The sequence below is a fragment of the Panthera leo genome, chromosome B3, assembly GCF_018350215.1.
Source record: "Panthera leo isolate Ple1 chromosome B3, P.leo_Ple1_pat1.1, whole genome shotgun sequence".
In the NCBI taxonomy this organism is placed as follows: Eukaryota; Metazoa; Chordata; class Mammalia; order Carnivora; family Felidae; genus Panthera; species Panthera leo.
Genome location: NC_056684.1, coordinates 109,128,524 through 109,244,653, shown reverse-complemented (window position 1 = coordinate 109,244,653; position 116,130 = coordinate 109,128,524). Strand labels below are relative to the sequence as shown.

At 42.5% G+C, this 116,130-nt stretch overlaps 2 protein-coding genes and 1 pseudogene across 2 annotated transcripts; 1 reads left to right on the top strand and 2 right to left on the bottom strand.

Annotated features, from left to right (window-relative positions):
* The first annotated feature begins 8,317 nt into the window (after positions 1 to 8,317).
* Positions 8,318 to 13,649, top strand: GPHB5 (glycoprotein hormone subunit beta 5). Its single transcript, XM_042940648.1, has 2 exons — positions 8,318 to 8,521; positions 13,335 to 13,649. Exons 1-2 carry the CDS (start codon positions 8,318 to 8,320, stop codon positions 13,521 to 13,523), a joined length of 393 nt encoding a protein of 130 aa, XP_042796582.1. The 3' UTR covers positions 13,524 to 13,649.
* Positions 11,780 to 12,261, bottom strand: LOC122221350 (annotated as a pseudogene).
* Positions 13,650 to 27,927: 14,278 nt separating the features above from the next.
* On the bottom strand, positions 27,928 to 112,336 carry RHOJ (ras homolog family member J). Its single transcript, XM_042943446.1, has 5 exons — positions 111,760 to 112,336; positions 52,049 to 52,107; positions 41,188 to 41,352; positions 38,772 to 38,867; positions 27,928 to 28,925 (listed from the first exon to the last, which is right to left on the bottom strand). The coding sequence occupies exons 1-5, from the start codon at positions 112,001 to 112,003 to the stop codon at positions 28,779 to 28,781; spliced, it is 711 nt and encodes a 236-aa protein (XP_042799380.1). The 5' UTR covers positions 112,004 to 112,336; the 3' UTR covers positions 27,928 to 28,778.
* Between the last annotated feature and the right edge of the window lie 3,794 nt (positions 112,337 to 116,130).

Sequence of the window (116,130 nt, the reverse complement as noted above, 5' to 3'; positions counted from 1 at the left end):
CCTGGAAGGCCATGGTCACTGTTTTTTTTTTTTTTTAACTTCTTTTGACCTCAATTTGTTCCTCATAAAGAGTAGATAAAAATACTTCATAGGATTATCGTTGTCGTGAGAAGTAATAGATGTGACACATGGAAAGAGTCTAAGAGTTCAGATAATTACTCCTTGCCACCGTGTAGCACATCTATGATTTAGACTTGTGCTGTCCAACATGGGAGCCACTACAGGAAGTTCTTGAGCACTTGAAATGTGACAGATGTGAACTGAGATGTGCAGCCAGTATGTATCAATACAAATCAGACTCCAAAGTCTTCGTGTAAGAAAAAAAGGTTGTAAAAAGAGTGTACAATATTCCATTAGTGATGGTTGATAGTGATTACATGTTGAAATGTAGACATTTTGGATGATATTGGGTTAAATACAATCTTATTTCTGGCACTTTAGTGGACACCCCTGCCTTGCATATATGACTTAACCCAAAGGACTTTCAACATTTGAAGTTGTGAACAAAGTACTCACCTTGGATCACCACAGCAGCCTCCCCAGCCAGTGTCTCAACTCCACTCTATCTCTTCACTAAGCCCATGGGATCTTTCTAAAACACAGACTTGGCTCCTATTTGTTTTTAATTCTTTTTTAAATGTTTATTTTGAGAGAGAGAGAGAGAGAGAGCACGCAGGGGATGGACAGAGAGAGAGGGAGACACAGAATCTGAAGCAGGCTCCAGGGTCTGAGCTGTGAGCACAAAGCCTGATGCCTGATGCGGGGCTCAAACTCATGAACAGTGAGATCATGACCTGAGCCGAAGGCAGATGCTTAACCGACTGAGCCACCCAGGTGCCCTTGCCTCTAGTTGTTTTAATTCAATTTCTTAACAGTAATAGTTAAAAATGAACTTCTTTGTTTTGCTTTTCTTAATGCAGAGTAATTATTTTTTTCATTAAAAAATTGATATATAATTGATATAGCATTGTATTAGTTTTAGGTATACAATATAATGATTTGATGTATGTATATATTATAAAATGATTACCACATTAAATTTTGTTACATCCATCACCACACATAGTAACAGATTTTTTTTTTTTTTTTTTTTGTGATGAGAACTTTTAAGGTCTACTCTGTTAGCAACTTTCAACGATACGATACAGTATTGTTAACTATAGTCACTATGCTGGAGAGTGCATCCCCAGGACTTATTTATCTTATAACTGGAAGTTTGTGCCTGTTGACCACCTTCACCCATTTGCCTACCCCCTAAATGAAATGTTGATTTATTTGTATTTATTTTATTTATTTATTTTTCAATCAAACTTTTGGTTTTGAGATCATTGTAGATTCATATGCGGTTGTAAGACATGATACAGAGAAATTCTGCGCACCTTTCATTCAGTTTCCTGCAAGGTGTTTTATACTTAAAACTGTAGTACAATATCACAACCAGGGTACTGACATTGACATAGTCATCCACCTTATTTAGACTTAACCAGTTTTACTTGTGTTTGTGTATATGTGTATATTTCGGTCTCCGCAACTTTGTTACGTTTTGATCTTCTATCCAGACCACAGTCAAGAGAGAGAACATTTCCATCATCAGAAAAATCCTACATGTTGACCCTTTGTAACGACTCACACTTCCCCCCTTCCCTGAGTCTCCTGGAAACCATTAGTCTCTTCCCCATTTCTATAATTTTGTGATTTCCAGAATGTTATGTAAATGGAATTATACAATATGGAAGTTTCTGGGATTGCCTTCTTTTCGCTCAGCTTGATTTTCCAGAGATTCATGCAAGTTGTCATGTGTTTGTTCCCTTTAGTGTTGAGTGGTATCCTGTGGAATGGACGTGCCACAGTTCATTTAACTACTCACTGCTGAAGGACACCTGAGTTGTTTCCAGTTTGCAGATATCATGAAGAAAGTTGCTGCGAACATTTGTACAGATTTTTGTGTGAAGATAAATCTCCATTGCTCTGGGATAAATGCCCAAGAGAGCAATTTCTGGGTCATCTGTATGTTGGTTTATTTATCATTTTCACTGAAATATTGACTCTTGAGGACAGGTTCTTAGCTCCATTTGTATTTGCATCACATATACTCAGCATTTGTGTGACATATGGTGATACTCAATAAAATATGGAAGGGCAGAAGAAAGGAAGAAGGAAAAGATAAAGAAAGGGAAGGAGGAGAGAAATCTATTATTCCTTTAAGTTGTTAGCTATTCCACTTCCAGACCTCCCAACATCATTTTTTTTTAATGAGTCCAGTAGCTCCAGGGCTGGATAGTGCCCAGCACAGAGTAGTTGCTTACTAACTATGTGCTAAATTATGCAATGAATATTCTAGAGAGTAGAGCAGCTCTTCTCTGGCCCCATCCTCCCTTTGCCCTGCTCCGTCACTCAGGCCCAAGCATGGGCACACAAAGGCACACGCGCACACTCTGGGGCCATATCCTAGGGATCTTTTTCTGGAACCAAGCCAACAACTAACAAATGAGGTGCTGTTGCTTCGAAGCTGAGCTAACAACAGCCTTGGCCTTGTCTGTGCAACTGCCTAGGAAATTACAAATGCAGGATTTGGGGACCCAGCAGCTTTGTGGACTCGTTCCAATGAGAATACAGGATGCACTTGAAATAAAGAATGCTTCTTTGTGACTCATTAAGCTCTTCTCCGTTCCTCTCTATTAGGCATGTGTCTGCCATGCCAGGCAAAGCTATGACCTTCAAAAGTGGAAGAGTCAGGCGGAAATAAAAACATTCCACTTCAGCGCCTAAACCATGTGCCCCTTAATCTGAAATAAATCTGTGACAACTGACAGCTACTTCTTTCAGACAGTTGTGGAGAAAGGCTTGACTTGTCCTAGTAAATCAGACACAGGCTTCATTATTTTTAGTCTCGTTAAAAAAAAAAAAGTTACCATAGCAACTGCACCATCATCTAGGGCAAATATTATCTAAGTCAATAAAAAGAGGAGCTGTCCCAAATACCCAGTACTTTGAAAGGAAGAAATATCTTTTCAATAAAATTAATTTCTTCCAAGACGTCACCATTTGTCTTCATTTATAAACCCAGATTTCCCCCCCTCTGAATAAGGGACATTAAAAGCAACATACAACTTTGTAAAATCTAAGGCTGACCTCTCTTGTATCTGTTTGCAGAAAATCATTAATTCTATTAATTCCTTGAAACACATAGCTTCATTTGTGGCTTTTTAATTCATCCACAGGAGGCGTAATGCTAATCGATTTGACCCTTGGTTAGAGCATTGTGTATTCTGAGAGGACAATGAGGAAAAACGTATCAGGGCACGCACATCTCAACTCTTAAGAGATCATCGGAAGTTATACAGCCAACAACTCTGTTCCTGTGGGCCCTCACTGAGTAGCTGTGGAACAGAGTGGGTATTCAGTACATGTTGGATGACTTGGCTAATTTGACTCTGTTCCTGGTCAGAACTGAAATGGTTTGGGAGTCTTTATGAAGATTTATCCATATACTGAATTTTAGAAACATGGTAAAAAGAGTGTACCCCCAAAGTGTGAGATTTGGACCTTAAAAAACTAAATCTTACCCTGCAGACTTTTTTCCTACTGAAAAATGTGTTGTTAATTTTAGCGTCAGATCAAAACACCATAGGCTGGCCGGGGAAGCAATTTTGGTGCCACCCCATGTCTCCTGGTTTCAGATGCTGGTGGGCTCTCATGGTCCCCAACGACTGCTTTTTCTATTCTCAGACTCACACTTTTTTCCTTTTTTCCACAGTTAGTACCTTTGAGGTCAGGGTATGTGTAACAACGATTGGCGTCGTATAATTTCTTATTGGCAGCTTCTTATTTCTTAGAAGTACACATAATGATGACGGGAAAGAAAGAGAAGCAACATTTGTCGCCTGCTTATCATGTAAAAAGCACTGAGATGAGCAATTTATAGGTGTCATTTTGTAGAATCCTCACATGAAGACTCTGAAGGAGGCATTTTCTGTTTTGTAGAGGGCTGAGACCCCGGGGGTGACGGGACTTGTCCAAGATCACAAGTTGGCAAGTGTCAGAGTCAAGATTTGTGCACAAATCTGGACGACTTTATTGTCATAGGACCCTTTGGGTTTTCCGTCTGACTTGCCCTCAGCTTGTTCTGTTCATAGAACACTTTAAATTAGTGTTAGGTGTTACCTTGGTGTTAGGAAGGACCTTATGAGTCAGAGGGTTCAACCCTATCATGTTACAGATGAAGAAATTAAGGCTGAGGGAAGGGACCTGCCCAAGCCAGCTAGGAAGCTGTATCCCTGAGAGGCAGCATGCCTGAGCCAGGGAAGACAGTCGCCAGGCTCTCGTAATGTCTTCATCTCCTGCATACACTGCCCACCCCCAGACCTCCCCGTTTGGGGCTGTCTCCATGGGCCAGGCCTCGGTTGCTTAGTCTCCTCCTTAAGGCACTCAGCTCATTCCTCCTCTGTTGTCCTGCTTCCCCAGACCTCAAGATGATTGCTCATCTACACCCCCTTTCCTTGTCCCCAGTGAAGCTGTTTCTCGTCACTTATCCTCCAAGGTGACAATGAATCCATATGAAGATGAAAATAAAGCAAGATAAGAAAAGGCTCTCCAGGGCCTGTGCCTGGAGACATCAAGTTACATCTTTGTTTGCTACCTCAAGAGAGTGACGTCAACGGTGTAAGTGTCAACAGAGGTAGAAGAGAAGGTGGCATATGCCCAGACTATGGCACCAAGATAGTCTGTAGGTGTTAGAGCCTTGCGTAGCCTTTAAAATCACAGAGCAACCTCTCGCTCTGCTTGTAGAGAGGCAAGTGGTGTGGCCTAGTGCAAGGATTGCAAAAAAGTGGCATCCAGACGTCATTCCTCTTTCCCATACCCGTGATGAAGGTGATGAGCCTCTGCCCTCCGCACTGTGACCATTCGGACGTCTTCTTGACACAGTGTCCCAGGCAGCACCTTCTGACACTTGGTTGTAGAGATGGAACAAGCTTATTTACCATCCCCAGTGCTGTCGAAGGCTTTGGAGAGGAGCAGATGATGAAAGAACTGAGCCTCTACTTCTCCCAAAGGAAAAGGGAGAAAAGAATCACTGATTTACGGAATTATTGTAAGGCTGAGAGATAACATATGTGAGAACACAGCAGATTCCAAGGATCCTGGTACACAGTAGGTGCTCAGTGACTATAAACTGTCATTCTTATTAGGCTGATGCTGATGGGGAGGTAGGTGGGATGCACAGCTCTATACTATGAGGAAATTGGAGATTGTGAAAGAAAGGTGCTCTTGGTGTCTCTTTGTTGTCCTTCTCTTGTGACATTGCAGATGGAACTATGTATGTCTCAAGTCTAATCAATAAGGGTTGAGGAGTCCTCTTCGGAAACATGGCTCAGGATGGCAACTCACCATTGGCGAACTCTAGGCCCAGCAGGTTAAGAAGATCACACCCGGGGGCGCACGGGTGGCTCAGTTGGTTGAGCATCCGACTTCGACTTGGTTCATGATCGTGCAGCTCGTGAGTTCGAGCCCCACGTTGGGCTCTGTGCTGACAGCTCAGAGCCTGAAGCCGCTTCAGATGCTGTGTGTTCCTCTCTCTCTGCCCCTCCCCTGTTCACACTCTGTCTCTCTCTCTCAAAAATAAATAAACATTAAAAAAAAAAAAGAAGATCGCACCGGGTAAGCAGTCTGTCCCACAGTACCCCAGTTCTGGTTATGCTACTCACAGGCTGAAGGGCTGAAGAAAGTCCTTTATTCTGAGCCCAGTTCAATTTTCTATTAAACACATAATAATCTGACTCTAGAGATAGGTATATTGATGGTATAGTGATGGATTCACTGAGGGTAGTTACATGTTTTGAAAAAAAATCAGGCCCTGAATGAATAGTTTGTATTTAAAGAACACTTTTCTTTGCAGAAAATAAGAATTCTTTTTTTAAAAAAACTTCTTTATTTAGTATTATTTGTTAAATGTGCTTCTTATATGTCTCTGGCTATGTCATTATTTGCTGTGATATGTAAACTCCTAAGGGCAGGGATGATGTCTGCTTCATTTATTTTTTAGAGCACCCAGAATAATGCCATGACCAACGAGGTTTTTAATCCATTTGTATGCTACTGTTGTAGATTGGAACAGAAATTGCATCCCATGCTCATAAAGAATACTCTTTCATTCTTAGACTTTCCAGAGCCAGAAATCTAATGAAATATTTCTATTAGGACACCATTCAATATCGTTATATGCAGCACAAATGTATACTTATTGGTTTATTTTAATTCCTGAAGTATCATTATTAATTGATTTTCTGTTATAAAAGCTGCCCAATGTAGAAAATGTGAAATATGCTGAAAACTATATGAAAGAAATGAAAAATCATCTTTAATTCCCATGCCAGAAGATAATCACATCAAACATTCAAACTTTTTTTTATATGACTCATTTTAAAGTGTTAATATTATCTAATACTTAACTGATTTTAAGACTTTCAAAAGGTTTCTTCCTTTTGATTTCCACCCTTTCAGTTAGTGATCCTGTGTTCTTTCCAGGAAGAATTATCGTTTTGTTATTTTCAATGTATTGAAATGTTCTGTGAATTAAGGGAAAGCGTTTGCTGTCAGCTGCTAGCAACTGACTCCTACTTCGAAGGAAAAGCTGTGGTGCCCGTGAAGGGAAATTAATCCATCTTGCCCCAGTGCATTTGTTCCCCTGAGAACCAGGTGAACTACTTTTGACTGTTTCCCTAGGATTATGTCACCCACCAAGGCAACTTTCTGTTTCAGCAGGTGATGTTAAGAAACAAAACAACACCCTTTAAGTTAATCAGTTTTGGAAAATAGAGACTGGCTTTATATCCCAAGGCTTTGATGTGTTTAGTGGTTCCTGTAGGGATCTGCCTCTCTTTTGTTTTGATTGACAAGACCCTTCCTATATATTTGAGCAGTCAAGCAGCCCAGTGACAGAGGGTAGAGACATTTACCCAGAGCAAACTTCTATCACTCATCGTGATTTTCAGGAATCTTGGGTGCAAGTGTGAACCTTAAAAGGAGTTAGCTCCAGCAAGATCAGGTAAGTGCTTCTCCATATTTGTAACTTCATTCCACCAGAAGGGAAGTCTGAAGAACCCTGCTAAGGTGACAGATCAGAAGTGGATCGGTAGAAGTGCATCAGACCGAGAGATCAGATTTCAAAGTAAACAACTTTGCAGCAATAATGAATGATTTTAAGCAACAACAAATTGAGGATGTTCCATAAATGCAGTGTCCACTCTTACTTTGACATCCAGGTAGGCTCTGTCCAGGGGGCCAAGTGCGAAGGGAATGATTCTGGCTCCTGGAAAAGCACAGAAAATGACCAAGACCCAGGAAGAATAGACCTGACAGTAAATTGGGATTATGTTTTAAACACTTCTAATGCTTTCCAATAGGTAGGTTTAAACTGAATCACAACTGGGTGCCTATTACAGGGGAGGCATAGAGCAGAGGCAATTGGTAGCTAATACGATACATTTTTATGATGTCGCCAAGTCAGGTGCCAGGTTTCATAATATCTTGTGCATACCCATGTTTTATGGTGGGTTGGGTTAGTAACCATACATCTGGGGCATACAGTTTTCATTTATCTACGCCCCTCTGGTTTTCCAGCCACGACACTGAAAATGTAATTTTGTGTCGGCAGGTAACATGGCACCACGTACCCTAGATCTGAGCATAAATAATTTTTTTTTTTTAATTTTTTTTTTTTTTAACCTTTATTTATTTTTGAGACAGAGAGAGACAGAGCACGAATGGGGGAGGGGCAGAGAGAGAGGGAGACACAGAATCGGAAGCAGGCTCCAGGCTCTGAGCCATCAGCCCAGAGCCCGACGCGGGGCTCGAACTCACGGACCGCGAGATGGCGACCTGAGCTGAAGTCGGACGCTTAACCGACTGAGCCACCCAGGCGCCCCAATAATTTCATGTGTTATGTTAGGGTATGCATTACTTTTGGTGTGACTCATATTTTGAATTTATTTTGAAGAGACCATTGGAACAAACTTCTTGAACACATAAGTTAAGTCTAGCAGTTGGGTTGCAACAAGGAAAAGCCTGAGGATGCCCTGGGAGGGTTGGGTGTCTAATGAGCACAAGGGGTCCATGGAAACCATACTGGAGTCAGGGAGAAGAAAATTTGGGCACCTGTGTTGGAGTCTGTGGGCTTTTACACATACTTGGCTCATTTCTTCCGAAATGCTAAGAGCAAGGTGCCTTTGACAATGACCATCATATCATTGGTCGCCCCCTGGAAGGACGCTGGCTCTGTTAATAAACTCTCTTCCCTTTCCCTCTCTGAAGGAACACCATGAAGCTGGCATACCTTTTCCTCGGCCCCATGGCCCTCTTCCTCCTAGCTGGCTGCAGCTGTGTTCTCAGCACGTCCAGTGGGAACCTGCTCACCTTTGTGGGCTGTGCCGTGAGGGAGTTTACTTTCCTGGCCAAAAAGCCTGGCTGCAGGGGCCTTCGGATCACTACGGATGCCTGCTGGGGCCGCTGTGAGACCTGGGAGGTGAGTCTCAAGACAAGCCCAGGTAGCAAAGCCTTCAGGGTCGGCCGCCTGGGTTGAATCCTAAGTGTTCACTTTTTAAATAAAATGAGGTAGAGTGGGGACATTTCTGCGGAATTTCTTTAAAATAACAATTATTTGGCATTCTCCAAAAGTAATCTGAAAGAAGCATGATCTTGCCCCTCTAACAAAGCACTGATAAAATTAACATTTTTATTTTACACAGTGTCGTATATTTGGGAATCATCTTTAGGGGGTTATGATGTGCTATTATTCTATCCATTTTACAGATGGCAGGAGAAATTCAAGGAGTAAATGACTGCAAAGTTACGTAGACAGTCAGTAGAAAGTTAGGGATAAATCCTTGGTTCAAGCATGTAACCCACACTTCTCTATATTCCTCTACCTGTGATACGGCCAGCCAATCGCCAAGAGGCAGGCCTTGAACTATCTAGCAGGTGAGGGCAGGTCCTTGATTCTTCCCTCAGTGGCTCACGCACAGCCCTGCCCTGCCCCAACTCCCCATTGCAATTCTTAGGGATCTCAGGGATTATCATCCACAGATCCACGAAGTCCCTTTGTATTCAATGATATCCAGCCTTTTAAGAGGCAGTGCATTAAAAATGAGGATACAAATCTTGGACAAAGTTCGAACCCTATTGGGCTGAGATGAGGAGATGTTTGCCAGGTGAGCAGAAAAGAGGCCCATTTAGCACCCTATCCCATCATACCCCAGAGTGACTGTTGACTCTTTCTACTGAGGTTTGGCTTCATTACTAAGCACAAGCTCTGATTCAAAAACCATCACCCTGGCTCAGAAACTTTAAATGACTCCCCACTACTGCAAATTCCAAAACCAACTTCCAAGGTCTTCAGCAATATGAAGTCTGCCCATTTTCCTGGGGTCTGTACATATCCCGAGCTCTGGTCTTGTCAGACTGAATTTGAAAAGGTTTATTAAGCACCCCTCATGAAATCTCACTTTTGGTCTTTTTCTCATGTCCCTTCTCATGTCTATCTGTCATTATTAAATAAATTCTTTGATGTTTGCATCCAGTGCCAACTCCTTCCCCAGAGGTTTTCTGAGTTGCTGGCCACCCCTGACTTGTGTTCACCTTTTGCCTTATTTTTTCCCCCACCACATAGTGCTAGGTTCTAAGTTTTTTGAGAGTGGAGTTTCATTCCTTTGCCTTTGCCAGCCCTTGTTGCAGTGTCATGTATGAAAAAGACCTTCAATAAATATTTGTTGAATTATGTGGGATTGACCTCTATCTGGAGTCATACGCTTTTTTTTTTTTAAGTTTATTTATTTTCTTAAGTAATCTCTATACCAGACATGGGGCTTGAACTCATGACCCTGAGATCAAGAGTTGGATACTCTTCCAACTGAGCCAGCCGGGTGCCCCTGGAGTCATACATCTTTTAACCTAATTGATGCCAACTTAGAAGTCTGTGAACACCATGAGAGGACACTGCCATTGGAAAAAACAGCCATCCATTCAGGGGCTCAGAGAGCAACCTGCTGTCACTTAGATAAAATTATGGCCCCATAAATGGATTGGGTCCTGGTGACAAAATTTCCAAATTACATAAAACGCCTCCACCTAATTAGCTTTATTTTTGCATCATCCAGGGGCTTGAGACTTAAGAGCCAAATAAAATTCAATTACTAAGGATACTGTGGCTATGACTCGACATCAAACTTCCTTGGGCGGGGGTGGGGCGTGGGGGGCGGTTGGCATCTTCTCATACTCAGGGCTCGGCCTGGCCATGCCTATCCCCACTCAAAGTTCATCTCTCTGGTCTTTGGAACTCTCTCTGGGCCTACATTTCAAACCTTGTTTCCTTCAACTAAGCTCGTTTTCGCTTCTCTTTAAAAATTGATGAATGTCTTTACTTGGATGCTCGTCACCTGCAGGAGGTCAGGGACTGTGTCCTCACTGGAGAAATAGAAGCACCAAGACCTTTAGACAACAAGATTCTCCTTAATGTTAGCCAGCTTTTATTTATGCCCTTACTGTACTAGGTACCGGGAGGTTATGTATAGAAAATTTAAGATAAGAGACCAAGATTTATTTTCCCAGTAATCTAAAAGTTTCTGAGATATAAAGTGCTTATTTTTGGTAACTTAACTGGAGAGCATGTCTGAAAATGAGGATGTCTGTGACAGCAAAGCAGCTGGACTTACTTCAAAGGTGGAACTATTGCTGAAAAGAGCCTTTGGCCATGGCCTGGGGTTAGGGTTGCCAGATTTATCAAAAACCAAGTCAAACCAAACCATGATTTCACTTAAATGGGAGTGTCACATAAACAGCAATTGTTTTTTGGGACCCAGCTGGTCCCAAATCGAGGCCTGGCAGGGCGGGAGGGGAGGGAAGAAAATACCCCAGTCTCACTGTGCTCCGTGCCCCGATCTTCTGCCGAAGTACATGGGAAGGAAGGGAGCACGGGAGCTCATTGATTCGGTCCATAAATATTCAACCTGGGTAGGAGGTTGAATAAGAGCGGAGAGTGGGTCTGAGGGGGCTGATGGGTGAAGTCCAGCATAGCTATCTTCTGGGGGCTTACCCAAGATGCCACAGGCAGTGTTGTTGGCTGTGAGAGTCATAAGGCATCTGTAGGCATCTTATTACCCATGCAATGAGTAGAGCCATACTTTATACTAAAAAAATTTTGTTGTTTATTTGACATTCAGATATTACTGAGTGTCTTAGATTTTACCTGGCACCCCTGCTTGAGATTCCAAATTACTGAGGGTAAGAGGACATGCAGCAAACTGAGGAGGGTAAAATGCTACCTGAAAAGTAGGAGGAGGCAGTGATATCGGATGGAAGTCCTTGTCAAAGGCAGAGCCATTATTCCCGCGACATTCACGTAAGAAGTTCATCCTGGGCCTCCGTTTAACATATTTTATTTACCCAATACAGGTGAAGGCGTTGGTTTTTGAAAGCTTGTAAGTTGTTATTTTTGTTGTTACTTCCTTATCCTTGCAACTACCCTGATAAGAACAATAGATTAGATTTACTGAGCACTTACTTGGTGCTGGGCCTTGTGCGGTGTGCATGTCATCCTACCGTATCTCCACAACACGGCTGTGAAGTAGAGATTTTGTTTCACAGAGGAGGAATCTGAGGCTTCAAGAAGTCAAGTGGACTTTCCAAGGTCTTCAGCAAGTGGAAGAACAGGGGCTCAAGGTCAAGGGTCTGACCACAGTATTTGAGATTTTTTTTTACACGGTCTTTTGGTTATTTATTTATTTATTTATTTATTAACACTCATGGCCATGAATTCATAGGGAATGGGCCCCAGCAGCTCAGGCTCCTTCCCATTGGTTCTCACAAGGCATGAGAGCAGGCTGGCGCTTCAGCTGGACCCAAAGACCTTTCTCTTTGGCTTCCTTCTTTTTCTGATCATTTTCCTTCACGCACTTCAGGAAGCTGTCTCAGCAATTTGAGTACTTAACATGCTCAATACATACATTAATTTTCTTGGCGAGAATATTGCCCTTAACTTGTTTGCTTACAACGATGCCAAGAGTTTGCTGGGTGACACCGTAGACTCTGCCAGTCTCGGCATAGTTAACATTTGTGAGGCACTCTGTTTTGAATAGCACCCATTCCCTTGATGTCCACATCACCTTTCTTGTAGATTTGCATGTAGGTGGCCAAAGCAACTCCATGTTTCCTAAAAGGCCTAGAGAACACATAGCGGGTGCCTCTTCTCTTCCCCTTTGTGGTGGTCATTTTGGTGAATTATTGGAAGACGGGGGTTCCGCTACAGGGTTTAGGATTTTAACTACTACTTTGTGCCGATTTCCTGATCTATATGCTCTTCACAAAATTATCTTTGAATTCAAGATTTATGAGAGTTGAAGGCAGGAAGTGAATCCTTTGATTATCAGAACAGTGCACAGGGCTTTCCGGAAGCTGCCTTGCTGTTTTCTGTCATTAAATCAACAAATAGTTATCGAGAACCTCCTGGGTGACAGGTACTACTCTGAGTAGTAGAGGTGCAGCAGTGAGTAAAATGGGCAAAAATCCCTGTCCTGATGGAATTTGCTTTTTAGAGTGGGAAAAATACAACACAAATTAATAAAATAATGTAATATATCCCGTGGTACTGACAGGTGCTATGCAGAAGAAAAAGCAGGAAGATGGTGGGAAGTGGCAGGGTGTGGAGGTGGGATGTTGTGATTATAAATAAGATGGTCAGGAAAGGATGTTCTGGGCACTGGGAATAGCAGGCCAAAAACTCTGGGGCGCTGCTGTTCTTGGTGGATCTGGGGGACAATCAGGAGATACTGTGGCTGGAGCAGAGTGAGGAAGCCAGCAAGACAGGGTGGTCGGAGACATAGCAGGGGGTGCAGGGGTGGGGAAGATGATGGAGGGTCTTGAGGCTGAACGTCTTTGATTTTTACTCTGAGTGAGATGCGAAATCACTGGGGCTTTGAGAGAGAAGAGAGAGGAATCTGACTTACATTTTGAAAGAATCACTTGGGGCTGCTGTGCTGTAAATTGACCGTAGGGGGTGATGGTAGAAGAGAGACCAGTTAGAAGACTTTTGCAATGATCAGGATTATTCATTTGCTAAATATTTATTGAGCACTTGCTATGTGCCATGGGCTCTTTGGGAGCTCAGGATAGGGTACAGAAAGCAGGTGGCTGCTCTCAGGAATTTGCTTTCTGTTGGGAAGAGACAGATTCACAAGTAAACACATGACTAACGAGTTGGTTTCTGAAAGTGATTAATGGTACAGAGGACAAGAAACAAGATGGCATGTTCTAACGGGTTCCCTGTTTTCTACCCGTGAGGATAGAAGCCCATTCTGGAACCCCCCTACATTGAAGCCCATCATCGAGTCTGTACCTACAACGAGACCAGACAGGTGACGGTCAAGCTGCCCAATTGCGCCCCTGGAGTGGACCCCTTCTACACCTACCCCGTGGCTGTCCGCTGCGACTGCGGGGCCTGTTCCACTGCCACCACGGAGTGCGAGACCATCTGAAGCTGGCGTGGCCTACAGAACACAGCTGGCAGCTTTGAGCTTCACGGACCCAGGTGCACGGGCAACCTGAGCAGCTATACCCCCTGGATTCAAGGACTGTTTAATTCTGACCACCTGTGGAGGAGGTTATCCGTCTCCCTTAGGCCCAACTCTGGCCTAAGGCCCAGAGGCAGCATACTGATGCTAAAAATGCAAAACAACATTTGTGTTTTCGCTGAAATAATTTCTCTGGTTCACACACTTGCAAATTAATTTATCTTTGCCTTGAATCTCGGAACATAATTTGTATATACCACAATCCTCCTCCAATCTGGATTTATAATATGCCAATAGTTTAAGGGCAGTGGGAGTAATTAGGAAATGGGTCTAGAAAGTCTTTAAATTCCCATCTCTTATTTAACAATTGGTCTTCAACTAGATTTAGGATCAAAGGGCCAGATATTAATAAAACCAAGGCTTTGTCCTCAAAAGCCCCCAAAGAAAATGCAATTGCAAGCTTCCTTAGGGAAAATACTCCCTCCTTCTTTTAACTGAGCACTTAGGTTAAAAACTGCTCAGATTAAAAAGAGGAGGGCAATAGTAGCTCAAATTGAAACGTGTTTGGTTCTGGGTGATTCTTTTCCCGAGCAAAATTCTTGAAGCTCCTCCTTCATGAAGAGGCCCCTTTGTGATAAAAACAAAAACAAAAATGAAACAAAACTCAGGAGAAAATGTGAACTGGATCCATCGTTTAGGTTTAAAAATGTACAGAACTAAACTCTGGTTTTAGACTCATGGGATGCTCTCCCAAAGCTATGGCCAAAATGATTAATCAGATATTCTTTCCCATTTAACATATTTTAAATTTAAGTTGTAATTTTTTAAATTTGGAAATTTTGCATGTTTATAGGGGTAAAACTGCATTGCTGGCTTGGGGGAAAGTCCGTGATCATCTAGGCCTTGTGCTAAAATCTTACAGCAGCTGATTCTCTGTGACTTTTTTTTTTTTTTTTTTTTTAACTCTGGTATTGTGCAAGTGTCTTTAATTCCGACATTTTGAGGGTTGAAATGAACTCTGTTCCTTTTTTTCACAACACGCCAGGAAAATCTGTGTTAATGCCAATAAAGCATGTTCTTTGTCTTTTGGATTCATGAAAACTTTCAAAAAAGTCTTTTTAGTCTTTAATATACTTGGAATAGCAATAGCAAGCATATTCAAAACGAATTTAGAATGTCATGTTTAGTAAGAGACACAGACAAATGACTGGATATGGTAAGTTCCAAGGTGGCTCCATCTGGACTCACATCCTTGGCATATCCCAGCTGGGAGCCAGGAGCCCTCCTTGAAAGAGGAATTGGAAAAGTCCTCATGAAAACAGAAATGTGACTGTCGGGGTTGACGGTCAAGGACTGGGATGCTGAGGTGAACACCTGGGAACAAAGAACAGGAGCAAAGTCCACCCCAGTCCTTAGTGCAGATCTGTTGTTAGGCAAAACACTCTAACACAAAAAGTAGTGGGGAGCCTGGGATCTCGGCGGGACAGTGGGTGGCGATTGGGAGTAACCCTGGGTGACACCTCACAAGTGTTTTCAACCCATCCCTAAGAACTTCCCTCAGACTTTTCTGACAGAAACAGCGGCTTCTTAAAGAAACTTAGGGAAAAAGGGCAGAAGCGGTAAGGGTTTGCCACAATTTGAGAAGTGACTACAGCATGAGTAAGGGGCCAGGAAGGAAATGAGTGATACACTGTAGCCAGACATTGAGGACCAGTGAATGGAGTCGCTATTTATAAATGTGCTGGCAGAGTTAAGGAAACCAACAAGGGGTGATAAAACACTCTGAATGCTTGTTTAGAAGCAATGAACATCCCTAGGCTGAAGGAGAAGAGGAAGTGACCATCAGACCCCAGAGAGAGCTGTGACCTTCCTTTCTTAGGACCCAGCTGGTCTGGAATCAAGGCCTGGTAGGAAGGGAGGTGGGGGAGAAGATACCCAGTCTCACTCTGCTCTGTTCCCTGATCTTCTGCTGAAGTACATGGGAAGGAGGAGAGCACGGGAGCTCATTGATTCCGTCTATAAATATTCACCCTGGGTAGTAGGTTAAGTAAGAGTGGAGAGTGGATCTGAGGGGGCTAATGGGTGGAGTCCAGCATAGCTATCTTCTGGGGTGCTTAGCCAAGATGCCACAGGCAGTATTGTTTGCTGTGAGAGTCATAAGGCATCTGTTGCATCACAGTTACTAAGACTCCTTGTGATGAATTGGGACGGGGTACATATGGAAAGGTATATACTGGCTAATCAATATCTTTTACATTGGAGAGATGTGGGAACAATGGTAATTGTCAGGACTGTGGGATTAGTTAGTTGTTAAGTACAATCGAAGCACTCAGGGGATGGTGTAAAAGCCACATTTGAAGCCACCCTCTTCTCCTGGAGCTGAAGGACGGACTGTGCTGAACAGCAGGCCTCAGACCTAAGCGGGAGAGCAGCTGAATTATTAAAAAGGCTTGGGGCATGTGGGCGGCTTAGTTGGTTGAGCATCTGACTCTCGATTTCAGCTCAGTCATGATTCCAGGGGCGTGGAATGGAGCCCCACGTGAGGCTCTGTGCTGAGGGTGGAGATTCTCTCTCTGTCTCTCCCTCTGCCCTTCCCCTCTGCTTCCTTTCTCTATCTCTAAAAATGAATAAATAAAGAAAATAAAAAAGAAAAGTCTGGATCCCCAGCTGTCTTCTATCCTTAAGTCAAGGTCCTCCTAGGGAAGGAGTGGGACAGGAAGATCTGGAATGGGGACAATTAGTGGATGACCTTGAGGTTCCCTTACAGAAGGGGCCCACTCCTCCCCTTGCTGAGACCAGGCTGAGTCTCCATCCACAGAAGATGCTTTATACCTGCCTTCCTCAAATACTGCCCATGACCTCTCATGGATAATTAAGGTCAAGTCTAAGGATGACTCCACTGGGGAAGGACTCTCTGTATGATGGGGGAACAAGATCTTCCATTGAAGCATCCTGAGGACCTGATGAACATAAACAGAGATGGGGTAGAACACAGTGAGGATGGACCTGGAGGGCATCAAACTCTCTTATCTCAATGGATGAGGGGGAGGGTGGCAGAATATAAGACCGGACAAGAGCTTTTTAATGGGGACGTCGACCCATGAATCAGGATTTAACATCTTTACCAGGGCACGTGGATCTGGTCCCAATGCGCTATTGGGATGGCTCTTTAAAGTTTGGGGGAAATGGGGCTTATACTAATGGAGAGAAGATGCCAGAACTGTCCTGGAAGGATATTTGAGGATAAAAAGCTCAAGGAGGTGGGCCTGCTAGAATGGATTTATTACATAAGACCCGAGAACTCACCAGTGGCTATGTTCATCTGGAGGTTCAATGGACTCCCTTCGCTAAAGTGCTAAGGAATGCACCTGTGAAGCTCCATGGTGGTTGTCCTTTGCAGACTGGGGTGGAAGGCAGGAGAAGCCGCCATGGAACCAGGCTTTCTGGTCTTGGCAGAGATGAGTGGGTCTGGAATAGCAGAGACCCAGCAATGACATGTAGCTGGAAGGGGCAAGGTAAACGTAATTGCTGTAACAGGCAGCACAAGCACAACAGCAATCAGAAGACTCTCATCTGCAGGCCCTGTGGTGCTGGGTAGTATTCCACGATGTTCCTGGTCCTTGGTATTAAAAGACCTTCTACAATAAATATATATTAGAACCAAAAAAGCTATTAATGAAAAAGAGTGGCTCAGTCGGTTGAGCGTCCGACTTCAGCTCAGGTCATGATCTCACGGTTCAGGAGTTCGAGCCCCCCATCGGGCTCTGTGCTGACAGCCAGAGCCTGGAGCCTGCTTCAGATTCTGCGTCTCCCTCTCTCTCTCTGTCCCTCCTCACTCACACTCTGTGTCTCTCTCTCAAAAAATGAATAAACATTAAAAAAAATTAAAAAATAAAAGAAAAAGAGTGAAATACCTCTCTCAATGCTCGCCTTGAACCTTTTTCAAAGCTCTTTCTTCCCTCTTCCTTTCCCTCCCCTTCTCTCTTCCCCATCCCTCACTTCCACAAATATTTTTTTTTCCCACAAATACTCATTACCCCTAATTTTGTGCAAGGCACTGTTTGGGAAATAAAGATATAAATATTATTACCATTTATGGATTTTTTTCACTCTGAGCAGGATCCTTTCTGTTAATTCTTCGGAATTCTTGCGTCGCCTATGCTCCGAGTCACTGGAATGGCCATGTTACCGTTACCACCTTACACCTGATGAAAGCGAAGCTCAGAGAAGTCAAGTGACTTGCCCAGGATCCGACCGCTGATAGGCAGCATGTGCAGGTTTCACTGCACACTCTTTCCACTGGAGCATGATGCCTTTTTGGAGTGCTCCTTCCTAGTGGTTACTGCTTGGGGAAGTCTTTGAAGTCATTGATGTTAGACTGTCTCTTGCCATTGGTTAGCGTGTTGGCAGCCCCTCCTGGAGGTGGCTCAGTGCAAGCTTGGGTTGTTTTGTGGAGATGGCAATTTTTTTCTAATTTCCTGTATAACCTTCAGGAAGATCATGCTTTGCGGAAGCCCAAATCAAAGCTTACAACAGGAGAGCTGAGGGAGAAAAGGATTGGAGCCTCGAAGGGAAATTCAAAGACACTGCTGTGGAAGTGAAGGTTATGTGCTCTCAGCTGATTTCACAGGCACTGGGAGCACTGGGTGCAGAGTGATGATGGTTCAGTGCCTTTAGGCGAGCTCTAGATAAATGCTCAGAAACTCCTTACTCTTGGAAATATGTTTGTTTTGCAATAACAAAAGGTGAGGAGAAGGGGGATTTCCTGAAAATTTTTTTTTTCTATGGGAACGCTTTGAATGAAAACTATAAATCCTCACAGCTCATTCTACTTCTGGGTTTATTAGCTCCATTGATTGAACCAGTAGGTCATGCTTCTCTTCTTTCATTGATTGGGAAGTGAAAGGGCCACCCGGAGAGGACCAACTTTTGCTGCAGTGACCCAATGAACACTTCAAGCTATTTAGGTTTTAAATGTAATAAAAAGCATTTCTGAGATAATAAATGAAGTGTATATCTAATTGAAAACAACGCGGCATTAATTAATAATTGTTATTTCACAAAGTTTGCCAGAGGACTACTTGTATTCTTCGTCCAGGAGATGCTTCCTATAAAATAACGTGTGCCTTATCTTTGTAGTTTTCTTCAAAACATTAAAGCAAATTATTAAGAAGCAACTTTGAAACCATTCTTTCGCAAATTCTGCAAATTTTATTTTCTGTGCAAAATTTCTACTAGTGAAAGTTTGCTGGAGTCGAAGCATTTTGGTCGTTATTTGCTAGATGAATCTTCTGGCATTTCTTTTACAATGAGTTCCCTTTGTTTTAATGAATGGGATTGTTTGGAATTGTGTACAGGGAGATCCAGAAGGCTTAGTGCCTTGTTGTTGTGATCCCAGAGCATCTGAAAGGACGCTGAAGACCTCTGAAGAGGTGATGTCTAATAGCTCGAAAAAGAAACAGAGAAAGGATGAGAAAAGAAGGAGCAGGTGCAAAGCACTGTAACTGATAGTGTATGGCAGAGACTTGTCTCTAGTGTTAAGGAATTTAGAGGGATTATTCTCTCCTCTGTCTCCTCCGTTCCTGGTCCTCATTATCAGAAGTAAAGTAAACATTTCCTAAGCTCTTTGGCTTTATAATTGATTCTAAGTTCCCCCAACTGTACCATTTCTTTAGCATACTGAATAATTGAGGTGTTTTTTTTAAAGTCTTCCCAATATACAGGATCAGTTATATGCTTCAACCTTGATTGTGGACCATTGGGGCTTCTGGAAAGTCATTCAAACCCCAAATACAATCATTCCCCAACAAATAAACAAACAAACAAACATTCCCCAAAAGAGAAGAAATTTTGCTTTAGCAGAAATATCAGCATTTACCAGGATGAGAATGGTAATATTCTTTTGGTGATGTGGAAGATATGATTACCAGCAAGAAATAAATATAGCTATCCCTGAGTCATAAATAATATGCAACATGAAGTTACTTAAAAGAGCATTTATTCACTTAAAATAAACTTAAAATATACATACACGAAAAAGGTATGATGAATTATTAATTGCCATTATCTTGAGGAAGCATACATGCAGAGCTATGCACTTGAAAGAGAAATTTAATCCTGTGACTTTGCAGGTTCTTTCTACAGGAAATGTATGAGCTGATCACGCTTTCTTGGCCTCACTGTGTTGCTCATGCAGAGATTCCCAAGGCTCTACACTATAGTGAGGTACACCGTCTAAGGAAGATGATCCAAGCTTCCAGGCTGTTTTGAACCTCCATCTTCTTTTTTTTTTTTTAATTTTTTATGGTTATTTATTTTTGAGAGAAAGAGCAGAAGCAGGGGAGGGGCAGACATACACACACACACACACACACACACACAGAATCTGAAGCAGGCTCCAGACTCTGAGCTGTCAGCACAGAGCCCCATGAGGGACTCGAACTCACAAAGCATGAGATCATGACCTGAGCCAAAGTTGGACGCTCAACCGACTGAGTCACCCAGGTACCCATGTTTTGAACCTCCATCTTCTGTCTCCCTCTTGAAATTTGCGTATCAAAATTAAAACATTGGTGAGGCAGGGAGCCAATTTTACTGAGTGGAATTAAGGCATCAGCATTTACAAATACGTTGGAAATGCTTCGAAGAGGAAGATTTTGTTCAGCTTTTAGCTCCTGCTTGAGCAAGCTTGGGAAGCTAGTGCTGAAACATTTCCCTATTGAAACATAAACATCAGTTAATGAGAATAAAGTCCAGTTGAAATGGGCTGCAAATTTCAGCATTAACAAAACCTGAGCCAACTTCAGGACAGAGCCAAAGGAACTAACGTGCCATCGATCTGCTCATGCCAATCTCTACGGCATAAACCGTAGACAAGCGGAGGAGTAGAAGCAGGCGGCCTCTGAGCAGGGGACTCTCTTCTTCAGCACTTGATCATTTCAATGTGCTTAATTTAGTAGAAATGTTTTTATTCCAACAGGGGGAGGCTTTCAGATATCTCAGACTGGTATTTTCCATTAGCTTTGCCGTGAAGGGACTGGAAATCAAACATTCAAAAATGATGAGTAAATGGATTCTTGACGAGAGATTGGTTGTTGATGCCAGTTTTCCTCCTCTATTATTTTTTTATGAAGAAGAGAAAATAGGCTTTACTCTGTGGCCTGGTGAAGGAAGTGAAGGGTGGGTGTGCAGGGCTGTGGCGGTCCCTGGTGTAAGAAGCACTTTTTGGCAGCTTATACCAGTGGTTATGAGCAAGAAATCAGGAATACATTTACAATAATGAAAACAATCTTTGGTAGTATTCTGTTTTGGGATTTGACTAGACGCCTCCAAGAATGCTAACCACTTTGGTAGCCAAACTACTCCCACGTGTAAAAGCTGTCCTAGTTAAAATATATTTTCAGTGTTGGGGCGCCTGGGTGGCTCAGTCAGTTAAATGTCCAACTTTGGCTCAGGTCGTGATCTCGTGGTTTGTGGGTTCAAGTTCCATGTCGGGCTGCGCTGACAGCTTGGAGCCTGCTTCGGATTCTGTCTCCGTCTCTCTCTCTCTCTCTCTGTCCCTCCCCCACTTGTGCACAAGCTCTCTCTCTCTCTTTCTCTCTCTCACTCTCTCAAAAATAAATAAATCGACCTAAAAAAAGGCGTTTTCAGTTTAAAAGTATCTTGGGACACAAATGGGTTCCTGCAGCCTAGAGTGTGAAGAGGGACCCCTGATTTTGAGCACCAAAGTCAGAACTCTGTCAACAGTGGAAGCAGGAGGTGGTCCTTTGCAGAGGTGGCAGTCCCTGAGTGACTCTGTCTGCACAATGGCATCAAGTCCTTATTCTGGGATGGAATCGCTGATGCCCTAGTCGGAAAATTAATAAGCCATTTGCAGGTACAAAGGAAGTGGTAATCTTTGTGCAGGTAAAATTTGCCTTCAGGACCTCTTCAGCAACAATGGGATTTGAATATGATACATTTCAGTGTGTGTGTGCGTGTGTGTGTGTGTGTGTGCACTTACACACAATTTTTTAAAATGTTTTTTACTTTGTGAGAGAGAGCGCGTGTGTGAGTAGGGGAGGGGCAGAGAGAGAGGGCAGAGAGAGAATCCCAAGCAGGCTCCGTGCTGGAGCACGCAATCCCGTGCCGGGCTCCAACTCACGAACCATGAGATCATGACCTGAACCAAAATCCAGTGGGATGCTTAACCGACTGAGCCACCCAGGTGCCCCCTGTGTGTACAATTTTTAAAGAGCTCTTATACACAGGGGTTGTGTGGGGGGAAAAAAAGAATGGCCCACGGTGATGTTCAGTAAAAATACACTGAATAAATGAATACAAGTCTGTCTGTGCTTAGGACAATGAAGATATAAATCTGTGGAATGCCCTGTTTAGAGGACATGTCTGTCGTCTATCCTTATTGTGGTAACTACCATGCTCCCATCTTAAGCAATGCAGACAGAAGCTTCACCAAGAGTTTATGCTTCAGAAATTTGTTTTAGCTTCATTTTTATAACTTCCTGTGATATGAGTTTTTCTCATTTCTTCCTGGAAAACAGTTTTGGAGGGCATTTTTTTCTCTCTCTTATAAACACCAAAAAAAACCCTTTAAGAACAGAAGCACTTCAGATCTTTCAAACCAGATGCTCTGAATTTCTGCTTTGAATTTCAAAATATGCTTATTCCTTTAGTGCAGCTGGGCAGCACATGACAAGAAAAAGAAAGGACTTCGGGAAAGCCTTTTTTATTCATCCAATAAACATGAACAGCTCAAATATTAGCTTAAGGAATAGCCAAAGGGTAGTATCATAGAGACAAGCAAAGCTGATGGTTTCTTCGTCAGGCAGCTACATGCATGGATGTAAAAACAGAGGGTAAACTTGGTCATCTCATAGATCAGTACCTCTCAAATTTTAATGTGCACACAGATTGCCTGTGGGTCTTATTAAAATGCAGATTTGGGGGCACCCGCGTGGCTCAGTTGGTTGAGCGGTCGACTTTGGCTCAGGTCATGATCTCACAGTTCGTGAGCTGGAGCCCCACATGGGGCTCGCTACTGTCGGAGCAGAGCCTGCTTCGGATCCTCTGTCCCCCTCTCTCTGCCCCTCCCCTGCTTGTGCTCTCTCTCTCAAAAATAAATAAAACATGAAAAACAATGCAGATTCGGATTCATTAGATCTGGAGTGGGCCCAAGTTTCTGTAGTGCTAACTAGCTCCACAGGAATGCTGCCGGTTGGATCCTGGGACACACCTTTCAGTAGCAAAGGGCTAGACAAGTTCATTCTAACCGAGGCCTTTCTCAAGTGGCTGATGAAGACACCCTCAGATCACTCAGAAATGAGAGTAAGGGAAAAAAAGACTATTTAATGACGTAAAAGTCAGAACATGGCATAAAACAAAATGCAAGGTTAAAGAGTACATGAAGTAATATCCCATTAATTACAAAAGCGTACATAGAACAGCCATTCTATAAGAAGCAGGTTGTAAGAAAGCCAAAGTTATTTCCCTTGTCTATCATTTCCCCTGTAGCGATCACATGGGGAGGCACATGGACTCTTTTCAGTTGGGATAAAATTCTGCTGAGATGGACTGAGCCAGTAATTACTGTTTACTCAGAGCAAAAAACAATTTAAGCCAGGCAATGAGAAGAATGCAGAATTCATTAACCTTCTTGCCCATGGCTCCTCTAGGAGAACAAAATCCGATTGCTTTCAAAAACTTGATTCAAAACATGGCAGGTGGTGGTAATTTTAGGTGTGTGTTTGCAAAGCTGCCCCAAACATACCATCATGCCATGAAAGTATTACTGTTTTCTCCTGCAAAGAATTAACATAAAGTCTGAAGAAGACTGGTGTGTGCGGGGTTATTGGGAAGCTCAGGGAGCTAATGTGGCTTGGGGGTGAGACTCAGTTGTGGGCCTTGGGGACCATCTCCTCATATTGCCCCAGACCTCCTGTCCCCTAAAACACTGATCAGACCGTGTTCATCAAAGATAACTGCATATATTGAGAGGCTTGGAGAACATGGCTGAAAATACAACAAAATCACTCTGCCTATAGCAGCATGAAGCTCAAGGACACAACGAAATTACCGGGGTAGAACATGTTTAAAGCACAAATGCACAAAACAACTCCAGATTTTGACATAATATTCCCTGGGGAGAAAAAAAAAAAATAGATTGTGACCAAAATTAATCATGTAGCTTTTATTTTAATCTCCTGTCATGGAAGTTAAAAGCCAAGAACTAGGGGTGCCTGGGTGGCTTAGTTGGCTAAGCATCTGACTTCGGCTCAGGTCATGATCTTGAGGTTTGTGCGTTCGAGCCCCCGCATCAGGCTCTTTGCAGTCAGAATGGAACCCCCTTCGGATCCTCTGTCCTCCTCTCTCTGCCCCTCCCTCGCTTGTGCTATTTCTCTCTCTCTCTCTCAAAAATAACTAAACATTTAAGAAAACAAAGCCAAGAACTGTTGCTGAACTTGCATCCCCGAATTCACAGATGAGCCAAACCCTCCTTGACCCATTCCTCCCCTAACCCTCATGGATCTGCAGTGAACACCACCCAGCCTCTGATGCCTGAAGTGCCCCTGTCTAGAGCTCGGCATTTCATTTCATTTCTCGGCTTTGTTGACCACGGAGGCACCATGAATTTTTGCTTATCTCATGTGTTTGTGTTCCGTTATTGTCATTTTGCATGTTAAATGCCATCGTTCCATTCAGAAATATTCCACTGAAGATGAATAAATGGCATTCCTACCAGTAACTGTCTTTCCAGATATCATTAAGCCACCCTTTTCAGGTTTTACATCATGTTAGTGCTTCAGAAACTTTCAAGATAATTTCTTCACTCGTATTCCTCGGTAAGTGTCCCTTGACTGTCTGCTTGTGGATGGGCAACCGTGATGACCTGCCCGCATTCCTACTGAGGACCCAAAGAGCATTGGCCAGAATTTCATCATTTTTCATGAATGGTGAGGTGGAATTATCTAGAATTATCATATGATTAACCCTGTTGGCTGACTCTGGAACGCTCTTCACACGAACAGGCCTCCTTTCTTCCCTAGGCCTCTGGAGGCCCCGGGCAGAACTTTTCCACTCTCTGGGAGAATCGTCAGGTTGTGTGTCTTTGCCTTGTGTTTACTTTTAGTTTTCTCTCCATTCTCTAAATGTTTCCTTTTAAAAGGACCTAACTTCCTTTGTAAGAAACTCGGTTTCCCCATCTTCGTTTTCCTTTTCTGTTTCTAACAGTTGTGGAAATGAAAATATTTTGTTGAGTTTCCTTATGTGTACTTGGGCAGCCTATCCAATGACTCTTAAGAGAATATCTGGTGACCTGTGGCCCTCACCTTTGAGAGAGAATGCACATTTTGCATTCTGGCATCTGATCATAGGGGCTGAAGACATAAATGGCTAGGTAATCATCTCCAGCATGGTGTCCATTTAAACATTCCTTTAAAGCAAAACCTCAGTTTCTAATTTTCCATCACTTTGGTCTCCTGGATGAGTTTGCCTTTGTGAATGCAATACTGCATCTTTAGAATGCTAATTTATTTTGAAGAGGGGAGGTGAGAGAACTCTTCAGAGAGAGAGAGGGAAGAGAGAGAACTGACTAAGACACCCAGGTGCCCCAATACTGCATCTTTAAAGGTTTACCTCAAGTCCGATATTGTTTTTCTGAAGACTCTCTACTTTGCGAGGTTATTGCTCACAAGAATCTATACTCTAAATAATGACATTTTTGTTGGCCTCAAGTTTTGGGTTTAACTTGCTTTAATTTCTCCTAAAATTGTGAGCATGGTTGTGATTGCTTCTTTACTACCATTTAAATATTATTTCCTTACTGATGGTTCTATGGCAATTGTGTGTGGTTATATCCACTTTATCTGGCATTTCTCTTACGGACCAGAGATCCTCCAAGCAGTTCTTTGCATATCATGATCAGACATATTGTTATTGGAGTCTCAGGACCAAAATTTCCTTCCTGTCATATGTATGTGAGTTATTTTTTGGATTTCCCAGTTTAGTGTTTCCTGGTTTAGGGTTGCTGTAGTTATTGCATTCAGTAATTCTTCTTTGAGTATAACTTTTCTTGGCAGAAATCAGCCCAGATTACTTACCGTGACATGCCTTTGACTTGTGTGTATCCTGTGTGTTTCCAAAATAGCCCAAGGAGTCCATTAATTCTACCAAGTAACCAACCATCTGATTGAAAAAAATATCTACCAAACTAGCTACTTGGTTAAGCCATTAGATTGAGATTACATTGTTGTATACTGTGCAGTTAAATTGGGATACAGTATATTGTATACTGTGGATTCCAAGCATACTGTAGATCAAACTCTTGTCTCTAGGTTATTACTAGTGTGACAGATTATCTAATTTATAGGGCCTAAGTTATGCATTTGACATGTGGCTAACATCTATAGAGTAAACAGATGCAACTCTGGTAATACACCTGCAAAACTACAACTTAACATCTGTGATTATGAATCAACTATAGTGTGAGGTAAGCATACTCACCTGGGAAGCAGAATAGCTGAGGTCTGTTCCAGCTCTGCCATAACACACCTCTTTTGACCCATCTGGACTTGAGTTTCCTCATCTGTACAATGAGGGGGTTGGACTATATTTTCTGGGGTCTCTTTTAGTCTGAAAAGCTAAGACTTTACCCTTCAATGGAGATCGGCTGCCCCTTCTTGACTTTGGAAGATTGTGTAGACCGTTAAAGGATTCTTTTTCAGATCCTTCTTTCAGATGTCTTCTTATCTTTGGCATCAGGATATAGTTTTGTTTAATCTTAAAGCACGAAACACTTTTCAGTGAACTACCTTTTGCCTTGAAACAGGGAATACATGGTTGATTTGGTGGAATGACATTAACTCATTTAGGTTGCTTTGTTCTTTGTTATTTTATTTAATAATTAGCTCCTAAGCACCTAAGAGCTGGAGCCTCTCCACCCAGACACTAACGGTCTCTCTCTCCGGGTTCTGGTTCTAGAGGAGAGAATGATCTTCCCACTGTGGACAAGTTAATCTCTGTGTTCCAGTAGGGAGACGATGGCTTGGGCAACCATTTGCCTGTTGAATGCACACATCTGGAAAATCCTCCTTGGTGGAGCAAATATACAGCATTGGATTTTTCATCCACATCAAGGAGAGTGAGGAGTGGCCCCTTAGCAAGATGTAACTATGCAATCATGCAACAAAAGTGGCTAACAGCACTTCATTTATTACAGGACTAAATGCTCATTGTTGTTTGTAAAGAATGAATCCATAACCTCTGCAGGGTTATAGTTTATGCACAGTTGGTTTTCATTTACAGAGGCAGAAAGTCCTTGTCTTCTCTGTCAAGCTTTGACTTACAAAACTCCCGTTTTCTTTCAGTTTGGGGTGTGTGTGTGTGTGTGTGTGTGTTTAAGAAAACGTTTAACAACTAGATGGGAGGGAAGGGAAATAGAACTTGCAATGTGGAAGAAGGGAAACACATTTCAGAAATTCTAAACAAACAAACAAACAAAACCTAAACAACTGAGGGGGTGTCATGGAAAGTCCTAACAGAAAAGACCTACATCATATGCTTCTTTTTTATGTGCTTCCTCCAAGAGCAGAAGGGACTAGAAAGACTGGATTTTTCCAACAGAAGGAGTGTGAATGCAGAGATTCTTCTGCTGAAATTGGTGTCATTTGATGTTGCAAAGAGGCACTCGGCTTATGCAATTGAAATAAAAAGTAAAGTGCCTACCTGGGTGTTTCCAGGGTAATTGTAAGCAAATAAGACTAATTAGGAGACTTTATAGTCTCTAATTAAAAGCTAGGAAAAAACTCACTCTGTGAAACAAGAATCCCAGGATGTTTGGAAGAGGCATATAGAAAGGGCACATCATTACTTTCTGGGGGCTTTTACTTCCCAAGACCGAAATTCCTGTTCTACAGAGCACATCATTTTGGAAGCAGGGGATAAACAGATCCAGAGCTGAGTATACACAGATCCATCCCCTAAATATACATTTGGGATAATGAGTGTAGGAAATAGGGAGAGGCAATATTTTAGTACCAGCTGTACTTGGAAAATGTTTAAATAGAACTGGGAGTGTGCATGGGGTAAGCTGAGAAGCACTTTGGGTTGATGCAAGTGAAAAAATTGAGGCACTTTGCTTAACCTTTGGAGACTTTTAAACATTCGCTTTTTCATGCCCTGTGGCCAGGTCTTTCTTTTAGATCAGGTTATCATTGGGCATGGGAGTAAGTGTGAATTCAAGGGAGGAAACAGGTCTGCCATGGGGAAGGGAGGGAGCAGGAAAGTTCATTTTGCTGAATAAAGAATATTTTAAAAGACTTTTAAAAGGTCTGTATATTCCCCCCCGGTCAGTTTGATTGAAAAGCAGAGAAACTACTTTCTTAAACACAGTTCATTTGTAGCTTGCCACAATATAAATATGGAAAAAAAATAACGCTACCCATCAGCAAAAGCATTTCCAGGGTGAATCTTTGGCAAAAATGTGGACCCACAACAATTCAACCGGGTTCAAAAATCTTGGCTTTGTAAATTTCCAAAAGTTTAAACATTTTCTTGTTTTCTTCTTACAGTCAGGCAGGCATTCAGAGGTACATATTGGTTCTAATAGCTTTGGTAGAAATAGGCTGAATATGGAAATGCATATAAAATACATTGTCTTTAGGCTAACTTGGTATGGATTTGTAAGGCCTGAGTAAATTGGTATATTAGTAAATTTCTTAGAACAATACAAATAAATGCAAGACACAAAGGGGGAACAACAGATTCAGGAGGAAGGGTTAGTATGGTATTCCCGTGTTTTGTAGAAGACACCGGGTAAGGCCACTAATATAGGAACCAAGTTCCTTTTTTTTTTTTTTTTTTTTTTTTGGTGATGATTTTCCATCAGCTTCACGTTCATGGGTGGGGGTGGGGGGGATGCAAAATGCAACATGGTCTTTGCCTTTGTTTTCAGCATGGTCAGCAGCGGCACTGGCTGAAATCCGGGCTCCGCATTCTCCGATTTGGAGATTTGGATGCTTCTGGCTGGTAGAGAGGACGGGCAGGTGGCTCACGAGTGTGCTGCTGTGCTCCTGGAGGGCCGGAGGGGGCGGGGGGGTGTGTGTTCCTGGCGTGCAAGGGCAAGCCTTCGTGCTTGCGAAGGGACTTCCTCTCTGGTCGTGCCCTCCTTCGTGGTTTGAGCTTGGTCTCACCCTTGGATGCGGGTGGGGCAGGTCCCCAGCAGCCTCAGAGAACTGAACAGCAGCTGTGACACTCGCAGCAGCGTTTCTTCTTTTTCTTGGGGTGGAAAATGGTGAGGATTGCTTCATCAAAAACTGCTTTGAGACCTTTCTGAGTTAGGGCCGAGCACTCCAGGTAGCACTGCGCTCCGATCTTAAACACAAAAAGAGAGAAACGCGTGAGGGGGAAAGGAGAGAGAACAGCAGAGTGGTTTCAGCCCCCTGCCCTGCCAAGTGCTACCGCTCCTGGTCCCACAGACGGCCGGGGGTTGGGTTGGATTTTTTTTTTTTTTCTCTTTTACATTTCCATTTGCATCGGCTATTCTAATTTTTGTATTTTTTACTTTCTGGTATTAGCAATAAATGGCCATGGATTGCCTTTGGTAAGCAGCAAGTTCTGAAAGTGATCCGTAACCACTCATCCTGAATGTAAGAATACGACAAATGTACAAATTGAGAGAGGATTCAAAGCCAGTGATATGGTTTAAATATACTTTGTGAACAACAGGGCTACATGATGTTGTTTTTAGCACCCTTTCGTATGCATGCAGAATGTGTAAATCTGGTACAAGTGAAATGTATCTCCTTCTGTATGTGAGAAGGCAGTGTCAGCTTGGTTGGTAAAGCACATAGGAAGAGTGGGGGATGAGGTTTGCTAGGTCATTCTCCAGTAACATGCACTGCCGATGAGGTCTCTCTCAGCAAAGTAATATCCAATTGATATTATTATTATTTGGTTTTAACATACTCATTTTTAAAATTTTTATTTATTTTTGAGAGAGACAGACAGAACACAAGCCGGGGAGGGCCAGACAGAGAGGGGAACACAGAATCCGAAGCAGGCTCCAGGCTCTGAGCTGTGAGCACAGAGTCTGACACGTGGCTCGAACCCACAAACCATGAGATCACGACCTAAGCTGAAGTCGGACGCTCAACCGACTGAGCCACCCAGGAGCCCCAGGTTTAACATACTTTAAAGGCATACTTTAAGGAGCTGAAAAACCCAAAACATGTACAAATAAAAATCATAAAATACATTTACTGACAAAGACACCCTCCTAGTTGGTATACATTCTATGTGTATTTAAGTGATTAAATATTTTGTTCTTGCTTAGGGCTTTATTTCGAAGCTGTTGATGATTTCATACTGTGGTGTATTTGGCAATCACAAAATCTCTTTGAGAAATACAGAAATTCAGTCCAGAACTATAGCTTCTTATTTAAAAAATAGCAAGCCAGAGGGAGGCCTGCTTGGCTCGGTTGGTTAAATGTCCAACTCCTGATATCGGCTCAGGTCGTGATCTCCCCAGATGGGGCTCCGTGCTGAGTGCGGAGAACTGCTTGGGATTCTCTCTCTCCCTCTTCCTCTCTGCCCCTCTCCTGCCTGCTCTCTCTGTCTCTCAAAATAAATAAACTTAAAAAAAAAAAGAGAAAAACTGAAGAATTAAAGCAGATGCGGAAGAGGATAGTCGGATGATGGTGAGCCCCTGGAAACCATAGCAGATACGTGACTAAATCAGGATAGCAAAATTACATGCCTATTCCAGTAGCTTACGTTAATAAGGAAGGCAGGGCTGGTGCCAGACCATAGGGAGAGGTAAGGAATGCAGTGAGCTGTGAAGCACACACCCCCTCTAGAGCTGGCAGTCTTACTCAGTTTTAGACCACTGTTGCCACGGTTCACTCACTGGTGCCCATCTTTGTATTTTTCAAGATGAGATGGACTTTTGAAAAAAAATTCTTTTAAATCTTTATTTTTGAGATAGAGAGACAGAGTGCGAGCAGGGGAAGGGCAGAGAGGGGAGGGAGACACAGAATCCGAAGCAGGCTCCAGGCTCTGAGCTGTCAGCACAGAGCCCGACGTGGGGCTTGAACCCACGAGAGTGAGTTCGTGACCTGAGTCGAAGTTGCATGCTTAACCGACGGAACCACCCAGGTGCCCCAAGATGAGTTGGACTTTTGGATTTTTAGTTAATAATTACCAACTTAAAAAAATGCTCTGTGGGCCAACCAAGGCAGGAATGTGGGATTTCTTTGTCAGCGACCAGTCATCTTGCAACTTGTGGAATAAAGGAATTTGTGGTTTAGCTTAGGATAGAGTGGGAACAGCCCCAGAAGGTAAAATGAACTGTTTAAGGGCACCCAGCCAGAAAGTGGAAGAACTGGACTAGAATCTGGGTCTCTTGGTGTGTGTTCTTTTCTTTGTTCCGCGATGATCATCCTTATCCCTCAACTCTGCAGGAAGTTGCTCAAGTCGACGATTAGCCCACATACATGAAAACCACGCATGAAGTAAAGTTTTTCTGGCTGTGTCCGGATATAATGCACTTTTTTCCCCCTATAAAGAATAGATACTGTATGAGCTAAAGGAAAATACCCAAAGAAAAGATGTTGGCTATTCAAAACCTATTTTGTGGGTTCATTTTAAGGTTTGCCCTTTGGATTAAAGAATGGCTTTTGGAATCATTAAAACCAGTTGGATGCAAAAGAGGGATGAAAAGTAGAGAACATTTTCTTAATAATGTCATGAAATATCTGTTACATTTTGGGATTGTGGCCAGTGCTTGATATGAACATGTGAAATGCACCTCACTCTAGTGAAGATGTCAACTGAATGGCTGCTTGCAACGTGCTAGTCCTTCTCTGTCATCCTGAAAAAATATACAGAGCGTGCTGTGGGGCCGTTCTACCTGGAATACCTCCCTGCTAAGATCACGAGCCTCACTTGATCCTGGAAATCATGGGAGACCTGGGCTCAGCTCACACATGGGGTTCTGGGCCCTCTGATCCTGCAAGATGGGCAGGGGCATTCGATCCCCCTCCTTCACCTCCCAGAGTGCAGCTGACAGCATGGCAGGGCTTGCCTTTTGAAGGTGGAGGAAGAGCCCACACTTGTCTGTCCTAGTTCAGATATTTCGGAAGATAGTGAAACAGTAGATCAAGACATTATTGGGTAGCCGTGTTAATACAACATGGTTTTGGACTGATAGTCCCAGGAAAAGTAGCAAACAGGGTGTGATTTGGGAAGAATGTGTGAGAAACAGAACTCAAGTTAAGAGGTGAGTGTTTCGTGGGGCGCCTGGGTGGCTCAGTAGGTTAAGCATCCGACTCTGGTTCAGTTCAGGTCATGATCTCATAGTTTCGTGGGTTTGAGCCCCATGTCCGGTTCCGCGGTGGCAGCACAGAGTTTGCTTGGGATTCTCTCTCCTCTCTCTCTGCTCCTCCCCGGCTCACGGTGTCTCTCTCTCTCAAATAAATGAATAAACTTAAAGAAAAAAGAGGTGAGTATTTTGTTAACCATGTATCAGTGGTCTGAGGGTCAGAGAGAAGAATTCGCAGAAGAAGGTACAGCCATGTTAGAGAAATGGCTAAAAAGAAACCACCTCATTTATGACCTCAACAATGTGAAATGCAAAACTGTCCCAAAGAAGCATGACTTTCCTTACAGTTTCATCTACCCCTTGGAACAAAGTGACCTACACAGCCAAATATTTAGAACAATCTGTAAGAACGCAGGATTTGTGGATCCTTGTTTAGATCCACATGTTATCTGTGATGTGCTTTGCCAAAACGATTTATTTTCCAGAAAAAAAATAGAGATTGAGGAATGTAAACTGAGAGAACACTTTCCTAATAGCTTTATAATAGCTCAAATTTATCATCCCAAGGCTGGGAAATTTATCAGACGTGCACAGAACATACAAGAGTCCGACAAGAAGAAATTAAACAAACCAACAGACAAACAAAACCCACGGTGACCAATCAAGTGAAAGAAAACCAACTACTTCTTCCAGGTTGTCTTTGTGGAGGTGGGACATGTTACACAGTAAGATAGAGCATACCCTGAAAGAGTAAAGACCATGAAGTCTTCCCGGCTGTAGACGCACCTGAGAGGCACACAAATTTAACAACAATTAGAGTTTCCTGAGCAAACCTCAGGTGTCACTGGGTCACTAAATCGTTGTAAGAACTTTGCAAGGTAGGTCTGTCACCTCGTTTGCAGTTCAGAAAAGTGATGCTAGAGACGATAAGTTACTTCCGTAAGGTCATGCAACTAAAGAAGTGTTAGAGGTTTGAATCGGTCTGTCCCCTGAGCCAGAGTCTTAACACTCTGTGGGGATGACGCTAGCAAAAAAAAAAAGAAATGTGTCCGAAAGAGTAAAACTAATGAACAAACAGAGACGTTGATTTGGATGCAGTGAAGGTGGTAAGAGAGGAAAGAAAGAAAAAGTAAGCCATTTCCTCTAAATGGAGAGGGGAGCAAATACTAATGGAATATACACAGTAAGGTGGTATCTAAAGAACCAGCTAATAACAGAGAAGTTCTCTATTTCTTACTTAAGAATTAGGAGAGGTACAGGCAACACGAAAGCCAAGAAAAAAAAAAAGGAACCTAGTGACTTGTGAGAGAAATTTTATCGTAACAAGTTGCTGAAAGAGGCAAAATGTTTCTAGGCTGGATGGATTTGCAGCTGATTTTTTTAAAAGACTATAAGGCAGAGATTGCCAACTCAAGGGTGGATAGATAATGTAGTGCACTGCTTCAGTGAAGGTTAGTATGGAGGGGTGGGGATTGTGAAAAACTGAAGGATACATCCCTTGTCTGAAAGACTGTTTAAACGTTGCAGTTGATGAGGAAATGCTAGCCTTGTGTTGCCAGAGCTTTTGGGGTGTGTGTGTGTGTGTGTGTGTGTGTTTAAGAAGTCAGAAATGTGTATCTTTATGTAAAGTGTCCATTGTTCAGTGTTGCCCTCTAAATCACATTAAAAACACACATGTGTGGGAATGCAAGCTGGTGCAGCCACTCTGGAAAACAGTATGGAGGTTCCTCGAAAAACTAAAAATAGAACTACCCTATGACCCAGCAATTGCACTAGTAGGTATTTACCCAAGGGATACAGGTATGCTGTTTCTAAGGGGCACATACACCCCAATGTTTATAGCAGCACTATCGACAATAGCCAAAGTTTGGAAAGAGCTCAAATGTCCATCGATGGATGAATGGGTAAAGAAGATGGGGTATATATACACAATGGAGTATTACTCGGCAATCAAAAAGAATGAGATTTTGCCATTTGCAACTACGTGGATGGAACTGGAGGGTATTATGCTAAGCGAAATTAGTCAGAGGAAGACAAAAATCATATGACTTCACTCATAGGAGGACTTTAAGAGACAAAACAGATGAACATAAGGGAATGGAAACAAAAATAATCTAAAAACAGGGAGGGGGACAAAACAGAAGAGACTCATAAATATGGAGAACAAACTGAGGGTTACGGGAGGGGTTGTGGGAGGCGGGATGGGCTAAATGGGTAAGGGGCATTAAGGAATCTGCTCCTGAAATCATTGTTGCACTAGATGCTAACTAATTTGGATATAAATTAAAAATAAAAAAAAAAAAACAAAAACAAAAAACTACACATGTGGACTGATCAAAGCATTTGTGGGTGACATTTGGTTCATCACTTGCCAATATAGTCCCTATGCTTTTTAAAAAAAGTTTATTTATTTATATTGAGAGAGAGAGAGACAGAGCGAGAGAGCGAGCATGGGAGGGACAGAGAGACAGGGAGAGAGAGAATCCCAAGCAGGCTCCATGCTTTCAGTACAGAGTCTAAGGTAGGGTTCGATCCCATGAACAGTGAGATGACCTGAGCTGAAATCAAGAGTTGGATGCTTAACTGACTGAGCCACCCAGGTGCCCCTGTACTCCCTATGCTTTAAAGGACACCTTTTGCAGGTACTAATTTCTCTATCTGGAAGTTTTTCCTCCCTCGTCCCTAAGTTTGTCCCCCTGATAAACTTGCCTTTATCCCTCATACTTGGCTCAGATGTCAATTGCTTCAAGAAATTGTCTCTGAGTCCTCCTTCCCCGAATGTGTCCATCACTCCCTGCTCTCTGCTACCTCAGTACTAAAAGTATTCTTGGGGCGCCTGGGTGGCTCAGTCAGTTAAGCATCCGACTTCGGCTCAGGTCATGATCTCATGGTCCGTGAGTTCGAGCCCCGCGTCGGGCTCTGGGCTGACGACTCAGAGCCTGGAGCCTGTTTCCGATTCTGTGTCTCCCTCTCTCTGTGACCCTCCCCTGTTCATGCTCTGTCTCTCTCTGTCTCAAAAATAAATAAACGTTAAAAAAAAAATTAAAAGTATTCATTCAGGTGACGTGCCGTTGTCTGCAGTCACCCTCTTCTTCTGGCCTAAGGGCCCCTTGAGGCAAGGAGCTGTCTCTCCTTCATTTCTGTGACCCAGAGCCCAGTCGTGGAGTGACCGATTTTCAAAGACCGTGAGAGAAGGAAGAAACAGCCAGCACACAAAACAAGGAGGGTAACAGTGACTTTTGCAGTCTGTAGGCAGGAATGCAAGACTCCAGTTGATTAAGACGACTGAACATTGGGGCACTTGGGTGGCTCAGTCGGTTAAGCTTCTGACTTCAGCTCAGGCCATGATCTCACAGTTTGTGAGTTCAAGCCTCACATCGGGCTCTGTGCTGACAGCTTGGAGCCTGGAAACTGCTTCAGATTCTGGGTCTCCCTTTCTCTCTGACCCTCCCCAACTCACACTCTGTTTGTCTCTGTCTGTAAAGTACATAGACTTTTTTTTTTTTTTTTTTAAAGATGACTAAACATTGATTCCAGGATTTCTACAGTGATTTGGCTGCTTTAAAAAATTTTTTTAATGTTTATTTATTTATTTTTTATTTATTTTTAATGTTTATTTATTTTTGCAGAGAGAGAGAGACAAAGACAGAGACAGAGTATGAGCGGGGGAGGGGCAGAGAGAGAGGGAGACACAGGATCTGAAGCAGGCTCCAGGTTCAGCACAGAGCCTGACACGGGGTTCGAACTCACGCAAGATCATGACCTGAACCAGAGTCGGATGCTTAACCGACTGAGCCATCCAGGCACCCCAGCAATTTTGCCGCTTTAAACCCACTGGTGCATACATGTTACAAAGCCAGCAGGAAACGGGTACCAAGACAAAGAGTGAGGAAGGCGCGGGGTGAAAAAGATAGCAGAAGAAGGCGAAAAAGAGGCCAAAGGCTGAAAAAAGGGAAAATGGCAAAGCGTTTTTCAAGACATACCTTAGGAAGTCTGAACTTAGAAAATCATGGTCAGGTTGAATCAGATGGAATTGGGAAAGCGAATGCCCAGTGAATTATAATCTTAGAGCTCAAGCGCAGCAGGGTGGCTGGCGCATGTGAGGTGTTCAGTGAGTTATTGACAAGTGCGGCCAGCAGTAGTGTGGACATGCGCCCATGAGGAAGCTGGCTGGGGATGAACAAATGCAATAATGACAAGGAGAGGGAGGATAAAACAAGTAGAGGCGTAACGATGAATATTTATTACCATTGGATGCAAAAATATTTATGTAAATGTGGTAGACTTTTGACAAGTGTAAAGAATGGTAACTATGTATGGTATGAAAGTGGCCTTTGAAAATAAAACTCCCTTTGCGGCCAAAGAGAGATGACAGAAGAAAAATGCTCTGGAAATGGAAAGGTACTGACCCAAAGGAATTGAATATGAAAGACCTGAACTTGCAAAGCACTTGAACTATGGGGAGAAGATGCACATTAAAGTACAGGGCTTCAGTGTATAGAAAAGAAGCCCCAAGACTCCAGGTTTCTTTACAGACTACAGGAGGGGAGCAGAGGAACATGTTGGTTAAAGCAGCGTCATACCCCAGCTCTGCTGCTTTCTAGCAGTGTGACCTCAGCCTCTCTGAGCCTCAGTTTCCTCTAGGAAAGTGGAAATAATAATAGACACACCTCGGGGGGTTGCTGTGAGAATTAATTAAGACATGGCATGTGAAGCGCTTGGCAGAAAGCCTGGCACACTGCAATCGCTCCGTAAATGCTAGCTGTTATTATAAACTACTTGACAGGAAAGTCAGGGAGCAGAGAGACTTAAAGCATCTCTATAATTACATGAATTGTGATGAAACAAGTTAAACTCTTGCTTGGATTTCTTCTAAATTGGGTTTCATAAGCTAAACACGATTCTCTCTGTATCCGAGAGCAGTTGCTAGGAGAAACTGGCAAAAGGCAATAAAGTGGTGAACTCAGCCATTGTTCCTAAAATAAGTACGAGACGAGATGGGAGGCTTTGGACTGACTTCTTTTCAGAGGGAAAAACAATTTCCTAAATGAGAAGTCAGGCTAGGACACGGACAACATGATGGTGGAGATAGGACGGAAGCAGGGGAAGTGGAAACCAAGTTCATGCAGAAAGCTGGTGCGGAGCCTCTGGGACCTGCTCGTGAAAAACGGATAGCTGGGAATCACATACGATTGCTTTCGTGGCTTGATGTTTATGTATCTTTAGTGAGACAAGTGAAGCTGAATGTTTGAGGAATAGGTAGAAGAACCTCCAGACATGTACCCATTTTACAGAAGGCAAGATAAATGGTTGGAGGAGACAGTTTACATCATGGTCGGGAACACAGCGGTGACATCCACAGATCTGGATTAGAGTTGCTTGTGTCATTATCAGCTGTGTGAATCCAACATTTTCATCTCCCTAAGACTCTGTTTCCTTGCCTGTACGATGAGACAAACACTATCTGCTTCAGCGGGTTACCATGAGGCTGAAATGAGACAGAGCGCCTGTAAAGGGCTTAGTATCCCAAGAACTCGATGAATGGCTCATACTAGTAGTTGTAAAATGACATTCACAGAAGTAGGAAGTGTTGTCTCAAGTACTTGTGAAATATACTCATGTATTGTGTCCATATAAACATAATTCTACTTAGTCCATTTCTATTCGAGTGTATCCCTTAGTTTTGGTGCCTATAAGAAAATTTCCAGAAGAGAAACACACACATTTTTATTTATGAAGAATTTGTACATAATATTTTTCTTGGCCAGTTTAAAAGGGTGACTCCTATTCTGCCCAGGGCATGCAGTTTTGCAGGGTTAGTTACTTTAGGAAGTAAAAGAGGGGCGCCTGGGTGGCTCAGTCGGGTAAGAGTCTGACTTCGGCTCAGGTCATGATCTCACAGTTTGTGAATCGAGCCTGATGCTGGGCTCTGGGCTCACAGTGTGGAGCCTGCTTTGGATTCTTGCCGTCTCCTCTCTCTCTATCCCTCCCCTGCTTGCACTTTTGCTCTCTCTCAGAAACAAATAAAAGAAACAAACAAAAAATAATACTGGTTTAAAAAAAAAAGAAAGTAGAAGCAATTTCTGAAACTTCTAGTCTGGATGTATGGGTTTGTGACTATCAATGAGGAAGTGACTCAGGTTATGGAAATACGATTTAAAAGCCTCCTCTTGCATAAAACACCTCCTCTAGTGTCCATTTTAGTGTCTGTTTTTGCACACATCTTGGTGGTCATTGGGAGACAGAGATTTGGTCTAAAAAATTTCCCCATCAAAATCACCATTCGTGTTAAGCTCTCAAGAATGCAGAAAGGTCTGTGATGACAGTTTCAGCTGTGAGTTAGTTGCTATTATCTGTTCTTAGCCACTTGGAGTCTCCAACTAGTTATCTTCTTTCTGGTCCACGTGAGTGCTCTAGATGCTGTTTGTGAGATAATCCGGCCGCTCTAAGTGGCTATTCATTATATGGTGAGAAATATTCAACAAATATAACCCTGCCAGATGCTAATCTAAGTTTTCCCCAAGAAAATCACTAAATACCTTTTATGGGGTCATTTAAATAAATTACATTGATAATAAGTAGTGAGATGAGTCCCTTTATTCACACTAAATACAGAACTGGATATTCTAAATGTTGCTAAATCAAATGACAAGTGCTTCAGCAGTTGAAATTCACCAAGTTTTTTCCTAAAAGAAAAACAGACAATGGTGGCTGGGAAGACGCCAACCAAATGGTCCCTTCCAGTGTCACTAGAACAGAGGGGACAGTATGAAGCAGACAGAGGATCCTTGAACACACTGCACTTTAAAGCAAAAGTCCACGTAGCTCACTCATTCCAAACCATGCACCAAATTCTTCCGTCAGCATATATTTCAAATTAAATCCAAATCTGACTGTACCGCTTTTGCAAGCTTCACACCGTGCTCGTAAGTGAGAGGTTTCTCTTTCATATACAGCAAACGGGCCAAGGTTTTGGGGTCATCGCGGAGATCAATCTGGCAAAACAAACAAACAAACAAACAAACAAAAACAAAAGAAAACACCCACGCATGATAAGCTTACTTATTTTTTCAGGCTAAGTAGATATTTTAAACCGTGATATGGTAGAGATTCTCCCCACCACCACTTTACATCTATGAAGTTGCCGACTGACTTTTCTTTAAGGAGGTGCATACATACACATGCCCATATTACATCGAAAAAATAAAGGGATTTCTTTGTAAATGTCAACATCAGGTTTTCCATGTGCTTTCTTCTCCAAAAGCAATTCCCTCGGGGGCTAGACTCACTCTAATAATTCTGTGGTTGTTTCAGGCGTTTTTGAAATTTCCTACTTATTTTTAGATCCCACTTACAGGATATTACAATGATTGATCAGTCTTATTACCTTGCAGTGATGCCTCATTTGATCCCAAATTATATTACTCATTTCTTAATAGTCTATTTCCTGGCTCTGAATACATCTTTGTCTTCACCCTCACGGGGATAAAGATTTGTCTCCTATGAGGATATTTTAAGGAATGTTGATGCAGACTTGGAAGGCATATCCTAAAGAGGAATTTCCAAAGGTCTACCTAAGGAATGAGCATTAATCTTTTCAAAGGTAGAACTACTTTGAAAATAGCCTGTATGTTGGGATTAGTTTTCATAATTTAATTAAATATTTTAGTTGCTTTACAATCTCACTGTGTTGGGGTGTCGGGTGGCTCGGTTGGCTAAGCATGTGACTTTGGCTCAGGTTGTGATCTCACGGTTTCTGAGTTCGAGCCCCACCTCGGGCTCTGCACTGACAGTGTGGAACCTGCTTGGGATTCTCTCTCAGCTCCTCCCCCACTCCCTCTCTGTCTCTCTCTCTCAAAATAAATAAACAAACTTAAAAAGATCTCAATGTGTATGTGAACCTATGCACACATGAATGGGTGTAAATGTGACTTTTAAAGAAAAACCGAAATATTTATACATTAGAGTACCATTTATAAGCACATTGCTCTGCTTTAGCGATCTGTGGGTTTTTTCTTTTTGGTCTATTTATTTATTTAAAAAAAATTTTTTTAATTTATTTTGAGAGAGAGTACATGCTCATGGGGAAGGGGTAGAGAGGGGCAGAGAGAGAGAGAATCCCCATCAGGCTCCGTGCTGTCAGCACAGAGCCCAGTGTGGGGCTCGATCTGACCACGACCTGAGCCAAAACCAAGAGTTGGATGCTAAACCGACTGGGCCACCCTCGTGCCCCTCTTTTTTGGTCTTGATTGTCCAATGTAGTGCCACGAATTACAAAAGAGGCGCAAATCGCACAGAGAGGTTTATGTCCTGTCACATATTTTGGCAGCAGGGATCTGGGCTCTGTCAATATGGTCAAACATTATCATCTGGAATTAGGGTAAAAGCCTGCTTTTAAACAATTCTCTTTCAGAGTAGGAGCATTAACTATACTCTGATTTTTGGATGTGTTAATCTTCTGTCCATATCTTCTCTAGGAAATGCTTTTACTATTTTTAAAAATTTCTCTTTTCAGTCAGAATATAAAAGGAGAAATAGAAAACAGGAACATATGAAACAGATAATAATAAAACCCTTCCATATTATTACATTTCTGTGTCTTTGGATAGTAATTTAGCAAAGAACAAAATCCTTTCAAAATTATAAGAAGTAGGAACAATCTTGAACACATTTGTGCAATTGGCTTACTGTTGGTAATTCAAATTATAGAACTTTATTAGCTTTCAAAACATTTTAAGGTCCTTTACAGCCACAGGTTTGTTTATCTAATACATCTGTTTTTAACTTCTTTCCTAAGATCCAAAAGACCAAGAGGTTTAAAGGGAACAGAGAAGAGTGAATTTCTTTCTCCAGTGGTGTTATGGAGCTCCTGGAGTAATGTGCCCATTTGGACTTTTGGGGTCACTTTGACATCCATACCTATTCTGTGACTTTCAAACAATTGTAGATTTCAGATATAAAAAAAAAAAGACTAGGTAATTAGCGCGATCCACGTCCGCACCTCGTTCCTCTGGCTCAGGACTGGAGAAGGGTGTCTACTTCAAAAAGTACTTTGTTACTTAAAAATAAAGAGCAGAGGGATTAATCTTTAAAGATCACATCAAAACCTCCTTTTCGTGTAAATAGCTCTATTGTTCTTTCGACCACGAGCTAAATAATCATGCAAATCTTAGGCACGGCTACTTCTGGGGTTGATACATGAGACACACTCTTCCCTAGTGTTAGTGAAATAGGCTGTTCAAGAGAAGCCTGGTCTTTCCTTTTTTGCTGCCCTCCTGCCCTGCCCACCACACCTTGCCACCACCCGCCTCTAACCTGGGTCCCTATGAGGACGTAAGGCACGTGAGGCATGCAGTCCTTCAGCTCCGGGACCCATTCCTCCTGGACGTTGTGGTAAGAGGCAGGATTTACGACAGAGAAGCAGATCAAAAACACATCTGTGTTGGGGTAGGAGAGCGGCCTCAGCTGGTTGTAGTCCTCCTGCAGGTAGAGCAAAGAGTTTGTACAGACTCGGGAAGGCGGGCCCTACGTGCTTGAGTGTTCTGGGCAAGACTCCACCACAGCTCCCCGTGACCTGCTCCTGCTCCCACTCTGGGATCTGGTGGTTCCCTATAGACATTGCTAGAAATAAAGGAGCCATCAGTCAGAAAAACACCTTTTGCTGTGTATAGAGATTGTAAATCTCTATACACCCCCCACCCCACACACACACAGTTTTAAAATTAAAATTTATTTATTTATTTTGTGTGAGAGAGAATGCACACGCTCATGTGCGTGTGCACCAGTAGGGGATGAGAGAAGGATAGAGAGAGAGAAGGAGAGAAGAGCAAGAAGGAGAGAGAGAATCCCAAGCAGGCTCCATGCTGTCAGGACAGAGCCTGACACAGGCTCAAACTCACAAACTGTGAGATCATGACCTGAGCCAAATCAAGAGTTAGATGCTTAACTGACTGAGCCACTCAGGTGCCCCGTAAATATCTTCCATTAAGAAAAACTTAGGAAGCAATTTTTTAAGGAGCTTTAGTGAGATAATTTACATACTATAAAGTTCACCCATTTAATGTGTATAATTCAATAAGGATTATTACAGTTCCCCGTTGCCTTGTGCTGTATTGAATGGAGTTGTGTTGTATTGAATGTGGATTTAAATTAGTGTGCAATCGGCTAAGGCACAGCAGTTCTCTTCTTACACAATTTTTAAAAATTCCATGCAAATTTAATTTAGAATAAGCTAGCTGTAAATGTAAAGCAAAGAGTTGCTGCCAAATCAGACGGCACAATTTTGTAGAAATATATTGGGTGAGGGTTGAGAGTTCAGAATTCGGGGTTTCCTGTGAAGTCTACCTAGAGGCCATAGCGTGGCCTAAATAATAAAATACCAGATTGATTCTTCTTTCCCCAGGTTTCAAACCAGAATATGTTCTGGTTGGAGAGTTCTGGCTTACGTAGGTTGTTTATGTATATGCTGTCAGAGCAGAAGAAGATAAAGACAAAGTAAAACATTGGAACATCTCACCTTTGGGAAAGTGTCAGCAAGTAACTTTCACCGTATGTGAAATGTTCTAGGAGGTTCCGAGGTAAATCTGCTATTTCAATATAACGTTTATATTTTCATAGAATTTAGTAACACATAAGCCAAAAGTAATTTTATGTGTGTGTATACTTGATATTACATAAGTATACACTATGTATACCTACATATGTGCACACACCACAATATGACATACTTGTCATACACACCATGGATCGTTCATATATATATGCACACTACGTACATACATAGGGCAACCAAATCTGTATGTTCACACTTACCACATACACATAGGCATGTGCAACATAGCGATTCATTTACTAGGGTCCTGACTCCTCTTCTTAACATGAAAAAACATTATTAGACTCATATATGCTCGTTGCAATTCAAATATGTAATCTCTAATAGTTTTTCCTGTCTTCCTAGAGGAAGCCATGGTTTAACCGTATCCTTTTGAATATTTTATATTTATTTACATATGTAACAGACATGTGTTCATTTTAAAAAAGATAAATTGATTACATAGTTCATATTGTTGTATCCTTTGATTATATGTGTGTGTATATATATATATATATATATATATATATATATATAATGTTTATTTATTTTTGAGGGAGAGTGAGAAAGAGAGTGTGAGCAGGGGAGGGTCAGAGAGAGAGAGGGAGACACAGAATCTGAAGCAGGCTCCAGGCTGAGCTGTCAGCAGAGCCCGACACAGGACTCGAACCCACAAACCATGAGATCATGACCTGATCATGGTTCTGAGCCACCCGGGCGCCCCTTGTGTCCCTTGATTTTTTTAACCTTAATAGGTCATGGATATTTAAAAATATCAACCTTGCTATCTTTCTACTGAGTCTCATGATGTCTTTATAAAAAGGGACTACACATATATATGTACACGTGTGACTAGAAGGAAGTCCTTTAGTGGGTTATGTGGCATCTCTGGTCAATGAGCATGTGCTGATCTCTGATTCTGTTTAGATACTCCAAGTACCCAGCCCACAGGGAATCAGTACACATGGCTGCCGCCATCACTCTTGCTAACACTACTAAAACCTACGCAGAGGTGTTTATTTACTTATTTATTTTTAATGTTTATTTATTTTTGAGAGAGAGACAGAGTGCAAATGGGGGAGAGGCAGAGACGGAGGCCCAGAATCTGAAGCAGGCTCCAGGCTCTGAGCTGTCAGCACAGAGCCCGATGCGGGGCTCGAACTCATGAACCTCGAGATCCTAATGTGAACCGAAGTCGGACGCTTAACCGATTGAGCCACCCCGCCGCTCCTAAGCAAAGATTTTTAGTTACCCAAACAAAATGCAGCATAATATGGCAAGGATGCTGAAAAACCCAAGTCCTAGAAAATAAACTAAAAGGATATAAAAAAATCACGGATCGTGGCTCATTTATCACTTTTCTATTAAAGCAAATAAGTAGGAGCTGGGTGCATTGCTGAATAAACACTGGTCACAGTGGACAGCTGGGCCCGGCCTACTGGCTGCATAGCAGCTGAATTGTGCCCGTGCGTGTGTGTGCGTGTATGTGGTGGTGGTGATGGGGGGGGGGGGGCGGTGACAGGGCAGTGGGGAAGTGGACAGCTCATTTCTTGTCACTCTCCCCTTCTCTTTACACAACGAGCCCTGTAACCAAAACTTCTTGCCCCTGGTCTCTGCACTGCTTTCCTTTCTCTCTGGGGCTTTCTGTTAGAGGGGAGCTGTGAGGCTGACAAGCTAAGAACTCTCCTTCCCAGGCCACAATCTACAGCTGCTCATGGTACCCCACCTGCCCTTTGCCACTTCATCTTCCCATCTGGATTGTGATAAATGGAGCAGGGACCATCCTGGTGTTTGTTTGTTTGTTTTTTTTTTCCTCATGCCCTACTTCTACTCTGTCCACAGCGAACATTCCATAAATGCCGTTGACTGATTGGATGACACCAGGTTCTCCGCAGTGAATTGCCAACGAACACATGGCTTTTCTGTGGGGCATTTATTGCAGGGTTTTCTTTAGAATCACCTGGGGAGCTTTAAGACCATCCTGACACCCTGCTGCCTCTCTCCCCACACTCCGGGACCAATTAAATCACGATTTGTGGAGAGTGGGCCTGGGTAGCTGGGCATTCTGATATAATTGGTTGGAACTGGCATGGAGTTGAGAACAAATGCTTTGCATTATCTTTATCTTCGTCACTGAGGATGGATCAAGGGCTTATTACGAAGGGCCAGGCATTGTTTCAGGCACTTACGTGTCTTGAATCCTCACTAGCACCGGAGACATGGCAGCATCAACATTCATATTTCAGAGAAGAGGAACGTAAGTTCAGAGAAGTTCAGTAGTGAACGAATGTCTCAGAGCTATTAAATACTGGGATGGGCTCTTTAGCCCGAATCCAGCTCCAGCTCTTCATTGTGACCCCATTATTTGTTTCAGCTCAGAATGTTAAGCAGCAGATTAATCATTTTTTTTTTTTTAAATTCAGTTATCTGGATATCTTAATACGGATATATATCTTGGCCCAGGAATCTAAGAAATGTTGGACCTTCGGATATAGGATCTATTTCATGGCCTGCACTTGCTAGAAATTACCAGCAGATGGCAGCAGACACTGTATATTTAAACCCTCAACGCCAACCGACAAAATTGCATGTTCAGAAGGGTCACTACTGGATCAGGTAGGAACAAATAACTGGTGGTCTGAAAGGATCATGTTTATCTGATTTTTTACCCAGAAGCCATCAAAGGAATTCTGCTTACATTCTGGAAAAGTTAGGAAGACCAGGGTTTGCCTGTGGGACTGTGGGTGGGCATGGGAGAGGAGTTTGGGTGTTTTTGATCATTTACCCTCCTGGCAGGGTAGCCAAGGCCCTCAGCTGAGTGACTTCTGACCTTCGCCTTTAGTGGGCTTTATCTTGCTCTGTATTCTGGATATCTCTCCTGTGGAAAGCTTAGTCCAGCTGTGTAACTCTGGGGTGCCAGGGTGGCTTAGTTGGCTGAGCATTGACTTTGGCTCAGGTCATGAGTTCGAGCCCCACATCAGGCTCTGCGCTGACCGCTCAGAGCCTGGAGTCTGCTTCAGAGTCTATGTCTACTCAATTTATTTGGAAGTGAGACAGGTGACATTTCTCTTGCTCTTGGTTAGCTCTGTGATAACAGAATACTAGAGAGTATTTAGTTGACTGAATTGGAGGAACACGGATGAGGGCTGCAAGAGCTTTTAGAGATCAGTCAGTGCAGTGGCTCCCAAAGTGTGGCCCCTGACCAGCAGCCGTGGCCTGGGAGCTTGTGAGCAACGCACATTCTCAGGCCTTCCCCAGCCCTCCCGAAGCCAAGGCCCTGGGGAGCGCCTGCACCGTATGTGGTGCAACAAATTGTCCGGGTGAGGCTGTTGCAGCTCAAGTTTCAGAACTGCAGCTTATCATTCCTTCCCTCTCAGCTGATTTTGTGGTTTAAGAAGTGCAACTCTACACAGATTGAGTGATTCAATCAGGGCTACAGAGCAAACACACCTTTGAAGGAGGTTCACACCTGGACCGGCAGGACTCCCGTCGGCCCCCATTTGCCACAGGCTGTGGCGATGAAATGTGGCTGAGGGTTCAGCATTAATAAAGGCAAGTGTCCTCGTGAGATGGAGGGCTGGGTGCTGGGAGGCTGGGGGATTTGAATTTGTATCAGCTGATGAGTTTTTCTCAACAGGGCACATTCCGAGCCTGGGTTGGATGACCACATGTTGGGATGATGGGAAGGGGCTCTGGGAAATGGATCGATGGTCTAGCTGGTATTTCACGCCCCCCATTCTCATGTCGAAGCTGAGAATGGAAGACCAGTCTTGAAGGCTTCTTGAGGAGACAAGGTGTTACTCTAAACTTGCGACTTGAGTGGGGCTCTGGAGGGCTAAAATGGGCAAGGAGGCTGGCTGGCTGGGGGTCTCAGGGGATAGGGAAGGATTTGGGGCAAGGTGGGCTCTTGAGTACTTTCCACCAACTTTACCCCAAAGGCTGGAGACTGGTTTGAAGGCAGATCTGGTGCTCTTGGGTTGGGCAACTATTAAGAAACTACAGTTCAGGGACAGCCTCATCAGATGGCCAGACACCCTCCACATGTGTCTGGAGGAGCCACGTATGATGGCCCAGGTGGGGAGCAAAGTGAAATAGTTTGACCAGTCCTCCTCAGACCTTAGGCACACTCGAGTCGTGTTAATGTACAGCTTCTCATGCAGCAGCAGGTCTGGGGTGAAGGCCACCGATTTATTTCTGACGAGCTTCCAGGTGACGCCGATGTCGCTGGTCCAGGGACCACATGTTGAGGGACAGGAGAGTTGCACTGAGTCTCCCCTAACCCCACCGCAGCCCGCACCCACATTAAATTGGATGTAGAATTCGGCTTCAAAGTCCTCCTGGGCTTAGTGACGTTTATCCCAGATTTTAGCACATGTCTCATTTTCGGATTCTCCCATCAAGTACACTCCTATCTGTCAGGCTTGGTTTGGGAAATGTGGGTAACATCCGGAGGGTGGGAGTGTAGCATAGTACTTAGGAGCATGGGCTAGGGGGACATATTCTTTGGGTTCCAATCCCAGTACTGCCTGTGACTACTCTGTGATGCTGGGTAAGTTCTCTCCGCCTCAGTTTCTTCGCCTGTAAAATGAGGTCACCTGTAAAATGAGGTGCTTGCCCCATAGGGCTGTTTGAGAATAAATGTGTTAGTATGTGTAGACCGCTTACAGCAGTGTCTTGGATGTATTAAGTTCTTTGGTGGTCAAGAGTCCGTCTTGTCAACAACGGCTGTAGTGTCCCTACCCTCATTGGCTCCTGGGGCTGAACCCGAAATTAACTTTTTCTAAACTGAGTAGTAAAGAGACCCAAGTAGTAAAGTAACTTTTTCTAACTGAGTAGTAAAGAGACCCAAGTGCTTGCATACTCCGATTGTACCTCTGAATCGATGTCTCTACGGCTCTATTTTTTTTATAATTTGAGAAGAAATAAGTTTGTGTCCTAAGGTTACTTTTACCAATAACTTGTCACGTGAGCAAACTTCTTTCACATCCTCCAAATTGCACACTTCTAAAACCACGTTAAGATGCATGTGAGCAAGAAGGTTGGGTTGCTTATTGAGGAAAAACATTTGTGTTGAGGCTTTAGGCAAAGCCTAGAGTTTGTTTTAGGCAAACTTTCCATGGAGGATCCATGGAGGATGCCAGATCCTGTGCTCTTGATGGCCCCATTGGGTCAGCCGATAGCAAAAGGGAAGGCTCGTGTCCTTCCAAGTGGACCCTGGGTTGCCATTAATGGACCCCAGCTGTACTTGCCTCCCTGCCTGGCCACTTGCCTCTTTAAGTCCTTGGGGGCCGAGGGGCTTCAGAAATCGGGGCAGGTGAAGACAAGCAGTGTGTAGTCTCAGCTGAGGGAGGGGTGTGGCTGATGGCCTTTCTGTTCCCACACTTCCACGGTCACGGGTGACAGCTGAGCTGCTGGGGGCTGTGATTTCTCCGCATCATCCTGTGCTTGCTGACAAATAGCACTGCATCGTGGGGGGCCTGTGTGCAGAGAACCTGGGGGTTCACCCTGCTGAGAAACGGGGCTCCCGACACCAGGAGATCCTCATTCCTCCCTGGAAGTGCTGCCTTTGAGATATGTCTATCCTGGAGTTGGGTCTGAGAGGCCACAATCTGAGCAGACCTTCACCCACATGGCTCGTGTGCCCACCGAGAGCAGGAGGCAAGATGCCTCACTGCGGTGGCTGGTTCCACTCTATGTGGCCGGCAGCAGGGTGGGAAGATGCCTGGCTCTGAGCCATGACCCGGGACACACCAGTTCGGCATTCCTCAGCTGGCAAATGCCCAGGCTTTGCCGCAGCGTCCCCACCCCGGCACCCTGTCGTCCCCTTAGTCTCTAATGACGCACTCAAAACGGACTGGCCTGCAAGTACGTCATGGAAAAGTTGGCTCTGGGATTCTTTGTAGCTGAGCCAAAGATCTGAGCTCTAGAAATCCGTCCCAGAGATGCTTTCAGTAAGACACTAGTAGGAGCATGGGCCGCACAGCACGACCTGGCGAGACCTAGATAGGTTTGGCTTTATGGGCCTGGCCTTCTTGCCTCTCCGGCGTCAGCTGAGGGGTAACCTGCAGAGTCAGCCTGGGAACAATCCCTCACGTTGCCTCACTTCGTGTTTGGGATTCCACCTAATAGAGGAACTCTTTGTTTTCAAAGGATTCCACTTGAAGTCCCAATATTTGTTTGCTTCAGGGATTCGGGGCGGGAGCTAATTTTAATAGCAGCTGCCATGTGCTGGCCGTGTATGCACGTGGCTTCATTATAGACCGTCTGTGGTGAATGCTTGGCAGGCTCGTGAAGGGCCAGGAGCATGTCCGAGGAGGGCCTGGTGGGGCTGCAGTGGTGTCCGGGGCAGAGTGGACATAGCAATGTGGACGGAGCCGGGTGCGACCGTTTTTGTCTTGGGCTGACTTTGAAGGTAGAAGTACTGAGTTCCTATCACTTTTCCGTTCAGAACCTGTGCCTCTTGAGGTTGTTTTCATCAACGCTGACCCACAGTGAGCTCAAGGCACAGAGGAGGGACACTACTTCTTGGTTTACTCATGTAGGAAAATCGAATGATTCACAGCAAGACAGAACTCTATAGTTGGTTTCAGAGACTTATTTCCTTTTGTGCGGTTCGGGAATGAATCAGTTGGTTTTGAGATCGCCTCTCTTTCTTCTTAGTAACTCTGGCCATATGAGTATGTTTGAATTAGTTAAATGTTCCTTGAGCATGTGACCTCAGCGACATTTGCTAGAATATAACTGAGGATGATGGATTATCCTGCCTGAGGCTGGGAATGGAAATTTGGGGATCATGCTTGTAAGTTAAAGCTGTTACAAAGCCTTATTGGCAGAGTTGTAGGACCATGGGAATCCACTCAGGTTAGGGTTGTTTTCTGCTGTAGCCTCTGAAGGGTGAGGAGCCATGCTTCGACCACCAAAGACTTCCAGAGTCGTGTTTCTCAAATTTTTATTGCATACGGATCATGTGGGGATCTTCTTAAGATGAATTTTCAGATTCAGTAGGCTGGGGGGTGGGGCCTGAGAATCTGCATTTCTAACAAGCTTCCTGGTGATGCCGATGCTGCCGGTGGGTGGGCCGCACTTTGAGTGGCAAGGTTCCAGAACAGTGATTCTGACAATACGGTGTTCCGACCAGCAGCAGCAGCACCAGGAAATCTGTTGGACGTGCAAATTTTTGGGCCCCATTCCAGACCCGTAGAATCAGAAATTCTGAAAGTGGGGCTCAGGGGCTGGGTTTTAACAGGGTTCACAGGTGATTCTGACGTCTGTTCAAGTTTGAAAACCACCATTATCCTGCAAAATGAATTGCACGTCACCCTTTAGTGTAACACACTCCAATATTTAACACTGCTTTACTGCTGGGAGGTCTCCCTTGAGTCTAGCCTCCCATCATTTAGCTTAATTACCCCAGATCTTTTAGGCCTTCTTGAAGTCGTCTATTAAAAGTCCTAAGCATAGAATTTTAGGCCTAGAAGGAACTTTAAGATGTGTCCTGACTCCTTTTCCCCATGCTGCACGCTCCCCTGTGAACCTTGTCCACCTTTTGAGCTTTCAAAGGAGCTGATGGAAAGCATTAGAGTCAAAGTTAAGTTGAAGAGGTATCTACAACCCACTTGTTGTGATATTTTATCAGTGCCCATCACTTCACCTCTGTCGGAGGTTTGGATCATTCTACTTCCTTCAATTTGGAGTTTAAAGATATTTCTATACTGCCTTACAGCTTCAACTCCTATACTCGTGTTATTTAAAATTTTTTTCTAAAAAGGACAGCAGTGGGAAAGAATAATTAAACTCTATAGGCGCTTTTAAACAGTTTTATTGGATTTGAAATTAAACAGAGGCCTGGGGAGGTTGCTCTGGGGACAGTGAATGCACAGAAGCTAACAACTGTCAGGGGTTGCTATAGAAGAGGGGAGCGTGGGGGCACAGGGAGCTTTTCAGAAGGCAAGAGACTTCAGAGTCAGGCAATAATCCTTGCTGCACGGAACTGTTCAAACTAGATTATATTCATAAACTCTGACTACAGGAGTGAAGGGTGTAAACTCCTCTCTCTTTTAGGCTGTGAGTTTCTGATGAATGGGGACAGCCTAATGACTCTACGACTGAACGAAAGTAGGCAAATCCAGTCCAAACAGCAGTGTACCTCTATTGCCAGGAGGCTTTCTGGTGGAGGCACAGTTAAGCAGGAGGTGCCCGGAGACCCTTGTACTTTGACCAGAGGAGCCAAACCAATTTTCCCATTTGGGCATTTGGAGCATCCTTTCCTAGTTGAGTGTCTTGATATTGAGGTGAGAAGTCTCTTTCCCCACCCAGTTCCTGAGAGTAGCTGGCTACAACAGCCATCTACAAACAAAGGGAAACTGGACACTCTTAGGAGTCTTGAGTCTGGTGCAAGATTTTCCAGTTTCCCACTGCCCGGGCCTGCCCAGCATCAGCCTCTGGTGTCCCACAGACATTTATATGTGGTCCTTGCAAATGCACACAGAAATCCCAAAGAGAATTCCATTTATTCTTAGTTTTCCTAGTGGAGAGTTTTCAAGTTGAGCAAAAAGACATATCTCCAGATAATTGTGGGAAAAAGGCCCAGACAAATGCATAACTACAAAGAACAATTAGCAGGAAACTCACAGTGGGAAAGAGCCTGGTCAACGTTCACTCCAAAGGACTTAAGATGTATGAATTTGGACAGACTGAACAACCCGCTGATTTTGACCTAAATAAATGACCCAATGGTAACAAGAGCTCTATCAAAGAAATTGGGCCACGGCCATCAATTGCTTAACCACTTTGCCTCCAACCCATGAATTTATAACATTAGAAACCTTTCAGAGTGGAGTGTGGGGTGTGAGGAAAGAAAGGTAAGGTGGCATTTTCATCTAAGTAGGGCATGTGCTGACTGAATCGGTGTTGAGGGTTCTTTCTAGTCTATGGCCTTACATAATTGGTTGGTTACATTCTCCAACCTGAAGACATCTCTGACAGAGTGAGAATATTTCAAGAATCTCAGAGAATTTAGAGTCAACCTCCAGTTGTGCAGGGGTTGACCCTCACTTCTGGAAACCATTCAGGATCCTGGTTTTTCTTCTTTCCAGCACTTAATCCCTCTCCCATGCTCCACCCCCCACAACCTGCCCACCCCTCATCTCTTTTTGGACCTTTCCACAGCTCGTTAGGCAATTCAAATAATGGCTGGGCAAAGAGTATAGCATGAAAAAAAAATAATGAGCGAAACTAATATGTATAACATTGACTCATTAGTCCTGAATCTGGCATCGGTATGGGCAGGAAGAAATTGAGACTCTTGGCAAATGTGTTATTTTGGTTACTGATAACCGTCAATCAATGAATTGTTACTTGCCTATCAACACCTCGAGTAATGTTTCTTTGAGTTAGTTTTTTTTGTAATTATAAATGTTTTTACGATATGAAGAATGTGCCTTTAGTTTCACTTAGACAGACCATAAATTTGCCCCGAATGATCAGACAAGGTAATATCTGTACTGCTAGTCCCCCTGTGCCTAGCCAAATGGATCATTCTCCCCACTCCCAAACCCCTGATGAATCAAAACAGCAAAAACGTACCTGTCCTGCCGTGTCATACAGTCCGAGCAAATGTTGCTTGCCTCCCACTGTCACAGTCACTAGGGGAGAAGAGAAGAGGAGAGTCCATAAATGTGAGCTTCCATCAGGAGGCTTCACATGTCTCCATGCCAACATCTTCCTGGGCGGCAAGGATAAGCATATGCCTCACCCATGTATATTCTAAACCAAGCCGACAGCATGATTTGCAAGTGAAAGGCAACCTTGGCCTGCAGTGAGAGCAGATGAGCTCAGCCAAGTCCAAATTTCTGAAGTGAGATGAATATCACTTGTGCCACTAGGACACTCTGTAGGCTACTCATTGATCCCCATTAGGTCCTGGAATATCAAGATCCTGCAGCAAAAGGATGATGGACGCTTTCTTGGGTAGGGTATTTTTTCCTTTTTTTTTTTTTTTGTTGGAGCCACCTTTCAGGATACAGAATTGTGTAAGCAACTTCTCCGTTTGAACTCTCTCTGCTTCTGTCTGTCCCTGAAATATTGATTAAGCCACGAAAGCACAGAATAGTAGCCCACTGACATAGTTTAGAGTCTATAAGGCAAAGCTAATAATGAAACGAGAAGGGCTTCACCTTCATTTTAAAAAGTTTTTTTTGGTTTGTTTTGTTTTTAAGTTGAATAGTCCAGTGCGTTAGCCCAACTGATTACGATTTTGAACCTTAGTTGCCAGAGGAGATGTTGCACGGGTTCGCTTTCACATACCTAAAGGGTGCATATAGAGGGAAAAGTGGGCAGTTTGATATACCCAGCAGGTTCACTGCCTTGCCAAGCAATTGTGGCCAAAAGTGAGAAGTGATATAGGGACACCCACTACTCTGTACATGTCTGGAAATGAAATAAACTCTCATCTTGAAACTCAACTCAGATTGAACACATGCAATGCAAAAGTAATACAATTCTCATGATGAATGAAAAGAGCCAATTTAAATTCCAGCCCCTCCCCCCTCCATCCCCCCCCCCCCCCCCCCCCCCCCCGTTTAATCTCTTTTTAGAAAAAGAAAGTAAAGTATGTGGGAGAATGTGATTTTTTCCCCCTACTTGATCAAAAAATGTGCAAATGCAGGGAAAGATGATTTTTGGCTCCTTCTACCCTTAGCTGTATAGGAAAGACAGACAGACTGCATAGCAACCTTTATCACTGTATCTCCTATAGAGGCCGGCCAGATTCTCCAGTCTGCTCAGTTGCTGATTCTGTTATGCTGTTACTTTTATTTGTTTTCAGGTTCCCGGACTACATGTATGCTAAGTACTTCTCAATGGCTCATTCTTTGAAAAGCACTTGTTTAAAAGCGCTGCCTCCCTAGACCCCAGGAATGATTTTTCTAATCTACCCAGATCAACATGAGTTCAGCTTGATAACATGGCTGTAGCCACTGCAATGAGCTTTCAAATTGTGTTTTTAAGCGGTGAACCCCGTTCCATGTAGCCCTGGTGCCGATGCTGACAGAAGAGGGGGCATTCAAACATTTTTATTTCCTTTCATATTTCCAGAGCTTTGTTCTGTTATATTTTCCTCTTCCTGCATGCGTGGAGCCCAGTCAGATGTTCCTGAAATCTGCCTACATGGTTTCTTTAATGACCAAGTCACTACCTAGTCATGGATCAGGAATGAATGGAACAAATCCAGCCATTACAACATGGAATTTCCTGCCTCTGGTGAGCCCAGTACATGCAGGTCAGGGCCAGCTGTTCTGGAGACCCTCTCGGAGCCTCCCACGACCTCCAGGCCCAGAGCCATCTGTGGAGTGAGGCCCAGATGCCTAGTTATCCTCATGGCCCCTTTGGGCCCTGCATATATTCCCAAGCAATGGCACTGACCTTTGTCATGGGGGCGCTGTTGGGGTTTCCCTCCAGGCTGCTTTTCCTCAGGCCCCACCCTTCTCTCTCTGGGTACCTTTGACTGCAGGGACTTGTACGAGGCCTGCGTGAGTGCCAGCCCAGTGAGTTTGGGCTGTGGAATGAGAGTCTGGGCATAGTTTTCCCTTCTGTCTGTCCTTCTCTCGCTCAAGGGTTGATCGGGTTCGTAGACCATGCTCAGTGTTGGGTGTGGAAAGACCAGCTACAGTTCCTCCTGTCATGGGGCCTGGGGAGGAGGGGTTTAGTGGCAAAGCCTGGGCACCGCGCAATGTAGTAAATGCTATGTCAGAGGTAGCATGGAAGGGTATGGGAGCAGACAGCGGGGGTATTACTGTATCACTATGCATGTGTGCATGTGTGTGGGTGCTGGTGGCATGTGGGAACGTGCAGGGGGCCCTACTGCATGTGTGTATGTGTGTGTGTGTGATGTGTGCGTGCACACATCCCCACGCACCCTCTCTGCTGGAGCTTCATCAGAGAAGGCTTTCTGGAGGACATGTCTAAGCTGAGTCCCACGAATGGCCAAGAGTTGCCCAGGGTGCACTGGGGAGGGGCAAGGGGTGGTTCACCTGCTACCCAGGGTGCACTGGGGGAGATGGGGCCCCATAGGTGAGCATGGAGGGCTGTCCTGACTCACTAATTTAGACATTTTTGCTGAAGGCTTTGTTAAGCTATGAAATCCAGAGTTCTTTTCTCCAGAGAAAATGAAAGAGAAGGAACTGAAATAATTTCCTTGTGTTAAGGCAAAGTGGTGGGAGGAGAGAGGGTGGCATTTTTTGGGCGGAAGCCGTGTTGGCTTTCAGCTTTGCTGTGTAGGGACTGTCTAGTCTGTGTGTTTGGTCAGCCCTGGTAGAAAGAATCCTAAAGAAAGGGGCAGAGCCCCTGGAAGGCGCTGTCATTCTCTCTTTTCTGCCCTCCTATTCTCCTATTCTATCGGAAGGAAGATGAGTGGATCACACAGATGATTTCTAGGGAAGACCGAGGGACAGATCCGAGCATTAATCACGCCTTGTGGAGATTGCAAATGGCTTTGTGAGTCCGTATCTCAACGTAGTAGTGGATGCCTTATTGCTTGCTATCCTGTATCCCACAAAGTTCCTTGATTTGGAAACAAATCAGTCACAACAGCACAGAAGGAAGACATGCCCCAAAATGCTAATAGTAAATGTAGTGAGGCTGAAAGAGCAGGATCTTTTAAGTCAGATGGTTCTGTGTTAGACACCTGTCTCTGCCATTCACTATCTGAGTGACCTTCGGAAAGCCACCTAACATCTCTGAGCCTCTCCTTTCTCATTTGTTAAAAATGGGAATAACATCACTTCCCAAAGAGAGCGAATTAAATGAGAAAATGCCTGGTACACAGGCTAGCCCATAGTGAGTGCTCCACAATTGTTACCTTCCCCCCTCGACAGATCTTTCCTGAACCTTTAGTAACGACAAGAACCAGTCTGCGCTGCTCTCCACTGTATACGCAGTGCATATTAACTGGCACAAAATTTCATGATATTTGTGAATTACTGGTCACTTTCTACTCCAGATGATAGCTGTTTAGATCTGTGTCTTGTATCTCCCACTGGATCGGAAGACCCTTGAGGACAGACTCTCCATGCTTCACATCCTGCAGAACACACAGCACAGTTGCTGGTATATGCAACAGATGCTTAACACACGGTATAGGAATGGAGCACCAGAGGTGACTCAGGCAAAAGAAAGTCCTTCAAAATGTGCAGAGCTGCACTCGGCTAGAAGCTCTCTGGCAAGACACTAATGCTGGGAAGCGCCTGCAGCCAGCAAATCTGCCTGGCAGACAACATCAGGCTAAAATCCCAGACCACCTTCTATTCTTGGAGCTATTAGAGTTGTTTACTGAGCTTAGAGAGGCTTTCAAGAGAATGGGTCAAAGGACCTGCTAAGGGCTCAGATGGTTCTCTCAGTAGAGTGTGAAAAGTTGTCAGTGACCTGTTAAGTATGTAAAATGAAGGCTGTCTTCTCCAAATCCATTAAACTCTTTGCTTCCTTGTGTTCCTCTATGCAGATCGGAGTGGTTAATTTTGTGAGCTGGAAGAGGTGCTAATAAAGTCTAAGTCAGGGGTTTGCTCTCTGGAGGGTCGGCTAGCTTCACTCAGGCAGGCTCTGAGCCTTCTCCTCTTGACATTTAGTCACCTCCTGGCACCGAGTGGATGAGGAAGTGTTGGCCATTCCCTGTAAACCAGCTCAAACCGCCAGCCCAGCCCAGCACTAGGAATCTGATCCAACGTCTCTCCCCCTGCTACGTGGTGGACTGGAAGGTCTCATCTGCCAAGAGCAGTCTTTTGAAGTCAATGTGATGAATATACGATGAATCCAAAGGACTGGAATGGTGAAAATTCCAGGTCAGGAGGGAGCTTCCGTTCCTTTCCCAGCACATGCCCTGCTCTCTGCATCGCTCATGTTGAGCATGCTCTCTTGGAGGAGGTAGGATGAGGCAGATCTGAAGAGGTGTGTGGATGTGATACCTTAAAGGTGCTGTTTCAGAGGAAGAAACACTAGAGGATATACATGGCAGGAAACAGAATTTTAGGCAAGTTAAAAACATGGCTCTCAGCTAAATATAGGATGAAGATATGTCAAAGTTTTATTAACTCATTGATGAGAGAACTAGTAAGATGATAAATCTTGTACAAGGAGCGTTTTGAAGAGCTGACATTTATAGGTACTTAAAAAGCAAAATGTTGACATGAGGTGACTAGCTTCACTAGGAGACTGGAGGTTGTCCTATGGAAAAGATAACCTGGGGTGTTCTCTTTTCTACTGAACAGGAATTATTTGCATGTCTACCTGACAAGATTTACAAGTTAACATGCACCTTCAGACCATCTCAACTTTTAGTTAATAGAAGAATCAAACAAAGGTACATTCCCCTGGATTATTAATGCCTGGGGGGAGGGTGCTAACCACTGTCCCGGCATGACAGCAGAAGGACAGTTTCATGCTCTTGGCCTTATATCCAAGCTTCAGAGGAGTTCTGCTCATGTCTGAGTTCAAGTTCATACTTTGTGACTCATTTGGTGAGATGTGGGGCAAGCCGGTAGGGCTCTATCACCTGGAAATGAACAAATTGTGTTTACCCTAAAGGGGTATAAAAACTCTTTCTTGGGAATGCAAGCTGGTGCAGCCACTCTGGAAAACAGTATGGAGGTTCTTCAAAAAACTAAAAATAGAACTACCCTACAACCCAGCAATTGCACTACTAGGCATTTATCCACGGGATACAAGTGTGCTGTTTTGAAGGGACACATGCAGCCCATGTTTATAGCAGCACTATCATCAATAGCCAAAGCATGGAAAGAGCCCAAATGTCCATCAATGGATGAATGGGTAAAGAAGATGGGGTGTGTGTGTGTATATATATGTGTGCATACACACATATATATACACATACATACATACATACATACATACATACATACATACAATGGAGTATTACTCGGCAATCAAAAAGAATGAAATCTTGCCATTTGCAACTACATGGATGGAACTGGAGGGTATTATGCTAAGTGAAATTAGTCAGTTAGAGAAAGACAAAAATCATATGACTTCACTCATATGAGGACTTTAAGAGACAAAACAGATGAACATAAGGGAAGGGAAACAAAAATAATCTAAAAACAGGGAGGGGGACAAAACAGAAGAGACTCATAAATATGGAGAACAAACTGAGGGTTACGGGAGGGGTTGTGGGAGGGGGGATGGGCTAAATGGGTAAGGGACACTAAGGAATCTACTCCTGAAATCATTGTTGCACCAGATGCTAACTAATTAGGATGTAAAATAAAAAAACAAAACAAAACAAAACTCTAAGCTGTTCATAGCTAGGGGTAATCATCACAATGGCTTGTCTTGTGTCCAGGGGGCTGCAAGAAAGGGAGATTTAAATGAAAACTCTCGATTCTGACTCTCATCATGCTTGCTGACTGGACACCTTCAGCATCAGCCACTGACCTTTTCCCACTCTGAACCGCTCTGACCCTCATCCCCTGCTCTTCTTCTTTTCTGGAAGAATGTGTCTGGGACAGTGATTTACCTAGCTCCACTGGCTGCTCTCAGGCACTGCTTACATGTGTTTGTGACCTGGTTGAAGCCTCAAAGTGTGCATGTTCATTTTTTAAGGGACCAACTCAGAAGCATCTGAGATTTCCTTCAAGTTAAAATAAGTTAGAAAACTGTAACAATACATTTTCCTAAATATGAGTTGGTCGTGAATTCCTTCCTGGTGGGTTGCAAACTTCCATCGTATATATTTCTCTTCATGTGGCTTGAAACCTTTCTCACCCATCTACGCTGGCCTATCCCAGCCAGCTCTACCCCCTTCTTTGCAAGGAATGCTTCTTGTTTGGTGAGCTGCAGACTCTCCCCACCCTCATTCCCTCCCATCCCCCCTGAAATAAAAGTTGCCTGGGGAAGTCTCTTACTTGATGTGTAAGCCTGAGGTGTTTTTCCTGCAGAATATAGACTGTGCAGAAAACCAAACAGCCTTCCCGAGAATCTGTTAGGACTCTGAATTGAGGGCTCTTTTTGGGGTTAGGTCTGCAGGTATGTCCTACAATAATGAGAGTTCCATTGGAACAGGGTAACACATACCCGCTATACGTCTCCCATCTCCGGTCCTACTCCTTTCTCCTTTAGGTATTTAGGTATTATGAAGGGGATTTGGTTTGTAGTTGTTTCGGGTTGTACCTGCCCTGGATTTGAAGGCAGAAGAACTGGTTGGAACTGTGAATTCACTCTGAAGGAACTCTGGGGGAACTCGAGCAAGCCGCAGCTTCCCGAAGTCTCGATTTTCTTCTTGGAAGTGTGAGGAGCAAAAGGGAGCGTGAGCATGATGATTTTGTAGAGCAAGACTTATGCAGATGTCAGGTGGCATCACTGAACAAATGACTTCTGAAATAACAGTACTTTTGAGAACAGAGCTTGTGGGAATGAAGCTGCCTCGGTTCTGGGTTGGGGTGTGTGTTCCGGAAAGGTCTGCCCTCGCAAGTACTTGTTTGATGACGGAAGAGAAGGAGGAGGAGGAGGGGGAAGAGCTTGTTTAGTTCCAGGGCTTTTGGAACCGACTGGGGAGGCTCACATTAATAGTGTGTTCCCATCAAGGGTTTTCAAGGAATTTCAAAGAGCTGTGATTCCGTGATGTCCACATCCTGGAATTTCAGAGTCCTGCTTGGCCTCGCTTTTCTTTCCACAGCATTCATTTGGTCGCCACATCCTGCCAATTCCACCTGCTAGGTACCTCAGGAATGGGACTCTTCTTTAGCCTTTTTGTAGCTGTTCCCGTGCAGTCCCTCACTCCCAGCCTTGTCAGTGGCCTCCTGATCCACATCCGGTTCTCCCAGGCTCATCTGCTGGTTTTCCTTCCTGCCATCAGAGTTCATGCAGCTGTGGCTCCTGAACAGCTCCAAGATAAACTTCAAACGCCTTCCAAGAGTGTACAAAGTCCTTGTAGTCTGGCCCTGGCTTACCATTCCAGCTCTCTTTCATTTCTTACCCGCCAATGATCCAATACTCATGATGCCTTTACTTAGGCTCTTCCCCCTGGAATTCTGGGAAAAGAAATTCTGGAATGCTTTCCCCACACTTGTCAGTCTGGGAAACTCCCAAGGTCATAAACACACTTCCATAATTTTTTCTTGATTCCCCCAAATAACATTAAGCTTCTTTCCATGCTCTTTTGCTCAGTGGGTCATAAAGCATTGTGTATTCTTTATTCGCACATCTCAGAGTCTAGCATGGACCTTCCAGTGTAACTTCATAAATACTGGTTGGGTAACTGAAAACTGTATTATTACTATTTAAAAAAAATTTGAAATGTTTATTTATTTTTGAGAGAGAGAGAGAGAGAGAGAGAAAATGTGAGTGGGGGAGAGGCATAGAGAGCGGCAGACACAAAATCCGAAGCAGGCTCCAGGCTCCGAGCTGTCAGCACAGCGCCTGACGTGGGGCTCAAACCCATGAACCATAAGATCATGACCTGAGCCGAAGTTGGACACTTAACCAACTCAGCCACCCAGGCGCCCCTGAAAAGCGTATTAAACTCATCCCAAAATGAAGGTTTTCTCTGAGACACCTATTTTCTGCAGATGAATCTTTGGCATTTCCCAAAGAGTCACCATGAGTTTTTCAACACGCTAACTAGCAAGATGGGGTCACCAGCAATGTTGTCCTGCACGAGAGCTGGCCTACCTGTTTTAAGAGGATGCCTCGGCAATGGGGGTCCCCTGGGTGGGATCTGTGCTTGGGGCACTCTGCCACTTTTCCAGGCAACCATCATTAGCTACAGAATTGCCAGATTCTAGGCCACTGGGGCAGGACCACTGCCAAGGCGTCCTGAGGTTCACTAAGGCTGTGGAAGCCATTGTAGCCAGGCAGGTTGTCATTAGCCACAGAGTACAGGGGAGCCATCTTTTAATTAAGACTTTGAGAGGAAGTGACTGAATTATAAGTGAAGCCTGCACATAGGCTTGTGGTGGCAAACCAGAGCATGCTTTTTGCAGAATCCCCTATATAAAGAGATACTTTAAAAAATGCCAGATTCTTCATAAATTGCGAAAACCCCCTCACAATTATTAAGTTTCCACTGAGGTATGGTAGAATAAATGCCTAAGATGGAGGAGGAAACTTTTCAATTTTAGCCTCTTGACTCCGTGATCTAAATGTCTCATAGTAGCCACCAGGGGGAGCTAGTGAAAAAAAAAACCAGATTCCCCGGTTTCACACGCACCCCTAAGATTTTGAGGAATAGGTCCCGGGTGGGACCCACATATCTGCATTTTAAACCAGCTCTCCAGGAGAGTGATTCAGATCTGAGCCTCTGTTTCCTCATCTTTAAGATGAGACTAATAACTCGATTACTGTAGAGAATCCCATCCGCTTTAGACGGGCGTTGTGAAATTAGGTGAGGTAATATGTGGGAAAAACGTAAAACTTACAGAATGCTGGGCAGATATTATCTTTTTGGCCATACCTGACCCACAATCCAGGAAGGAGGGAGTTTGAGAGTAGCAACAGCATGCTCCCCTCCTTGTCTAGAAGTAGTCACTTTGGAAATGCAAACACCTGGTCACGATAAAAGTGGAATAGTGTGTTCCTGTCAAGAATTTTCAAAGAGTTATTAGGCTTATAAAAATTCTATCAGGTGCCAGCCATAACCAGTTAGAAAATGTGATGGAAAACATCTTTTCCACAATAACAGCAAAAACTATAAACTGCCTAGTAATGTGCAAGACCTTTCTGGAACAAAGCACTCTGTTGAGCTACCTAAAAGATGGAAATGGAGAAACACTCATGGATTTGGGTGGGAAGCTCTGTATTATAAAGATAACATGTAGGCATCCTCTATTTAATAAGTGTAAAGTGATTCCAATGGGATTTTTGAATTGGGAACACAACAGTGTGATTGCAGTAGTCATACAAAAAATTAAACTAGGGAGAATAGCAACTAATTTAAAAAATGACAGGATAGCCATATTAATATATGTTAACATGTATTTTAAAGTTATGAGAGAAGCATGACGCCAGCATAAGAATGAATGAAACAGAACAGGAATCTCAGCCACAGAGCTGTTGCTACATGTGCAAGGAGTTAGGATCTAAGTGGCAATGGAAAAAGATGAAGTATTCAATATATTGTGTTTAGACAGTTGGTTACTATTTGGAAATAAAAGAGCACGTGAAGAACACTATGAAGAAAATGATTGACATATTTAATTTTATTTCAGCATGCTCTCTTGACTTGAAACCTGCGTGTTCTTTTCTCAACAACAATACTGGATTTAAAAACATTTTTTTAAAAAGTTTCTTTTTTGAGCAATTTCTACACCTAAAAGTGGGGCTTGAACTCATGACCCTGAGATTAAGAGTTGCAAGCTCTACCAACTGAGCCAGCCAGGCACCTCTGATGTATTTGAATTAAAAAAAAGAGGGGCGCCTGGGTGGCTCAGTCGGTTAAGCGTCCGACTTCGGCTCAGGTCATGATCTCATGGTCCGTGAGTTCGAGCCCCGCGTCGGGCTCTGTGCTGACAGCTCAGAGCCTGGAGCCTGCTTCGGATTCTGTGTCTCCCTCTCTCTCTGCTCCTCCCCCGTTCATGTTCTGTCTCTCTCTGTCTCAAAAATAAATAAACATTTAAAAAAAATAAAAAAAGAAAGAAAAGTAAGTGTACTGGGAAAAAATGGTCACAATATATAAAGTTTAGAGAAGGTTATCTTTGATACATAGGGTACATTCTAATCAATAAGAATAATAATTAATCCAAAAGAAAAGAAATAAAGACCCGGGCCAATAAATATTGGAGTGAGAAATATTCAAGTTAAACAAGATACAATTTCTGGATTATCAGACTGCCAAAGATGAACGGAATGGTACCCAGTATTGGTGGATACATGAGATGTGGACACTCATACACTGATGGAAGAAATGTAAGTTGGTTCATGTTTTCTGGTGAGTCATTTGTCAATATAGATCAAAAGCCTGAACATGGGTCTACCTCTGCAGCGTATCTCCCCAGCATATCTGTGCACAATAATACACACACACACACACACACACACACACACACACACACACATTATGACAATTTATCACCAAAGATTTTATAATTGCTAACAGCTGGAAACAATCTAAATGTTCATTGACTGGGGATTCAGTTCAGTTATGGAGCAACCTGGCAATGCAACCTTTTAAAGAATATGGAGAAATGAGACAAAATATTGAGGATACAATGTCTAGATAGGAGGAGGTAAAATTCTGCATTGCATCTGTAAAAATATTTATAGAAAAGACTCTTAATGTTTTTCATACTTTGTTACCATGAACATGTAAGTCAGAAAAAAATGACATTTGGGTGCCTAACAGTTTCATCCTGTTGTGATTATCACTGTTCTATATGGATTAGATTAAATGTCATCTGGGTTGTTTCCCGTCACTTACATTCTACCATTTCTTCCAGGTTCACTCTATGATTTTGTCTTAGGCTTATGCAGGTTTATTTTAGGCTGTGGGAGCAAGCTCATATTTTTACAAGAAGGCACCTGTGATATCCCTGTGGCAGCGGAAGGTTATAAACTATATTGTGGAGCCCCTCATCATCTTCAGAGAATTATGATGAGCCACTAATGCTCTATCCTTGCTTTTCAAAGGTACCAAGAAAATATTGTACATTTAAGGATGCTGGAATCTGCTGAAATGTATTAGTTGTAAAACACAACAAGTGTATGAGCTGTAAAGACAACAGCAGTAAATTGGTTCCAAATATAGCCCTTTACTGACAATGTCTAGGTGTAGTGAAATACACCAGCCCAGCAAACAGTTAGAGTGTGTGTTTCTGCTCTCAATAACTTCTCTACCAAAGAATTACTAGATAATTTGGAGAACATTAAGCAATTCTTCTGTTTTATACTTTTGTGCATGGTTGTTGCCCCAGATTATATTTACTCGTCTGCCTCTTTGTTATTCAGAAGCCTAGAGTTTTATGCGCTTGAGTTTTTTCCTCTATTTCATTTATTGTAGTCTAGTATCCCCAACAAACTAGGGGTTCTTTACAGTTTTATTTTTTACCTGTTAACAACTGTCCAGAAATATTAATACTTTCTGGTTAGTTATGATCAAAAGAGGATGTATGTGTGGCAATTTGAGATAAGGCAGTTCTTGGAAGCTTTCTGCAATAAATGTCTGTGAGATCATCTTGTAATTTTTAAGTATTTTCTCAGTTTGTATAAGGTAACGTCTACCACTTATATGTCCCCGTTCACATGTTTTTCCCCAACTATTTTTCCTCAAACGATCTAACAATAAAATGGAGTTTTGAAGGATGCTAGCCACTTCTGTTAAGGACACGTTCATAAATAGTAGAGGGATGCACTCAGTGAGGCTACCATCAGGCTTTGTGATTTGCACTGTCACTCGAAGCTAGAAAGAAACCTTGTACAAGGCTTGGTGCCTCAGGGTACCTGGGTCAGCAGATTGGCCATCTAAGGCTTTGAATCCTTATTCTTGGTTTGCTGATGCTTTTCTGACCGTAAGTGAAAGACAAAGACACCGGAGGGGGATTCTAAATAAAAAATTGTAGCACCACATCCTAAATTCATCTTCTCAGTATTTTTCATAGTCTACCAACAGCCTCAAAGATCTGCCCCATCCTCATTCTTCACCAGCACGCCTTCTTTAAATACTTTACTTTTCTTTCTGCCAACACAGGAAAGCCCAGGGTTTGCCTGGCACTCTCCTTTGGGCTTTGGAGGGGAGGGACGCTGAATAGTCAAAGGTATTTTCTCTCTTCCATAGCAGTGGGGGTGGAGGCAGGAATGGGGGGAAAGGTGAAGATAATACACATTTTTAATTTAATATACTTTCTTGTATCCCTGACACATTTATAATGCAGATATTTGTTTTTACAGCTCAGGGGGTCACCTGTCAAGCTCTCGTATGGTACAAACATCATGTCTTTCTCTTGGAACCCATAGATACTCAGTAGTTGAAACGACTACGTTGCCAAGGATACCAAGGGTAGTTGGAATTGTAGTTTCTACTAGACCAGAAGGTTAAAGACTCAAGGGTTGAAAGAGGAATTAGAGATAAGATGATGGTCCTTCTGAGTCATCACTAATTGGTCAGAAGCAAAATGAGCCTGCCAGTGAAAGTCACGTGGACACAGGACCAGGTGGTTGACAGATATAAGTGGGCGGGGAGGTATACTCCACAAAAGAAATGCAGGAAGGAGCCGTGTCGGACAGCAGCTAGACAGCTCACTCTCACCTGCCCCTTCACTGGTCTTCAGGAACTACGGGGCCGGGGACATAATCACATCATTGGTCCAACTAAGAGCAAAGCCTCTGGAGATGCCTGCTAGTTTTCTCAGTGGGAATTCGAGGCCTGGAAGGAGCTTGTGCCAAAAACGAGGACTGTAAAAAGAGGAAATTATAAACAAGTAATCTTGAGGTTTGGAAAATGTTGTCTCATTCCCCTGGGTCATCACTGAGAGGAAATTGACCGCAAAATGTGAGAGCCTGAGTAAAGGGGGGGAGACAAGTGACTTGGGCAAATGAGACCATGAAAAGGGCTGATTTCCTCAGTAATTTATTTCAATATTTCAGTAGATTGTACCTGGCAGCATGGAGCGTAATAAAAACCAATGTGCTTTTTTTGTATATGGGGATTTCTGAGCATCTTTTTGAAGTTCTGTGACCTGTTTTTTTTAAATTTTTTAAATTAATGTTTGTTATTTATTTTTGAGAGAGAGAGACAGACAAGAGTGTGAGCGGGGGAAGGGCAGAGAGAGAGAGAGAGAGAGAGGGAGACACAGGCTCCAGGCTCCGGGCTGACAGCACAGAGCCGGACGCGGGGCTCCAACTCACGAACCATGAGATCATGACCTGAGCTGAAGTCGATGCTTAACCGACTGAGCCACCCAGGCGCCCCTCTGTGACCTATTTTAAGAAGTGTGCTTCTGGATCTGTGGAAGTGTCTATTATTGCTGTCTGTCTGTCTGTCTGTCCAGTGTAAGGGCCTGTGCAGTTGTGGCTTTAGGAGCAGCTGGTGATGTCAGACAAATTTCATTTCCCTGGGTGAGCTCCCCTCACCCTGTGGGGTTTTTTTTTTTTTTTTTTTGGTCTCTGGCCTAGTAATTGGTATGTTCCTTTTCCCTGCTCCCTTATCAATACCTATGGATCTCTCCCCCCTCCCCCATTGACGTTCTAGAAATGATTAATAACTGACTAGATTGTGAATTCTTTACAGACAAAGACAAACTTCTAGGGTCCAGCAGTGTCTTTATATTCAATAAATGGGTACTGGTTGAATGAATGGATAGCCTAAAACCCACCCCCCAGGAGGGTATACATTAAAATTTTTTTTTTAAATTTTTTTAATGTTTATTTTTGAGACAGAGAGAGACAGAGCATGAATGGGGGAGGGTCAGAGAGAGAGGGAGACACAGAATCCGAAACAGGCTCCGGGCTCTGAGCTGTCAGCACAGAGCCCGACGCGGGGCCTGAACTCACTGACCGAGAGATCATGACCTGAGCCGAAGTCGGCCGCTCAACCGACTGAGCCACCCAGGCGCCCCTAAAAATTTTTTTTAATGTTTATTTATTTTTGAGAGAGAGACACAGCACAAGTGGGGAGGGGCAGAGAGAGAGGAGACACAGAATCTGAAGTAGGCTCCAGGCTCTGAGCTGTCAGCACAGAGCCGGATGCAAGTCTTGAACCCACAAACCATGAGATCATGACCTGAGCTGAAGTCGGAGGCTTAACCGACTGAGCCACCCAGGGTGCCCCACATTTTAAAGATGATCATGCAACTGATAAAACTCTAATAGGGATCTCAAGAGCATCTGATAGGTTGGAGGGGAGTTTGTGGAGACTTGCAGCTTTCCTCACACTCAGGAAATCACAGCAGAGGTCCTGGTGATAATTTCTGGTGTGGGCGCCAGGAAACACAATAGTCGAATTGAAGCCGATCAATTCTAGAAAACAAGGAAAGCTATTGAGCCCAAGGCTTGGGCACACTCCAAGACAGACAACGATGGAGTGTTTGCCTAGTTCCCAGCATTGCCACTTGAGACAACCCTGATCTGGTCTTGTGTGACACAAAGGCAGGCCCTTGAGGTTGTCAATTTCAGGGCCTGGGGGGGGGGGGGGGAGCAGCCCAAACCCTTGACCCCAGCCTCTGCCAGGGACCGGCCCCACCATCACTCCAATCACCATGCTGCCTGGGAGCCCTGAGGGAGATGGTGCTGGTGCTGTGGACCCTGCTTCCAAATCTCACTCCCCAGCCAGGAAGCCGAGAGAAAAATAGCAAAGCGCATGTGCTAACTATGCTCCAGATAGTTTTTTGAAAATATAGAATTGGTGAGGGATGAATGAGCATTAACCATACTTCTTGAGACAGATTCACGCTTTAAAGCAAGAATCGTCCCATTGGCTGACCCTTCCACGGTCAGCAAAAGGTTTTCTCTTTTAGAGTTTAGATCCAAAGATCAGGTCTTCTGGCTTTCCGTGACTGGCTGTGGTTAAATGATCCCGCGGAAGAGTGAGAAGAGAGCAGCCTTACAGACCAGTAAGTGCTGACCCACCTGAAATAGAGATGGCTGCAGGAAAGCAGAGGTTAGGCAAGAAGAGGGCAGTGGTCTAAACCAGTGAGAGAAAATACCGAACAAATCACTTATGAGACAGTCTAAAACCTATGTGCTTTTGAAGCATTCAGGTGAGTGTATTTTTAGCAGGTGAGGGAATTAGGAATTGGCACTTGCAGGCACATGACAGCCGGATGCTCATGATTAATGACAAACAAGTATCTATTGAATGTCCCTTTGCACGTCACCACCCTGAATTCTGAAGGGTTTTCACCTTGAGAATCACAGAGGCCTTGACCTTTTGTTCAAGTGTAAGGAAAGGCGAGAGGAATAAACAATATGCATAACAAATCTAGAGCTAGCAGCAGGGCTAGGAACATTGTCGAAAAATCCTGCCAATTCTTTTGAAGAGTTGTGGGAATTTCCTAATTTCTCTGTCAAATATGTCATGTTCACATTCCCGTTCTTAGGAGATGCTTCTTACCCCATCTTCGTGTCCCTGTTCTGATGCTGCTGCATTTCTGGGAAGAGGGCTGTCTGAGTGAGGAGTGACCGGAGGGCAGGAAATCCCAGGAGTGGGGGTGGAAGGGGCGGGAAGGTTTAGAGGACCACAGAGACCAGTTGAGTTCCAGGCTGGGGGTGAGGGCGTGTGGGGTTGTGTGGGGTGGGCAAGTGTGTGTGGGGTGGGGTGTGTGGAGTGTGGGGTGTGTGTGGGTGGGGGGGGGAGTGTAGGGGGTGCGGTGTGTGTGAGGTAAGGGGGTGTGGAGGTGTGAGGGTGCATGGGTGTGGGGGTGTGGGGGTGTGGGGGGTGTGGGGGTGTGTATGTGGGGTGGAAGGGGTGGGAGGGTTTGGAGGACAAAGACCCTGGTGTGTGGGGGGGGAGTGGATAAAAAAACAGTTCTTTTATCACACCTGCATGCTAGAGGGTTATTGATTAGGAGGCAGTGATGTTTTTGTTAGGGTCAAAATCAGCTTTAGAAATATTCCTGGACTACTTTCCCAGGGCGAAAAAGTATTTTATATCATTCTTTGGACTAAACTGTTGGTATAAGGAAGGAATTGATTTGAGTGGATGTTTCTAGATACTGGAGGCAGTTCTTTGATATCGTTTTAATTATATCTCAAATTCATATCTTGGCATATCCACAGATGCCTAATTATTTAGTGTAAAAATGGGAAGCAGAATAATGGTCCCCCAAAGATATCCACCTCCTGATTCCCAAAACCTGTGAATATGTTACCTCATGCGGCAAAAGGGACTTCGTTAATGCGATTAAATTAAGGATCTGAGTTGGGGAGATTTTCCTGGATTAGTTGGTGGGCCTGATGTAGTCGCATGTGTCCTCATAAGGGAAAGAGAGACGCAGGAGTGTCAAGATCAGACATGTCAGAATGGGAACAGAGGTTGGAGTGATATGAAGAGGTCCATAGAAGCTGGAAAAGGCAGGGAATGGGCTTGCCCCTAGAGCTGGTAGGAATACAGTCCTGTTGGCATGTTGATTGCAGCCTAGTGAGATACATTTTGGACCATCGGAAATGTAAAATGAAAAGTTTGTAATTTGTCACAGCAGCAATAGAAAATGAATATAGTAAACTGTATATTGTAGAATATCTACTAGTTAAAATAAATGTTTGGAAGTCAATGATGTTTGGGGAGAGAGGATTTTCTTTGCCTCGGCTTAAAGTTTCCATGTGAAGGGTCTCAACTACTGTTGACACTCTTGGTGTGACCCCTCCGAGGAGAGGAGAGAATTAGGATGTTCTGATTGGTAAATCCGGGAGTGATAACTGGGTGTGCTCAGCCCTCCCATTTTCCCTTTGGGATCTGTCTGTTCAGAATTGTAAAAGTTCAGAGGTCTCTTTGGATACAGAGGTCTTGGTCTTCCAATGCTTTTTGTGATGGATTAGGAAGCCCACTGTTACCCACATGCCTACACCCATTCTGGTCTTTTTCTGTTGGATTCTTCCTTCTCTCTCTCAAGCAGGGAAACGAGGTCTTATGTATCAACTCCCCGGAAACACGACTCATCACATAGATAAGCTTTCTCTTTTCCTTGAATAACTTATTTGCCATTATTTAATTTATTTATTATGTCTTGCTTAGTTCCAGACAGTATTTAAGATGGCTTATAAATACATTATAATTAAAAATGAGGAGCAGAGGGAAAATGAAGGGAGGGTTGATTAGATGAAACTAGAATGAGGTTAGAATGCAAAATACATATCACGAGAGTCTCCTCTAATGCTGGCAGGGGTTGAGGATGGGGAAGCTCACAAACGTGACCCTGAACTTCTTATCAGTCAAAGTGAAGAGGGAGGCCTAACTAGTTAATGATTTATAGAATCATTACAGAAACAAAATGGAATTATTTATGGAATATGGCAGCAAAATTGGTTAGTCAAGAGAAACACAACTATCCTGAGGACTGAAACTGTGGAACACTTTGTCCTGGGTCTTCATAATGGGAATGCTTATAGAATGTAGTGAACAGGATTCTAAACACTATGTTGAGTAAATATGGCTATATACTTCATGATCCATTTCTTACCTCAGTGTAAGTAAATGGTACAATGGTACAATAAAAAACACTTCTTTTCTTTACAGTGAATATTTATTGAGCATCTACTATGGGTCAGAGAAAGTGGTGCTGGGGCATAACAGGTGACCAAAACAGAATTGTCCTTGTCTTCAGGGAGCTTAGAGTCTGGAACGGGATCCAGAGACTGTAAAACTAACCCCACATTAGAAAGGTATAAAATGGGGCACTTAGAGAATGTAAAACACGGGACTCACTTTAGATTTAGGTTGGGTCAGGGACAACCTCTTTGAGGAGGTGACTTTAAGCTGAGATCTTAGCAATAAGCAAAGTGATCAAGGCAAAAATATTTGTGTGTGTAGTGCGAAGAGATCAGGTGTGTGTGTGTGTGTGTGTGTGTGTGTGTGTTTGTGTGTGTATGTGTTTAAGGGAGAAAGAACAACATATACAGAAGCCCTGAGATGGAAAAGATGTGGAGGAAATGAAAGGTCCAGGTGGCCAATGTGCAGTAAATGAAGGGAGGGAACAGACAATGGCCTGGAGAGCTTGTGTATTTTGTAGCATGAGCAGTAGGAAGCCTTTGAAGGTTTTTGAGGAAGGAAGTGACATGTTCTTATCTATATTTTAAGAAGCTCAGTCTGGCTGCTTTGTGACAGCTGGCAAGAGAGAATTAGGAACCTATTGTAGTGGTCCAGGAAGATGACGATCCCTTAGCCCAGGCGATGGCAGCACAGACGTGGTGTGTCTGTGGTGGTGGGGGAAAAAGTATGCACCAATAGATGGACACTTCTCCCTATTTCTAAACTTTATTTAATCCTGTATCAATGTTAACTCTTTACCTGATCGACTATAGCATTTAAATTAGTTACAGGTGCAAATTGGACATGTTTCCTAGGAGACACTTCATCTCTAACAAGGTTCTACTTAGAGCAGTGGTTCTCAACCTTGGCTGTGCTCTGGACCAGTGCTAACAGAATCTCTGGGGCTGAGACCTAGGCATGGGTACATTAGAGACCTCCCCAAGCGATCACAATGTGTGGCCAAGATGAAGGGCCACTGACTTAGAGGATTAGATTGAAGATGAGGTGTAACAGTGAGATGAGAATTAAATTCAATATATAAGGCTGTAAACAAGGGGGAGAACAAATATTTCTACTAATGTGAGGTTTGAATGGAACCAACTATTCAGTTTTCTGGAACCAGCGCTACATGGGGAAAATTAAGTCGTGATCAACTGAGGAAACTGACATCCGTGCAAACACTTTAACGTTCAGTAGCTCTTGTTAAATTTATCAGAAGCCTCGAGCTTATACATAAAGGTGAATTCTTAGGCACTGCATGAATCAAAGTGTAGGCTAATTGGACATGAAAGGTTTCACCTCTAAATTGCTGCCAGAGGCCAGCAATTTTGAGCATATGGCGGCTGCTTAGTGGTAGTTTTTAACAGAAAAATCAGCCTGAATTCTGTTGCTAGGGGAAAATTTCCAGGGCCTCACACTTGTTAGCCCTCATGTATCAGAAATGATTCATGCATGCACTGAGTTGTGAGTTCCCATCATCCTGCCAATTCTTCAGACGCTCTTAGCTCTGTAGGGACAGGGAGTGTGGTAGACGTGTCTTGTTTCTTCCGGCACCAATTTCATACCTTTCTCTGTTTTCTAAAAGTGCCCCCAGCTTCTCAGCATTATGCAGTGGGCTCTGACTGGTTGTAAGAGTGAGCTGTGATTACTATAAGCCTATCACATGTTCTATATCCCTTATCTTGTTAATTGGTTGGAAACTGGCATATAACCCAAGTCAGACCAATTGGGACCAATAAGTCTTAATTCCAGGTCCTTTATTTGAGCTATAGGGGAATGGACTTCCTTCTGGCTGGAAGTGAGTGGATAAGGACGTACCTCCAGGAGCTATTGGTAGCCATTTGTAACTATGAAAAGAAATCTGACAGCGGAACCAGGGTTGAGAAGGCAGGGCTGAAAGACGTTGTTTGAGTCGTGTTAAAGTCTTCATCTAAAGCTAGAACCACCCCTGTAACTTGTAATGATGCAGACACCATGTCCTTTATTCACTGTGGTTCCAACATGACAATAAATGTTTGTTGAATGAATGAATGGTAAACTGAGGAAAGAGAGCAATGTTAGGAGATAGAAATCAATATTGAATTTATGTAATTACAGAAGAAAAGATCATTTTCTAAGAGACCAAATCCCATCATTTTTCTGACTCTGAAATCTTCTTGGATTAGCAAAATATGGAATTTCCTTCTGATTACCTTACAACAACAAAGGGAACTGAAATGGAAAAGAGTAGTAATAAATAATAATCTGGCCATGGGGTGGATGGGAGGGAACAAATCCTTTTTCCTTAACACTAGTATCGAGGGAAATCTGACTCAGATTTAAGTCATGTAAGTTGATGAGTTCCCAAACCAAAGTATTTTAATTCCTTAGATTTAAAAATGGCTTACTTCATTTAATCACATTTACCTTGACATAAATTACCAAAATTCTGCCCACATATGAATTTGTAGAATCACTATATCATGAAAGAAAATATATTCATGTGTTTCAGTACACTAATCAAAAGATAAACATACCTGGTCAATGGTCCACGTCATAATTTGTTACCTTATTGGGGGCTATAAGAATACTTTATATAAGGAATCTATCTTATCTCACCCCTAACACGTAGGTGAGAAGAAGGCAAAAGGAACAAGATCTCTATGATGATCAGTGGTCAGTCCAGTGACCCCCTGATGATTTTTACCTGAGGACATAGTCAAATATGAGAAAGAGACGATTCACTTTTATAAATGAGAAAAAAGACAGTTTTGCATATGCCAGTAGAAACTTATACAGTCTCTTCCAGCACAAGATACAATGAAAATTTTCATAATTTCTTCCCTTCTCTATTTTTTCCCCCTACTCACTAGACCACACTAGATCCTGGGCCTACAGGAAAGGAGGAAGTAGATAGGGAAAATGATAAACAGAGGATAGAGTCTGCCAAGGGGAAAAGGTTTTAATTTCCAATTTCGTGCTTTGGAAATCCAGATACATTTGGTGAACAGGGACCTGCCACTGGGGTTGCTGCTGTAGAACTGTGTACTGCCCATAGGACATACCCTTCCAAGTCTTCTGCTGAAGAGACTTGTTGAGGGTCTACAGAGCCACTGTAACCCTGAGTGTCTACACTGAGAAAACCTCAGTGTATTATTTCACTACAATCTACACAAACTTACTCTTTGATCTGCCTACTCCATTCTTCACTTCATGTAACAATAAAGGCCAAGATCTGTATGTCTCTTGGGAGCTTCCCTGATTGGCTCTACTTTCTGATCTTAGCTTTGTTCTGCATCGCCTTCCAATTCTGTCTCCAGACCTGTGACATGGATCTGGGTAGGAACACAGGGAGTAGTTAAAAGAAATTAATGAGTCTATTTCCACTAAGGACTGCCTCTGAGATCTCTTACAAGGTGGTAAACGGATCGTGATCTGAAGTTTGTCAAGATGAATTTGCAACTTGGAATATAGTCTCCCCGCCCCCTCAATGTTTAGGTTTCTAGGCTAGCCACAATAGCACATACTACAGCTGAACTCTTATAAATGTATATAAAAACAGTAGTAGGAAGTATTCCTATTCTACACACTGTTAAACAGAAAAAAAATTGTTAAAACTATATCTTGAATCTTAGTGGGCAAAGGAAAGCTAGGTGCAAGAAATAGGAGGAGGGAGCTAACAGGATTAATAATAGCTAACAGTCACTGCATACTTGCCATGTGGGCACTGTGCTAAGTGCTTTACGTGAATCATCTCATCTAATTTGTCACTTTAACAGTTAAGGAAAAAAAAAGTCTCAGGTTATATGATTTCTCCAAGAACACACTAGTAGTAAGAGTCAGATTTGGGTGTAGAATGGAAGCTTGTCTGGGGGTGCCTGGGTGGCTCAGTTGGTTGAGTGTCTGGCTCTTGATTTCGGCTCCAGTCATGATCCCAGGGTTGTGGGATTGAGCCCCATGCTGGGCTCAGTGCTGAGCATGGAGTCTGCTTAAGATTCTCTCTCTCCCTCTCTGTCTCTTAAAAAAAAAGAATGTAGGCTTGCTTTGTTTCAAAGTCCAGACTTTACCCACTATGTGGTTTTTGTAGAGATTCTGAAGAAAACTTCTGGAAACTTACCAGGCTCTTGATGTCACTGGCTTATTATTAAGGCAATTTTCCTAAACACTCAAGACTCTTGATTTTTAAAATTGCATGTCATGCTTTTAGTTTACACATGAGATGAGAGAGGAGAGCCTGAGACAGAAGTATTTTGAGGCCTAAGGTGTAAGGTGGGTGTTAGAGATGAGCAGAGAGAAGCAAAGACATGACAAGAAGGAAAGAGGAGTGAGTAGTTGAGAAGGTGATGGGAAACAGACATGGGGTTTGGCCCAATTCCCTTGATCGTTGCCAGGAGGGAGATGGGGTGTGGGGAGAGAAGGGAGAGGAACTCCAAAGCTGGGTCTTTGGAACACTGGGAGTCCTTGCACAAATTATGGAAACTTCTCTGGGTTTAGGAAAAGTCATCAAGCATCTAATAGTAACAGCAGCTGCACGGGTAACAGGTGACAAAACAAGAATTAGAATCCAAGTCTGTTCAAATTCAAAGCCTTAATCACTTCCTCTTTTTGACGTTTCCAATGGTCTGAGCTACTGTGGGTGGCTGTGGACGTCTTCTATGATGTCCCTACCATTGGTGGTTATGGATTTTAGAAGTTTTCCAGATGCTTCAGTTTGTAAGCATTTCCCCACAAAGAGATCATAGTCCCAGATTTATACTGGTCTACACTTAGGTCAGATTTGGACTGTTTAAGACATATATATTTTTCTAAGCATAACCTGTATATTAATGCAGCCAATTGAGTATTCTGCCTTTCTTTTCAATGGAACAAAACAATCTTGCACTTTATCCTACTCTTGAGTTCATACTGCGATCACTCAAAGGTAAGACAAAGTGATGCTGAGAAACACCACTGAAAGAGCTGCTTTACTACCTTAGTGCATACAGAACTATTTAGAACTAGATGGAAACACTTTGGGCTTAATATTTCCATAGACACGATTGAGGAAAATTTTGGTTTTTAGTTAGTCAGTGACTTGATATTACTGGTTATTTATCAATAATTGACACGATTCAATTTTGTTCTTTATGCATTCAATATTATGCTTTTCCAGGACCTGTTTAAAGGGGGTTGTTAAAACAAATATAAGATTTTTGTGAAGTGAGGAAATCAGGAAGAAAAAAATTAATGCAGGAAAAATTAAGTGAGGACAAAGATGCTATTACACAAAATGCACAGTCTAAGCTGGACTTGTGAGAAGTAGAACACAAATTTGGTCCTCTAATTTCTGCAGCCAGTATGAAGAAGTCCATGGGATGACTCACAATGTCCACGTGAGTCCATCTGACAGTTAAGGACACTGAGGTGCAGAGAGGGTCACCCAGCCAGTAAACCCTGGACATTGTATTTAAATTCATGCCAGTGTGGCTTCAAGCTCATGTGTTTTCAGTAAGCCGTGATGCTTTTATGTACACAAATACCCATGTGTGAGTGGACTCAATCAGAGACCAGTATAATGACATCAAAGGGAAAGCTTTGCTTCCTTGAAAACTCCCTTAATTGTTGAAAATTAATTTAAAAAAAATTTTTTTTAAAGTTTATTTATTTTTGAGACAGAGAGAGACAGAGCATGAACGGGGGAGGGTCAGAGAGAGAGGGAGACACAGAATCGGAAGCAGGCTCCAGGCTCTGAGCCATCAGCCCAGAGCCCGACGCGGGGCTCGAACTCACGGACCGCGAGATCGTGACCTGAGCCGAAGTCGGACGCTTAACCGACTGAGCCACCCAGGTGCCCCATGTTGAAAATTAATTTTTATGTAATACTCCTTGAAACTGGGATGTTAACACTTTTGTGCAATTCTTGTAAGGATTAGCGATAATGTGTAGACATACCACTAATATAATGCTTGAGATTTGACAGGTGTTCAAAGATGGGAGCCATTATCAATTTCCAAAGCGGCTTGTTTTTGACCAGGCCTTTCCCCAATAGTGTCACAAACTAAAACGCTAACATTTCTTGCCCTCTTGCAATGTGTGAACTGCCAAGCACTTTTTCTGAGCATACTGTATCTCACCTCTTCTTCCCCAAGAGCCCGTGAAGACAGAGCTCTATGGTTCCCGCCTTAGAGATGATGAACCTGGAGATGCGGAGTTAATAGAATCATCTGTTTCAGAAATGAACGCGGTACATGTTGTGGGTGGGAATAGGTGCTGTTGACCAATCGATATTGGTCAGTTGTAGGAGTTCAACTGTAAAATATGTTAGCCATGATGCTATCCTTTTAGCAGCATATCAGAGATAGTGCCTTTTGCACAAGTGTGTCAATGACTGCTAGTTGTCTTGGAAAAGTCTATGACTCTGACAGCCTAATTCAAAAGAAGGCCACCATTTGAGAGTAGTCACTGTTGTTGTATTTGCCACATCACGTCCAAAGGAGTCATGAGTTAAGCCTTCCTCAGTTGCTGAGGAGTTGTTTGATGGCAATATTTTTCAGGCTCTTCTTGCCATTTAGGTGAAATATGGTGGGTGGGTCACTGTGTGGGTCATTAGGTCAAATCCTTTGCTGGTGCATCAGAAATACCAAGTTATGCACAGGCATGTCGCTGCAAAGAGCAGGAGAATAAAAGCAACTAGCTTTGGTGCTTATGGGTGGGTCATTGTAATTGACAGACCAGTTAATGATGCTGCCTGGGTACCTTGGGATATACAGAGGGAGAAATTCTTTTCTTTCTCTGGCTTTTAGAAGGGTTTGTTCAGGTAGAAAGTGGGGAGAGTCTGAAGGTGTATTTTATCACTTTTTTCCCCTGGGAGTTTTTCTTCAGTTAGTTTTTCGTTTAGTTCTCCATTTGGCCACCCTATCATTTTGAATACTTCTATGCCCACAATATATATTCCAATGCCCCCTAGAATCCAGTGGGTTCCTTGTGTTTGGTGATATGGATGACACAGCGCATGCCTTCTATTGATTTGACTGCAAAACTCAATAGGCAATGAATTAAATTCAAATGAGTTTGAATTATTTGGCAGAGTTTTTTATTTGTATAAAAATATTGCATGTAGCAAATAATTGTGGCCATTTAATTTTAAAACTCTGACTTACCTCTCTTGTATAACTATAAAACATAACTGCTTGTATAGGTCTGTTGACAGTTGTATTTGGTTTGGATAAGAGCTTATGGATTTTTCTCTCAAAATGGTGGTGGAGAATGGCTTATTTAAAGAGAATTATGGCAAAGAAACTTACGATGATTACTAATGTGTGCCTTTTTATCAGGACTCAGCTTCTGAAACTGGGTTTGAGTGACATGGCACAGAGAGAAAAGGTGTGCTTCTTCCTGCAATATCAACTTCCAATAAAACAGCCAAATGACAACACCTCATTTTCACATGAAAACAAAGAAAGATATACGATGGGATAGAATGCCAATTTCAGAAGGGTATTAAAGACAAAACATGGAGCTCTAAAGAAATTTTCTGCTTGTCACTGCTAGGTGCTTGCCCTACAGTGCTCTCTGCCTCTTGCTCCCGCTGTTTCCACCTTGCTCACCCTCCTCTGGGCTTACCCCCAAAGGATTTACTTGGCAGTCTTTTCTACCAAGAGATGACATTTGGTAGAAACCTTTGAGAGGCACCGGTGATTCCACCAGGACCTTTTAATTCTCTTGAGGGTAATTTGGTCTTCAAAAATGGAATACTTATACCATTTATTCATTTATCTTCATACCATGGAGTCTCCTGACCAGAATATATATTAGCTTGACATTTGGTTACCGAATCAAGCAGCATCGATAGGGGCTGTGCTTCCTCAGACACCCTGCAGGGCACAGGTTGACTCCCCAGCGTGCCCTGGGTGCCAGCCTGTGCTCTCTTCTTGCAAGTTCTTAACAACATAACTAACTGCTCTGCAAAGTTAACTGGATATTGATGCCCTTGTCATCGGCAAAGCCGCAGAAAACACATAAAGGTAGTTAATGGGAGTGTCTTTTGCTTGTATTTGCTTTTCTTTATATCAATAAATCCTTAACTTTCCCTTGAAGTCACCAAAAATGACTGGCAAGTCATTCTTCTGAATGTGTGCCCAGAGACGAAGAGAATACATATTTGTTTCAAATATAAAAATAAAGCCTGCAAATTGTTGCTGGGGCTAGAAAGCTCTTCCTCTCTACCTCTTTCTTTTTCTTTAGTGATTATGGCTGTATCTAAGACGTGGGAGGAGGCAAACAACTTTTGGTCCTTGCCTTCCCAGAAAGCTTCAAGGATGGGTGACCAATACTATTGGGATGGCATTGCATTTTTGACTTGCTGTTTAAAATTAACATTTTTTTTTTAAATGCAGACCTCCGATGACCATGGAATGAATGCATGTATGGTGTGGTCTCCCACTGTGTAAGAGCTGTCCCCAAGTAACATTTGTGAGCCACTCTAGGGAACTGATACTAACTTCAAAGGAACTTTCCTGGGTAGTCTTTGATATCTGGGATTTATATTAGTCATTATTTCTCATGAGTGCTCTGGGAAGAAAGCAAGTGAAATATTGGCAGAGGATTTGCCATGGGTTCAATTTGAAATCAAGTCTACTGTTGAACACATTCTTAACAAAATACAGTTTTCATCTCGTGGAACCCTTATCATAAATGAGAAAACAAATACATTGGAATCCTGTTATAAATGTCTTAGATTATCTTTTAAAAAAAATCTTTATTTATTTTGAAAGAGAGAGAGAGTGAGGGTGAGGGGAGAGAGAGAGAGAAGGAGAGAGAATCCCAAGCAGACTCCACACTGTCAGCGCAGAGTCCTATGTGGGGCTCGATCCCACAAAGCCTGAGATCATGACCGGAGCCGATCAGACATTTAACCGACTGAGCCACACAGGTGCCTCTGGTCTTTTTTATTTTGATTTCTTTAAAGTAAACTCTACCCCCAATTTGGGCCTCAAACTCACAGCCCTGAGATCAAAAGTCACATGTTCTACCAACTGAGTCAGTCAGATGCCTCTTAAATAGCTTAGTTACATTAAATGAGTTGAAAATTTTCTTTCAAAAATCTAATTTCATGAAAATCCTGATACAACTTGATTTCATTATGTTCTTATTGGTTCTACAAAGCCAGGAGGTATTTATGCAGTATCCATTGTGAGGCTTAATCATAGGATTATAAGGTGGTCCTACAGTTTGTGGGCTTGGTGGTTTTTCTTGACATTTTGAGCTTGGCATTTATCATCTCCTCCTCCCTTACTGCTTCTGCCATGTATACAATGTAAATATTCCAGTATCTTTCTGTTTACTCACTATTTCTCTTCTGCTGCCCAGAGCCCTTCACATCTTCAGCCATATCATTTTTTTCCCTCTGAGATCAATCAACCAGCAAGTATTTGTTATATTGTTGCTGTAACAGGCTTTGCAGGAATTAAGCTATAATTCCTAAAGGACTGTGGAAGATTTCTGTCCAAACTGCTCGACACAGCAACTAATAGAGTAATATTTCATGCCAAAGAGTACTTAATGGTTTTGATGACAATAATAAATAAATACATTAGAAAAGGATGGGATCTTTACTTTCTTTCTTTTAAACACAAGAAAACTTAGACTATTCCAGAAAGAAAGTAGAGTCACATACTCATATTATTAAAACTTCTTATGTTTTTGTTTGACCGTGAGTCACCTCCCAGGCTTTGCTTCTTCCTATTAACCAAATCCAAGTCCTTTAGGGTTTTCTCATGGGTCCTATTTTCAATATTATAAATTATTCACTTTTCTCATTCCACCATATTCACAGAGTATTTACTGTATGGAATCAAATATAAAATGCCATGACACTTTATAAAGGTAGTGCAGGTCAGGGCCATTGGTCCTGAGGATTAGAAATAGTGAGATTCAGATAGCCACAAAGGTCGCTATTTTAGTTTTTCAGAATTTTATCTCTGGTCTTTTAGCCTGGAGCTAACTTGCATGATGACACTTTCCACTGCCCTTATCCAGAAAATATCACAAACGGATTGGTAAAGAACCTTCTGTTTCCCTTCCTCTACTTGTCTTGAGAGAAGTCTACTTTTGTGTATTTCTGTCCTGAAAGTGGACAGCCATGACCATCACAAAATTACAGCCAAGACATCCTGACCTGTTTCTCTTAACCCCTGAAATGCAGAAGAAGCCCTTGACTGGTGTAGTAGGTAAGTCATATCAGGTTCCTACAGCTAAATTAGGGGTTCTGGGCAAAGCAACCTTCAGAAACAACTTGAGGCCATTTTAATTTCCCAAAAACATTAGTAAAAGTACTTGGACTGCTGGGGCATCTGGGTGGCTCAGTCAATTAAGCGTCTGACTCTTGATTTCACAGTTTGTGAGACTGAGCCCCATGTTGGGCTCTGTGCTGATAGTGTGGAGTCTGCTTGGGATTCTCCCCCCACCCCCTCTCTCTGCCCATACCCTGCTTGCATGCACGCTCTCTTTCAAAATAAACAAATAAACTTAAAAAAAGTATTTGGACTGCTGACTTCTAATGTTCTAGAATGACTTGGGACCACAAAGATTCTATGAGGCTCCCTTGAAGTTTCTCTGGTAATATGGGTCAAATTCGTTGGGTGAACTCTCATTTCAATTTCCACTTTAAAAATGATTTGTCATTCATTCAAATAAGTTGTGTTTAGCAGTGTGTAATGATCTAGAAAGACCACAGGCTGAGTTTGGGCCCCTCATTTACCCAGCACTTCAGCCTACGGTGTGATAAGGCAGTGTGGTTTCATGGTTATGAGCATGGGATGGGATGTCAACTGCGTCACTTGCTCATACAGGACATGACTATGGGCAGGTTTCTTGATTGTGTTGCATTGTCCTCCTCTCCAAAAATGGAGAAATCACTGTCAACTCCCAGCATCACCACGCAAACGTGCTGATATATATGAAAGTCCTCCTCATAGTTCCCGAAGTACGAATGGCACTCCATAAACTCCATGCTACTGTGTTATCACCCTAAGCACGACTAAAAGGACATAGCTTGAGACTTTCCCTGACCCTGATTTTTGGCAAACTAACTTTATACCGTGCTGATGATGACTGTTGCTTTAACTATTTCCACAACTTCCTAAACGTGGCCCAGTCTAAACTCTATTTTTAACTATGCCTGAGCAAAACCAAGAAACAAGCAAACAAGAAAGCAAGCAGAATATGGGAGCTGTCTTTAATACTTCTAAGATGAATCTGACTTTAGCTTTCTCAATATACCTTAACTCTATATTTCCCCCCCCCCCCACCCTTCAGCTTTCACTTAGGAGTTATTAAGAAAAAAATTTTCCCGTGAAAAATTTGCCATGTTAGGCCAATGATTTTCTGGTGGAAATCTAGGCCATTATCATGACTCTAAAGTGTGTTGAATATGGTCCAAATCTTGTCAATGCTTAGCAGTTATAGGACTAGCAGGACAGAGAAGGGTGGGAGAACAGCTAGTTTAAGTGGCAAGGAAAATTCCTCTCACACCTAAGCTGTACTTGCAAAAGAAGGAGAAGCATGTGAGAAATCCCTTGATCTCCCTGCGCTGAGATAGCAGGACTGGGTGTGATGCAGATGGTCTGATGAGACACATGAGTTAATTCAGCCTAACCTTCAAATTCAGTAGAACTTCACAATACAATCTGACTTACACAACGAATATCTAAATTTTCGTCAGTGTTTCTCAATTATAGCTCTTGTTTCTTCTATATTCAGATACTATTGGGAAAACTGAACAAGACATTACCCTTTGGAGCCATAATTAAACCGAAACTTAACAAGAGTGGAATTGGAGTTTTTGACTAACAGCTAACAGAATGTCGTGTCACACACTACTCTCCTGCCCCTGGCCTAAGGGAAACCAGGAGGATTTCAGAAATCACACAGACTCTCAAGAGCAGATATGTTTTAGTGTTTAAAATTAAATTCTTCCAGCGATTGGTATTGATCTGACTGGTATTGGATGCCAGGGACTGATATTGAAACATTTATACTGTTTCAAGTGCTGTGTAGAACACTTTGGAACCTGAAGAAAGTTATCTTTTCATGTTTTGAAGTTTTTTTTCTCACGAGATAAACTGAGCTGGTTAATGTTTTGTCAAATCATGCTTTCTAGGCTATGTCATCTTGTTGCCTGCTAGCGTCTAGCTCTATTTTTTCATAATAGAGAAACTCTGATTTTTTTCTCTTGCTATATTCTTTTATTTCAACCGGCAAACTATCTCACGAAATATCCTCTCCTCAACTCAAGGCCCATAGACTGTGTGTGTGTGTGTGTGTGTGTGTGTGTGCGCGCGCGCGCGCGCGTGCGTGTGTGCGTGTGTGTGTGTGTGTGTGTGCGTGTTTCAGACTTCTTTCTACAGAGAGAGAATTTTGGAGCTCTCACTGCTTTTGCCTCTCTAGAGAACATTCCATGCCCCATACGGATACTGGAAAGAATATCTCAAAAGGCATTCAGCTGGGTCATCTACCATTATTTTTGGTTCACATGGAGGGTTTTGTTGACAAGACTCTGTTTAAAGCAAAGGGACTATGCCAAGTGATTCATGACATCTGCAGCCTCTTCTAGTACGTGCTGGCCACTTAAAAGACTTTCTGGAATCAGAGGAAAGAGAATGGATGTAGAAGGGGAGATTTGACATATGTAGAAAATTTCAGAAACCACTTACAGTCTTTGTGAGAGCTACATTTAGCTTTTAGAACATTGAAATCATGAAATGTGTTTTTGAAGGAGAATTTCTTCCCTGTGTCCTATGTGCATATTTTTCCCCTGGGGAAATATTTATCCAAGCAAAAAAAAATATTTGTTAAAGAAAGTAATACATTGCGTTTTGAAATTTCCTCTCTGGAAGAAAAGAATTCTAACTCCAGGTCTTTTGGATGGTTCTAGAGTAGGATCAGATAATTTAATCTTCTGACTGAAACACAGGTCCAGAATTGATAATCGGGAACAAGCACTCCCTTCTCTGTATCAGTTCCAACAATAGATTTATTTAACTCTAATACCAAGTGACCACTTCAATTTGAAAACGTGTGTTGCAGCACAGGGCACAACTATTATTTTTTTTAAAAAAACTTTTTTCGAAGTAGATTTTATCCTAATTTTTTTTGTTTTGAAAACTTTGAAACATACTGAAAAGTTGAAAGAATGATTAGAACACCCTACCCCCCGAACCTAGATTCAATGATGTCAACATTTTGGTGCATATGCATATGCTCTATAACTTCATGTATATGGAGTACAGATTTTCCCTCTGAACCATTTGAAAGTGATTTGCAGACGTGTGGGTGACATTTTAGCCGTAAGTACTTTAGCAGCATCAACGAAAAATAAGGACATTCTCCCCCAAACCACAATACTATTATTATATGCAAGAAAATTAACCTTAAGTTATAATATAACCTAAATTATTGCATATTAAACATATGCATTGCATATTAATTGCCCACAACATGTCTTCAGTAGTTTCTTTTTTTTATTAAGTCAGGATCCAATCAGGTTAAAACATAGTATTTAATCTAGAGTGGTCTCCTTACCTTTTCCCTCTCTATGTTGCTTTTATTTTTTTGAAGAGTCCAGACCAGTTTTCTGGTAGAATGTATCATATTTTGAAACTACTAGTAGTCTTGATATGCCTTTGGATAATTTAGAATCACAAAAGAAGCAACAGCCTAAGAACTTAGTTTAACATATTAGTAAAGAGAGAGTTACCAAAGTGGTGAGTGCTTTTATATTAATATAGAAGCCTCAGGAGATTTAGATTAGATGGAATAAATTGGCAGGAAACATAGGAGTATTTTGGGATCACAATGTTTCCAAGTTTACTGGTTTTTAAATATTCCATAGTCAAAAGAAAGGGAACTGATGTCTTTAGCGGGTCATCATTCTTCAGTGGATACATTTAGTAAATGGCAGGGAATGCGTTTGCAGTTTGCAGGTGAAACTGACATTAAAGAAAACAAAGTTTTGTGTAACATTGTAGACTGGGAACTGTGGGGACAGGAAAATTCACCTATCTTTCCATAAGTACAAGTTTATATATGTTTTTTTTAAAAAAAGACCTGAAAAGTCAAATGTGAGAAAGCTATCTTATTTTATTTTTATATTTCAAAAAATATTTATTTTGGGAGAAAGAGTGCGGGCACATGCGGAGCGGGGGAGGGGCAGAGAGAGAGAGAGAGGGAGAGAGAGAATCCCAAGAAGACTCCTGTTGTCAGGGCAGAGCCTGATGTGGGGCTCGATCTCACAAATTGTGAGATCATGACCTGAGCAGAAATCAAGAGTCCTGTGCTCAACCAAGCGAGCCACCCAGATGCCCCAGAAAAACCATCTTACTATTTTTTTTTAATGTTTATTTATTTTGAAGGAGAGAGAGAGAGAGAGACAGAGCATGAGTGGGGGAGGGGCAGAGAGAGAGAGAGAGAGAGAGAGAGAGAGAGAGACACAGAATCCGAAGCAGGCTCTAGGCTCTGAGCTCTCAGTACAGAGTCTGACACAGGGCTGGAACCCACAAGCCGTGAGATCATGACCTGAGCCGAAGTCGGAAGCCTAACCAACTGAGCCACCCAGGCGCCCCAAAACCACCTTATTCTAATGGTCTATTTCATCGTTCAAATATGAAAGTATATATAATTATATGTGGGTATGTGTATTGCATTTCCGTATTGTTTAGATCTGAACAACCAAAACACGGCATTACTGTTACTAATACCAATAAAACATATCTCTTATATATCAGGCATTTTATATTGAAGTGAAAGGGGGGGGGGTTAGTAAGTAATGTTGGCAATGTTCAATAATCTTTGTAGTTTCCTTTTTTCATTTATCCATGGAATTATTAAGCATTTACAATGTACCAGGCAGGATACTTGAGGCAGGGATGCAAGGATGGACAAAAGAACACGATGCCTCCTGTTGAGGGATCATAGTCTATTGGGAGGGGCCTGCAATGTAAAAAGTGACAGCTGTATGAGATCTGGTATAATAAAGGGTGCTATGTACAAGGTGCTATGTTCCTGACCTAAAGCAGACACTCAAAATATTTTTGGTGAATGGGTGGATGAATGAAGGATCATAGAAGAGGAATCATCTAGTAGAACTGGAGAAGCAACGATTGTAAGAAGGAGGTGAGGTTTAAGCTGTGTTTTGAAGGATGTGCAGGAGTTTTCCAAGTGGGCAAGGACAGTGGGACGTACCAGATGGCTTGTACAAACGTGGAAGCGAGAGTGTGGGGAACACATATTGTTCAGTCTGGCCCAGTGTCAGGGTCCACGTGGGGTGGTGGGGGGGTGGGAGGAGTCGGAGCATGAACAATTAAGGACAGACAATTCTATGCTGGAAATGGTTGGGAGCCAGTGAATCATATTGAGTGGAATACTGACATGCTTGGATTTTTTGTGTTTGTTTGGAAAACCTTTCTGGTGGTGGTAGAGAGGATGAATCGAAGGAGAGAAGACAAGCTGATTAAGAGGCTGTTATAATGATTCGGGGAAAGAACAATGAATAAAGCAGTGACAGGAGAAATAGGGATGAGGGCAGACTGAAGAGTGATTTTGCCAAGTACCAGTTGTTACTCTAGCTGTCAAACTCTAGCTGTCCTGAATATGCATTCAGGAATCGAGAACTTTGATACATCTTTGTAAGGGCTAGAAATGAAAATTTCCCTCACGTTATTTCAGTCTTTAGTTACTACCCAGTTTCAGTTTAACTTTTATAAGCAAAGAGGTCACATTAGTGTCTTCACTTTTTTCCCGTTCCCGATTATTTTTTCACAGCTTTTAAAATTGAGATATAATTCATATGCCATAAATATAATCCATCCATTTAATGTGTACAATCTGTGGTTTTTTAGTGCAATCACAGAGTCGTGCAACCACCCCCACAATCAATGTTAGATTATTTTAATCACTTCCAAAAGAAACCTTGTAACCGTTAGCAGTCCCTCCCCATTTACCCATTTCTCCAGTCCCTGGAAACCACTAAGTTACTCTCCGTCCCTAAGGATTTGCCTGTGCTGGGCACTCCATATAAACAAAATCCTACAATATGTTATCTTTTGTGACTGGCTATTACCTTCACTTTTGCTCATCGTCGGAGCCAGGAAATTGGGAGTGGACTAAAAAATGGAGAAATCGTTTGAGATTCTCCCTACCCCCAACAAGAATATCAAGTTCAGAGAAGGTACAGTTAGTTACTTAGAGCTCTGTAAGAGGCCAGATAGAGATAAAAAATACTTTTTCAGTAATGATGCTACTTCTAAATTATCATAAAAATATATAATAATATTTCCATGCATTCAATGCTTGTTAGATGCTTTATGTACTTCAGCTCATTTATTCCTTACAACGTATCTGTGAGGTCGGTATTTAACTCTTTTACAGGTGAGCAAACTAAGGATTGGGCAAGAGCTTGCTATTTCATATCTCACTTTGTATGAGCTCAAAAGCCATGTTTTTGATTACCATTTGAGAATACAAGGCATTCTAATTTTTTAATTCCCAGGTAACCTTTCCATTTCTTTTTTATATGCTACTTTTCATGACCTTCACATTTTCCTCAACTTGGAATGGCTCACCTATCCTTTGACTACTGGCCACTGACCTCACCTTTTAAAGCATTAAGAAAACTCATGATAGATGAATGGATAAAGAAGATGTCATACACACACACACACACACACACACACACACACACATACAAACATACATACAATGGAATATTACTCAGTCATAAAAAGAATATCTTGTCATTCATGACAACATGGATGGACCTAGAGGGTATTATGCTAAGTGAAATAAGTCAGATAGAGAAAGACTAGTGCCATACGATTTCACTTATATGTGGAAGCTAATAAAACAGATGAACAAACATAAAGTGGGAGATACAGGCTTCCAGTTATGGAATGAATAAGTCATGGGGATAAAAGGTATATCATAGGGAATACAGTCAATTGTCTTGTAATAGTGTTGTATAGTGACAGGCAGTAGCTACACTTGTGGTGAACGTGGCATGATGTACAGATTTGTCCTGTCACTATGTTGTATACCTGAAACCAATGTAATGTTGTGTGTCAACTACACTTCAATTAAAAAAGAAAATAATAGCAACCAAAGACACTAAGATTTTTAAATAAACACAATGGGCATAGCGTATCAGAGAAGCATAAAATCTCCACAGAGGACTATGGAATAAATATTGCAACAAGCAATAAGAAAGAGAACTCATGAAAATATGTCTTTCCTAAGAGATGATAGGATGTAGAATCTCACTGTTTCCCCATCCTTAGATGGGGTTGGGGGAAAACGCCATTGTGAAAGTGGGTTGGGGTGATTCCTGATTAATCACTTAGCCAAATGGGTAAGACTCACTACTTGAAAGATAGAGGCATTTATATAATTATTATGACTACAGAAATCACATTTTGTTTATTATTTCTTCTCAATGTTTTATGAGAAACATGATAATCTGATTTAATGTTAAACCAACTATGGTTTACTGTTTGGATATGGACTGTGCCATGGAGAGCTGCCCGTGGGGGGGTCAACTATGTGTCAGCTGTCAGCTCCATATTCTGGCAAACTTCCTTGAGGGAAGTGGTGCTAAGAAATAGACTGTGTTTATTTTCTTTCTTTCCCACTCTCCAGGTACCCTAATTCACCTTCCTCCCTTGTGCTGTTGTCTAAATCTTCCTTGGGATTATTGTATCAGCAAAGTGTAGTTTTGGGAGAGTAAGACAGCTTTTCCTATCCTGGATTTAAATTTAATAAGCCCTTGTGAAAATTAATCTTTTCAAGTATCAGAAGGGAAGAAAGTATGCCTGAATGCCCAAGAATGTAAGAATTTACTTGAGATTGTCAGTTAGGATTCTCTAGTCGAAGATGATTTGATGAAACCCACAGCGTGGGGGCGGCTTTACCAAGGAAAATAAAACGCAGGTCTAGAAGGGACCCCAGAAAGTTGTTTTCACGTGATTCACTGCTTAGGCATGTCAGTGTCCAAACCCCCAAGTACCATGAGTCTGTTCTCTTTATGAAGAAATCTTCATATATGTATATTTCATAACTCCCATCCTCATTGTAGTCTCTTATGAACCAAACCGACTAACATCAATCTAAATTGAGTTACTCTATGGGACATTTTGTGTTGTTTACTCTTCTCTGAAAGGTGGAAACTGACCACAGTCAGGGAACACACCGTCTAGTATGTCAGATGTTACAGAAGGACAAAGAAGTTGGATCAAGTCTCTCTCCCACATCAACAAAAACAACAAGAGCAAAAGTTACTGACATTTACTCAACACTGTTAAATATATTGACACATTGGCTCAGTTAATCTTCATATGTCCTAGATGAAGTAAGTCCCATTATATCTTCATTTTACACGTAAAGAAACTACAGACTAAGGGCACCTGGGTGGCTCAGTTGGTTGAGGGTCTGACTCTTGGTTTCAGCTCAGGTCATGATCTCATGTTTCATGAGATTGAGCCCACACTGGGCTGTGTGCTGATAGCACAGAGACTACTTGGGATTCTCTCTCTCCTTCTCTCTCTATGTCCCCTTCCCCACTCACACATACATGTTCTCTCTCTCTCTCTCTCTCTCTCTCAAAATAAATAAATAAAGTTTAATGGGGCATGTGGATGGCTCAGTTGGTTAAGTGTCCAACTCTTGATCTCAGCTCAAGTCTTGATCTCAGGGTCATGAGTTCAAGCCCTATTTTGGACTGCATGCTGGATGTGAAGCCTACTTAAAAACAAAAAAACAAAAAAACAAAATCAACTCCCCTCCCACCCCAAACCACTATAAACTAGAGAGTTAAATGACTTGACCGAAATCAAAATTACCAGTGAATGACAGAACTGTGTGTCTAATTTAGGTATGTCTGATAAAAAGCACTTCTTCTTCTTCTTCTTCTTCTTCTTCTTCTTCTTCTTCTTCTTCTTCTTCTTCTTCTTCCTCTTCTTCTTCTTTTTCTTCTTTAAAGATTTTATTTTTAAGTCATCTCTACACCCAACATGGGGCATGAACCCACAACCCTGAGATCAAGAGTAGCATGCTTCACTGACCAAGTCAGACAGGTGCTCCAAAAGCACATCTTCTTGACTATTCTACGTACCTATGCATCCATTCCTAACATGGCTATGCAAGACAATTATATGATAAAAGTTTGCAAAAGCATGGCTAGTTCTTTGCCCATATAGCCAGGAAAAATGACAGCTCAAGCATGGCATCTTATAAAGAGAGTGATTTTGATTTATTTGACTAGCTGTTAATGTCACCCAGCAAGATGGTTGGGTTCACTGAATTATGCAACCGGTCAATTTTCTGTGCTTTTTCATAAACATGCTCTAATATCCACTATAAAGGACCCATAAAATCACAGGAAAAAGGTAGAGATGGATACAAATAATTTTGGAATTAAGGAAGAACCAACATATAAAAACAATTACAAGCAACATATCCTTGTGGGGTGCCTGGGTGGCTCAATCGGTTAAGCATCCAACTTCGGCTCAGGTCATGATCACAGTTCGTGGGTTTGAGCCCCGCGTCGGGCTCTGTGCTGACAACTAAGAGCCAAGAGCCTGCTTTGAATTCTGTGTCGCCCATTCTCTCTTCCCATCCCCCATTCACACACACACACACACACACACACACACACACACACACTATCTCTCTCTCAAAAATAAATAAAACATCAAAAAACAAACAAAAAAACCCCATACTGTTGTAAATGTTCATTCATTCATTCAGAAGATATTTATTGAGTGCCAAGCATTCTTCTAAATGCTAGAAGTATGGCCCCTCATCTTACTAGACAAATGATATAAGAATGTGATGTGTGAGTGCACACATATGTGCGTGCAGTATTCTAGGTGGTTATAAATGCAAGGTGAGTGGAGAGTAGTTCATTATTATACAGTGTGATTGAGAAAGACCTTGCTGATAAAGTAACATTTGAGTGGATTCCTGAGGGAAGTGAGCAAGCCAGTCACACGGTTATTGGGGCACAAGGACCAGACAGGGGGAACAGCAAGAACAATATCTCTAAAGGGGAAATGTGCATTCAAGGAATAGCAAAGAGACCAGAATGGATGGATGTGAGAGAATAAACCTTTTTTTTTGGAAAATACCTCTAATATTTTTCTCTCATCCAAGTGCATCATCCTATACCTCCCATAAGATGTTAAATAATAATGGTAATATGGGAATGTTTGCCTTAATCCTGACTTCAGTGGAAATATTTTTCACCTTTCCCTATTAAGCATGATGATGGCTTTTAGACTAAGATAGATATATAAACAAAATCCCTGTGTGTTTAAGTTGCCTATTGCTGCATAAGAAGACACACCAAAATTTAGAGACTTAAAATAATAATCACTTTATTATCTCATGCTTCTATGACTTAACTGGGCTTGGTTGGTCAGTTTTTCTGCTTTATCATACCTCAGCTTGCCTGGAGGCTTGACTAGGTTGGAGCTACCAAGGTGGCTCATGCACATGTGTATCAGTTGGTGCTACATTGTAAGGAGGCTCAGCTAGAGCTATTGACCAGAGTGCCTTAGTTCTTCTTTTTTCCATATAGCTTGGGCTTCACCGCATTGACAATTGGGTTCTATGAGGAAGGAAATCCTAGGCTCCAATGTGTTAGAAAATCAATTTCTCTTGATGCCTTTGGGCAAGGCAGTCACAGGTCCAGCTGAGATCTGTGGGCTGGGGAATAAACTCTACCTCATGATGGTGGAGTGACATATTTATAGAAAGAGGGGAGGAATTGGCAATGGTTATCTTTGGAGGCTATCACACCATCAATTCCCTATTTTGCTGTTGTTATTAAATCAAATTTTAATATTAATTTTTATAATGCTTTGTCAATCTTTGTGAAGATGACTATACTGTTCTCCTTAGACCTATTAATATGATGAATTTTATGAATAGATTTTCTAATATTGAAGTGTCCTTAAATACTTGGAATAAATATCTCTTGCACATGGCTTTATCTGTATGATTCTTCATGACTAGCTTCCACAATCTGAACTAGGTCTATGGAGGCTTATAAAACCCTCAGTTTCTTCTCTTTTCTGCACACACTCCTTTACATACATGGTATATCATTTTTTCTCTTCTACATGTGTCTCTCACCTTAAAAAGTGTATTTTTGTTTGTGGTTTTTGAGACCTGTCACCACTGGGCTCTATCTCCTCAACTTCTTTCTCCCTCCTTCCTTTTTTCTTCAGTGAGTTCTGCTGTTTGGGGCATCCTTTTAAAAATATTTTGGAATTTATGTCCTAGTTTTACTAGAAATATAGTTTATATATTTTTTTACCATTTTGTTTCCTTTTGGATGGTTTTCAGGAAGAGGAGAAAACTGGCATCATGGTCATGTCAGAAGCCCCAATATGTAAATATAAAACTTTTACAGAATATACAAACATTAAATTGATTTTTCCAAGCTCTCAATAGGCATTTTAGAGTTAAAATTGAGAAGTTAAAGATGTCATTATTTGTGAAAACAGGGATGAGATTATTACAAGTTAATTGTTTGTCTTCCTTTCTTTGGTAGCAAATACAACCCTCTTGTGGAAAGCTAGAGGCAACTTATATTGCTTCCACGGAAAATTTCTCTCCACCATCAACTTCCAACTGTATCTTAATTAGGTGTAAAAGTGATAACAATTGTTTAAGTGATAGTTGGATGCAGTTGGGGAAAATGCCTTTCCTTGAAGATCGACCTCCATCACTTCCCAAATTGTGATGCATTGAGGGTGTGAGGAACAATCCTGGGAGCTGGCAAGAGGCTCCAGGATGGGGGTACAGGAAAACGGTGAGCCTTAGCTTAGAAGTCAGAGAATTCTAGGAAATCAAGAAAGAAACTAACACAATCTTCCAAACAGCCAAATTCTGGATCTACCCTCGTAGGGACTAATTGTACTTATTAAGTACTCTGTGCATTTGGTATAAAGTAGGCCTGGATCCTTCACTAGGCAATAGGTTGTTTGAGGTATATTATCAAGAGTAAACAGCACAATTACAATTATGTCTTTAGAATAGAGTGTTTTAATATCCAAATGTTCTTATTGTGAGTCTTTTTAAGATCGTAAAAATGGATTTACATTCTTGATTAGAAACGATTCTTCTGGTACTACAGCTGGGTGATCTGGGCCGTGGAGACCCTCTCTCAGCCCCTCCTCACACCTGCTGCTGAGATAATGCCAACAGTCTTGAGGCATTTCCACCCATAAAAGGAACAGGCAGGCTGTATGTACAAGTTACAGTACATGAAGCAGATATCTCCGGTTCTGAGCCCTATTTCTGGCACTCACACATCCATATTGCTTATGAACGTGTGAAGGAACAAATCAGGATTAACTGCGTTCTTAGAGATGCAGTGCTGGGGATAGAAGACGTATTTGCTTTTATGCTATTGCTGTACTTTGTGGCTAGTGACATTTTATGTCATTCTACACTTGTGGTGCATTTAATAAATAAAGTGATTTACTACTAGTAGGAAACAGTAACATTTGATAGTGTTTTCCAACACACAAAATATGTTCATGTGCATTATAAAATTTGTGATTTCTTGGGGATGTTTGGCTAATATAGATTAGTTGCCTCGGGACCACTACAATGCTGTGTTATTAAGAAGACAGGTTACTTCCTAGACACCTGGTTTCAATGCAAAATTATGTGTTAGAGAGAGTTATGGTGGTAATAAATTTGCTCAACAAGCTATTTTTAGCGGCTTTCCTGGTGGAATGAAATTGGACTATGAAATGGGACTATAGACATTTTTAAGGAGTTTTAAGTATAATACCATCTTTTCTTTCTTTTTAAAAATGTTTCTTTTTGGTAGAAAGGATGTGTGCATGTGTGCACATATGCGAGTGGGGGAGGGGCAGAGAGAGAGGGAGACACAGAATCTGAAGCAGGCTCTAGGCTCCGAGCTGTCAGCACAGAGCCTGATGCAGGGCTTGAACTCACGAAGCATGAGATCATGACCTGGCCTGAAGTTTGATGCTTGACCAACTGAGCCAGCTAGCTGTCCCCAATACCATCTTTTCTTAAAAACAAATATATTGAAGCTATCTTGTCAGGATGAACCATAATCTGGAAAAACAGAGTTACCTATGTAATGGCAATACATAAGGCATATGTTAATATATATCCTTCCATCTTTTTTCTACCAAGAGAGTTGGGGTTTCTCTCCCTTTGTCTTCTACATCTGTTTCTGTCTCTGTCTCTGTCTGTCTTTCTCTCTCTCTCTCTCTCACACACACAGAAACATGCAGATTATCAACAATGAGTTGGATTGCACTTATTTCAGTCTTCCAGAGATGTCCATGAAGTTCAAGGTTGGAATGCTCATATTGAAAACATTGCTGCCAGCCTTCAGTTGATAAAATTGGTATGAAAGTTAGCCTCTATGACTAATTCATAAGTTTCTCATGGAATTGCAGACAGTAACCTCCCTGGGAGGAAAACACTGATTCGTGGGTGATAGAATGAAGCTTTTGGGCAATAATCAACTCACTGAATGTGCTCCCCCATTCTGTGCACCTCTGTGGATCACCTAGGGTGATGGTAGAGTAGGGCATTTGATAAAAATGTCATGCGTAAATGCAGAACTTGGATGGAAATGAGAGAAAAGACATCCGTAACTCCAAGGAAGGGCATCTGTCGATGCTGGGAGTTCAGTGCAGAGAGATGTGGTGGGGATCTAGAGATAGGCAGAACCATAAGATCTCTTTCTTAGACTAATAGGTCCTACTCTAGCAATAGTCTGCATGATCGATCACAATTTCCTATTTTTCCACTGTAAGTAGCAGTATGGCTAACACTTGGAGGTGCCTCCAACATCTTCACAAATGGCTTTCAGCTCTGAATTCCAGGAGAAGCAAATTTAAGATCCATTTATCTGCCCCTGAGCCCCAAATTTTGTTCTTACTCATTCTTGGCACTGGTCGTCAACAATGATAGGTGAGCTTAGAGCAGGAGGGGCTACTCCATGTCCTTCCTTCTCTCCTCCCTAGCTCCTTTTTTTGTTCTCCAGATACACAGAGGTGAGGAGAGCAAGAAATAAACCCGTTTTGAAGAACATGCATTCCTCTGCCTTTGTTCTCTTGACCTTCAGACCCAACACAATACCAGGCTGCTCCCATTATGAAGTGGGTCCATTCATACCCAAATCATCTCAGATCCTTTGAAGGGGGAGATGCCAAAACCACTTTGGAAATTGTACAGCAATGTCATTTTTAAACCTGTCTAGTCTAACTCCTTCATTTACGTTTTAAGACAATCATCTTGGGCGTCTGTGGAGACATGTGAAGCACTTCTCATCAGTAGGGCATCCACTGTGTTCCTCACCCTGGAAAAGGTGCTACCTTCTTTCTTTGGTGTTAGAAATATAATTAGCATTTATAGGCCAGTACCTACTATAAGCCCAAATGTGATGGAGGAAAGAGCCTTGCTTATTAGGAGAAGCAACTTGGCAGAGGGGAGAAAAGCAGCTATTTTAAGGAGGGTATTCACAGCACCGAGAGACAGCAGAGATGGAGGAGGAAAGCTTGGGGGATTTTACTGCTTCAAGAGACCAAGCACAACAATATAGATACTTAGAGATAGGCGTAAGGCTAGATTCTTTGGTAAAAAAATTCCACTTCTGCCTTTTGAATGCCTACATCTTTGGTCCTTGAGGGACAGTGTGCATGAAGGAGGAAGGAGTTTGGCAGCCTTCTGTAATTCAGGCCACACTTGGATGTTTTCTGAGAACATGTGGTTCTCATGAAAAGAGCCTACTCTGATTTAACGGAACAGAACTCCAGCCCCTACTTTCAAACAGCACCTTCCCTGGGGAGTAGGATGGAGTTACCCAGTCAGAGACTCCAGGGACCAGGCATTCCTGTGCTTGTCTTCATCCCTAGAATACAAGAAATATTATGTTTCTGAGACTTGATGTTCAAATGAGAGAAAAGCAGGAATTTGGGGAGTAACAGGGGAGGATCACCATCTGTCCTGAAGGGAGGATCCCAGTGGATCTTAGTGGAAAAAGTACCAAGAGTTTGGGGCTGAAAGAACCCTGTCCTGGGAGAATTATGGAGAAAAATTTTGCTCAGTTTTCTCTTTCCAAAGATTGGACAGACATTGCTCAGGGACAGACTTGCATTATTCCTTCTGAATCGCTGATTCATTCACCGAGGCAGAAATATGCAGTCTTTTCTGAGTTCTTTTACATCACGCTATAATTACCATATCTGAATTTCTATGATTCTCACATATACCATTAAAGTATTTCTAAAGTATTTTTTTCCCTAATAAAGGACTAAATTTAAATAGTATTAGCATGAAATTTGGCAGCTTGTCAAGTTCATATACCACTGCCTTTCTCTTAGAAGATGTACATTCCCTTTCATGTAGAAGTCACTGTATGGAGGTTCCCCAGAGGGGGAGGAAACCTTCATGCACGTACCAAAGAAAAGTTTGAAATCCTTTAAAGAAGAGGGGCACCTGGGTGGCTCAGTCATTTAAGCGTCTGACTTAGGCTCAGGTCACGATCTCATGGTTCGTGGGTTCAAGCCCTGCATTGGGCTCTGTGCTGACAGCTTAGAGCCTGGAGCCTGCTTCAGATTCTGTGTCTTCCTCTTTCTCTCCCCCCCCCCCTCCTCTCTCTCTTAAAAATAAACATTAAGAAATTTTTTAAAAAGTAGAAGAACATGGGAAGACTAAATAAGAACGAAAACAGTTTTCCTGAGGCTCTTTCTTGAGAATGTCATATATCTTTCAACAGCAGATTATTGATTTTAAGAACCTTGAAAAGAAAAAAAAATGTGCATTAAACCCTCTGAAGTCACCATTTTCAGATACTTTGCTTAAAGGTTGTAGGGTGTCCACTTACAAAGAAATAGAAAAATAGTAACAACTTTTAACGGACAAATAGATCACTCTGCGGGCTGATCCTTCTCACCCTCAGTATGCTTTATTTGGTGCTTTTTCTCTGGGCTCTGAGTTAATTGTAGGGTTTGTGGGAGTAAGCAGACATTGGCTGAAAATTGGAGCTAAGTGTCACTGTCAGTAGAATAGAAACTCTTTTCCTCCTGTCACAGGGAACAGGCATTGAAACTGTTCACGAGGTGGTAAAAGATGGAAAAGCTGAGGCAGTGATGTCATCAGAAAGGAAAACCACGGAGAGTTTACTAGATCCTTGTGACACTGAAAGCAAACAAAATGGGTTCTCAAATGTTGTGTAGATGCTTTGAAAGTCATGTTTCTGTTTGTTTCTGACTTCCTTCACTCCTTCACCACAGTAAGCTCCAACACTTGGACATCTAACCCTTGAAAGCTTGGAAATCATTTGAGGACCCACATACAGAACTAGGCATGATGTGAAGTGATTTCTTTTCCTGTGTAGATTACTATAGTTAAGGTTAGTTGATGATGCAGTAGGGTCCGAAATAACTCATGATCTCTTGTAAGTATTCCAGGACTCCTATAGCTTAGAGCCTAAGATTCTCCCAGGATCCAGAAAAATCCACTGAGTGCTAGACTACCCTGGAATAGGATGTCTTTTGTGAAACTGAAATTCAATCTATGGTAATTGCTGAGGTTGCCAAATAGGATGTCTGGCTAAAGAAGCTTTTAATGTGTTAACTGGTAGGAACTAAATGAAGCATAAAAGTCATTCAGGATGATTTGTAGTCTATTGCATACTAAATCCTAGTAAGACTAGTGGATCTATTACAAGGAGAGGGTATTCAGTACTGTAAAACACAGCGATCTCTGGTAAACACAGGGAACCAAAGGTCTCCTGTAATACCAAAACATGTTTATTTAAACCTATGGAGCCGAGATTAATTTGGGGATTTGAAAAAATCTGGTATTTTGAAACTCTTAACACAATATTATAATACAGATAAACCTGGGAATAACTTAATAGAGGTTTATTAAAATGCTGGGAGAGAAATGTAGTACTCTCATATTGGTGACTTCAGTCCTTTACATTAGTCCGATTGACCTAACTTCATTTAAATAACAGGTGAAAAAGGAAACAAGATAGAAGACCTTGAAAAGATTTAGTTTAGACTTTTATATCCTGTTAGGACTGTACCTAACTATTTTGGTGAGATCTCCATTCCTACCAAACCATTACAAAAGCTACTGTGTGTCAGCTATGGATTTGAAATGCAAGTTATTCGCGATTGATGTAAACTGAATTTGTGAGAAGCTACCCATGAAAAATGGGGAAATACAAGGTCAGGTCTCTCTGAAAGGAGCTGGAAAGAGCTGGGTGTATTATATGAAAATTTCCTCCACTTTCAAATACATTAAAAGCCATCATTCTGAGGATGATACTACTAAGGATTTTTCCATCTTTGCTGAGCTTGAGTGAAAGTAGCTTCGATCTGCTGCCTGATGGATTCCGTTTATCTAAAAGGAAGGACTTGATAGGGAGAATTATTAAGAGGGTAAATGAACGGAATGAATAGCATTAAACCCCTACAGTAAAGTTTGTGCCTAATATTGACACTTAAGATTTAACATTAATCCTCTCTTTTGAAAAGTTCGGTTAAAAACATATTTACTGTTAAACATTCTTAAGGTTCGTATTTACCAGCTTGAACTATGGCAAGTGTCATGCAAAATTCATTTTGGTTGAGGAAAGAAGCATGTAGGGCTCACAGTACATGTGTATCCAACATGAGCAGAAAGGAGTCTTGGGGTGGGGGGAGAGAGAGAGAAGGAGAGAGAGAGAGAGAGAGAGAGAGAGAGAGGCCATAGCCAGTTTTCTTCTAATAACTCTCACTTTGACAAGTATAAAATGCCTCATTATTTTTTTAAAGGTCTATTTACTTATTTTGGGAAAGACAGAGTGCACACATGAGCAGGGAAGGGGCAGAGAGAGAGGGAGAGAGAGAATCCCAAGCAGGCTCCGTGTTGTCAGTGCAGAGCCCAATGTGGGGCTGGATCTCATGAACTGTGAGATCATTAAAAAGCCTCATTATTAATATATACGAACATGTTCATTGCATTTCTTGCAAGCATATCAGCTGAAAATTAGTATACTTTCTAGCTACTGAATGATTACATTTTATAAGTATCAATCATAATTCCTAGGAGTTTTACACCCGTTATACATTTAGGAGATGATCGACTCACTGTTTTTCCTCATAACTAATCTCCTATCTGAAAAGAACGTTAAACAGCACATACTTTAAGGAATTAAGTTTTTCTTTTTGCCTCTAGTACATAACATCCTGAAAAACAGAGATAAAACAGAAATGCTTTATATAAATAGGAAAACAACTTTTTGCCTAGTTAAATCACTCAGAACTCACAAGATTGAAATTTGACCAGAACAAAATCTTTTGGATTTTTTTTCCCCAAGAAAAATAAAATTGCTTTATAAGTTCTAAACGAAGCCAATACAATATTTCTGAATGTATGTTTATGATGCTTAGGATACATCCTTTTAAGATGTGAGAAGATCAAATTTCAACACAGAAAATTATCCTGACTATTCACACAGAATGCTAACCTTAGTGTAAGTGCAGTGGTTAACACTGTGAGACTTTCAGGTGTCATTCATTCATTCATTCATTCAAGCAATCATTCAGTAGACATTTCTGAGTGTCTATTGTGTCCTAGGCTCATTCCCCAGCATTGAGACATAGAGTAAACAAGACAGAAGGAAGCTTGCCATTGTGAAGTGTACATTCTAGAGGGAGACAAGAAATGGACAATTAAATAAATGAGATAGTAACTACAGAGGAAATAAGTAGGTCTCGAAAGGAAGCCCAATTGAATCAGAGTGGTTTGGCCTCACTGAAGAGATAACCTTCGAGCTGATAGGTTGGAATCCTTTCTGCCCGGTGAAAGGAGACTTTCACTACCTAGAGATGACGTGAGGCCCAAAGAAGATAGCAAAATAACCCAGGGCTTGCTTGGCACATATTACATACTTAGCTGAATAGCATTAGTGAATTACTGTTTTTATTAATCAACTGTAGACATGATTGCAAAAGGATTTGGAGGCAATTTTGCTCCCTATGTTGCATTCTGCTCAGGCCTCACAGAACATCGTTTCTCCCCTGTTGGCGAGGAGAAGTGCATTCTGAGGCTTGGCTTACGAATGTGTATTAGAACAGCTGGAGAAACTCCAAAGGAAGACTTGGTCCCCAGTAGCAGCACTGTTTGTCAACTGGTTGACCCAGGAAGGGTGCCTGAGCCCCAATTCTGAAATTTCTGCCTCCCCCATAATTGACATGCTATCTCTTTCGGGAACCAGATTCTAGCCCAAGAAGTAGCCTTTCTGGACTCTCAGTGATTGCAGTTTAGGAGGTTTTCCATTTTTGTTTTTTCTCCTTTTTCCCAAATGTAGGTCAAAGCATGAAGAACAGAAGGATTGGCCAAGGGGAAACAGATGTTTATGTTCATTTCATAATCGTAGGGCTGGGTGGATATGGAAGAACAATAAATAGTGTCCAAGACATGCAGAGCTGCACCAAAAACCACCCCAAGGGTCCCAGGCTCCTTCCTGTTTTTCAAGACCCCTTTGCTTCTTCCCACGAGAGGAGGTGTTCTCTAATTTTCCCTCCATGAGGCTACTGAACGTCTTCCAGGCTGATGGTTGTTTTACAGACAGCAGGCTCTACGAACAGAGGTTCACAGTTGTGGGGCCACGTCAGTCACAGCCCAGGCTTTTCTCCCAGCAGCTGGTGCTGGGGCGCCTCAGTTTGCTTAGTCAGCCCCCTTTCTGCTGTTTTACAATTTCTACTCATCTCCGTTCTGAGCTCGGAGGCTCCCCTCCTCACCCCAGCCCTCTCCCATCAGCCCTTCTGATTCTCAGCCTTGTACGTTCTCTTTCTTCCACGGTCTCTCCGAGCCCCAGACTGAATTCTGAGGGCATATCTTTGATGAGAACACTCTAGTCCTCATTTAGGAATTTGCTACTTGTTTCTGAGAGGCTCTAAGGGCCTCTTCTGTTTTACACAATTTTCCCTGTTAGAAACTCCCAAGTCAAGAAATTATATATGTGGATATCTATTTTTAAGTTGCTTTTTAATGATTGATGTATTATCATGGAGTTATGCCTCTTAAACTGGATTTATAGGCATCTTTACAGTATAAAGAAAGGTTTTCTGAACTTGCTAAATTACATTAGATTGAACTACATGAACTTAGGAAATCCAAAAGATTTTGAACTGTAAAATGGCAGTTTAATAGAGTCCATCTAATAAGAAACACTTAGGATGCTTGTTGAAATTTATATCGACAGCTCTTTCTCTCAGTGGGTCTCATACAGCAGACTAAAACTATGGCATGGACTAAAGAATCTGCATTTTCAACAAGCAGGTTTTTCCGATGAGCAGGTACGTTTGGGAAATACAGGTATGTCATCTGTAGCTGAATAAACACCTAATTAAATATGGTGCTTAGGGCAATTCATATTGTTCATGTGGGTCTACTGTATTTAAAAAAAATTTTTTTTGAACTTTATTTACTGTTTGGGGGGGAGGGGCAGAGAGAGAGGGAGAGAGAGAGAGTCCCAAGCCGGCTCTGCACTGTCAGCACAGAGCCTGAGGTGGGGCTCGAACCCACAAACCGGTGAGATCATGACCTGAGCCGAAACCGAGAGTCGGACGCTCAACCGACTGAGCCACCCAAGAGCCCCATGTATTTTTTTACTTAAAGTTTTTTTTTTTTTAATTTTGAGAGAGAGAGAGAGAGAGGGCATGCACAAGCAGGGGAGGGGCAGAGAGAGAGAGGGAGGGAGAGAGAATTCCAAGCAGGCTCCCTGATGTCCACACAGAGCCTGACGCAGGGCTCAAACTCACAAACCATGAGATCGTGACCTGGGTTGAAATGAAATCAAGAGTCAGATGCTTAACTGATTGAGCCCCCCAGGCGCCCGGCCTATTGTAGCTGACGTGAGAAATGTCAACTTTGTGATTATGGCAAAGATTACTAAGTGTCCGTTAGCATCTGCTCACTTTTTCTTTGGGCATAAAGCTAACCTCTCTCGTAATAATGTGTGGCCGAGGGTTTGGCTTCTCTCCAATGAGATGTGAACAGAAGTGGCGCATTCCACTTGTGGATCTGGCCCACACCGCCACTCCTGGCCTTCACTCCTCCGTATTCTGGGTACCAGCAGAGTCACAAGACAGAAAAAAGTTAATCCTTAATGGCCCCATGGAGCAGAACCATCTCATCAACCTGAACACTTGCCCAATCTGTTATCTGAGCAAGACACAGAATTCTCATAGTTTGAATCATTTGATGTTTGGGTCTGTTTGTTACAGCATCCTAGTCTATTGAGTGTGGTGTCATCATTACAAAAACCTAAAACAAATAGGGTGCTGTTGGCTGAGCTGTTAAGTGGCAGGTGGTAAGAAAACAGGATAGGCTGGAAAGACAGACATCTAAGTTATCCTGTGGCAAAACTGTATTTTTGAAAAACTATTGTCTGTGAAGCCTGGAAGGTGAACAGTTCCTACAGAGCTTGTAGCATATGAAGAAAAAATTGGGAAAAACCAGAACGTTCTTGTATGTTAATTGTTACTTACTGGGTTTAGCAAGGTGTTACAAGAAAGAAAAGAGCTGCATTGGTTGTTTTTTTCTAAGCAGAGTTTGATAGAACACAAATATTAATGGACTTAAAGAGCCCCTCGAGTAAAATTGATTATTTTTGGATTCCACAAATAGAAGATACAATTCAAAAAGGATTAGGGGGCACCTGGGTGGCTCAGTCAGTTGAGTGTCTGACTTTGGCTCAGTTAATGATCTTCTGGTTCATGAGCTCGAGCCCCACATGGGGCTCGCTGCTGTCAGAGCGACATCTGCTTTGGATCCTCTACAGAGGGTGCAAACTTCTTTCACTGCCGGCACAGGGGGTCTTCCCAACGTACGCCCCTCCCCCTGCCCCTCCCCCGCTTGCGCTTTCTCAAAAATAAATAAACATTAAAAAAAAAAAAAAAGGATTTGAGCCATAAATGTCCATTTCTCTGTTTAAGCAAGAGAATCAGCTATGTGTCAAAGATCAGGTCCCTTGCATCTAAGCCTGCTGCTTCATATGGCCTCCCAGTAGCTATTGTTAATTTGAGAAAAAAGGGCATTGGCTACCAGAAGCAGACAAATGAAGACTGTTTAAGCATTACGTCTAAGAAAGACATACTTTGGTCTTGGATATGGTTACTGGTACACGGATATTACCAGAAACCTGGTAAATTTTTGAAAGAGTTGTGTGTCCAAAGAAATGCCAAACGTGGACTAGATATGCTTACAGCTGTGAAACAACACTGAGTCCCCCAAAACTGTACAAGCAAGAAGCAGGCTGTGAAAGTGTTACAGTCCCCAAGAAACACATGCGCCTAAAGGTCTAATTCAGATGTGTATCACAGAGGACGATGGATGAGGAAGAAGAACCTCCCAGACCTGAGCCAGGAAAAGCGGAGACTGAGGGATGAAGGAATTCCTCCCGGAGAATAGCATCAGGGTCAATTCAAGAAACTTCTTCCACTGCCAGCACAGGGAGTCTTCCCAATGTTTGCCATCAGGATTCTGTTATTGCTATGTGCCTCCCATTTTTTCCTTTTCTTTTTCCCTTTTTTAAAAATGTTTATTTTTGAGAGAGAGAGAGAGAGAGAGGGGAGAGAGAGACACAGAATCTGAAGCAGGCTCTAGGTTCTGAGCTGTTAGCACAGAGCCCGATGCGGGACTCAAACTCACAAATCGTGAGATCATGACCTGAGCTGAAGTCAGATGCTTAATCGACTGAGCCACCCAGGCACCCCCCCCCCCCGCCACCATTTTTTCCTTTTTTGAAGGGGTTTTGAATATTTTGGTTATTTCATCCCTGTTCCACCATTGTTTAAGGGGTGATTGTATAAATGGGACAGATACTGAATTTCCTATTGGACCACAAGGAGCCACATCTCCATCAAATGCAAAGAGCTGTGGAAAAAAAAAAAAAGAGTTGTGTATCATCCGCAAATACTGGGCTTTGACCTGGTGCAGTGACAGCGTGGGTCTCTGGGCAGTCCTTCTTTGGAAAAGGGCAAGCTTGTTTTACGTGTGGGAAACAGTGTGAAAGGATATTTCGTGGATGGAGAGGCTGATACAAGTGGAGATAGCTGGTTCCTACCGAAATCTATTCTTTCCACTCTTGGGCATGTAGGAAGGCTTCATAGCCCAGCCTCTTTCAGCCTGAAGTGTGACCTGGTGACTAAGTTACAAGGCCTATGGAGTGTGACTGGAAATGATGTCTGTCACTTCCAGTCTTGGCCCAGAAAACTTTCCACTGAGTCTGTCCATGTTCTTTCTCATTAGGCTGGTTGGATGCAGATAGCGATGAGATCCCAAGGGATGGCAGGGTCACAAGATGGATGGAGCCTGGGTGTCTAAATGACTAAACAGAGGAAAGCAGCCTCACTGACTTGAATTACTCGCCCAGGACCATCACATTAGCAAGAAACATCCTGCCACGGTGTTAATCCCTTACATTTTTGGGTTAGCATACCCTAACTAACAGTGGCTTTTAGACTGATGTTATTAGCTACCGAACTCTACACTGCCTGTGTTGTTTGTTTACTGCTTCATGACCTCCACTTCCTCCATTACAAGTTATTCAACTTTGGGAAAATTGGTTAGTGTCTCCATGCCTGGATTTCCTCATCAGTAAAATTGGGAAAATAATACACCTCCCAGGGTCATTGTGAGGAAGCAATAAGTTGATGTGTGAAAACATCCCAAATATGCCTGAACCATAGCAAAGACTATGGAAGCACAGAGCGACTGTTATTGTTGTTAATACATATACTAGTGGCATTTCAGTTTCATAAATAACACTACCACACTTCTTGTTGGGTCACACGTGGCCATAATGGGATTCATGCTCACCCTGGGAATGAAGAGTGCCAGAAATAAAAGCTGTCTTTCACAACCAAGACGAAACCGAGCGAATACACAGGAATCAGGTCCTTTTGTTTCATGAAAATTGGACACTTCCAAGAAGCTGGTAGACTTCAGAGCTTTCAGGAACAGTGCCAGGCCACTCTGTGACTCACAGTTGGTCTCTACTGAATTCATGATGGAATTATCCTGACTGCATGACGGCCAGAGAGTTAACTGTTGGGATTCTGCTGACTCACCTAAGGGGTGCCATGGATTTCTGTATGGGGGGAAGTCAATTTTCAGCATAATATCAGAAGCTGTACCTTTACACCGAGAGCCTCCATCATAGACCCTTGCAATCTTGTGGTCAGGATTGATGAGGGAGACTGTTTCTGTTGACTTTTCTTTCCTGCCCTTTCCCGAGAGGCCTTATATTTGTCACCCACCTTCATGCTGCCTCTGTAAAACAGGCTAAGTGTCTCCAAAACATAAACGTCCAATGTGCTGGGCCATCCCTGAGCCAAATTCGCTATTTGGCCCACACGAAGTGGGAGAAATGGCAGATTTTGGAAAAGCTATTCCAGAAATAAAATACCGTTTACCTGAAGCCCAACCTCAATGGGCAGGTAGGTAGTAAAATTTATGAAGGGTTTCCTAGCCTGGAAGTGAAGGGAGTGAGGCCAGGCTATGTGGAACGAAATGTCTTGGTCACAGGGAGCCTGTCCGCTGAAGCCTGGACTGGTCTCCCTCCTTGGCTTGTTGCCAGCTAAAACTGGAATGCGGGAGGGCTGGGAATGGCAGATGTGGTGTCCAATGCTGAGGGCATGGTTTTTCTTGGGTCACAGAAACTTAATTTTCTTTATCCCTCTTCTATCTTTTTTTATGCCAAAGAGCATGCGGCTCATAATTGACCATCTCTGCAGCATGCTTTGCCTTTCGGAGTGTAATTTGCACCCTTGAAGCCTCTGAATGTGCTTGCTTTCATAAGCATCTCAGTGTAGACTGTGGGAGGAACTGTCTGTATAATTCCTGCCACTGCGCCTTTGGTGTGGCCTCCAAGGGTCCAGAAAAAGCATCAGCTATACATTACATCACCTCAAAAAGAGACCTTGGGGGGTTGGATATCTATAAGACTTTGTGGGGTTTTTTTCTACGTTTATTTATTTATGTTGACAGAGAGGGAGACAGCACAAGTGAGCACAAGTGGGGGCAGAGAAAGAGAGAGAGAGAGAGAGAGAGAGAGAGAGAGAATCCCAGGCAGACTCTGTGCTGTCAGTGCAGAAACAAGCTTGGGGCTCAATCTCAGGAACTGTGAGATCATAACCTGAGCCAAAATCAAGAGTCGGCTGCTCAACTGACTTAGCCACCCAGGCGCCCCAAGACTTCATGTTTTTGAGCATCACTGCATTTAGAAGGAACAGAGTGAGTGATTCCACTGGTCCATTCATGTCTCCTCTTACACAAACTTCTTTTATATTTTCGTCTAAGGTTAAAATCCTGGTAATTCATTTCATAGTCCCATGAGAGTTGTTTCAGGCTTCCTTTTGGCTTACAGAGAATGAATCTCATCCGTTCTCTAGAGACTCTCAGGTGTCTTCAGAAAAAACAACAGAGAAACTCCTGAGTAAATATTCACAAATGGGCAGAACTATGTCACAAACCTTTATAGGCCTGGGGCTTTGCTTTTATTCACTTTCTATTATTTTATGTTATTCCTTCCTGCCCCTCTGTGGATTGGACATAGCTTCCCCTCTTGATCTGGCCATTAAGGCCAGGTGGTGATTGAGTCTATCTTGGACTGATCACCATTTAATTTGTGGAAAAATTAGACTGGACTTCCAGCTCTCTGTGAAAACAACTTTCTTTTACATCTTACTCAGCTGATAGAGCAATGAGATTTTCCCTTCTTTCCATAAATCATGTTAACTTCCTGCATAGGTGCCTGGATTTGGAAATAGTGACTTCAAAAATGAATCTTGAAACACAGGTAGTTTTTGACAAACTCTAGGAGGGGTGGGCGACAGAACAAAGAGCCACAGACAAAATCAATTCTAAGCCAGAGGATGATGAAAATGGTGAATGAGGTACACTGTGATCAGGCTTCAACCCGATCAGGCTTATTTGACACACCCATGTAGATAAACATACAACCCATGGACATAATCTAACTCAACATACAATCTAACTAAATGCAAAATGGAGGTGTTATCCCTATGTCATATGTTATGTGAAACATCACTTGATAATAATTTACCAGTGAGGGGGGCGGGGAGGGAGGGTGTGGTCTGTTGCAATACTCAAAGTTCAAGATAAGATAAAGATATGAGGGAAGAAGAAATGTGATTGTTCCATGGTGAGCTGTGAAAGCTCTAAATGTTGTTAGGAATTCTTGAGTCATCCTAGAAGGGAGTAGGAAGCAAGGCCCAGAGATGTTTCTCAGGCTCACTTGTAGAAAGTATGAGTGGTCCTACCTACCTTCATCCCACTGCTCCCAATTTTTAGTCCTAGCCCTTAGTTGAACTTGGGGTTACTCTGAAACATGTTCTATATATAAGAACTATAAGTCTTGGAGGTAGCCATCCAAAATTTAGGTAGGCTTTTAACTATAATGCATATGGAACAATTTTCAGCTCATCTGCTTCCAAATGAAATGTAGACATTGCAGAGTTACATTATTCAACAGCTGTGACAATGGCCACTTAGGTCAAGAAAACTCAACGCTATGTTACAATTCCAGTAGAGATAAAATGATACTTAAAATGTGAACAAAACAGTCCAAAAATAGAATAAATGTAATTAATTTCCAAACATGTTCATTCCTAAAGATCGGACAAGCAGTTTATTTGTTTATTCAGCCACGTTTCAATGGGCCAGAAATTACCTAAGCACTGGAGAGACAAAGATGACTAAGACATACTAATTCATTTATGCAATAACTATCTATTGAGAATCTACTGTATGTTGGGCTCTGCTTTAAAAGCTGGAGACAGAGCAGTGAACAAGACAAAGTCCTTGCCCTCACGGAGTTTAAATTCCAGTATGGGATAAAAACAGCAACCAAATAAATGTAAGGGTGATGCCAGGTGGTGTGAAACGTTATGAATAAAGATGTAGCAGTATAAGTGGTTAAAGAGCGACTCTGTGTGTGTGTGTGTGTGTGTGCGTGTGTTTGTGTGTGAATGTGTTCAATAATGTGGTCAATCGAAGCTGAAGAGGATCTGGGGGAATAGTGTTAGGCTGGGGGAAGGGCAAGTGTGAGGTCTTCAAGGAAAGTGGGATATCGGTGTGTTTGAGGGATACCAAGATGCCTAGTGTGGCTAGAGCAGAAATACTGAAGAGGAGAGTGTGGCGGTAACAGGGACCAAGTCAAGTCATGGAGTGCCTTGTAGACCATGATAACTGACGGGGTCTGAGTGTGAAGGGATTGGAGGATTTGGGCCATGGATAGCCCCCCTTCCGGCTGTGTGGGGAACTGACAAGAGGAGGGCAAGTTTGGAAGCAGGGAAGTGAGAGGTGAGCACACTAGCTTAGATGAGAAATGAGGTGAGTTGGACAAGAGTGAAGCAATGTAGGTGGCGAGAAGTGATGGCACTTAAGATGTATTTTGAATGTTGTGCTGATCGGCAGTAGTAACAAAGAAATAACAGTATTAACAGAGTAATAACAAATGGTTTGAATGGAGAGGGTGGGGGGTATTGTCATAGGATGAAAGGAGTCAAGTGTAATACCAAAGTTTTTGTTCTAAGCAACTGGGTGGAAGGTAGTGGTCGTGTATTTGCACGGGGAAGACTAGGGGAGGAATAGATGGGAGGAGTTAAAGAATTTTGTTTTAACAGTTTGAGAAATTAGATGTTATTATATATTCAAATGGGCAGCTGGATATATGAATCTGAGTCTCAGGGCCAGAGATATAAACTGGGGAGTCGGTGGCATATAAATAATATTCAAAGCCATGAGACTAGATACAACCAACTTAGGCATGAGCAAAATAGGGAAGGGAACTGAGGGGCCGAACACTGAGGTGTGCCAACATATAATGGGGGGGAGGAGATGGGGCAGGCGGCAGAGGAGATGGACAGAGATTTGCCAAGCGAGGGGAATAAAAGCCAGGAGAACCTGTTATCCCAGAAACCAAGCAGAGAGATAGTAATTAGCCATAAAAAAAGCCTCCAAGCCATCTAGTAGATGATGACTGAGAACTGACTGTGGGATTTGGCAAGACACTACCCTCTCTCTCAGGAGCTCAGAGCACGGTGGGAGTGGGGAACACAAGGAAATAGACAAATTGCTCTGCATGGTTGAAGTCGTTCGTCTTCTACAAAGTAAACACCTTTCTGGAGATAGGTTGAAGATGGAACAAGGAGCTCTCCTTATGCAGTCAAGGAAAGATGCCTGGAGGAGACGTACATTTGGGTGGAGGGAAAATAACTAAGATTCAGAAAACGTAAAAAAAAATTTTTTTTCTATCTGGTTGTTAACTTTTTTTCATAAGGACTCATGCAAAACTGAGATTTCCCCTCCCAATTTAATATCCCACTACTATTACTCCATGCATATTTGTCAATTATCGATACATGTGATAACTGTATTATAAGACAATACATGCATTTAACACCATCCTACTCCATTTGACGGATACCACTAGAATTATGGTTTTCTTTGTTGGAGTCTTAGTTACATTTTAATTTCCTTTCATAACTGTGTGCAAGTGTAGAAAACTTATTCTTTCTTTTTTTTTTTTAAATAACTTTATTTATTTTTGAGACAGAGAGAGACAGAGCATGAGCAGGGGAGGGGCAGAGAGAGAGGGAGACACAGAATCCGAAGCAGGCTCCAGGCTCTGAGCTGTCAGAACAGAGCCCGACGTGGGGCTCGAACTCACAGACTGTGAGATCATGACCTGAGCTGAAGTTGGACACTCAACCGACTGAGCCACCCAGGCGCCCCGAGAACTTATTCTTAATAATAGTAGCTGCTAGGTACCTAACACTTATCATGTGTGAGGCACTGTTCTAAGAACTTCGCATGTATTATTTATTTTGCCTCACCAACACTCCTAATGCCTTTATGGTCCTTTTTTTGTCCATTTGTGATAAATTAAGGCACAGAAAGGTTAAATAACTTGTTCAAGGCCGCACGGCAATGGCAGTGCCCGTGTTGGAAGTGGGCTGTCTGGCTTCAACGCCCCCCATCCTGATTGGTATGCTTCATACCCTTCTTGTTATATGTCCACTTTCCTGGGATGGGCCACTGTTATGGAAAAATCTTCAAGGGACAGGCTCTCTTTGACTTGAACTGCGTTTTTCTTCTCTTTACTTTTTTTTGTGTTTTAAGTTTATTTTGAGAGAGCGAGAGAGAGAGAGAGAGAGGGAGAGGGAGAGAGAGAGAACGCACACGAACAGGGAAGGGGCAGAGAGGCAGGGAGAGACAGAGAGAGAAAGAATCCCAATCAGGCTCTGCCCTGGCACACGGGACTCGAACTTACCAACCCTAAGATCATGACCTGAGCCGAAATCAAGAGTTGGACGCTTAACCAGCTAAGCCACCCAGGTGTCCCTTGAACTGCAGTATTTTAAAGACTCGGTAATTCAGTTGCTGCTTGTCCTTTCAGAATGGGCCAGTAGGACCCAGGGACAGGGTACTGGATACTTTTCCACATGGGGAAGACAGCATTAGTTCTTTGACAATTGACTGAAGGTTTTCATGTAACTGCATAAGGATTTACATTCAATTAGCTCATATATGGGAAGGGCAGTGGTAAAAGGAGCGTGTCTTTATGATGGGGAAGATTTCTTTATGAATGGAAACGTTCACTTCATTGTGACCCTAGATGTATTAGGCTCATGTCTTCATTTCCTTTATAACCTAACTGAAAGCCTGTGAGATGACTGTGTACCTAGAAAGGTACAGAGTGTAAATCAAAGTAACAGTGTTTGGGAATGTCTACTATGTGCAAAGTATGGCTTTGGGTAAAGTGACTGTGATTTCCTGAGAGGTAAAATCATAGAGTAGCCAAAATCTTTAAGATGCTTCGATGTTCAACTGGGTGTTATACATAGGGGATGAGTCACTGGAATCTACTCCTGAAATCATTGTTGCACTATATGCTAACTAACTTGGATGTAAATTAAAAAAAAAAAAAAAGATGCTTTGATGCTCACATAACAGTAAGTGTATACACAATTGAAATATAAAATAACTTGGTCCTAGTGGAAACTGGTGGTAGTTCAGCCTTTGCTTGATCTCTAATATTTTTTTATAGCTTGACTTTATCTCTACAGTTGGTTTTGTCTTCTTTCTTCCTTATACTGGACTGATAATTAGTTCAACCAATAGATGGGGATCAGGATGCATCATTTTCAAAAGCACTTAAGCCTCTCCCTTTAGTATATTTTGGGCCCTTCCTTTGATCTAAAAGTTGTTGAAATTAGGTACCAGCCAGTTTTTCTTTCCTGGCAGAAAGAAGGTGTCGAATAAAAAAACCTTTGCTAAGAAGTTCACATCTTAGTAACTTACTTAAGTCCCAGACCTCTTAATTTTATTAGTTTCTTTTTTCTCCGCATAAAAGTTTTCCTGTTCTCTTTATTCTGTTCTCATTAAAGTGTTCTTCTCTTGGCATAGTCATATTTTCAGAAAAACTTAAGGGAATCAGCATGAAAATTTGCTCTTAATTTTCACAAATATAGAAAAAGCTTCTGGGAAGTGGATACTATTTTCACTGTGATTCTCTATCTGCTATGTAGTATTGTCATAAACCATGTAAATATAGGCGAAGGGTGGGACTTAGGTGATTGTTTAGCTGTGGAAAAGAAGCTACTTCCTCTAGAAAGAGGATTTCAAATGGCCACATAGCAAAGCCAACATTCACACAGGTTTCCTGTGTCACTTCCCCCCCTGCTGAACCTGACCCAAAGCCAAGGTGAAGGAAGGGAAATTTTCCTCTTGTGAAATCTCAAATCTTTGATAACTCACCAACCTGATCACTCTGTTGAAAAAAGTTGTAAAATTAGGCTACTGTAAACTTGAAGAATTTCATGAACTTGCTTTTGAGAAACAATAAGGTTTGTTTTGGAAATTAAGAGAAAAAGAAAATGGAAAAATTGAGATCAGTTATCACATTGACAAATACACCTACAGACTTTAGAACATTAAAAAAAAAACACCAAACAATTAAGTTGTGGCTACAGTATTTTAACTGTCATGCCTTCAAATATTTTGTGTCCGATTTGATCCTTTCTGGATATACTTTAAAATGATTCAAATTTTATTTTTATCTTCATTTTTACTTTAAAAACATATTCATTACAGATGTTTCTTTTAATTCAAGATACAGATTGCCTAATAGATATTTAAAATCTTTTAATACTCCCCCCATCTATAACCCTGGGAACATAAATGTACAATAGTACATCACCAAATGAATTCATTAGAAAAATGAGTGTTCTAATGTTTGTTAATCTTACCATTTCATTTATGAAATGGCATGAGGTAAATATATGAAAAGTGGCAAAAATACCTCTCTCACCAGTTGTGTGGTTAGTGGTAACTTTCTTTTTTCAATCAAATCGGACACAAAATATTTTAAGGCATGACAGTTAAAATACTGTAGCCACAACTTCATCGGTTTTGTTTTTTTTTTTTTGAACGTTCTAAAGTTTGTAGGTGTACTTGTCAATGTGCTAACTGATCTCAATTTTTCCATTTTCTTACTTTTTCTCTTAATTTCCAAAACAAATCTTGTTTCTCAAAAGCAAGTTCATGAAATTCTTCAAGTTTACAGTAGCCTACGTTTTTTTTTTTTTTTTTTTCTTTCTTTCTTTCTTTCTTTCTTTCTTTCTTTCTTTCTTTCTTTCTTTCTTTCTTTTTTTTTGGTGAAAAAGTTGTGTTGCGATTGCACTACATTTTAGAACGTTCACATAAAAAGTTATTAACTCTTCAGGCCAACGTTGAGTAAGATCTCCCGCCCCAAAGCCTGGAGGAGCAGTTCAGGGTAGTTTCCCAGTGTTACTCATTTGATTGAAGTGGGGGGGAAAAGTTTTGGATACGAAGGGATGCACAAAGTGTCCTAAGAGTTGCAGCAAAGCCCTCGGCCGTGGGTTCCGCCCCGCTGTGGGGCCACCGCCGGGCCCGCGCCCATCAGTGCCCCTGGAAATCAAGCAGGCCCCTCTGCGGTTGGGGTGTCGCCGCCCGCATCTTCCCCGCGTGTGCAGGGACTGGCTCCCGCCCCTCCTCTTACCTGCATAGTGGTCGAACACAGTGGGCACATATTCCTCCGGGAAGGCGTCGTTGGCGTAGCTCATGAGCAGGCAGGTCTTCCCCACGGCGCCGTCGCCCACCACCACGCACTTCAACATCTTCTTCTCCTCCGTGCTCCTGCAGCCGCAGCCGCTGTCATCTCCCTCCTCGCAGTTCATCCTGGCGGCTCCAGCTGCTGTGACCCTGCAGCTGCTGTTCCTTCTCCTGCCTCTCCCAGAGCCCATGGAGCGCGGGAAGCGAGTGGCAGGCTCCAGATCACGCTGCCTTCCTTAGGTTGCCTTGGATTCCACAGACCTGTCCCAGGCGGCTGGCACCTGCCCTCGTGCTTACCATACTGGCCAAGAAAGGTGGCGCACGTTGGGGAGAATGATTAAAAGCACGTGTCCCCTTTCCCTACAGTTTGAGTTAAGAAACCCTCATTTTCTCTGAATTCTAGGGGCTTCCTGGCAGTCTAGAAATTTCAACAGCCCAAGGGTTTCGCTGTGCTCTTCCAGACGGCCGCAGTTCTGCTAATCTACCCCCCCCCCCTTTTCCACTTTACATCTAACATGGAGGAAAGCTGGGCTTTTTAATGGAGTTTTCCCCTTGCTTCCTCCAGCTTGCGGAGTATCAGGAAATCATGGGTTTCCTGCTGCATTCCATATTAGGCTCAGTGGGCTGGGGAAGGCTGCAACAATGGGAGCTCTGTGTGTGTGTGTGTTTGTACTTGCGGGGAACTCCGCCAGGGCATGGAGCGGGGAAAACACTAGGGGTCCCACTGCAGACTCAAGCTGTCAGACTTCCTGTTTCATCTGCTGCTGGGGAGGCTGTTTGCCTGGGGCTGGCTGGGAAGAAGCTGACGAAAGATGGAAACTGGAGAGCGCTGTCTGCCACAGAAACAGAGGGAATGGTTTAAGTGAGCAGAGAGAACCACACCAGCCGTTGTGGGATAACATATGACATCATCCCTCACTGAGTCACCAGAGAAAAGCTCTGCAAATTAAAAATGGACAGTTCTTCACGTACCTACAGGAGAAACCTCAAGCATTTCATCCCAGCAACAGAGAAGAAAACCTTCCAGAAGTGCATTGTTTCAGAGGGAAACGTTCTTATGGATCATAGCTATGATGTGAGCGATCAGGTTTATGAGCTGCCACATTTGAGCACAACGCTCCAGCAGGTATTCCAGACACAGACATCTTTATGGTTGTAGCACCTAAGAAATCAACCAGATGTGAGACGTTTGCATCTTCTTATTAGCGAATAAACACACATGTGCTTGGCTCACACTCTTGGAAACAAGAGTATACGGGAAGGCTTTATTGGTTTGCTTCGGGTCCCCAAATGCTGCTTTTGCTTGGAAGGTTCCCTCTGTGATTTACTCCTTTCCCCTTGGGTCAGCTTGGCTCTCTTCCATTATAAAGGAGCCATTGACAGCTAATTTATTTGTCTATCGGGTTGCTCAGAATGAAGCCCCTTTGAAGCCCTATGTTTGATTAATGTACTTGGTCTTAGAGAAGATGTGGAACTCTGCAAATGATTTTGACAAATAGATCAAGTACTTTTTTTTATGGGGGAATTGGTTTCTTTGAGATTCGTGAGCACTTATTTTCAAGCAATTTAGATCATCCAATTGATTTGGGGAGGTTTTTTTGTTATTTTATGGAGGAGATGGGAGAGAAATCTACTTTAATTGGTGGCTAACTATAATATATATAATGTAATAATATATCATATAGAATATGTAGTATTATAGTGTACATATATATATATATATATATATAATTTTACATACACATATATATGCTACAGTGTAACAGATATAGCTGCAAATTTCTTCTGTTTTGGATTATAGTAACATTCGCCATAGTGTTCAGGATCCCGATAGTTTTTTCCTAGGCTGTGTTGCCATAACAAACAACTCCCAAACCTCAATTATTTAAAGTAACACGTGTATTTCTTGCTCGCATTGTTATCTATTTTGCATATTTTTGTCATGCTCATTCAGGGAGCTAGACTGGTGGAGCAGCCACATTGAGAACATTGATGATCACCTTGGCAGAGGAAGAAATTAATGTGGTCAAGTGGCATTGGCTCCTAAAACTTCCTTCTCAAGGTGACATTTCTGCTCGCATTTGTTGACCAAAGCATATCACGTACCCTTGCTAGGTTCAACAGGGTCAGAAGTATAATCCTACCATGTGCCAGGAAGGAGGGAGCCAAATACTGGTGAACAGCCTGAAGAGTTTAGAGGTAGTTTTAGGTAAGAGAGATAGTTTGGTTGGTTGAGGTTATGCTAGCAGCACAAAAGCTGAATTCTTTGTGTTGAGTGTCGTGAGGGAGCATTTGAAGGCACCTGTGACCGCATGTGATTTATATAATTTTATTTTCATTGGTCTACCGGAAACATCCGGCATATGGGATAATAAAAGGGCAACTTGAAAACTTATGTTTTTCTTCCAGAAAAAAAACCTCAAGTGTGAGGGTGGCCTCCAAACGAGTCTATGCAGGTAAATGAGTGATTGACAGTGTTAAGAACCCCAAACTGAAGATGAACAAGGGCACTTGAGCACACACTGTGCTGATGTGTGTTTGGCAGAACTTTGAAGGGGTTCTGACTTTGAGCTCGTCCCTGAGATCAGGCAGTAAATATGGCATGGAGTAAATATTCCCTTCAAATATGGAGTTCTCGAACAACGGCTGCCCAGCCTGCATTCTTACGCTACAGATAGGCCTTGGCCCACTGAACATGTGGCCTAAGAGAAAACTGAGAAGTTGGAGTGGGTGAAATTTAGTCACATCTGTGTATAACCTAAACCTTATGCCATCAGACACAGATATTTAACTTCATGCCAATTGCTATGTGACTACAAATTGGGACATTTAAGAGACTGGAAGCTGCCAGTTGTGGTCCTTTATCTCTAACTCAAGGGATGGGTACATCTGTCAGATCCAATTGTATGCAAGGATGGGGCATGGCTATTGAGAATGTTGGCTGTGTTTCTCAAAACAAACTTGTTTCTTTACTGTTTGCTGCTCCCAAATTGAATATTTATTTAAAAAAAATGTTTGAGACATCCTATGGAAAATGGCAAAAAAAGTTAAAAATGTAATAGTCTGATGATTATATGGATCACACTGTGCATGTGAGAATAAATCTTTTTAAATATCGAAAGACTGACCTGAGCCAGAGTAACAGAATTTAAAGAAAGAAAAGACAATTTAGCCTCGTTCTTCTAGGGTCCATGAGTCCACAGAACTGTGACTCCTTCCTTGTCCAGGTAGAATGGTCAAGAACATACTTTAATTCCAAAATTTGTAGTTATGAATTTACAAGTGGTATGAAAACCATTTGCTGACACGTTCTCAACCAGATGCCTGTGCTCTAAGGATCTTGGGCCGTTTGAATGATCGAGTGGTGGTTTCGTAGCCATTAATTATTGGTTTACCTCCAGCACCAAGTTCACACAAACTTACCAGTACGTGGTGAAATTTTGTTGGGCGATATTTCCTGCTTTTTCTGAGATCTCAATTCCTTGGCTCCCTCTTGTACTCCGGGCTTTGGCTTCACATGAATTTTCCCAAGTGCCAACAGAGCACTTTTGCCAAAATTTCTGACTCTTCTGATTGCTTTCAGTTTTAGTATGACTTTAATAAAACTGGCCAGAATTTTCTCCCCTATTTTTTTTTCTTTTGTGCTTGAAACTACAAGTTGCACAGGGAAATAAGGCAATCGGAGCAGATATTCTTTTTTTTTTTTTTTTTTTTTTAACATTTATTCACTTTTTGAGAGACAGAGAGTGTGAGCAGGACAGGAGCAGAGAGAGAGGGAGACACAGAATCCGGAGCAGTCTCCAGGCTCTGAACCGATGGCAAAGAGCCTGATGAGGGGCTCGAACTCACAAACTGTGAGATCGTGACCTGAGCCAAATGCTTAACCGACTGAGCCATCCAGGCGCCCCTATTGGATCAGATGTTCTGATTCTGGATTAGACTCTACGTAGGAGAATGTTTTGACTCCAGTCTCGGGAATGTGAGATGTGCTGTGGTTATGGTGATTCTGAGATGTCCAGCCCAGTCTCGAGTCACCCTCTGGTCCACAGGAAGCCCTCTCTAGGGCTAATGTGGAAATCAGGACTCTAGTGGTGGGCAGGTGGGAGACAGAAAGGGGCTGTGTAGTTCTTGGAGTTCTGACCCAAATCTCCCACAGGACCTAACCCTTAACATCAGTTGGAGCACTGCTAAAACTTAACAGATTGTCCTAGGACTGACCTGGACTGGAACAGCTGCTCCCAAGGAAGGTGAGTCATTATTATCAGGAACCCTCATGTAACTGTGCCTTTTTTTTTTTTTTTTTTTGTCAGACCACCTG

Excerpts from the sequence above, each read along its gene's own strand:
- GPHB5 (XM_042940648.1), top strand. The coding sequence starts at position 8,318 with ATGAAGCTGGCATACCTTTTCCTCGGCCCCATGGCCCTCTTCCTCCTA. Across the intron at positions 8,522-13,334 it reads GCCGCTGTGAGACCTGGGAG|AAGCCCATTCTGGAACCCCC; the intron begins GTGAGTCTCAAG and ends CCGTGAGGATAG.
- RHOJ (XM_042943446.1), bottom strand. The coding sequence starts at position 112,003 with ATGGGCTCTGGGAGAGGCAGGAGAAGGAACAGCAGCTGCAGGGTCACA. Across the intron at positions 38,868-41,187 it reads ACGTCCTCATAGGGACCCAG|ATTGATCTCCGCGATGACCC; the intron begins GTTAGAGGCGGG and ends TTGTTTTGCCAG. Across the intron at positions 28,926-38,771 it reads GTGTGAAGCTTGCAAAAGCG|ATCGGAGCGCAGTGCTACCT; the intron begins GTACAGTCAGAT and ends TTTGTGTTTAAG.